Source organism: Mustela nigripes, chromosome 3, assembly GCF_022355385.1.
Source record: "Mustela nigripes isolate SB6536 chromosome 3, MUSNIG.SB6536, whole genome shotgun sequence".
Lineage (NCBI taxonomy): Eukaryota > Metazoa > Chordata > Mammalia > Carnivora > Mustelidae > Mustela > Mustela nigripes.
In genome coordinates, this window is record NC_081559.1 from 195,032,872 (window position 1) to 195,171,687 (window position 138,816).

Sequence of the window (138,816 nt, forward strand, 5' to 3'; positions counted from 1 at the left end):
GCGGGGAGGGGGCTCTGTGGCCTGCTGCCACCAAGGCCAGCGCCTGCGCTCAGCCGGTTCCACCTGTGACGCTTTGATGTTCCCCAAACTGGAGTCCCCGGAGCCACGCCCAGCTGACATGTCCTAATGGGTATTTTTCATCACGAAGAAAGAAAAGCCCTCGTGGAATAGCCGCAGGTGGCCACGCCACACCCGCTCCCGGGGCTCATCGATTCCGTGGCCGGGACTCCCGTGCCCGCCCATGACTCCTCCGCAGTTATGGTTCCAGGAGCTCCGGGACCTGCACGTCCCCAGACCAGTCCGGTCAGTGCCGCCGGGCAGGCGATTACCAGAGGCCAGCACCCGCATGGGAATGAAAACTCCCCCTGAGGGTGTATCGTGGTGCCTGCACGGGGCTGCTGGGGATCCCGCCGTGAGCAAGGATCCCAAGTCCTGCCCTCTGAGCTTCAGGACAGGAGCCAGGACACAGGATACGAGCCGGGGAGGAAAAGGATGATGGGGACGCTGGTGATGGAGTGTGTGTCGCTGAAGACATCGACGTTTTGGATCAGGTGGCCCTGAAGACCTCGGTGAGCAGGTGACATCGGAGTAAAGACAGAGGAGGAGGGGAGGGAGGGGCGCAGACTCTGGGCAGAGCAACGGCAGGAGCAAAACCCCCGGGGGGAGCAGGCCTGGTGGGCCAGAAGAAGAGCCGGAGGCCAAGGTGGCCGGGGCAGGAGAGAGCAGGGCGGGGCACCAGGGAGAAGGTCGGAGAGGACGTGGGACTGGACAGGAGCTGGGGCAGTTCTGGGCCAGAGGGCTACTGGGACCTGCTGTCCTGAGAGGGGAGGCGGGGTAAGGCCGGGGTCCAAAGAGGAGTTTTTCTGTCAGGGGAGGGGCGGGGCGAGGCAGGAACGACCTGGGCTCTGTCCTCGACGTGCAAAGCAGCTTTAAAGAGACCCTCATGTTCATTCATTCATGTGAGACCACCAGGCCTCAGACCTGGGGCCCACGTGGACGGCATCAGGGAGGGCATTTAGAATGGGGTGGGGGGCAGCCGGCTCTGAGCTCACTGGGAGTTTTCAGGGACCTGGCCAATGACAAGGGCCCATTGCAAGTCCCCAGCCTGTGCCCCTGATGGTCCTGGCTCTGAGCCAGGAAGGGGTCTTCACTCGGAGCTTTTGGATGGAGGAGTCCCTGGGGAGGGGGGGGTCTCAGGGCAGGAACAGTCATGGGGAGGACCTGCTGGGCCAGCTGGGGCTGCTCCAGAGTGGAGGCTTGCTCTGTGGGGTGGTGGGAAGGGAAAATGGCATGGAAGATTCTGGAAGGGCCTAGAGAATTAGATGCCGCCGAGCCTCCTTTAGTCGGGTGGGAGTTAGGTGAGGGCGGGGGGCCCAGAACGCCGAGCAGCGGGCTGTAGCACTGGGGAGCCACGGAGCACCCTGAGCAGGGAGGTATAGGACATTGCGATCACGGGCAGAGCAGCTGAGGGCCTTGCCGGACACCAGATGCCACCCCCCAGCCTTCTGCACAGCTCAGTCCACACCATGGGCCACATCCCACAGCAGAAGGTAGCAGTGAAGACCGGACCCCTGCCAACAAGTGGCCTCCAGCCAGGCAAGTGCTCCCAGAGAGCCAGGCAGGCTCCCTGGGGCTATGGCGTCCGCTCAGGAGGGCAGCCAAGGCCAGGCCAAGGCCCTAGCTGGGTGCCAAGGGGGTGCCACCAGGCCAGGCTGGGGACCTGAGTGCCAGGCTGGGCATGGAGGGCAGCCCGGGAGGGCAGCCACTAGTAGCCCTGGCTAGGAGGCAGGTGGGGGGTTGGCCAGAAGGCCAGGATGGCAAAGACGCCCCGAGTAAGGTGCTGGTGAGTGATGGGATCAGGTTTGGCTGTAAAGCATCAAGGCTCCGCTCCGCTGTACCCCGAGGGCTCACTGGGCCTCTGCAGATGGATGGACACGTGGGCTCGGCTTCCAGCCCCAGCCCCACCTCGAGATGCCCCCACACCTGACTTCTATGAAGTAGGTCTAGGGGGAGTCCTGGCCCAGAGCATGGGGTGCGGTGTGGGTCTGTGGGAGAGGCATGACCGGGGACCCTTGGCTCCAGGAATCACCAGCCGTAAGACACGGAGCCGCTCTAGGAGCATTCGCTGGTGTGAAACGAGATGCCCGTTCCCATCTCACGAAACGTGGCGACGGTCCGGTACAGGGCATGTAGGCAATGGCGCGACTCGACAGATGGCCTCATCGCCAACCTGCAGGTCTCTCTTCAAGAGCTCCGCCAAGGTCGCAAGTTGTGAGGGTGCTGAGACCGTCTGGCACGTGCTGTTCACATGTTGCTCCGGCTCGGTTTTCCCCGCAGACCCATCGATCGAGCATTTGTCAAATACACCAAGTGCAGCTGGGCCAGGAGGCGAAGCCAGAGCTGCAGCGGTGAGAGCGGGTGTTTATCCTTCCTGCCACGGTGGCAAGACTCCGGGGGAGAACAAACCGCTTTCGGGAAGACCGGACCCCGGCACCGGCTGTCGCCCAAGTGCCATCCGTGCAGGGACGTGGTGAGGCGGCCTCCTGACCCGCCCGGGGGTTGAGAAGCCTGATGCAGAGATCAGGGCATGAGATGAGCTCGGTCTGTTGGAGAAGAAATCATTTGACATAAAGACACTTTTGGCTAAAGAAAGATTTCGCAGTAAGGGAAAGAGCAGTGTTCCGGGTTGACTTGGCACTCACACGATTCTTTAGAAAGGGTTTAATTAGAACAGGTTCCAAATGGGAAAACCCCCACAGTCCATACTAACCCAGAGACCCCTTGCTAAATCCAGGCTGTGTCTGGGGCAGGGGGCCGTGGTGCTGGGGACAATCGCCCCATTCGACTTGGATTCCCACCGTGGTATGAGCCAGTCACTCGGTCACTGAGGAGGGGGGCGATGCGGCTGGTCCACGCCCCGCTGGCTCCAGGCTCTGGGCTGCTCTGGGCTGGGTACGGGGTAAACGGTGTCCCTGAGAAGGACGGACCGACACCAGGCTTAGCAACCTCCCCACTGACACCCCAGCACACCAGAGGGCACGCAGCTGTCCAGCGTCCCCAGACCTCAGCCTGAGGCCTGCCCCCCCCCCCGCCATCTTGGGGCGTGGCCTGGAGCAGGGACCTGACACTCTGGGGAGGTCTGGGGCGGCGGGGCCGCTGACTTGTCCCCGCACTCCTGACACACGGCAGATGCTCTGTGACCACTGCTGTGCGTGCATCGGGGAGCCTGTCTCCTGGATCCGTTTTCGGAGACTCATTAAATACCGGTCAAGGCCATGCCTGACAAGCACAAGGGCAGGCCTGCCCTAATCCAGGATGATCTTGTCCTAAAGTAGCTTCACATCTGCAAAGACGTTTCCAAGTAAGGTCCCAGTCCAAGGCACAGGGGACATGTGGACGCTTTTCCCTCCAGCTAAGAGTCTGAGGGACCCCCTCCCCCATACGATCTCACAGCTGTCTGCTCATACGTTCCCATGGCGGGGCTCCTTCTCCGGGGTGCAGGGCTGATGCACAGAGCGGTGCTGCGAGAGGCTGGGGCTCGGCCTGGGGCGGGGCGGGTGGGGGGTGTCCTGAGTGGTTCCCACAAGCCCGAGACTGGCTGCTGGCTGGACGGGCATCTGGTAGAGGGTGGGGTGGGGTGGGGGGCTCCGGAGGGGCAGGTTTCGAGGAAGGAGAGGCATGAGGTGGTGCTCAGAGCGCTTGAGGACATGTCCCGGGGCTCAGGGGTCATTGCAGGAGGCTGGGCTGGCCCTGACCTCGTCAGTCCCCAACCTGTGCCAGGCTGAGGGACACAGAGGGGGCCCTGAAGGTGTGCCATGCCCCCACCCGCAGGAGCTGCTTGGGAGGGCGGAAGCTGGTTTTGTGTTCCAAGGAACCAGGGTCGTAGTGCTGACCCGAGGCTGGGTACCCAGGCCCAGGTCAGAACTGGGAATGGCCAGGCCAGGGGGTGGGGGTGGGGATGCGGCCAGAGTTTTGCAGAGGATGCGGGGCGGACAGTGCGGGGCGCCACGGATGAAGGCCGTGGGTAAGTGCGGGGGGGGGGTCGGGGCCTAGGTGCGGGAATGCCCCTGGGATCCCGGGTTCCCTCTCCTGGGTTTCTCCTGGAGCCAGTAGACACTCCCGTGCCCGCCCAGCGGGGGAGGAAGACCCCAGTCTGGGTCAGTGGCAGGTGAGGACCCGTCTCCGTTATCCAGGATCTGACCCCCAGCGGGAGCCGGAACAAGCTCTTAAACCCATGCACAGGGCGAGGGCTGTTTTCAGGCAATGAGAACATCTGAGACCCAAAGCCTGTGGTGCTTCTAACGAGGTGCACCCTGACTGACTGTGCCGGCCGGCCCTTCTAGACCATTGCTGTCAGCGCCCTCAGTCCTCCCAGGACGGGGTGGGGTGCGCTCGGGGCTGCCGCCTCCTCCCTCAGCAGGAGTGTTCCTCGAAGCAGGGAGGGAAGAGGGAGCGGCTCCTTCCTTCCTTGGAAGGGCTTCAGGGCTTGAGGAGGACTAAGGACATCTCAGTGGGTCAGGGGTGAATGGGGGAGGGGGACCCAGGTCCCCCAGGGATCCACTGAGGCCCCTGTCCGTCCACCAGATAGCTCTCCGTCTCCCTCTTCCCCAGGTGTGCACACACACACGCACGCACACGCACGTGCAGAGGCAAACACACAGGTGTGAGTACACGCCTGGAAATGCCACAGCCAGCTGGGGAAGGAGGGGGAGCAGGGGGTCCTCCAGGTCTCTGCCCCACCTTGACCATGAGGTCAGCCTGGCTTTGGCTTTAGAGACGAAGAAGGCCAGGGATGGGACAGGAGAGCCCCTGCCGCTCTGACCTGAGCTGGCCCAAGGAACCCACCTGCTGGCCAGGGACCTGGCAAGCCCAGGCCTTCCGAGCCTTCTCTGCGGGTGGGAATAGGACCACCCTCCTGGGCCGGGACAGAGTGTTCCCTGCTAGGACTGGGCTCCACAGGCTCCTTCAAGAGCCCTGGGAGAATGAATCCTGTCTCTTTGGGGAAAGTCGTATTTCCAGTCTGGCGGCAGAGCACCCCCCCCCCCACCCCCGGTCTGTGTCCCTGAGGCCCTGCTCTGTCCTTTCTGAGCTTGTTCAGGACCCAGCTGGAAGCCCTGCCCTGGGTGGTGAAGAGACAGGGAGGCCGCCAGCTCTCCGCAGTGTCTATGCCAACACGCACCGGGTGTTGGGGGAGACAGGCCCCACCTGCACTTACAAAGCACTGTGAGGTGACGGCTTTGAACTCTCACGGTCCTGGGAGCTACAGACTTGACTGACTTTGGCTCAGTGGTCTGAAAAGCCCTTCTAGTATACCGTTCCCATGAGGGAGCTGTTGTTAACTGCCCAGCACACGTCAGGACCCCTGCAGAGGGGCTGAAGGGCTCACGCGGGGGTGAGCCTGTCTCGCCCGGGAAGGCTCTGGCCACGCACAGAGCAAGGTCAGCCATGGGCAGGGGCCTGGGCTTTGGAGGCAGACTGGCCCAGGTGTGCCTTCTCGCGCTGACCACTGGACGCTTTTGGGTCAGTGGCTGACCTGCCTGAGCCTCGGGTCCTGATCTACGAAATGGGGGCCACGTTGTCATGGTGTCACAGGCAACGGAGAAGAGAATGCACGTATCTACCTGAGGGGCCGCGCACAGGCTGGGCGGGCGATCGGCCGACTTTGCCAGCATCACCACAGCCTGCCCCTCACCTCCGTCAGCCCTGGCCAGGCTGGGTAGTGTTGCAGGGGGTCCCCCGGAGGGGAGAGTTCAGGAGCAGGGACATCTGTCTTGGACTGAGGGTCCAACTGTGCCTTCATGCCGGCCTCATGGGGTCCGTCTGGCTCTCCCCCTTCGCGGCTGGCGAAGGGTCCAGGGAGGGCTCGGGGGGCGGGTCTTGCCGCCTCCCGCGCTCGTGCCCTTTGCCCCGGACGGGATGTAGGGCAGCACGTTGTCTTCTGAAAAGTGGCCCCGGAGAGGGGCTGGCCTAGCCCGAGGCTCTGGAGCCGGGAGCAGGTGAGGGGGAAGGCTGGCTAGGAGGTTAGAAGCCCAGGGGCAGCACAGAGGTCACGGGCCTCATGGTCAGAGGAACGTGATGAGGGCCTGCGAGAGAGCTGCGTTGGGGTGTGGAGGGTCGCCCTAACCTGGGAAGCAGGGAGGCAGGTACAGGGCGGCAGGGGGCTTCCTAAAGGGAGGTGGCCTCTGATCCAAGGAAAGGTAAGCCAGAGTTACTGGGGAGGGAAGGCGAAAGAGCCTTCTAGGGCAGCAGGAACCACAGGTGCAGAGGACAGTAGCCTTGAGTCACCTTGGCCTCGCTCAAGTGCAGGTTAGCGCCTTTCTTCCTCTTTTCCACCCGTTTACTGTCAGCTGCTTCTTTTGAGTAGTCTCGATTCCCGGTCTGAATGGGTTACGATAGTTCTCACATCTGTCCCCTCCTCCCGCCTGAGCACCAGCAGCGGCTGACCCCAGCGGCAGCTGACGACCCGTCGGGCACGGCTGGCTTCCCTGTTTCCTGTGGAAGTCACCTTTGGTCCCCATCCTCACAGCCTGCCCGCTGTCTCGGGTCGTCGGGGACAGGTGCATCGGGTCTGAAGTGGGGGCAGTACTGCCCACGCAATCGCATTGTTGGAAACACAATGGTGCTCCAGAAATAGGAGGGACCATTGGCTTTCTCTTTTTTCAGATTTACGAAGTGTTTCGTGTTTACGAAGAACGTGTCTGACTGTGGTAACACGGGCCCTCCTACCCCACCTGCCGAGCACTCACACGGCCTCCGCTCCTGTCCCGAACTCAGCGTGGGCACCCCCTTGTCCTGCCTTACCCTCTTCTGATCCTGGTGTGTCTGTCCACGCTTGGACTTTGCTACCTGATGCCATAGCGTATGTTTTCCTGTGACTTTATCCTTCTACTCGGTACTGGGTCAGCGAGTCCCTGCTGAATGGCCAGCACCCTGCGGGGCAGCTGGACCTCACCACGGACAGGAGGACTTTATCCTCTTACTCATCAAATATCCTGGGATGTTTGGATGTTTGGGAGCCGGGCCCGGGAGGCGATGTACGCAGGGTGCAAAGGACCGGCTTGGGGTCCCCAGCCTGCCGGCACTGTGCCGGGTCTACATCGGGGCAGAGCCAATTTCTACCCCAGGACGCCCCAGAACTGCCAGGCCCAATGGCGGCCGGCTCAGGGGAGACACGTGATGGACGTTTGTTGTGCAGAACAGGAGTCACTCCTCAGGGGAGGGGAGCACTGTGGCTTCCATTTTGCCACCAACAACACAGAGCATTGACCCGGGCTTGGGAAGCCTGGTGGGACCTGGGCACCACCTAGGACCCCTGCAGGACCACGCGGCCTACCTGACACATGGCCCACCACCGCTCGGGGCAGGGCCTGGTGGAGGGCTTGTTGGATCTGGTGGCCACAGTGATGGGCCGCTCTTTGCACCCTTGCAAACCCTGGGAGACGCTGAGCTCAGAGATTACTCAGCCTCCGAGGGAGCCCCGCGGTTAGCACTTCCCAACACGTGGCTTCCTCCTCTTCAAGAACATTTGGAAGAAAAAACTATATTTGCCAGTGGGGCTCTCTAGCTGCTTAGGGCGGGGGGTCAGAGGCGTCTGGCAAGGTGGCCACCGCCATACCGTGGACCCTGTTCCAGGTCCAGGGCAGAGCGGTGGGCAGGACAGACTTCCCTCGCCAGCTCCTCGGCTGCAGGACCCAAGCACTCCCTTGTGGGCTCTGCACATACCACGCTGTCCCCTCTGCCTCGCCAGCTGGGCCCTCCTCTTCTCCCTGGGAAACGTCTCTTCAGCTTCGTGGTTGGTCTCAGGGGCTTCTCCTCCTGCCTGAGCCCCCGGAACACGGCTCTGATTCCTCAGTTTGTCTGCCTCCCTGTCTCCCGTGGGTGTGCTCCTGCCGGCCCAGGAGCTCCTGGGGGGAGGGCAGGGGAGGGCTTGTGTTTTATTCTTTGTGCACCCAGCTGCCATCATGGGACCAGACCTATAGTAGGTGTTCAATAAACTCCCCAACAGAAATGAGGACACTGAGGCTCAGGGGTGAGGTGCCTTCCTAGCTCGTGCCTTCAGATGGCCTGGGTCCGGAAGTGATCGCGATGTCTGAGTGCTGCACGGTGAACCTTTTCTCCCAACATGCTGGTCCACTCATTTCCTGGAGAAAACTGTTTATTCAGACTCGTTTTTCTTTGGGGATATGCAAACTTTACCCAGAAAAGTCAAAGCCTGGCTTATATTTTCACATGGAAAACCAGTGAGCCCTCGGCTCTGGATTTTTGTGAGGAATAAATAATTTAATGGTTTGAAAACCAGTTGTAGGGACGCCTGGGTGGCTCAGTGGGTTAAGTCTCTGCCTTCCGCCCAGGTCATAATCCCAGGGTCCTGGGATGGAGCCCCACATCCGGCTCTCTGCTCAGCGGGGAGCCTGCTTCTCACACCCTCCCCCTGCCTACTTCTGATCTCTGTCTGTCAAATAAATAAATAAAATATTAAAAAAAAAAAAAAACAGTTGTAGTGCAGCTCCGTGTTGCTGGGGAAGGAGAGAGGTGCCCCAGATCTCTCCAGAACCCTTGGTCTCCTGGGCTCGACATATACCAAGCGAGGGAAGGGAGAGGAAAAAGCCCTGGAACCCTGCAGGATGAGTTTATTCAAAAGAAATAACAGAAAATGCTCAACAGGCAAATGTCTGGTGAAGGTGCCAAGGGCAGGCAGCAGGTTCCTTGGAAGCCGTGGTTGGGAGGCAGGATGAGCTGTGAGCCGGCCGGGAAAGCCTCAGGGTGGGCTGACCTAGGCTGCCGGGGTGGAAAGAGGACATACCCCTGGGGCATTCGGACCCTGGAGAAAGGACAAGCGGAGTAGCTGAGCCGAAAAGCATAGGGAAGAGAGAGGATCTGTTTTCCCGCCGGAAGCCTTCGCACGCCTGCGTGAAAATAGATTCGCTGTACATTGCAAAGGAACACACAGCAGGCGACAAAGCCGTCGCTCAGTGTCTGCTCACCAGTGCGGCTGAAATCCCAGCCTGTGTGTGCAGGAGCCTGTGTACACGGACATACAACAAACACTGAACGAACAGTCCCCTGCCCATGGCGAGGAGCCCCCGGACGCCGCAGAGCGCATTCAGCAGTGAGGGTTTGGACTCGGCCGCAGGTGCGCATGTCCACGTGCTGTGCTCTGGGTCATACGTGTCTACTTATCCTGAAGCCAGAGGACAGGCCCTGAAGATAATTCCCATAAACTGTGAGGATAGGGGGCCACGCCCATTGCACCTGACCATCACCCACAGTCTGTGCGATGCTGGCTCTCGGAGCAGCCCTGAGGAGTAGGTAGTACTATTCCGTTCGCCGCCCAAAGAGATTAAGTCGCTGGCCCAAGGTCAAATACTTAGCAAATATCGGAATCAAGATTTGCAGCAGGTGATTGAGAATGAGGAGGCTGGAAAGGTGAGTTGAGGGTTGTAGGGTTCAGAGGGAGGCAGCCCCTCCCACTGGGGGAGGAGTTGGGAGAATGCAGGTGCCGCCTGTACAGGGGAGGAGTGTGCCTGGCAGCCTTCAGGGAGGAGGAAGGCACCATGCATTTGGGCGGAGGGAAGGTCCCTGAGCAAGTCTGGGTGGTGCAGGAGAGGTGCAGGGAGGGGTGGGGCCGGAGACACTGGGGCCACACCCCGAGTCGGACTTGGAAAGATTCAAATGTCCGGCTCCCGGCACGAGGCTCTTCTGCAGCCCCTGTGATGTTCAGTTTTTTCCGGCGGTGGGTGAGGAGGGCGTCATCTGTGTCTTACAGATGCGGGAATGAGCAGATGTCTCTCCCATTCGGCGGGTGGCCTTTTCACGCCCTTGACAGTGTCCTTTGAGGTCCCCAAATCTTTAAATTTTGATGAAGTCGATTTATCTATTTTCTCTTTCATTGCCTGCGTTTTTGGCCTCATATGCAAGAAATCACTGCCAAATCCAATGTCCTGAAGCTTTCCCTCTACTCCCTACATTTAAAACAATTTTCACACCTAAACCACTGCTAAAATGCACAAGGCAAATTTGCTCTACACCACGATTTGAGGCTGTATCCTCTAACCCCCTTAGAGGGGCCTGTGGGCGGTACAGTGGGTGGAGGGTCAGACTCTTGGTTTTGGCTCAGGTGGTGGTCTGGGGGTTGTGGGATCCAGCCCTGCGGGGAGCCTGCTGGAGAGCCTCTCCCTTGCCCTTTGCCCCCCCCACCACCGTGCAGGCGAGCCTGCGTTCTCTCCGTGATAAATAAATCTTTAAAAAATAAATTCCATTTAAAAACAATTTATTGAGGTGAAATTCCAGAGCATAAAATTATCCTTTTCAGAGTGGGCAGTTCTGTGTGGTTCAGCATACTCACAACGGCGCACCCATCCTCCTATTTTTGCCTCCGTCCTTTACGGTTTACAAACAATTTTCATATCTATTTTCTCTTTTGCTCTTCACAGTAATCCTGAGAGTGAGACAGAGCAGCCAGGCTGCTCTGCAGGATTGGGGGGAGGGGGTGCCCGCAGTGAGAGCCCCAGTGCAGCGAGCTCTCGGCCGGCGCCTGCTGCCCCTTCCCTGACTCCCGTGTAGGGCCGGCCTACGTTCTGGGCTGCTGGTCTGGTTAGCCAGGCTCCCTGTGCGCCCCCTTCTCCCTCGCCTGCATCGTCTGCCTCTCCTGCCTCTCGGGGACCCTTATGAGGCTTTTCCACCTATGCCTTTGATGGCTGGTTATCTGCACTTCTGTGTCCCATCAGCGCTTTCTCTAGGACTCAGTGAAAAGCACACAGTGTGGGGGCGCCTGGGTGGCTCAGTGGGTTAAGCCGCTGCCTTCGGCTCAGGTCATGATCTCAGGGTCCTGGGATTGAGTCCTGAATCGGGCTCTCTGATCAGCGGGGAGCCTGCTTCCTTCTCTCTCTCTCTCTCTGCCTGCCTCTCTGCCTACATGTGATCTCTCTCTGTCAAATAAATAAATAAATAAAGCACACAGTGTGGAAGGAGCCCGTGGAGGACCTCAGGCTTTCTCGGGTGGTAAGAAGTGAGGCCCAGAGAAGCAGAACCTCATGGCCCCGTGCACGGCCGCTGCCAGGCCTGGGCCCATTCCTACCCGGAGCTCCTTTCCTCAAACCCACTCTTGTACATCTTGGAGGAAAGGACGCTGCTCTAGCCTGAGCCTCACTGGGCCATCTTGACAGCTGCCAAGTGTTCACCTCCCGGAATCCTGACCACACCCCGCGTATTTGAACAAACAGGAAGGTGAGGGGCTTGGCTGTCCCACAGCTCATGCAGAGCCAGGCTGCAGACCACGTCCCCGTCCCCGGAGCCCAGGGCTTTGCTGCCTCCCTGGAGGCGCTCATGCCTCCAAGGCACATCAGTGAGCCTCTCTGGGGCACTGGGGAATCACGGGTTAACTCCACTCTGGCGGAGTCCACCAACAGTGAAAACACGATGCAGAGAGCCAGACAAGGATGAGCAAGACCTGTCCTTTTGAAGTCAGTGACTGTTACTACTTGTCACACTGGAGACCAGCGAGATCCGGGGTGCCAGATGGCCTTCAGACCTAAATGAGAACCAGCAGTGACCCACAGCCAATAGGTGACTTAGTGAGTGAAACTCGGATCCCGGAAGTCAGGCTGCAGGCGGGAGGGGCCTCAGCCGCCGGGAGGGATGGAGGAATCCCTGCGCCCGGATCCAGGCCCACCCTGTCCCCCTGGGATTCCAACATTGCCTTGTTCCCTTTCTTCTCAGGCTGATGACAGATGTTTGACACTATTATTAAGCATTTGAGGTTTTTCTGAAAAAAATGAATCATAGATTATTTGAATTAGAAATGTTCCTTTGGAATCATTTCCCTCTGAGGTCCCTCCCAAGATTTGATTTGATTGATTGATTGATTGATCTGAGAGCTAGAGTGACAGCACAAGCAGGGGAACAGCAAAGGGGGAAGCGGGCTCCCGGCGGAGCAGGGCTCTGTATGCGGGGCTCAGTCCCAGGACCTCAGGATCATGACCGGAGCCCGTCACACCGTCAACCCACTGAGCCTCCCCGGCGCCCCACCCGCTTGGTTTTATCGATGCGTACGCTGGGTCCGGAGAGGGGCAGGGATGCGTCCAAGGTCGGCGGGCAGGCAGAGCGGGGACCGGGACTGGGCACGAGCGCCAGCCCCCTGGGCCCGGTCTGCGGCTGGGGGAGGCCCACGGTCCCCCGGGATCGGGCGGGTGCGGAGCTGGCCAGGGGCGGGCCCTGTCTCCTCTCCGCGCTCCCAGGCTCCATCCATTCCAGCCGTGCCCACGCCGGGTTCCCTGCTGAGCATCCCTCCAGCTCTCCCTGGACGGGGCCAGCGAGGTCAGCCTGGCGGTTACGAACCGGGAACGGATGCTTCTACCCCTTCCCCGCCTGCCCCTTCGGCCGTCCGCACCCGGTCCACCCGCGGTCCAGGCTCCTGGGCCTCTTCACGCCCTGGACGGCTGGCCCCGGGGCCCGCCACAGCAGGCGACTTTCACGCCCTCGGCCCCTGGGTCTGGGCGCCCTCGCCCTTCACCTGTGGACATCACCGAGTCCTTCCCCAGCTCCCCGGGAAGGGGACGGCGGGAGGGGCGGGGCCAAGGGGAGCTGCGCGCGCGCCGGGACCCGCGGGCCGATTCGGAAATGACGACCTGGCGTCGGGCCCCGCGGCCGCGCCGGCCAGACCCCGCCCCCGAGAGACCCCGCCCCTCCAGGCACGGCTCCGGCGCGGCCGGCCACGCCCCCAGGGGAGGCCCCGCCCCCGAGCCCGCTCAGGCTCCGCTGGCCCCGCCCTCAGGAAGGCCCCGTCCCCGGGCGCCGGCGCGGCAGCCGGCCCCGCCCCCCGGAGGCCCCGCCCCGCGGACGGCTGCTGCGCGGACCCGGCGGCCGGCTGTGGGGCGCAGGGGTGCAGTGCCAGGCGGCGCTGCGGGGGCGCGGGACGCGGGGCGCGGGGCTGGGGTCGGGTCGGCGGCCCGAGGCGCCCGAGCGGGGTGCGCGCAGCGGGCCGCGGCCGCCGAGCAGCCATGGCGGAGGCCGCGCCGTCCCACCCGGCGCTGCCCTCGGGTCTGCTGGAGCTGTGCGCGCTGCTGGGGCCCTCCCGGGACAGCCTCCGCGGCCCCGAGGTAAGGGCCGGCGGGGAAACTGAGGCCGGAGCGCCCGGGCGGCGGCTGCGGGCGCGGTGCGGGTCTGGCCGCGGCTCGCCGGCGTCTGCGCGGTGGGGGCGGTGCGCGGGGCCCCGGGCCGGGCTCACCCCCGCCGCGGCCGGTGGGTGCGGGGACGGGGCTGTCCTCCCGCCAGGAGCAGTCGCGGGGGCTGCGGCCCCGAAGAGGAGCGCGGGCTCGGAGGACGCCCTTGCCGGTGCTCCGGGACGCACACCTGGGCAGGGTGGAGGCGGGCGGGGGGCGGGGAGGAGGGACAGGGGTGCGGCCGGGGCGCGGGTTCACGTCCCCGAGGAAAGGGGGCCCTTCGCGTGCCGGACTCGCCGTCTCCTGGGTGCGGGTGGCGGTGTTGGGGCGCTCGTGGGGCCCCGCGTCCGGCCGCTCGCGGGGAAGCGCGGCTGCTTGTCGCGCACACGAAGGGCTGCGCCCCCACCGACCCCCCTTTCCCGCTGTCGGGGCAGCCGGCGTGACGCACCCTTCCCGCAAAGCGCAGTTTGGGACGCTCTCAGTCCGCGTCTCCTTCCCGCGCCCTCACTTCACTTTGGTGGCGCGACCCCCGCCTCCGGGTCGCCCGGCGCCTTCTCTTGGCTCGCGACGTCCGCACGACTCCGCCGGTGGCACTTCTCTCCGGTGGGTGGCGGTGCCCGGGGGACCCCGAGGTTACCCGCCCCGCCGCCCGGTTATCTGGGCGAGTCCGTATCTCGTTCTGGACCACGGCGGAGGAGGAGGCGCAGGAGGGCACCGGAGCGTTGAGGGCGGCAGAATGGAAGCGCTGAGGTCAGCGGGAGAAGCCGGATGCGGCTAAAAATTAACTGGAGAAATGGCTCTTCATCTCCTTAACTTTTTAAAGATTGTATTTATGTACTTGAGAGAGGGAGAGAGAGCGCGCGGGCAGGAGGGGGAGGGGCGGAGGGAGAAGCAGAAGCGGACTGTCCACGGGGCAGGGAGCCCGCGCAGGGCTGCATCGAGGCCCCGGATCATGACCTGAGCAGAAGGCAGACGCTTCACCCACACCGACCGAGCCCCCCAGGCGCCCCGTCTCCTTGACTTTAATACAGAGCTGACTTCTCTGGTCTCTGCGCTTCCCTCCTTTCTCACTCCCCCCGCCCCCCATGTCTGCGTCCCCTTTGACCACGGTCTCCTCGGACCCTCGGTGACCGGGTTATCTCCCTGCCTCTACTTTGCCAAATGGCATTTCCTCCTTTTTCTTCTCATAGGAAATGACCTGGTTTCAGTTGCTTCTGGGTGATTTCAACACACGTGTCGGTTGCCCCAGGGTGAGACGTGTCTGGAGAGCGGGGTGATTCAGCTTCGGGGTGCGCAGGGGTGCTTTCCTGACCCAAACAGGCTACGGCTTCCCAGGCGAGCGGGCCGCTTGCTGCTCTGCACTTTGACTCTTACCCTTTCTGTCCTGCATGCGGGTTCTGCTGGGGGCTCAGCAGAAGGCAGAGAGCGGGAGAGCAGCAGCCTGGCGGGATGGGCCCAGCTTCCTGGACTGCGCCTCCTTTAAGGCCGGTGCTGACGTTCCAGTTAACCAAACATATGACCTCACTGGGCTGCTTTTGCTCTTGTAGCAGTTCTATTCCCAGCATCCGAGGCTTTTTTATAACTTTGAAAATCCCCATTTCTCTGGCGGTGAGGCATTCCTGCTTGGTGACAGAACAAGCCCAGAGGTATGTAAAACATCCAACTTAATGTGAGGGTAGCAAGGTCTCCGAACTTCCCATTTCATTTCTCGGATGGGGTGGTGTTCGCTCTGTGAGGCTAGTGGCGACGACTTGGAGCCTACAGGTCGGTCCCCATGGGAGTTTCTGGGCTTGCATTTCCCTGCACCCCGTGGTTGCCGTGGAGACTAGGCGTGGGGTGTGGAAGGACCACTGCTAGCCCTCTGAGCGGACAGAGACCAGTGTTCATAGAGTAGATCACCAGCATAATTCTTGTGTGCGAAGGCAACACTGTAACGGTTCTTGGTGGAGAGTGTCCTGGCCTTCGGCTTCTAGAGCAGCGGGCAGACTTCCTGAGTGGTACCAGGTGCTTGAAGCGTGGCCACTGAGGAGCTGGAGTTGAAATTTCATTTACTTTTAATTAATTTCAATTTCAATAGCCACGTGACCCTTCACGGTGGTGGAGAGCACAGTTCTAGAGCATTAAAAAAAAAATCTGTTTCCCATCTTATTTCATGAATGATGACCCATCCTATACGATGATCAGTGCCACTCTGTAATCTGTAGAAATAAATCTGTGACGCTGGGAGACAGGGCGTCGTGTGTCTCACTTTTTGTTATTAGCTCCGGGTTTTCGGACTGAAATGGTTGTTACAGGGGAGGGCTTAGTAAGTCAGTGCCAGCGAGAGGAGAACAGGAATGGGTGTCAGCGGTCCGTGGAGGTGGACCTTGTCTTACCCGGAGGGGAGGCAGGGCAGTCACAAGGCTCTGGGATCCAGGACTGTGCCTTCTGGAACTTGCTCTGGTTACGCGGTCGGACGTGTGCAGGTGTGTGGCAGTGCACTGTCCACTGCCGCCTTGTCAGTGTCCACTGCCATGTTTGCTCAGATGGCGCCCGCGTGACGAAGAACCGAGAGCACACCCGCGGTCCCTCGGTAGGGGATGGGCGGGTACGCTGCTGGGTCATCCCTGAGTGGCCCCGCGTGGTCCCAGCTGTGACAGGGAAGTCGGCCGCGCTGTGTGCGTAAGTGGGGAAAAAGCTGGTGGAACTGTTGGAAGGGGCTGACTGTGTGGAGGGCGAGATCAGACTGATGAACAGCGGAGACTTGGGAAGACAGACGGGGTTTCCCGCCACGCCCGGGGCACTGACCGCCGTTTCTCAGAATCAGGGGAGGGCTTGCCTTTCTGTTCTTTTATTCTTCCCGCATTGTCATTCGCTTTTAAACGTGAGACTGTGCTGCTTATCCGGCCTGAAGAGACAGCAAGGATATACGTTCGGAGGAAGGACGGTGTGCGATGAGCTGCCGGGGCCCGGTCGGCGGACGTGCGACCACGTCACTCTAAGCGGCCAGAGGAGTAGAGGGAGCGAGAGGTAGTTTATTGGTGTTAGCGTGAGAACCACCCGTGTTCCACTCAGGCTGAGTGTGCTCTGCGAGATCACGGAGCCCGGGCCATGGATGGATGGCAGCACCCGCCGAGAGCCATCTCCTGTGCTGGACTGGGGCCACCGAGAGAAACCATACAGTCCCCGCCTCTCCCTCCCAGCATCTCTGAAGGCGAGGAGATCCCCTGTGGCGGCATCGGTCCTCCAGAGGTGCTGAGCCAGTGGAGGAGGAGGCAGAAGGAGGTGCTCCAGGAGGGGAGGAGCCAGGGGCTTGATGGCCTGGCTTCCGGTGAGGAAAGTCTCCCTCCAGTGGGGGGAGGGGCGGGGGTCGCTGGTGAAGGTGGAGCAGGGAGGTCCCCGGTGCCTGTCGGGCAGCTGGAGAGCAGGGAGAAGCCTTGGAACATGGGCGCTTGTGTCTGGAGAACGAGGTTCAGTGGCGCACGGCTTTGGGGGCACCCTGGCACCGAAGCAGGCTGGCCCACGGCTCAGGCGTGTGGTCCAGGCTGTCGTCCTGCTCTGTGACACAGGCACACATGTGATGCGTACATGGAAGACGGAGTGGTGACAATAACGTCCGGGAACAGACTCCGTTTTCCTGCAGGTGGAGGGACGGGAGGGTCCGGGAGGCGGCTTGGGCCCGTCGGAGGGGCTGCAGGTAGAACGCTGGCCTGGGTGGTGGGAGCCACTGTCCGCTGGGACATGTGATGAGGTCACATGTGTCTTCTTCTTCTTTTTTTATTTTTAAGATTTTTATTTATTTGGGGGAGAGAGCTCATGTGCAGGCGGCTGGGGGGAGGGGCAGAGGGCGAGGGAGGAGCAGACTCCCCGCTGAGCAGGGAGCCCCCCCGTGGGGCTCCATCCCAGGACCCTGAGGTCAAGACCTGAGCCGGAGGCAGGCACTTCACCGACTGAACCCCCCAGGTGCCCCCTGTTTGTGAGAGAGGCCAGAGGTGCAGGTGGGGTGCCCTGGACCCGGTGGGAGGAGGCAATGTCATGCTCCTGGCAGAAACCTTGAAGGATGAGTCTGGGGGGAATCTGCACCCTCTCTGAACCACGGGTGAGGTGGCTGCAAGGTTTGGAAATGGGCAGACGGGGTGGCCCTGGGGCTGCTCTTGGAGACCTTTCAGGCCAGCGGCCCTGCAGTGTGGGTTTACAGCTGGCGTGAGAGCAGGAGCTGGGGCGGCTCCGCAGACCCGAGGGTCACTGCCTCTGTCACAGCGGAGTGCAAGAGTGCAGGCTCGGGGTTTAGGGAAATCAGCAGATTTATTTTTGAAGCTATCATTTCAGGGACCCACTGCGTATGTCCTGTCAGGAGGCAGTAGGGTGTGGTCTGGGATTGCCAGGAAAGGAGTCAGCCCTGGGGGGCGGGATGGGGGGTCACGGCCGGGAAGGAGCCGTCTGCCTGCGTCTGCCTGCGCCCTACGCAGCAGCCCAGGGCAGAGGGGAGGTTGCAGGAAAGGGGCTGCGCAGCGTGGCCACCTGTGCCCTGTCCTCCCGGATGTGGTGTTTGATGGGAGGAAGGGGTGGACGCGTATACTTTCGTAGATAAGTAGGTCCGAGTGCTGGATTTTGATAGGAAGTTTTTCAAAAGGTTTTATATAACTCAAGCCGTGGTTTCCTTTCATGCCTGATGCGCAAAGATTTAAAAATTAGCCAATAATATGGATTTCCCCTGTTTGGTCTTTGTTCCCACTGGTATTAACCGTTTTCCTCAACATAAAGAAATCATTGCCTGAGTTTAAATTACACAGCATAAAAACAAGCTTTCTGATGTGTGTTTACCGGCGGCGTGGTGTGGGTCCTGCAGGGGGAGAGTGCCCTCTGGTTCCACGACTCTTACTCAGACCGGGTTGCTGGCTGGCCCTTTCCTGCCGGGGACAATTCCGTTTCTCCCAGCGACAGTGACGTCCTTCCTGATGCCCGAGTCCCTCAGAGATCTTCTGTGGCGCACTGCACCCCCCCCCCCGGCGCGCCCCCCCCCTCCCACAGGCTAACCGCCCAGCGACTCCTGCCCTCGACCTCTCTCTTCCTCCGCTAGCACGGGGCTGACCTGCCCACTTCGTCGTCTCGGCCTGTCAACCTCGTCTGGGGGCTCAGGGCGCAGCCTGGCCGCCGTCTCTGCAGACTCGGCTCTCTTAGGATTCGTAGCCAGACAGAACTGAGATCGGGGCAGAGCCCGTGCTCTTCATATCGTCTGGGGGAAAGAGCGAAAACGTGAAACATTTTGTAAAAATCGGGTACCAAGTTAAAGTTGACAAACGTTCTGTCCGAATGACCCCATCATGTAGACCCAGGGCGACCATTTGGTTGCGGGAAGAAGGGTGTGTCTCTTCTCTCTGAGACCGCCTGTCCTTCTGCTCACTCCTCAGTCTGTGTCCCCAGGTCAGTGGCGACAGAACCGCTGGTGTGGGGCAGGGCGTCGGCACCCCGTCTGCAGCGGCCGGACAGCATGTGGGGCCCCTGCTCGCCAGCCTCAGGGCATGTGGGGCCTCCGGTGTGGGGCGTTGGGGTTGAGGCCTTGACCTGCAACCCTGCCCCCTGGAGCAGGAAGCTCAGGGATGCAGCGTTCGCTGCTGTGGTGCTAGCAGAGCTCGGGTCTGCCTGTCGGCCAGGCTTGGAACTGTCAGGCCGTGTGCCCAGGGGCAGCCACAGAGCCAGATGCTGCGCCGTGGGGTGACTCGCCTGAGCGCGCGACCCCACGGGTTCCTGAAAGCAGCTTCCGTGCTCCTCCCTGTCCTGGGCCGCTGGTGGTGAAACCTGCTCCTGGTGGCTTACTCGAAGTTGTCCCCTCTTCAGGTGTCCTTCAGGCAGGGGGTCGGCAGCCCCTCTCCTCTCGATCCAGAGGTCCTGTCCGTGTTTGTGCCTCCTTTCGTCACTAAGGAGGACAGTCAGACGGCCGGCGTCTCTTCTGCGACTCTGAGCAAGATGAGAAGGCGCTCCTTCAGGAAGAAGAGGGACAAGCCCAAAACAGAGCCCTGGAAGGGCCTCCCTCCTGAAGACGTTAGTGTTCCCGATGGCGTGGACCTGCTCGCTCTGCCTCAGCTCTGCTTCCCAGGTATCCCCCACCCCGCCTTCCGCCACACCCACGGTGCGGTCTGGAAACCAAGTCAAGAAAGGGCAAGAGATGGGGCTGGTGACCCCTGGCAGCCTTGAGGTCAAACTGCAGGGCTCAATTGTCTCCATCAAGGGGGTTTGGGAGCTGAAGGATAAGTAGTCCACGTAGGGTAGCCCCCGCATGTGGGAGAACAGTCCCCGGCGAGGGGCTGTGGGGTTGGCCAGTGCAGTCGGGAGACGTGTTTTCCAGGGATTTTTCCCCTTAGATTGGCAGGTCTGTCTTCCAGAGGTCGGCAGATGGACCAGGGTGAGCCTGCAGCGTCTCCCCCAGGGCGTGCTTTGGTCCAGGCTCCCTGGCCCCTGTTTTCTGCGCCCCTGGGACCCACAGCCCAGGCTCTCGTGCTTTCCCCACCTGGTCCGCCCCCAGCAGCGGGCGGCCCTCCTGTTTCCCCCTGGTCCGTGAGAAACGCCGAGTGGCTGATGTAGAAAACTGAGTAGGAACTTGCGCTCCGTCATTTCCTGTCTGGAAGGTTCCGTCGGGAGCGGCTGCTGTCTCCTGGTCTCAGGGGTTACAACCCCGGAAGAGCGGGGCAGCCCCGTGCCCGCTGTGCTCAGACACGTTCGCCTCCCCCAGGCCCACCCCAAGGGGTTTGTCTGAGGTTATCCTCGTGCTCCTTCTCTAGATCTTGCAGAGCACAGAGGGTGGCCAAGAAATGGGCCCTGCGGAGGGACAGGGGGTGGCGGCTGGCCAGTGGCCCAACCTGCCCGACCCCCGCCAGGTGCCACAGCTGGCAGGGCGAGGCCAGGCTCTGTAGGCCGCAAAGTGGGCTCATGGGCAGCCCGGGCTCAGAGGTGGTTGCTGCGGGGTCGTGACGAGATTTCCTCTCCTTTCCTCGTCCACAGGGGGCATGTACGTGGCCTCGGAGCCGAAGGAGGACTGTGTCCACTTCCTGGTGCTGACCGACGTCTGTGGGAACAGAACGTACGGCGCGGTGGTCCAGTACTATCGGCCCCTGCGCGTATGTGACTGACGCGAATTCCCTCAGAAGTCAGGCCGGGGTGGTTTTTATTTTTGCCAAAATACACACCCCAAGCCACCACCCCCGTGACCACTGTAGTGGGTGTGGGTCCGTGGTGCTAAGTGCGCTCCTGCTGCTGGGAACCCCTCCCGCGTCTCATCCCAAAAGATGTTCGTCTTCCTGGAAGTCCCTCCCTCGGCCCCCCTCCTGCCTCTATGGGTTTGCCTCCTCCGGACGCCTGTGTTGGTGGACTCGGGCTGCACGTGGTCTCTGTATCCAGCTCCCGCTCAGTGGACGCATTCAGAGTTTGTCCACGCTGGGGCAGAAGCGCCTCTGTCCTCAGGGCTGAGTCCTACTGCCGGTGTGTGTGAGCCGTGGCTGGTTTCCCACGCAACCGCCGAGGGCCACTTGGGTTCCTTTGCTCAGGGTGATGGCTTCGGGCCTCCCCTGCCTGGCAGGGCCACGTGTGTGACCTGGCCGGCCTCTCGGGAGCTTGTGGGGGCTGCCATGCACCTGAAGAGGTGGCATGACCCGCTGCCTATGTCGGAGGGTTTTCGGGAGCACAAGGGGCCCCACTGCTTCATCCAGGAAGTCTAGGAACCCACACTGAGGGGGAGGTGGCGGCCCGGATTTTCCTCCCTGCTCTGCCTTCGGAGGCGGGGGCAGCTACGGTGGGAGAGTTATCCCTAAGTGTCAGGGGCACAGGGCACAACTCGATGGGCTCTGTCCCTTCCTGCCCGTGGAGTGGCATGGACGCACCTGGCGTGCGTCAGAAACATGGGGGAGCCCCGCATCCTGCTGGGGTCCAAGTGCACAACCTCAGTGTCTGGACCAGGCGTCCCCTGGGCGGGTGGCGGTCAGCACGGGGAGGCCACCCCTCAAGGCCGTGTGTGTGGGCGGCTACAGTCATGACATGGACAGCAGGCCCGCCTGCCTGCCCGGGTCAGGTTGTGGGGGAGACGAGAGGGCCCGAGTTCTTGCCCCTCCCTGGTAGTGCTTCCAGCGGACACAGGACGGGAGGCTGGGTCGTTCAGGAAGGTGCTGGTCTGTGAAGCCATTGCTATGAGAAGTACATGTTATTTTTATTATCATTACATGCATTTTAAAAAGGTCACAGCCCTCAGCTTTGCCTGTGACTCCCCCTACACCTGGCTTTTGGGGTGTGCATGGCCGCTCGCCTGTCCTCTTAGAGCCTGCATGATTTCGGGGTGTTCCCCAGGCCCTACGTGCCGGCCTCCCCACCCTCCCCGTGTGTCCAGGGACCACCCACGCCCCGCCTTGTGCACACGGCCCCTCCCGGAGTGCAGACGGCGCTGTGGTCCTCCTGTGCCGGCCGCCCGCTCCAGGCACGACCCTCCTGCTCTCATTTAATCCGCAGCACAGTGCACCGAGCCCGCTCTCCAGATGAGGACGCGAGCAGTCGCACGGGGAGGGGGGTGACTTGCCCGGGGCCCCCAGCACACTGACCTGTGGGCAGTGGGCATCGGTTCGATGTCAGTGGGCAGACGAACAACGCGCCCGCTGCTTGCTGGGTCCGCGGACACCTGTCTCGCAAGACCCTTGCGTTGGCACCAGCCGCAGGTGAAGCTGTGGTCCCACCGCCATCCCTCCCGGCACCCCAAACCACCCACCGTGGGGGCCGGATTGTGGCCCCCCGTGACATGCCACTCGTAAGCTCCGTAGTGGTCTGTGCCTCTGGAATCCCGGCGCCGGGTGCGTTCTCCAGCTGAGACCCTCCCCCGCCCCAGCACACACACAAACGCTCGGCGCTGCAGCTTTTTTCCTTCGTGAGCAGAGCCCGCGGCCGGTTCTGTTCTCGCTGTGGGTCCCTTCCCCCCGGGCGGTGCTCACCACCTCTGCCACCTCAGCACGTCATGAACCGTGGACAGCAGGCACCGGGAGCGGGGAGGGGGGGTGTCCTGTGTGGACTGGGGCTCCCAGAGACACCGGGGCCCGTCTGCTGTGACTGGGGCCCCCAGTGGCATGACGAGGGGACCATCCACACGGACTGGGACTCCGGAGGGAGCGCGGGCCGGGCGGTGGGGGAGCTCGTGCCGTCCAGGCCCCTGCCCTCTCGCCCCGTCTGCAGGGGCCCACGCTGCTGATGGTAGAAGCCGGGAGCGGCTGGGCCGGGAGGTGACATGGGCCTGTGGCTTTCTCTGCAGGACGCATCGTGTTTCTACAACGGCAAGGCGCACTGTGAGCCATCCTGGCCGACGGCAGGCGTGGCTGGCTGCTTTGTCCCCTTCGCCGTGTGCGTGATCTCCAAGCTGCCCTATTACAACGCCCTCAAGGACTGCCTGTCCTGGTGAGCTGCGTGGCCCGTGTGTCCGCGAGGCTGCCTCGGTGCTGGCGGGTGGCGGGCGGGCTCTGGTGTGGCTCCGGGAGCTCCCGTGAAGGCCCAGAGGCTTCCGGAGGTGGTAGCGTGTGGGCGCTCGGCCAGACAAGGGAGGGCGAAGCCAAGCTGGGGAGAGTAAAATTAGTGCAGACGATTTGATGTTTGGTTTTTCAAAAAGACGCGCATGAGAAATGGCTCTTCTGGCTGAGACAGTCAGGAGGCTGCCCCCATCAGCCTGGCAGTTCGCGGGCAGCTGACGAATCATCTCCCTTGGTGGCATCTTTAGATTCATGCTGACACCCAGTAGGAGGCCTGAGGACCTAGAGTCCTTGTGACGACTCCAGAGAGCATCGCGCTTGCTGCCGTGGTCGGGGGACGACGGTGGCGCGCAGACACGGTCCAGCCCCTGGCCACACGCGCCCTGGCCGCCTGGTTTTCATTCTCTCCAAGTTCTAGTCTTGGAAATCGCAATGGTTTCGTGAAAGACTGGGTGGTCCGCGGAGGCTCGCCTCCATGTCGTAATACCCACCGTCACCCCTGGCAAGTCACAGACTTCTAGAAAGAGAGTCATTTTGGTTCTCGGCCTGCGGTCAGAGGGACGAGCAGGAATCCTTCCCGGCCGAGCTCAGGATCCTCGGAACTCAAGGGCCAGCGCCTTCACGGTTCAGCTTTCGCAGTGCAGCTTGTCTCTGCGCAGGGCGTGCGTCTTACTGCCCGACACGAAACGCCTCGTAGAACAGAGCGCGCGCTCGGTCTCCGCCGGGGCGGCCTGAGTGGAGCGCGTGCGTGTGGGCATGGCGTGGGCAGTGATGGGATGAGAAGGTAGGGCAGGGTCCCCGTTTCTTTAGTTAACCCTTCATCTTCAGCACCGGAGGGTAGAGCGCACGTCCGCCCATCTGCAGTTTCCCCTTCTGGGAGGCAGGGCGGGTGATCCCACCATCCTCGAACGGAACAGGTTCGGGCCGCACAGCGCCCGCCTCTGAGGACGACAGCACCTGTTCCTCCTCGGGGTCGTTCCCGTACCACTGGCAGCAGATGCCGTCCTGCTGGACGTTGAGGCACATGAGTGTTTAACTTGAAAAACGTGTCCGGTTTCCCTGCTTCTCGAGTTTTCTCTCTCCGTGGTCGTTGCTACGGGACAGGAACTAGAAAATAGAAAAAACAAATGACAGAAATCCAAAAAGCAGTTTATAAATGTAGATTTATAGATTTTTAAAATCTGTTTTTCTGCTATCACGGCAGCATGTGGACATGTAGACTGTGCCTCTGTGGACAGAGATTGGGAGAGGATGCTTAGCTGTGTGTGGAGAACTAGGTTATGGAAAGTCTTTGTTCTCTTGGGTTTTTTTTTTTAACTCAATACTATTCTTTTACCATAAATAACATACAGAAGGACTATTGAATTATCTCTAAATTCTGACACTGACTCCAGGAAGAGCTATGATTTGTTACTTAAAGGAAGAGTATTAGCACTCGGCTTGCGGGCATGCGTGGGGGGTGAGGCTGGGGTCTGGCCCAGGGCACCGAGGCAGGGTGTCCGGCACGGTTGGCTGAAATTTTCCAAGTGTAGACACCGTGTCACCACTACTGCCGTTAACACAGAAAACATTTCCACCCCGCACCAAAGTCCCCTCAGGCCCTGTGGTCGCTTCCCAGCCCCTCTGCCCCCAGGCACCTGCTGGTCCACTATGTGGTTCGGTCAGTGGCCACTCTGCCTTGAACAACATGATTTGAACCGTGTGCATCCGCATACACCCGTATTTTTTGACAAATATAGTACAGTCCTGTAAATGTATTTTCTCTTCCTTAAAATTTTCTTAAAATCGTTTTTTTTTCTGGGCTGACTTTACTGTAAGAACACAGCATATAATGGATATAAGACACGACTGCCTGTTCATCCACTGGGTCATGGGTCAGGCTTCTGGTCGGCAGTGAGCGACTAGTAGTTCAGCTTTTTGATGGGGTGGGAGGTTCTACACAGGTTTTCAGCTGCGTGGGGGGGATGGGTGCCTTTAACCCCTCACATTGGTCAAGGGCCAACCATACTTCCAAAGTCAGAAGGCATTTGGGAAACAAACGCGGTCAAACACTTGCTTTTGAGATGTTGACTTGCTGCTGAAGTAGGACCCAGGCAGAAGATCGCACGAATTCCTGCTGCGTAACCAGCACCCACAGCAAGAAGCAGAACGTGGCCAGACCCCACCCCCCAACACCCCAGTCGCCCTGTACTCCCTCTGCAGGCAGGCCCCCCTCCCTGACCCTGGGCGACCGTGCCCTGCAGTCTCACGTCCAGGGTTGTCCCCCGTTGCCGGACGGCCCCAGAGCTGCCGGCAGACACATGAGCACAGAGTAGAAATGCTACGATGACCATTGGAGGCTCATACTTATTTTGTGATTTGATTTTTTTTTCTTTTAGTTTATTGACTCATCTGAAGCTCTGTAAAGATTTCGAAGTTGACAATCACATAAAAGATTTTGCTGCAAAACTGTCTTTAATACCTAGCCCGCCACCTGGACCCCTTCATTTGGTAATTAAATCTGGAATTTTGTCTTTTCTTTGCGAATAGCTCAAGTCATATGATGATGGTGGTTTTAATGTTTTAAACTATTTCTTACGTTCTGGTGTGTTTAAATTAGGCTTCTCGGGTTCCTTACAGAATCCTCTGATTGCACAGTTTCTAAAGATGAGTTTGCCCGGCGGCCTGTGATACATGGTGTGGAGCTGGTGGTGGCCCCCTTAGTGCTTAACACACCGGTGCATTCCTTGCAGAAAACATACAGAATTTACTTAAATTACAAATTTCCCTTTGGTTTATTTGTCTGGCATCTTGGGTATTACATTGACTCATGTTTTCTCCTGTCCATGGTGATTCATGAAAAGTACCTGGCTTATTTTTTGGTTTTTCCCAGTGCCACTGTGTTGTTGAATGACTGGCCAAGCTTCCCGGGGATCTGGGTTTCCCTGGCATGCTTGTCCTGAAACGTTGGCTCTACGTGAGGGTTCTGGGGAGAGCTGTGGGCAAAGGCAGCCTACGTTCCCCCTGGGCTGAGTAATGGGCCAGACAGCCGAGCTGTGGTGACACCTGTCTGGCTCAGCAGTTTCCAGACTGACGCAACCACCCAGTGCTTCCTCGTTCTCCGAGAGGCGCCCGCCCAATTAGGGTCTCGACGCAGATTGTAAAAGTCGATCCTGTTCCGCTCAGTCCCTTCTGGGAGATGAGACGGCGGTCTCCGTTCCCTACGTCTGGTTAGTCACAGTTGGAAAGATTTGTTTTATTTCGCAGGAGACATGGGATTATGAACTTAAATTGTATATTTTTAATATCACCCTACAGTGTGTGGGGTCGGGGGGAATCCTGCCTGATGCATTCCAGACCCAGAGACAAAGGAGGTTGCCTGCACACCTGGGTTCCGCTCCCAGAATCCTGTGTACGGACATTGTGGGGTACTTGTTTTGTGCGAGGCCTCATCTTTATTATGTGGATAATGGTATTTTTTATGATTCGGCGAAGTCGTCAGAGTTTCCTTCTTGCTCCGTTCACTCAACAAGTATTCCCTGAGGACCAGCTAAGCAGGGAACAAAACCAAGTACAGGACAGTCTGAGGGTTGGCCGTCGGTATTGGGTTCTGCCTTCGAGCATGAGTAAGGCTCGAACCCACACCAATCTGCGTCCCTCGGAAGCTTGCATTGAGTCATACGTGGTTCTCCGACTTTCGCTGCCCTCGTGAGAAAGCTTCCTGGGAGTCGTTCTGGATGCCTCTTCTCTTCACCCCTGCGTCCCTCCATCACTCAGCCCTGACGGGCCAGCTCCTGGTGTTTGCCTGTAGTTGCCCCGCCCCATGCATCTGTGTGACCTGAGGAGCCGCAGGTCTGTCCACGTCCATTCTTCACCCTTCGCTCAGTTCATGCTTTGCACAATGGCTGCAGAGACTGTTAACATCTCTCCGTTGGGCTCTCCTTTTATGCTTAAAACCCCAAATGGCTTCTTGCTGTGTACCTACAGCCAGTCCTACCTCTCTGGCCCCTGTGTCATCACGTCCTCCTCTGTCTGTATCGCTGTTGTCCAGCCGCACTGGGTGTCCCTCCGTCCCTCATGGCTGCTGCCCCAGGGCCCTTGCACATGCTGTTCCTGGAAGTCAGGTTCTTCGCGACAGCCTCTGTGACCGCCCACCCCATCTCCGTGCCCTGCCCCCTTCCCACAGAGCCGAGCCCCCTCTGCAGCTGGGGCTCATGCACGTGTTTTGCTTCATGTCCCTCTTCTCTGTTGGCCTCCGAGCTGCGTGAGGAAGGGTTCCCCTGCCGAGCTGCCTGTGTGGCACTGTTACCACACCCGCCCTGCCCTTGCTGCTCCCGCAGTTGTGGAGCGGAAGATGGAACAGATGGGTCGTGTTTTGGTGTTAGCCTGTCGTGTTCTCAGAGTGGGGCCTGCTTCTCGCTTCTGGCGCGTCTGTCCAAATGAGCTGAGCCCAGCTCAGGCCTGCTGCTGTGACCCTCCCTTTGCAACCTCACCAGCTCTGAGGCTGAGACGGGGCCGTGACCCATCTTCAGGGGTGTTGAACCACCGTGGCTGTTCCTTGTTTCCGAGACACGCGAGGCCAAGGTTCTCCTCTAATCCAGGAGCCGGTTCAGGAATTTCCAGAACCCACTGCAAACAAACATGGGTGGCGAGGCTGTGTAGCTGGTGGTCAGGAGCTGCAGTTCCTGTGAGTCAAGTGTGGGGTCATCTCCGGTCTGGGTCGGAAGAGGCGGCGCCCAGCCTCAACCTGGCCTGGCGCCTGGACCACTGGCCTGAGGGCAGGAAGGACACCCCACGGCTCTGGCTCTCTCTGCTGCTTCTCTGCCCACCAGTGCTCTGACCTCATGGGCTTTCAGAGCTCGGGCCGAGTTCCTGGGTGTGCACGGGAAACATGCCTTTCCCTTCTCGCTGTACCTGACTCACTTCCTGTGTTGCTCTCGGTGGGGGCCCGTTGTGGGGGGCCCTGACAGCATCTCTGGTAAGAATGATTGGCGTTTGTATTTAGTTTTTATCTGTGGTTGGGAAGCCGGTCGACATGTTTGGGGTTTTTTTTAAATATCAAGGGGAGTTTTCCACATACGCTTCACCATTTTTCCTAGTTCCTCGCTCCTGGGAGCAGTAACTCTGCTTCTGCTTGTTTCGTTACTGTCCACACAGGCGCACCAGCCTTGTTTCTGACGCGTCCTGCTTCCACAACCCGTGGGTGACAAGACGCTGCCATCGGGGGGCACTTGCAGAAAGTGGTCCTTTCTTGTCCTCTCTGTACAAGCAGTCACACACGGCAGTGGTGACACAGCGGGAGGAGGTGTGGATGGTGAACATTCGTTCTGGAGCCTTCTCTAGCGAGGGCTCCGCGTCTCTCCGTGTCTCTCGTGTCCTCCGTCCACACTTGCCCTGGCGCAACCTTCTCTGTCCTCAGATTCTAATCTCCTCCCTGTGTTTTCAGCCCGGCACTGCTCACCCTCCGTTCTGCTCGTCCCCAGCTCTGGGGGTGCTGCTGGGGACCCTCCACAAGGCTGACACCCATGGTCAGGAGTGAACTTGCCATCCAGCTGGAAGGCCCCTTGGTGGAGGGGCCCCTAACGTCCTCCTCCACCCACTGTGTCCTTTAACACAGGGAGGGCATTTTGCAGATATCAAATTCGAATTGAAGTGAATACTATCACTTGGAAAAATAAAGTCTTTTCTGCGATTTCTTGAAGGCATGTCTTTAAGGCTTTGACAGTTATGTTGAAAATATTAAGAGAATTCGTAATGTGCAGGGAGCGTTCTGGCTAAGATGAACCTGACCGTGCTTGAGTTTGAGCCTGTGCTGACCGGAACACACGTCCGGCGTCAGTCACTCTTCACCGGTGGGCAGTTTGCTCATGAGTTAGGAGTGTAGGCAAGACTGGCTGAAGAAGATCTTCGGTACTGGATCTGCGTGGTAGCCTTTCTCCGCAGTTGTGCGTGTCTAGACTGTTTGGTTCTGGGACATACACGGTGACAGCATGAGTCTTCAAACACATACCCTAACTCAGACAGACGCCTTTGGCGCCTAAACGGAGAGTCTCGGTGTCTTTCAGTCTCTACTAGGAGCGGCTCTAAACTAATTGCGGAACTTGGTCATCACAGATATTTAACATGAAGCCACTGCAGATCGTGTTTCCCTCCCGTGCGGACCCCGAGAGCCCGGTCATCGACTTGGACCTCCACTTGCCGTTGCTGTGTTTCAGGCCCGAGAAGGTGCTGCAGGTATGTGCCCCTCCGGACCTGGGACAGTGTGTTGGTTGGCTTAGTGGGCATTTAACCTGTCATCTGGAGGGCGATTCCAGGGCACATGTATTCCAGAATATTCCAGAATGTTCTGGAATGTTCCACCATGCACTGGGGATAGCTGCTTTTTGGCTTCAAGCAGACATTCAGGACAGTGCACGCCATTGACAAGTAGTGCTTTTTGGGGGGTTCAGAGGGCTTTCGTTTTGGCACATGGAGCTGGGAAACCAGGTGAGAATTGGCTTCACACGCGTGGTCAGTGCTTGGAGCACGGTCGCAGGCGTGTACATGGTGTTGTCGGTTTCCCCAGATCCTGACGTGCCTCCTCACGGAGCAGCGGATCGTGTTCTTCTCCTCCAGCTGGGCTCTGCTGCCGCTGGTGGCCGAGTGCTTCCTGGCCTACCTGCACCCGTTGCAGTGGCAGCACACGTTCGTGCCCATCCTGTCACGCCAGATGCTGGACTTCGTCATGGCGCCGACGTCCTTCCTCATGGGCTGCCACCTCGACCACTTTGACGAAGTCAGCAAGGTTAGACCTCGACCGTTCACTGGTGAATGTCAGATCCTTGTGACCCCTGCGGGGACCGGGAGAAGTGGCTTCAAAAGGGTCCCGCCAGGAGGGCCGCGTGCTCCAGCCACGGGGAGATGGTGGTCCCTCCCGTCCCTGGGGCTCGTGCCCCTGATGCCACAAATACACACAGGGTGCTAGCTGCACCATCCGCCTGTGCCTCTGGGCGTGTACAAGGCTGTAGGGTCCTGGGCGCTGGGACCCTGTGTTGCCTGCCTACCCGCTTAAATTCCCAGGGTTCCATGGCTTCCTGCAGCTCCAGCGAGCAGAGCGCGGGCATCTGCGCCGATGGGGCCTGCTCTCCGGCCTAGCCGTGGCCGCTTTCTCCTTTTGTGGCCTCGAGTGAGGTGCCAGACCTTGCTGAGCCTCAGCTTCCTTGACTCTGAATGACTCGTCCTCCTGGACTGGGCTCCGTGTGGGGACCACTCCACACCCGCGGACACGGCCGGCGTCCCCGCGCCCCGTCTCGTGTTTCTCTGTTTGGCTGAGCTTCTGTGGTTCTGTTCTGCTGGGGACCCTCCTGCTGGAAGGTCCTGTCCACGCCACGCATCGCTTACAGTGCCGGTGGGTGTGGGCCTCGCCGCACGCAGGGACCTTTCACTTGCTGTGGCTGACCCACACCAGCGTGTTTGGCCCTCTTATCTCGCAGAGGTCAACTGGACACTCAGGTCGTCAGGGCTGGGGTCCCTGACAAGAAAGCAGAAAAGCCCGGCAGGTGAGACCAATCCGCAGTGGCACTGGGCTTGACACCTTAGACGAGACCACAGCGGCGTCCTGTCTAGCTGCTTCTGCGGGAGTGACGTTTTTGAAACATCCTGAAACAACACCGTTAACCCTGAAACACGGGTCACCATCACAAGTGAGACCGTCTCTGGATGTCAGCCCATGAGACAGCAGCAGGTGAACAGTAACCTGCTGGTAGATGCGTGCGTGGTCAGAGCCCTCGCTGGTGCCCATGCTCAGGGGGCTCAAGATAGTTCTTTTTTTTTTTTTTGGACAGAGATCACAAGCAGGCAGAGAGGCAGACAGAGAGACAGGAAGAGGCAGGCTCCCTGCTGAGCAGAGCCCGATGTGGGGCTCGATCCCAGGACCCTGGGATCAGGGCCTGAGCTGAAGGCAGAGGCTTTAACCCACTGAGCCACCCAGGTGCCCTTCAAGATGGTTTCTCAAAAGAGCTTATAAAAAGTCTAAACTCTGAACACCAGAACAGCAGCCCCCTCGGGTCCTCTCCCTCTTGGAGAGCTTTTTTATTTTATTTTATTTATTTATTTGACAGGCAGAGATCACAAATAGGCAGAGAGGCAGGCAGAGAGAGAGGAGGAAGCAGGCTCCCTGTGGAGCAGAGAGCCCGATGCGGGACTCGATTCCAGGACCCCGAGACCATGACCTGAGCCGAAGGCAGAGGCTTTAACCCTCTGAGCCACCCAGGTGCGCCTCTCCGGGAGCTTCGCACCATCACTCGATAAACCTGGCCCTGCTGCCCGCCACTCTTCTTCTGGTCTCCCTCTTCATTCCTTGAAGTGTGCAACCAAGAACCCAGGCTTGGAGGGATCAAAACTCCCATAACAGCAGTAACTGTGCCGGCCTCGCTGTCATGGCTGAGGTCAAAGGAGCCAGTAGCACTTGTCATACAGTAAATGCCTAATAACGTATATTTAGATGGTGAGCTCCTGTGGATTTGTGATACTGTGATGTCAGGCAGAGCGGGTTTGGCTTTCGAAAGCACCTTAATTCACATAAAATACCACGAAGTTTGCCCGAGGAAAATGTGCAAATCAGTGGCTCTTAGCAGCTTGGCAGAGTTGTGCCGATGGATTTTAGATGTTTTTGGCCCCATCGAGAAGACCCGTATGCCTTCGCATCACCCCACATGGTCCTCCGGCCGCCCCCACCTACGCATGTCTCCGTGGATTTGCCCGTTCCGCACGTGTGGTTTTGGGGCCGTAGCTGGCCTTGAGAGGCTGCCTTCGCTCCGTACAGCGTTCTCTAGGTTCCACGCCGTCCGTCCACATAGCTGTGGTTCTTACTGCTGAATCAGATCCCGTCGTGCGAACGTGCCACGGTTTCTTTGTCCGTCATCTGTCGACGGATGTTAGAATTGTTTCGACTTTAGACTGTCATGACCGGTGCAGCCGCGAGCCGTCCTGTGCGTGCGGTCCCTTGCCGTGGGCGGCAGACGCTCACCCTGCAGTCATATTCTCCACCCCCGCCCCCCGCGCTGTGCGTTTCTGTCCTCCTGTCCGTCCGGGCGAGGGGGACACGGCGTCTCACTGTGGATGTGGTGTGCGTTTCCCTGGTGACGAACACCGGAGCACATGCACGTGCCCTGCTTCCCGTCCTCAGCGCTCACCCGCTGCCGCCGTGCTGTCACGTGCAGCCTGGAGCATTTCGGAGCGAGTCCCGGGAAGGTGCTCGGGGCCCTGTGGGGACCGGCCGCTCCTGGGGACCCGGGAAGGTGCTCGGGGCCCTGTGGGGACCGGCCGCTCCTGGGGAGGAGCCGGGTTCTCGCGGCGTTCTTGCCAAAGCCAGTGACTCACCAAGTGACAAACGGACTTTGTGGAAAGGCCATTCAGACCTTCATGGAAGGAATGGAAAACGTCTCCCGGTCTGCCCGCAAATGAGGAAGAAACAAGGCTGTGCTCTCACGTTGGAAATGTGTGCCGTTTTTTAGACCTTAAGAAAAAACCACCTTGTTACAGGCTGTTCCCCCGGGAACCTTCACGGGCACGTCTAGCCGGCAGCTCCCACCCGCAGTCAGGAAGCAAGCCTACTCAGGATTTACGTGTTCTGGAAGATTCAGGACAGGCAGCAGGCTGGAGAGCGTGTTGGGTTGGGACGTTTTCCTCGGTGGGTCTGGGGACTCGGACGCCGTTGTGTGGCACACGTGTGCAAGAAGGTTCACGAGGGGCCGCACGGCCCACCTCGCCCTGTCAGCCCTGTGTTTGGGCCGGAAGACGACGTGTGCTCGGTTCCCATGCCGCCGGGACACACATTCAGAGTGGGGCCGTCAGAGCGCCCGGGGGCTGCTGGGCACCCGACTCCCAGAGTGGGACTCAGTGTCTGTGTATCTCGTCACACATCAGGCTTGACCAGGAACCTGGTACACAGCACAGGAATCCTAAGTGTGTGCTCCTTGAGCCCGGGGCCCGGCCTACCCCCAGCCCTGGAATGTTCTCTCCAGGCTCCCTGAAGTGGCCGGCAGTGTTTGTACCCGGGCTGGGGAAGGCCAGAGACCCGTCTGGAATCCTGCCTCGGACTGGGGCGGGTTCCATCCAGTCTAGCTTGTGGACGTGACTCAGGGCAAGCCCGTGTTCCTTGGTGGGACAGGAGAAGGCGCTGATTTCATCAGCGGTGACGCTGCCGTAGGGAACGCAAAGTGTGTTTTTGTGTTTTCAAAGGTGTGTGCAAATGCAGAATCTTAATCGATCTCTCTCAAACTTGCAGGAAGCTGATGGCCTAATTCTGATAGATATGGACAACGGGAGCGTCACGTGTTCTGATGACCGGGAGGTCCACGTCCCCGACATCCCCCTGCTGGCGGCGCACACGTTCATCCAGAGGTAAAGGTGGGGGTCGAGTGCACCCTGACGGCTCCGGTCGCTTCTGCGCTTCTTGCCCGTCTTACGTTCCAGAGCCGCGCTTTCTGTCTTTAGAGTTTGGAAGTCATTTGTGAGTGTTTTAAGGTGGAAGTCATTAGTCCTTGTTCTGAACGTGTCTAGTTACCGGTTATGGCCCCACCGAGTAGGTGACGGTCCCGACCCCGAGACCTCCCCGCTCCCTGCCCTGTGGTCTGCCTGTGACTCCTGCGGTGCCTCCCCCTCCCTCCTGCCCTCTTCTCCTCTCCCTCCCCTCCCCCCTCCCTCCTCCCTCTTCCCTCCCCCCCCCCCCCCCCCCCCCCCCTCCCCCGCCCCCCCCCCCCCACAGACGTGTACACAGACCCACATGATGCCCTCACAGGGCAGGATCCGTGAGCTGCCCCGCGCCATACAGCGCAGAGGTGGGCGCCTCCCCCCGAGTGAGCGAGACGTCGTCCTGTCTGGGTTCAGGGTCAGGTTGACTAAGGTCAACCCCCATCAGCGCTCTTACCGCCTTGGCCCACATCGGGCAGCCACAGCTTCTTCCTGGAAGGGCCAGGGTAGGCTCTGGCCTGTGTCGTGTGGGGCTCCAGGACTTTCTTGCTGGAGCTGCTTCTGGGGCGGGGAAGGAGCTGACGTTCCTGTCTGCAGGGACGGGCCCCGGGTGGGGGTGGGGCGTGTGGCTGCCCCTGGGTGTGTGCAGGGCAGCCGAGCAGGGTGTCGGGCGGAGTGTCTCCGGCGTGAGCTCGGGGAAGCCGGCATTCGCCACTGTTCCGTTTTGGTGAGCAGAAGCTGCCTCCCCCGGCTCTGGGAGTCTGACGATTTGGCGCTGCCGGGCCTGGTGTCCGGTGGTTCCCAAGCGTGCGCTTCGGTGGCACGTCCCCCGTGGGATGGGGGCCCTCTGCTCATCCGTGTGGTGGTGTCCGATTCGAGGACAGACCCGGTGGCTTGTGTCTGTGCTTGGCTGGGCCCCCACCTGGTGGGACGTGCCTCCTACAGCCTCAGCCACGTAAGCTAACCCAGGTGCGGTCGTGGCGCCTCGTGAAGGCTCCTCATGGTCACTGTCCCTGAGGTCCTGGGGTGCTGGGGTGTCCGCACAGGGCCTTTGGTGGAGCGGGACAGGAAGCAGCACCCTTCCCCGAGAGCCCTGCTCCTCCTCACCCTCTCTGCCGTGTCTTCCTCTTCCTCACCTGCATCTGTGTTCATCCCCGGCCTCCCGGCGCAGGAAAGGGGCCCCAGCTCCCCCCGGGCGGAGTGCTGCAGAGTGCCCAGGTAGGAGGGCCAGCCTTCTCCTCCGGCGGAGGGGTTGTCCCTGCACACAGCACGCAGGGGGAGGCCACGGCCACAGGCAGCACCACGATTCCGTATGGATTCCCTCCCCGCCGCGCCCCTGTGCTGCCAAGTGCACTGCCGGCTCATGTTCCTTCTGAGTGGGGGTACCTGAACGGGTCAGCTGGGGTCAGTGGGGCTGGGACACCGTCCCCAGGAACAGCTTCTTGTCACATGCAGGGGTGAATCTAGAGCGCTCCCCAGCCCGCCCTAGCCCTGCTGGCTACTTGGACCTGGTCTCAGCCTGCCTCCCCGCCCACCCCTCCCACAACTCCTGCTCCTGCGGGGCCTCCAGCTGGCGGCTAGCCCTGCTCGGGGCGTTCCCGTCTGTCTGGCGTCTCACCTTGCAGGACTAGGGTCCTCGAGAGGCCCCCTCCAGCCACCAGCGGGCTCTTTTCCGGCTGTCCTGGCCTCGGATCCTCCCCCCGCCCCATGACCTCCTATTTGGGGTGTGCTCCTCTGTTTTTCTTTTTCTTCTCCATTGAATGTAAGCCCCACCCTGCTGCTTGGCCTGTGGTCCCCACGCAGCCCACGCCCAGATGGCACCTGGCGTTTGGGGGCGCTCAGGAAACACGGGGCAGACGCAAGTGCATTGGGCGTGTGTCTTCTGCAGTAACCCGCACGCTTGCCAGATGGTCTCTAGAGCTGTGGCCTTGATCGTGCTGGGGAGGTGGGGGACCCCGGGGTGGCCGGATGCCGGTGCCGGGTATCTGGAGAGCGGATGGCTGCGAGCGGTGACACACAGGCCCTTGGGTCCATCTGGTCCTCCCAGACGGGGCACGGTGGTGGGCAGCCCCGGCCAGGAGGCAGCCTGCACTGGAAGCCCTTTGTCCTTCCTGGGGTGCAGGGTGTGTGCTGTCGCAGGGCAGAGCCGGGCAGGGACGAATCTGGCTCAGGTGGAAACCGGAGCAGCCACGCGGAGGCCCCCGTGGCCTCGGCACGGGTGAGCTGTTCGTGTGGAGCAGGGACTGGACGCTCCGGGGCAGGTGTTTGCCGTCCCGGCACAGAAGTTCCCGACGTGCCTTCCCAGCACCCGGAGTGTCGGTGCCCCTGGGAGCGCGTTCTCCCCACCCGTGAGCGCGGTCCCGGCCTGCGGTGCTCAGCGTCCCGCCGTCCTTCCCAGGGTCCAGAGCCTGCGGCTGCACCACGAGCTGGACCTCGCGCACCTGGGCGCCAGCACGGACCTGAACGAGGGGCGCGCGCGCCGGCGGGCCTGGCAGCGGAGCCTCAACTGCCAGGTGCAGCACGCGGCGCTGCAGCTGCTCGTGGACGTCTTCAGGTACCGGAGAGCCGCGGCGGGCAGCCCCGGGTGGACGCGGCTGAGGGCCTCGCCCCTCTGGCCCCGGGCCGCCGGTGGGGCTCATGCCGGCTGCGGCCCGGGGCTGCCCGGGGTGGGGACATCGGGTCACTGCGGGAACGAAGCTGGCCCCCCCAGCCCCCAGCAGGCGGCAGCACTCAGAATCTGTCCCCGTCAGGAGGCCTCTTCCCTCTGTCTCCACTCCCGCTGGTGCCGCCGTCCTGTTTGTCATTCGGCGGCTGCGTTCTTAGCTGGCGTGACTCCCCATAGGACAAAGAAGTGATCAGGAGAAAACAGGCCCGTGTGTCGTAGCAGGTTGTGTCCCTTGCTCGAATGGCATAGTCAGTACAGACACAGATATATTCTTTTAATTTTGTTCTTTTGGAATGAAATCTTTTGCAAACAAGGCTGTTTTGTTTTGTTTTCTTAACACCTTATAAGCTTGACGAATTGTAAAAAAGCAGAGACTGAATACAGAGGGTCAACTCTGTGTCCTCAGACAAGTGTTCCCTTGTCAACAGAAGGAAAGCGTTGAGGGTCCAACTAGGGAATGTGGCCCGCGGGCTCGCTGACCCCAGTGGAGACTGTACTTAGCCGCGGCAGATCATACGTGTTCATGCCCAGGGTCGATCTGTCCAGGGTCGCCCCCTCGTGTCCTCTTTGTCATGTGCAGGAGGAAGGAGGGGCTGGAAGGGGAAGAGGGCCGTGAGGGTCCCTGGGGAGGGGACACCATGCTTGTCCCAAAGCAGCTGGAGGAGAGGGCGCGCCCCAACCCAGCCCTGCCGGCACGTGGGACCGGGCTTGCAAACTGACCTTTTGGTCCTTTCTGTGCTGCCAAATCGCCGTGGCTGTCTCCCGTATCGAAGGATGCTTCCACACTTAGACTGTCTCTCTCCTTGTCAGGGACGTGAAGAACCACCTGAATTACGAGCACAGGGTGTTCAACAGTGAGGAGTTTCTCAAAACCAGGGCTCCGGGCGACCAGCGGTTCTACCGGCAGGTGAGGAGCGGGCGGGGCTGGTGCGCACTCCGGGTCCTGTCCCACACCCGGGTCTGTGATCACGGCACCCTACGGGGACGCTCTCTCAGCGTCTGTGAGTGTTTCGTGCAGTATTAGTGTTTCCAGAAAGTTCGTTCCAGCTTGGTTGGTTCCTTTGGACCCTCTGGCCCCATCTCAGTTTTTTCCTTTTTTTTTTTTTTAAAGATTTTATTTATTTATTTGACAGACAGAGATCACAAGTAGGCAGAGAGAGGGGGGAAGCAGGCTCGCTGCTGAGCAGAGAGCCTGATGTGGGGCTCGATCCCAGGACCCTGGGATCATGACCTGAGCCGAAGGCAAAGGCTTAACCCACTGAGCCCCCCAGCTGCTCCCTCCATCTCAGTTTCTTGATCTGCTCTGCACCGTGTAGTTCCCCGTTACGAAACGCACCCACGCCTGAGACATGTTGACAGACGCGTGTGCCTGGGAGCCATCCCTCGGCCCAGATGGTTTCTGTCGCAGGCACACGGCCGCGGGGCCCTCCTCTCGGACGCGGCACGGGGCGCTGGGTCGGTCCCCTGCTCACAAGCCCATGGAACATGTCTGATCGTGTCTGTTTTGAGGAGTCGTGTCTGGGGCTTTGAGCTGGCAGCTGGTGTGGCTGGTGCTGATCTTAGGGCTGTTCACACATTTTCCAGGTGGGCGAGAGCACCTTTCCCCGGGGGCTGGTCTCCTTCCTCCTGTAGGAGCTGCTGCCCCGGCCACCAAGAGCTCCCAGGCCTCCCCCTGCTCTTCCTGCCCGCTCCTCTCTGCCTCATTCCGCGTGCTTCCCCCTCCGGGGCAGAGCCTCCGCGCCCAGCCCAGGTTAGGGGGCCCCCCCGCGCAGACTTCCCGAACTTTCTCTGCAGAGCTGCCTCAGCCCTGAGCTCCAGGCGGGTCTCTGGGCTGCTGCCCTCCATGGCACCCCGTCCAGCTGATGACCCGAGGGGTGTCTGAGCTCCCGTGCCGTGGCTCCTCTCACAACTGAGGTCCACACAAGGGTCATTCGTGTGGGCTGGCCGGCAGCCTCTGCCTCTCTCTGGGCACTGCCCGCGCCCTCATGTCTGCTCTCTGACATTTGCTGGACAGACACGCTTCCCCCGTTCACGGGCGCCCCGGCCATCCGCTCCCTCCATGCCCCCTGCCCAGGGCGTAGAGCCTGGCCCGTGAGATGCTGCCCACAAGGGACCCTGCCACGAAAGGCGCCCCAGACAAGCACAGAGAGAAGCCACAGGGATGCTCGCAGGGCCAGAGCAAAGGCGGGAGCCCTGCTCGCAGTTGGGTCACAGCTGTGACAGGTGCCGGAGCCGAGCTCCCTGCTCGGTCGGCTCGTGGGGAGCTCTCCCGTGGTCCCCGTGAGCCACGGCTGCCACCTCCCATTCCGTCCCGCCCACTCCTGCCGTCATTCTCGTGCGGGTGTTTCGCACGTGGGTTTCCAACACTCTCCTCATGGGCCCTGTGCCCCTGAAGCTCTCCTGTCACCCAGCGGAGCAGTGGCCTGTGGGCTTGGGCCTTGTTCCCTGCAGGCTGCTGGCCCACAGCAGGGAGCAGTGTGGGGACAAGGTGGGGACAAGCCCTGGCTGCTGGAGGGTCGCCTTGTCCAGTGAGAGTCCAGGGCTCGGTCATGGGAGCTGCAGGCACTTGCTGTGAGGAGCCTCTGTGAGGAGGAAGCTCTGGTCCCCGGAGATCTGGAATCAGAGGCCACAGGGCACTGGCACTTTGGCTCTTGCTGTCATGGGGGGAAGTGGTTGAACTTCTGAAAGCTCGGTGACCTCAGACACAGAATGGCGGCTTGTGGCAGTGGCCTGGGGAGGACCTGGAGGCCAGCACTGCAGGGTGCAATCAGTGGGGACAGCTGCCTGCTTAGGACCTTGTGTCTGAGGAGCTGGGGGTTGGGGACAGGTCGTGGCTGGCGGGGAAGGGGCCCGGAGGCTGCTCGGACGGCTCGGCGAAGGCCAAGAGCACAGCGGTAAGTGGCCTTCCGTGGTCTGTTTCAGGTGTTGGATACCTACATGTTTCACTCTTTCCTTAAAGCCCGGCTCAGCAGAAGGATGGACGCCTTCGCCCAGATGGACCTCCACACGCAGTCCGAAGAGGACAGGTGCTGTCGGCCACGCGCATGACTCGGGACCAGACACTTGAGCAGCATGGGTTCATTTGGGGGATGAATGACACGTCGACCAGAAAATCTCACATTCAGAAACATATAACACGTGGGGCTCGTCCCCAAGAGCTTCTGTCTGGGGGGACACCGAGCACCGTGTGCACGCCCTGCCTCTGGGCTTCCCTTTGCCGCTGCTGCCCGGCATGCTGTTCCAGCTCTTCCCATGCTGTTCCTGACAGACTTCGTCTATCTGTGTCCCTTCCAGGGGACAGTCTGTCTGTCCTCCAGCCGCTGGCCGCACGGGGGGCAGACAGACGCTGAGCTCCCGCTCTGTGTCCCGCTCGCGTGCGGGAAGAGCGGGCCGCGGGTGTCGCGTGGAGAAGAGGCTCGGGTGCTGAGACGTGTTCTGCGGCCGTACTCGTATCGACAAGGTGTTGCTTTTTTCTGACCCCAGATTAAACGGGATGCTGGTAAGCCCAAGAAGACCCACCATCGAGAAGATGACCTCACGGAAATTCTCGCCCCTGCACATCGCCCACAGGCGAATGGTAGTCAGCATGCCCAACCTGCAGGACATCGCCGTCCCCGAGCTGCCCGCCCGGAACGCGTCGCTTCGCAAAGTGGACACCGCGGGCTGCGGAAGCGGCAGCATAGGTGATAAACCAGCCCCGTCTGCACGTGGCTCCCGCCGCTAGCGAGTCGCTGAACGCGCCGGGCTCTGTCTCTGTGCAGGGGAATGCGGGTTTTGTTTTTGTTTTCGCGGTTTGAGTGTTTGAAATATTTCTCGAGTGTTTATTTTGCAAACTTATTCGTTACGGGATATGCTTTCTTACCCGTATTTTCCACCCCCAGTCACATGCCGTAGCTTGCGGCTGTGCACGGTTTCGGTGTCCCTCACGTACATGCGTGTCTGTGTGTCCGTATAAAACACCGTGAGCTAGGGGTGGGGCGAGGTCCCGTGGCCGCTGCCTCAGGCTGAGGCCACCGGTACCCGGTGCTGCCCCCTGGTGACCGCACACAGCAGAGCGGCGGGCCGAGGGAGGGGAGCACCTGGCCGGCCGCAGTGGGGGCCGTGTGTCCAAGAGAAAAGCCCTCCATGACAGAGTAGGCATCCTGGAGGTAGTGCTGTGTCTTCTTCCGCTGTGTTTCTCTCCTCGCTGTGTGAGTCTAGGCAGCTGGCGTCCCCTCTCTGGGCCTGTAATTCCTTTCTTGTCAAACCCAGGGATGTTTTTCACCCCCGGCTGTGCTCACTCCACTGTGGGAAGGTGCTCTGCCCTCCCCGACCTCTGAACCTTCGCCTGCAGTTACCCCCACCCCAGGGGCCTTCCTCTCCTCTGGGTTTCACAGCTGAGACTCTGTCTCCCTGGGTTGAAGGGCCTCCCCACACGACTGGCCAGGTCCTGGTCCCCTGGTGCCACCGGAGAGGCCCTTCAGTGACATTTGTGGAAGGAATTAGTGGGAGACACACGGGGATGAGGTTGGCTCTGGGCCCATGGGACGTGTGAAGCCTCAGTTTGCACGTCTGTACGATGGGGTTGATGGCCATGGCCTTCTCACGGAGTGGCCGTCCAGCTCAACGAAACCAGCAGTTTCTGGGGCTTGGAGCTGCCCAGTGGCGTATCGCGCCTGTGTCGTCAGCATGACCCTCCCGCGAAGACTCACTACCGGGTGTTTCCGTTTAGTGCTAGCGTCCTAGCAAATAAGATCATTCTGAACTCTCAGGGTGCCGTAGGAGTGTGGGGGGGGCATTCAGCTCGGGGGCACGTGGAGCTTTCTGGAAGAGGCACAGAGGTTCTCGCTTGACATGGCACCCAGGGCCCAGAACGTTGACGCAGACAAGGTGACGGGGACCTGGGTCTGTTCTCACGTCTGCTGATGGTGCACGTGTCTCCTCTCGGCTCTAGCTCTGAATGTGAGTCCGAAGCCGACGTACATGTTCAAGATCCCGGAGATCCACTTCCCGCTGGTGAGCCAGTGCGTGCAGGCCTACTACGCCGACTGCGTCGCCCAGCTCACCAAGGCCATGAGCCTCCTGGCCCCTGACAGCTCCGTGCTCCTGGCCCGGTACTTCTACCTCCGTGGGGCAGTGCACCTGATGCATGGGCAGCTGTTGGACGCCCTGCTGGACTTCCAGAGTCTCTATAAGACAGACATCCGGATCTTTCCCGCCGATCTCGTGCGGAGGACGGTGCGGTCCCTGTCGGGCCCCCAGCGCGCCCAGGCCGAGCAGGTGCCTGAGCTGCGACGGCTCATCAGCGAGGTGGTAGACAAGGCCGGCGAGGCCACGAAGCCTGACGACCGCGTGAAGAACTTCGAGCTGCCCAAGAAGCACATGCAGCTGGACGATTTCGTGAGGAGGGTCCAGGAGTCAGGCATCGTGAAGGACACGGACATCATTCACCGACTGTTTGAGGCGCTCACTGTGGGTAAGCGGCCGGCGGGGCCCAGACGGTGGGGTGGAAGCTCATGGGGCCGAGTCTGCCAACCCCACTGTGAGCCCGTGGCAGGGGGCTCCACCTGAAAGGCAATCGCAGGACCTGCGGGGGGCGAGGGGCCGCCCTAGGGTCTCGGGGAGCGTGCAGAGTCCGGAGCTGCGGCAGGCTCGCCGCTATCCCGGGGCCCCACCCACGGTGCCATCCCCACTGCCCCCCTGCCGGGGCGGCGGGAACGTTTCACGTGACCCGATGGCGCAGACGGGCACACTGCCATATTTATGACCACTGCCTGGCTCGTTTGGGACCTTTCTGCCCACCCCCACCCCCACAAAGGGACCAGCGTCCCCAGCTTGAGTCTGCTCCTCCGACCAGGTCTTTACGTGCTTACTGAACGCGGTACGTGGGTGCGCGTGGTTTCAGACAACGTGTGTGCGTCCGGCCGCGTCGTCCGTGGTCGCTCCGTTACTTAGCCTTCTGCTGTCACAGCTCACTGTCCGGTTTATTCACTGGACCGGCCGATGGCAGCACAGCGGGAACAGGGCACGTCGCACCTGTCTGCGCGGCCATCGGTGGCACCTGGGCCTCACTGCCCTAGTGAGCTTCACTGTGCCCGCTTCTGTATGTTGTGCCCAGTTGTGCTGGGTCTCCCGGGGGCTGGTGCTGAGAACCCAGTCGGGGTGGGGGGACCGCCGTCTTGCCAGCGAGCCGCCTCCTTGCCCTCGGGGCAGCACGGCCCGTGACACACCCACGTTGCTGTCCTGGATGTCCAGCTGGTCTGATGAGCGTCCGCTCGCACGCTTGGAGCTGCTCTGGTGTCTTCTGTCCGTTTCTACACTAGATGTTTGTCTTTTCCTCACGCCACGTGGGAGGGCCTTGTGTCCCCTGCAGCCCGGCAGCATCTCCCCGGTCTCATCCAGGGTCCCCGTGGGCTGGCTCGGCCAGCTGGGTCTGAGGGGGACAGGTGCTCACAGAGAGGCCTGGGCAGCAGTGTGTGGGGCTGTCGGGAAGGGGGAGCATGGGCCCCCATGACTCAGCAGCCCTCAGGGGAGACCCTGCCCCTTCCCTTTGGGTGGCCTCTACAAGGACGCAGGGCCAGCCTGTTCAGGGGCGAGGCCTGAGATACGGTGGTGTATGGCCACTGGTGTTACTGTTCTTCGGGAGCGAGACATCCAGGCTGTGCGTGGCTGATCCGAGATGTCACCAGGCTCTCCTGGTGTGCCTTGTGGCTTCATGGCATGGTGCGCCGATGGCCCCAGGGAGCACTGTTCTCCCAGTGGGAAGCACAGGGTCTGTCCCCACTCCTGTGGCCAGAAGTGTGTTCCACAGCCTGTAGCTGCCTGGGAAGCATAGTTTAATGGCTGGACATGTGGACAGTGTCCAGCTTCCAGATTTATGCTAGCAGCAACCCAGAGGATGCCACGGAGGGATGGTGGGGGGAACCAGCGGACGTGGCCCATGTGGATGGGCCATTGACGGCCTGGTTGTCACTTTGGTTCCGTTCACATCACAAAATTAGTTAATGGTCCCGACCCTGGGGTGTGTGAGCCGCTGTAGCACAGGCAACACCCAATGGACATTTCAGCCTAACAGCTGCGCGTCAGAAGAGCTCTGTGAGCTCAGACGAGCGCTGCTGTCTCAGAACGAGTTGCTGTGGTCTGAGAACACATCTGAGATTTCGTTCAGAAGATTCCCGTCACTGTCTTGTCGTCGTACATGTTCACAGACATTTCAGAGTCTGGTGTTGACACTGCAGGACCGGTGGCTGCCCCCGACAGGCCGCAGGGCAGGGAGGTGGACGTGTGTGCAAGCTTGGGGCCCGGATAGGGGTGTGTGGGTGACGGGCACTCAAGGGAACAGCCAGGGTTTCTGGGCAGAACTGGGGACAAGTGGATGTGACCTGTCTACAGGGGTGCATGCAGGAGCCGTGGGGGTGCGTGGCGGCCCCCCCAAGTGCGCGGTGGACACGTGGTGCTCATGGATATGCGTGGTGTCCGCAGGCTTGCATTGTCCAGTTTCGCCGCTGCCCCGGCGGGGGTGGTGGCCAAGACCTGCTGACAGCCGCAGGGACAGCTCAGTTAGGCCATACTCACGGGTGGCTGTGATAGCCAAGTCCCTGGGGGACTGTCCCAACACCGCGTTCTGGAGCTGGAGTGGGGACGTGGCTGCCCTGGACCTTTTCCGTGTCTTTTGGCCGTTTCAGATCCAGCATCCAGCGGGTTGCAGGGAGGGCACGGCAGGACGGCACGGCCACCCGCGTGCACAGCCGGGGCCTGGCCCCACACCCGCCTGCCAGCAGCGCTTTTCCTCCCCGTGCCTCGGCTTCCTGCTTTGTGAACAGGCCGCCAACAGTGCCGGCCTCCTGCGGGTATGGGAGGGTCGAAGGGACCCTGTGTCGTGTGCAGCGGTGTGGAAGTGAGCCGTGTGTGTAGCTTGGCGGCTGCGCAGCCGGGACAGCCACCGTGGCACGGAAGGGTGCATGTGAGGTGGTCATCCCTGCGGTTTTATCAGGGTGTTGCAGAGAATGCGTAAGAGTTCTCTGGTCCAAACATCCGGGGCCAGTGTGTGCAGAGGCATGTGATGTAGGCCTGTTTCAGAATATACTCAGTCTGACTGGAATGTGGGTGTGTGAAGGGCCAGAGGGGCCCCGTCCTGGAGGAATTTGGGGCTGATGTAGACGAGGAGCCCTGACGTGTTTGAACGAGAGAGAGGGAGTGCCTTCTTGTGTCTTAGGGCATTCCGGGTGCCGAGGGCAGCAGACTGCGAAGCTGTGTGGGTGTTTGTTCCTGTGCAGGATGGGTTGGGGGGAGGGGACCCACTGCATGACCGAGGGATGAGAGCAGAGGCAGAACCCGGCCAAGGCAGCAGCAGACACAGGGAGCCGTGGGGGTCAGAGTGAGCCGGACTTCTTGGCAGTCGGTGAAGTGGGACTGGGGTGGTCCCACTTCCACTGTAGGGATGAGCAGGTGGCTCCCCTACACAGCTTGCTTGAAGTCCCACCACTAACCAGGGCGGCTGGGCTCCAGACCTGGGTCTCTCTTTGACTCCAGAGCCCATGACTGTTGGGTGTTTAGAAAGGTTACTGTATCAGGTTTGTCTTGGTTACAAATAACTTGTTTGCTCACGTAACCAAACAATACTGAGATAGAGCTAGCTTCAGGCAAGGCTTGATCCAGTGGTGGAAGAGGGTCACCAAGGATCTGGTCTCTTTAGCATTTGTTTCCTCTGAGGACTATCTCCCCTCATGGCCCTGGGATGCCTGCCACTGGGTCCAGTGGTGCCCCAGGGCTTTGACACTGTGAAAAATGCCCCAAGAGTTACTGTGGCCACCGGGGTCAGGCCACACAGCAGTCCCCTTCCCCGGGATTGAATGCCCACCCTGGGCTTGGGCAGCTGGGGTGGGGAGACCTGGGTGCTGGCGCCCCCTGCTGGCATGTGTGGACAGTGCGCCACGTCTTGGGGGGGCGGACATCTGCCAGGCCGTGTATGTAGCGCTAAGAAATCCGTCTTCTCTACCAAACCAAGGACACGAGAAACAGATTGACCCAGAAACATTCAAAGATTTTTACAACTGCTGGAAAGAGGCAGAAGCAGAAGCCCAGGAGGTCAGTCTGCCTCTGTCGGTGATGGAGCATCTGGACAAGAACGAGTGTGTGTACAAGCTGTCGAGCTCCGTCAAGACGAACCGCGGCGTGGGCAAGATCGCCATGACCCAGAAGCGCCTGTTCCTCCTGACGGAAGGGAGACCGGGCTACGTGGAGATTTCCACCTTCAGGAACATAGAGGTAAGAGTGCAGCCAGCCGGCCCGCGCTGCTTGCTGCCAGGAGGGGCCCTTCGAGTGTAGATGTGATCGTCTTCCCCACCGAGGACACTTGGTTCTGGCCTCCCCTTGAGCCTTACGTGTGTCTTCGCGAGGCGAGCTGGATGTGTTAATCCAGCTCGGAGTACTGCTGGGGACGGAGAGGCGGGAAGGCACGGCAGCCGGTGTGAAGGTGGCCTGTGGGTGCCCCCCAGCCCCGTCCTCCAGCCCCCCACACTGGCTCGCGCAGACTGCCGCCTGGAATTCCAAAGGAGGAGCATTTCAGGAGGCAGGAGTGAGTGAACCCTGTTTGAACCCCGCGGACGAGAGCCTTTGTGCGGCTGTGCCGATAGGTCATGGCCTGGGTCGGCCAGGAAAGCCCGTGAACTCTCAGACACGGGTGGGGGTCCAGTCGCTGGGACTGGTGTCTGACAGCACGGTCACATGGAGGCCCCTCTCCAGGGCCGTCCCTCTCCTCCCGCCCGGGACCAGGCTCCGCCTGGGGCACCCTGTCCTGCGCCCCGGCCAGCCCCAGCTCTGCCCCCTCGGTCCTGGGCCTGCCTTCCCGGTCGGGTGCCGCCGCTGGGGGCCCAGGCAGTGCGTACAGGGCGCGTGCGCACAGGGCAGCGGGGATCTCCAGACGGCAGCTCTGCCACTTTCCCTTGCCGACCCGAGTTCCCACCAGGGGACACCTCTCTACCTGCTTCTTCTTTTTTCTGCCTCCACAGGAAGTGAGAAGTACCACCGTAGCTTTTCTGCTTCTGAGAATACCCACTTTAAAAATTAAAACAGTGTCCAAGAAAGAAGTGTTTGAGGCTAACCTGAAGACGGAGTGTGACCTGTGGCACCTGATGGTGAAGGAGATGTGGGCCGGGAAGAAGCTGGCCGACGACCACAAGGTCTGGGGGCGCGCACGCCTGCTCATCCCAACCCCCGGCTCGTCTCGGGCTCGGGCGTGGCCCTACGAGCTCACGTCGGGTCAGATGAGGTCCCTCTAGAGGCACTGGAGATGCCGTGGTTTGGTGGCCTAGGGCGTGGCCCGTGGCATCTGGGGACACTGGAGGAACGAGGCCGGACCCCGAGGCCTGAGTTGGGTCTTCTGGGCACTCCGTGCTCCAGCCGCCTCCTCCTCCACCCCTCGCCCCCCGCCCCCCAGGACCAGAGGTCTGGCCGGGGCGCGTCATCTGCTGGACTTGCACTTACAGCCTAGGGATCTGTGTGTTTCCACTGACTTGGGCCACACGGGTGGCTTTGAGTACACGCAGCGAGGATGGTGCGGGCACGAAGGGCCCATGGATGGAGGCCCACATGGGGCGCTGGTGGGGCAGAGGGTCCGGCTGCCTAGACCCAGCCAGCAGCCGCAGCCGCGTGCGCAGAGCGTGGATGGGAACTCACACGGGCGGCAGCTCAGGGGCCGCAGAGGGGTGCGTGGCCCCTGGTCATTGGCGGGAAGGTGGGGGAGGCAGCCCCCCCCCAGGGGCAAACATTAGAAAGCACAGACATGCCCACGGGAGCACTGGCCCTCGCGAGGGAGTCGGTAACCGGGGCCCAGACCGCGGCTACGGCAGGTATCGTTTGTCTGGAGTGGGGAGGGGGCCCAGGACCTGGCCGGGTTTGGAATGTTCCGTGACTTTCAGACCATCCATCTACTCTTACGCCCGCTGCTTTATTTCACACAAACGGTACAGTCCAGCTAGAGCCCGCGGGCCACAGACCATCTCTGGCTATTCAAGCCGCAGCCGCAGAGCTGAGCGGTTGCCACAGAAATCCCAAGGCCCATGGAGCCCACGTAGCTGCAGAACACATGGGCCGACCCCGGCTATAAGCAACCAGGGTTTGCTTAACTCGGACGGACAAAAGCAGTCCCGTGACATCGGCCCCTCGCATCCGCCGTCCGAGCAGCCTGGGCAAACGTGCTTTTTCGAAGGTGGTGTTGGCTGTAATGTCCCCAGGCCTGGCAGGCATTTTGCTGACTGCGTAGAAACGAGCGCCTCTCTCCCGCAGGACCCGCAGTACATCCAGCAGGCGCTGACGCACGTCCTGCTGATGGACGCCGTGGTGGGCACGCTGCCGTCGCCCGGCGCCATCTACGCCGCCTCCAAGCTGTCTCACTTCGACAGGATGAAGAATGAAAGTAAGCAGAGCTTGTGTGCGCCAGAGCCGTGGTGCCCCGACTGTGCCTTCCGGAGTTTTATCTGGGTGTGCGCCAGAGCCGTGGTGCCCCGACTGTGCCTGCCGGAGTTTTGTCCGGCTGCCGTGAGAGCTGATCCTGAATGTCTCACTTTTCCCCTTTTTACACTTCAACGCGCGGATTTCTGCGTCACACGCGTCCTTCTGTCCTCTTCCCGGGGCGCTCTGCACCTACCAGGACCCACGGAGGGGCTTCCCCCTTGAGCTCTGAGTGACGTCCCACACACGCTGGGTGCTGTTTGCCGGGGCTCTTAGTTGCCAGCAACAGCTCTCTGGCAGCTGGTCATGTGTGCTGGGGATCGGTGGATGGCTGCTGAGTGGCTCGCGGAGTCCTTGGCGAGGTCGCTGTGTGTCACGAATGCGCCCCCCGGAGAGCCGTGTGCGTGCGGTGTATCGACTGGAGCCCCAGCGGAGGCCCCGGGTGGACGGGTCTTTTCTTGCCCTGGATGTGGTCAGTTTCCCCCGTTGGGAGTTCTCTGATCACCTGCGTGCACACTGAGTCCGGGCTCTCACATTCTGGAAGCCATACGGACACTGGTCGTGGTGGGCTGTTTTAATTTGTCAGGGGTGGATTTTTAAGTCTAGGAAATAGCAAATGGGTAGGAACAACTTTATGCATCATTTTAGCTACTTCTGTGTATTTCAATTTTTAAATGATCTAGAAGCGAGCAGTCCTGTGATTTGCATAGAACAGGGGGACTGCTTACCTGCTACCATCACTCCGAGCCGTGGTCGCCCTGTGTTAGGTCCAACAACATCAAGTTCATGAAACAGGTGAACCACGGACGCGAACCACGGAGGACCATCTCTAGTCCTGTTTGTATGCGCTGTTTCCTTAAATCACGGCTTTGCTGAGATGGAATTTTCACACCGTACTCAGGGACGGTGCACAGCTCCGTGGTTCTAGCGCACTCACGGGCGAGTGCAGCATCACCAGAGGGAATGTTAGGACACCTTCATCGCCCAGAAAGAGACCCTGTACCACGTAGGAGCCACACAGCCCCCAAGCAACCACTGAGCCCCTCTATCTCTCTCTCTCTCTCTGGATTTGCCTGTTCTGGGCGTTTCTCATACGCGCCTCCTCCAGCATGTGTCCTTCTGAGAGGGGTGTCTTTCCTTAAGCTGCTTTCAGAGCCTGTCCTGGAGCAGGTGTCCTGTGTCACTCCATCCTGGGGCTAAGCACCGCTGTGCGGGTGGACCCCTCAGCTCACCATCATCAGCTGACCGTGTGGGTTGTTTGTTGCAAACAATGCTGGGCACACGCACTGGTGGGTTCTGTTTGCGCATGCTGTCCTGGCTCCTGGGCACACAGCTGGGGACGCTGGCTTTTTAAAAAATATGTTCTTCCAGAGCACCTGGGTGGCTCAGTGGGTTAAAGCCTCTGCCTTCGGCTCAGGTCATGCTTCCAGGGTCCTGGGATTGAGCCCCACATTGGGCTCTCTGCTCAGTGGGGAGCCTGCTTCCCCCTCTCTCTCTGCCTGTCTCTCTGCCTACTTGTGATCTCTCTGTGTCAGATGAATAAAGAAAAATCTTTAAAATAAATAAATAAATAAGTATGTAAGTAAAATGTTCTTCCAGATTCAGAAAAAACACATCTAAGTGTTGATTTGCTTTGGTGCATGTCGCCCTTTGTCACATCTGTCGCCGTCTGTGGGATCGCTGATGCTGCCTGGTCCCAGAATCCCCCGTCCTGTATCGCAGACCCTCCCCCACTGTCCTGGAACCCCCCATCCCAGAACCCCCTTTTCTGGGAGCAGGCAGGATGCTCTGGTCACTGCAACCCCAGCAGAAGGGACCGGGAGGGGCTCTTGTCAACAGTCTTAGAAGCAGACATTGGCGGCTTCTTATTTTTTTATTTGACAGAGATCACAAGGAGGCAGAGAGGCAGAGAGAGAGGGGGAAGAATGCTCCCCACTAAGCAGAGAGCCTGACGCGGGGCTCGATCCCAGGACTCTGGGATCATGACCTGAGCCAAAGGCGAGGCTTTAACCCACTGAGCCACCCAGGCGCCCCAGCGGTTGTTATTTTTTTCATTAGGAACAAAATCAAACACTCCAGTTTAGCTCTTTATCTCAGTTCTCTGCCAAAGCCTTCTGACTCCTTTACAGACGAGGCACACCGTCACCTTGGCGGCCACCAGCGCCTGCCGGCTTGCTCTAATTGTCCACTTGGCTCCATGTGGTCAAGGCAGGTGGTCTCGGCTCAGTGTCCCTGACCCCTCGTCACCCACAAGAACTGCTCTCGGGTGAGCAAAGCTTGACAGGATCGAGGCAGGAAGCCCGGCTTCTGTCAGCAGCCTGGGGTCTGCTCAGGATGGAAGATCTAAAAGTTAAACTTATGAAATGCTGCACCCAACCCGGCGGGGAGGCACTGGGGGAGGCTGGAGACATCTGTGGTTGGGGCGGATGTGGCATCCGCTGGGGCACCCAGGCTGCTGCTGGCTGTCCCTCAGTGCCTGGGTCCGTCCCCACAGCCACCACAGCCATGGCCAGAGGTGGCCACAGGGCCCAGGCTGAGAGACAGCTCTCGGGCTAGTTGTCTCGGTTTCGTCACTGGGAAACAGCTAAGGTCTTGTCTTTAGTGGATAATCAGCGATGGCCAAGTGCAGACAGAGGTCACACTGGTTCCCAGCTGGGATGTGAGCGGCGTCCCCATCTTGCCTGTGGTCCGCACTCGCAGCGGGGTGTGGGGGGTGCCAGGATGGGGATGCCTTACTCTCGGGTCTGGGGCCAAGCGTCGGAAGCTCCCGGAGAGAGCAGAGAGTTTCCCGGAGAATAGGACGCTAACAGAGCACTTGCATTTCAGTGCCCACGGCGGTTCCAAAGACGACCTCGGAGACCCTGAAGCACAAGATCAACCCTTCGGCAGGAGAGACTCTGCCCCGCGCCGTGGACGTCTTGTTGTACACCCCGGGTGAGCAGAGCCGCTGGCTTCCGGCTGCCCTTCTCAGCACTCCGGGGACTTTGGGTCTGTGTCTGAGGTCAGCCCTGACGCGAAGGGGGCAGGACATGATGTAGTGTCCGTGGGGACCCAGGGTCTCTGCAGGCTCCCCCAGCTCTGGTCTTCACGAGGTCGAGTCCACGAGCGGCTGCCGAGCTCACTCAATAAGTAGAAACCCCCCGACTGCGTCAGGGAGGCGGCAGCTGGGGGCCCACGGGGACTGATAGGGAGTTGGGGGGCACCCCATGGGGACTCTGCTCTGCTCAGCGGTCCCTCATGCCGCACGGTGCTCTACAGTTTGGACAGCGCTCACACTCACACCCTTTCCTCCGGGGGCGCTTGATCTGGGCCTGCTGTCCCGACGGCTGTGCCCCGGATCTCCTCTCGAGCTGTGGGCATGCGGGCGCGTCTGGGCGCGTCCGAGGACACGGCTGATCTTCCTGGCGCGCGGCTGTGCAGCCCGACTCCCGCACACGGGCCCCCCGGCTCCCCGCAGGCTGCAGCAGCACGAAGGCCAGACAGGAACGGGCGCCGCTGCAGGTCTGAGCGGGACGAGGACGCCTTCACAGAAGCCCTCCTTGTCGGGACTGCGGCAGGAGGGTTGCTCGAGGCTCACGGAGCCGGGAAACAAAGGACCTCATTCTGGGCAGGAAAGAACCCGCGTCCGGGCGCTTGGCTTGGGCTCACAGAGGGTGCAGTGAGCGACCATGATCACCGCGCCGTGCTCCCCTGTCCCCTCAGTTCTGCCTGCACAGTGTCCCCCAGCTCTCCGGTTCCAGAGGGACAAATGGCCGCTCGGTGGCAAAGTCGTTCCCCGGCAGACGAGGACCCCACAAAGTGACAGACGGAACGTGGAGGAGGACAGAGCCCAGTCGGACCTCGTGCCCCTGGAGACGGGCAGGATTCCTGCAGTCAGGGCTCCTGTTGACTCTGACACCACGGACGGAGACAGTGTTGTCCTGGTGTCTGGATAAATGAGTATTTCAGACCTTGTCGGCTTCCTGCACATGAACACCGACTGGACCCGGGCCTCCCATCACGACGGGCTGGGTGACTCTGAGAGCGTCCAGAAGGGCCACCGTGAAGAGTGGTGGAGCCCTTGTCCCGTGGAGTGTCTGCCCATCTCTGAGGAGCGAGGACCGGAGTGGGGCTGCGGCCAGCGCTGAGGGGCAAGAGGGACAAGCCCAGTCAGGAGCTGCTGAGAAGGGGAGCCGGGTAAAGCCGTTAGTGGTGGCTCCGGACTCCAGTGCTGCCCGAGCGCTCCGGAGCCGGCTCTCCAGCGCCGCCACCCAGCCTCAAAGCATCCCAGTCGCTGGTGGGGCTGACTCTGTGGGGCCGCATCTCCCCAAGGGGGCCTGGAAGCTGTGGGATGAATACCCCAGAGAGATCGACACATTTATGCTTCCTTGATCGGTGCCGGAGGGGATATGACTGAGCAGGGGTTTGAGGGAAAGGCAGTCGTCACCATAAATGACGCTGGGACATCGTGCATCCCTTGGCCACACCTCAGGTCACGCAGTCAGTTCCCAGCGGACGGGAAGGTACCTGGGGAGGCACTGACGAGTGAGGCAGGCAAACTTCTAGCAGCCAACACAGAGGGCCATGACCTTGACCTCGGGGTAGAGAAGGAAACCGTGCGGAAGTGCTAGCCAGGAAGACATTGGTGGATTTGACTGTGAAGATGATGGACTTTAAAGACACTTTTTGGGTACCTGTGGGCTCACTCGGTGAAGAGTCTGCCTTCAGCTCAGGTCATGATCTCAGAGTCCTGGGATCGAGCCCCGCATCGGGCTCCCTGCTCCGCGGAGTCTGCTTCTCCCTCTCCCTCTGCTGCTTGTGCTCTCTTGCTCACTCACTCTCTAGTAAAATCTTTAAAAAAAAAAAAAAAGGACCCTTTGAAGAGAGTGAACAGGGTTGTCTGGACGTGGATAGCATGTTGGTAACACAGCAGAGCTGACAACAGGCCCAAGTCGCAGAGAGGAGCCCCGCCCAGCTCCGAGGCAAGCGAGCAGAACGCCCGCTCCCAGAAGACGCCCTCCACATACATGGCAATGAGAGCCTGTGCCGTCAGGGGAGTGCAGGCCAGTCACGGCCCCAAACCCCAGAATCTTCACACCGTTCGAATGGCCGAGATGCAGTGTGTGTGGGGACTTGTAGCCAAGGGACGTGTGCGCAGCAGTCGTGGGGTGGGGGCGCACACGGGCTGCGCGACGGCTCCCGCCCCGGCTCGCCCACCGCCCCGGCTCGCCCACCGCCCGCCCTCCTGCCTTGGTCCCCGGCACACCCCTGCTCCCGGTCCCCGCTCCGGCTGCTGGTCTTCGGAGACCACCCGCCCATCCTCCAGACCCCGGCTCGGGGAAGCCGCCCTGGCCGGGGGCCCTGCCCGCTGTCCATGTCGTTCTCTGGTCAGTCGGCGTGTCCCCCGTGGGCACGGGGCCTGGCACACGCAGGGCCCCAGGCGGCACCCGAGGAATGGCGTCACCGGCTTCCCTTTAAAGACGTGTTTGGGTTGCTTCCTCCCTCAGGGCACCTGGACCCAGCAGAGAAAGTGGAGGACGCCCGCCCCAAGCTGTGGTGTGCTCTGAGCGAGGGCAAAGTGACCGTGTTTGACGCCTCCTCCTGGACAGTCCACCAGCACTGCTTTAAAGCGGGCAATTCCAAGGTGGTGAGTGAGCGCCGTGCCCTCCGACGCGGCGGCTGCCCGGGTCGGGCCGTGCGTTCCGGAAGGATAGACGCATCCACCGGTCAACAGTGGTGGGGTACACGTTGCCCGACAGCATCGGCCTGTTCGGTTGCACTAGCCGCGCACCTGCTCTAGCCTGTTAGCGTCCGTGCGTGAGCAGACGGTGGCTCAGCCGCCCCCCAGCCTGGAACCCGAGGATGGAGGTCAGTGACGCGGATCCGGGGTCCTGTCTCGTACCCGCGTCCCCTATCCCAAGCAGACGTGTGCAGTGTTTTCACGTCTGTGGGGTTGGAAACCAGGTCTTATCTTGCGCTGCATGGTGGGGCACCCGCAGGCACCAGGGCCTTCGCATTGGGCCACTGCGGGCACGTTTCACGTGCTCCCCGGGGCCTGCTTCCACAGCAACCCCCAGCTCAGGGTACGTTCCCGCCGACCGCCTGGTGGGAGGCATCTGCTCGGGATGAGGCATCTGCTCGGGACGCTCTCAGCGAAGAAGCTGCTGCCCCGGGAGGTGCCGCTGGGAGGTCCTCCCCCTCCCTCCTCCTCTAGCAGGAGAACGGTCCAGTGGGGTTAGGGACCCCAGCGTCCAGCATCACTTAGTGTCAACTTTGGTGGCCACGTCCCATCACTTAAAATAATGTGGCCACCTGGGGCCCAGTCTGGGCTTTCCAAACGGCTGCGACCAACAGAAACACGATGAATTCAGGCACGCGTTGCTGGGCGCCGGGCGCATTCTTCACCGCGCCGGCAGCAGACCTCACGCTGGCAAGACTGTGAGGTTACTGAACTACTCCCCCGTAACCACATAGGGAGCCTCAGCCCATAAAGTAACAGGGTCTAGATAAGATATTTACTAAGGTCCAGTAGTGCGCGAGACCAAACAGCAGTTGAGGAAATCCCGTGCATTCTAAATTTAGTTTTTTGCTGTGGCATCTTAGTGATGTGCATTTCCGAGTGACGTGTTAATAAGAGAATAACTTAAAATCCTAGCTAAAATAAAATCAAAAGGCCACATTACAGGGCCGTCTCTGCTGCCCCCAGGCAGGCCAAGTAACAACAGTCCCGCAGTGCGGCAAGTTCCCCCGCTTCCGGGAACACCCCCTCCTGCTGTCCCGGAGGTACTCCGTCCCGTTTCACAAGAAAGAAACTCGGACACTTGTCTCAAGGAGACACTGTCTCTCCTGAAACTTGACGTTCACAGCAGTTTACCTGAGGTATCTTTGGGCCACTAAAGAAAAACATTTACTAAAATTATACCAGTTCTCAGGTAGATACTTTAAGAGAAAGAGCTTCTTTTTTCTTTTAATACTTACTAGTTTTGGTATCAAACAAGTAAACTTTTTTTCTTTTAAAGATCTTATTTATTTATTTGACAGAAAGACAGAAGGAGCAGAAACACAAGCCGGGGGAGGGGCAGAGGGAGACGCAGACACAGGCCCCCCCCACCCCAAGCAGAGAGCCCGACGCGGGTCTCGATCCCAGGATCCTGGGATCATGACCTGAGCTGAAGGCAGACACTTAACGACTGAGCCTCCTCGGCACCCCTAGAAAGGGCTTTTTCAAATGATTAATTCTGAAATTAGTAAGCTAGCTTCCTTTTTTAATTTATGGGAATATTTACTGGTAAAATTACAACTACCAATTTTTAGGGGTGGCTGGGTGACTCAGCATGCCCCTCCCCCAGCTCATGCTCTCACTCTCACAAGCTAAATAAAACTGGGGCGTCTGGGTGGCTCAGTGGGTTTACTGTCTGCCTTCGGCTCAGGTCATGCTCCCGGGGTCCTGGCATCGAGCCCCGCATCAGGCTCCCTGCTCCGTGGGGAGTCTGCTTCTCCTCCCTCTGCTGCTCTTTCTCCCTCTGTCAAATAAATAGAATCTTGGGGAAAAAACTATGTAACGAGTTTACACACTGGTCCGTGGACAGAACATGACCGGGGTGCACAGGAATGGCCCCCGTGTGCCCCGGAGCGGAGGTGCGGGGTTGGGGGGCAGCGAGGCAGAGGCTGGGACCGCGCGGCTGACGGTGTCTCTCCCCGGCCTGTGTCAGAACTGCATGGTGATGGCGGAGCAGAACCAGGTGTGGGTCGGCTCCGAGGACTCGGTCATCTACATCATCAACGTCCACAGCATGTCCTGCAACAAGCAGCTCACCGACCACCGCTCCGGCGTCACGGACTTGGCCGTGCAGAGCGGGACGCCCAGGTACCACCGGGCTCCGTGATGAGGAAGGGGCCCTGGGGCTCCCGGGTGGGTGGTGAGCGCTGAGCCGGGGGGGGGTCCCAGTCACGGCGGGTGATGGCCTGCGGGGGCCAGGCCGGCCATGTAGAGCGAAGCAAGCAGGTCCGTCGCGAGCCAAGTTGGGTGATGTTCCCACTCGTTTCTGGTCCTGAGCACGGGGGAGCGGGTCGCTCCTGTGGGCCACCTGCAGGGTGAGCGCGGCTGCCACGTGGCCCTGCTCGCCCGTGTCGCAGGTTCCCCTGTAAGGACGCCAGTCACGCTGGGTTCGGGCCCCACCGTTAACTTTGACTCGAATGCCTCCCTGAGGGCCCCGCACTCTGAGGCCCTGGGGGTTAGGACCCCGCCTGTCTATTTGGGGATCCGGTGCGGTCTGTCACGTGTACTTGCTTCCTCCGCTGTCCTCACCGTGTTCAGCACATCTGCTCAGAGGCTGGAACCCATCTGTCCTGTCTTTGCTGTGGGTCCTGTGCTTAGAACCGGGCCTGGCACACAGCAGGTGGCCCAGGGAGAGTGGAGAGCGCGGAGGGGTCCCATTTCCCTCTAGGAAGGCGGCGGCGGCTCGGGGAGCACGGTCACGGGGCACAGGCACCCCCAGCTCGGCTGCTGTCCTCCATGCCTTGTCCCCTGAGTTTTCGGGGCACCGCCTGTCCTTGTGGGGCCCGGCTTAGAACATAAGGAGCTGAGCTGAAGATTAATCGCTCTTGGGAGGTGAAGGGGCCCCGCCTCGCACCGGCTGGTGCCCCGCGTCAGGGGCTAGACTTGACTCTGTGGTCGTGTCGCGGTTCTGCAGAGCGGGCAGCAGACGCTGCGGGGCGACGAGAGGCACCCTCAGGAGACCACCTGTGCCTGCTGCGTGGGTCCCGACGTAACGCCTTGTTCTGTCCAGCGGGCAGCGTTTGCTGGGGCGGGATGGGGACTCTGGGCTCTGGGCGTGTTGCCGCCGAACTTACATTGTGTTCACACCCCCAGCAAGGTGTACTCGAGCAGCACGGACGGGACCATCCTGGCGTGGAATGCGAGCACCCTGCGGGTGACCGACAGGTTCCAGCTGCCCGGCGGCAGGCTCTCATCCATCAGCCTGCATGATGGCTGCCTCTGGTGCTGTAAGTCCTCGGGCCCCCGCTGTCCCCCGGCTCCAGGGAGAGGACACGGAATGCGAGCTCGTGGCCGATTTCCTGTGCTGCGTCTTCCCACCTGCCGGCGGGGCCTGCTCTGTGCCTGCAGGCTCCCTGCTCCCCTCCTGTGCTGGCGGCTTCTCGGGCCTCCTCAGGACGCCGGCGACTGTGCCTCTCCCTGCTGCTCGCCTCTGCTCTCGCTGAGCCCTGCTTGGGGCGTGAATGCAGCTCGTGCCCCGGGAATCATCACTGCTCCTTCCAGGAGCCCTCTGTGGCCCGGTCACTCTGTGTGTGGCCCACGTCCCCCCTGCCGGGCGCGCCTCCACCCAGACCCCGGGAGTGTCTGTGGAGCTGGGCGGGGCACCCTGCCGGGCTGTGACGGGGACCAGCAGACGCTGGGGCTGGAGGCGCGGGTCCTGCATCTCTGAGCCTCCCAGAGCCCAGGTGCCGCCTGCACTTCCAAGCCTTCCCCGGCTGTGCCACACGCCAGGGCCATGGTCACGAGCACGGCTTTCTGGACTCGAAGCCTGTTTTACACGAGGTAAAAGGCATGACCTCGTCGTTTGTTGGCTGTGGACCAAAGCATACATCACAGAACCACCCAGGGGCCCAGGCATTTCCACCACCGCGGGGGGCTCCCCTGCGCCGCGTTTCGGGCAGCGCCCGCCCACAGGGAACCCATTGTGGATTCTGCCGCCGTGTCACCTGTCCCGGGCCTTTCCTGCACGGACCCTGTGGCCGCGCGGTTGGCGAGTCTCGTGTGCTCAGGGCCACCTGCGATGTTTGGCTACAGCTCCTTTTGGGGAGGTCGATGTGCTTGTGCGATTATCCCACAATGGCACCCAGGAGTTACCCCGTGTTTACCCCTTAGAGACGCCGTCAGACTCTCCTTCAAAGCTGCTGCCCTGCGTGCCGCTCCCGCCAGCCGCGTAGGAGGGTTCTGGGTCGCTGGCGTCTTCACCAAACCCGCTGGCTCTTACCGTCGACGCCCTCGTGGCGGTGTGTGGCGGCAGCCTCCCCCGGTGGCCAGTGCCTTCCCAGGCGTGCGTCGGTGCACGTGTGCCCCGCGTGTGTGCGCGTGTGCTGTGCAGAAACGTCTGCGTGCCGGTCCGCTGGCTCCGAGCGCCGTGCCCACAGCTCACGCGGGGCCCGCCGCCCCCCGCACCCCTCCCTGTCCCACCTTTCTCCTTCGCTTCTGTTACTCCATCTAAAAGAGAGCAGGAAAGGAGAACTTTTCATATTTGATTTACTTCAGCGTCATCTTAGCTCTCCATTGTTTGGTCTCACTTTCTCATGGTTGCTCGAAGGATTGCGATCGGCAGCCTGAACGCGAAACGTGGGGAGCTCCCGGCCGCATCGGCAGTTCCACTGACCTCTTCCTGCCCCTTGGGCTACTGTTGTTCGAAGCAGTATCTTTTTGTGTGATAAACCTCCAAAAAAATTTTTTTTTAAAGATTGTATTTATTTGACAGACAGAGATCACAAGTAGGTAGAGAGGCAGGCAGAGAGAGAGGAGAAAGCAGCCTCCCCGCTGAGCAGAGAGCCCGATGCGGGGCTCGATCCCAGGACCCTGAGATCATGACCCGAGCCGAAGGCAGAGGCTTTAACCCACTGAGCCACCCAGGCACCCCCTTCCCAAAATATTTTTTTTTTAAAGATTTTTTTTATTTATTTGTCAGAGACAGAGAGAGAGAGAGCGAGCGCACAGACAGAGTGGAAGAGGGGGAATCAGGCTCCCTGCGGAACAAGGAGCCCGATGCGGGACTCGATCCCAGGACGCCGGGATCATGACCTGAGCTGAAGGCAGCTGCTTAACCAACTGAGCCACCCAGGCGTCCCCCAAAAATATTTTTTAAAATTTTTGCATAAGTACTGATTTTTGCCTATATATTTAACCACTTCTGGAGAGGTCCGTTCGTGGTTTCCATCAGGCAATGCTTCCCTTAGCATTAAGCATCTCCCTTAGAATTTCTTATGACCTGAGTCTGCTGTAAGCAAATTCCAGGCTGACGGACTGGATCCCCCCACGGTTTAGAAATCTCTTTCCGTTGTCATGTAGGTTTGTGTATTCCTGATGAGAAGTCATTCCTGTTGTTTGGCTGAACACATCATGTCTGGGCCCCGAGGCTGCACGAGGGGCTGTCTTTGCTCTTCACACGTCAGGCTGAAGCGTGCTCAGGTGTGAAGGTCTTCACGTCTGTCTCGCTTGTGGTTTACTTTCACGAGCGGCCGAGACTTTTCACCGTTCCCTTCAGTATTTCTTTTGTATTCTTTCTCCGTGTCTTCTGGGATTTTCATTGTGTGTGTGTGTGTGTGTGTGTGTGTGTGTGAACGTACACACACACGTATTCTAGAGTCAGAGTGTGCTGTGAACATATACAATAATGTTCTGATACAGTAGGCGACGGACCATGTCGCTCAGGCCTCCCCACAGCTGTGATTCCTTCCTTCCTTTCCTGTGTCGAGCTTGGGGAAGACCTGAACGTTTCACCATCTGTGTCCTGTCTGCTGCTGGACCTGTCCAGCAAATTTTCATTTCAGCCCCCCAAATTTCCATTTCTCTTCTAAAGTCTTTATGTCCACCCATCCTCTGTCTTCCTGTGAGTTTTTCAGTTTATTTGTAATTGTTGGTCGAGGTCGTTCTCTGCCGGATCCTGGGTCATCGGTGGGTCTGCTTCTGTGTGCTGTTTCTTCTGCTGCCTTCGTGTCCTCGTGCGTCACATGTGCAGGAGTTCTTGTCGTATCCTGGCCGTGGTGGACACGTCTAGGAGACCGAATTACAGCCTTCTTTAGAGACCATTAGGCTTTGTTCCGGAAGGTCACTGAACCACTTACTGGCCAGTCCTAATCCTGCAGAGGCTTGGTGTTCCGCTTTTCTGGGTTAAACACATTTCACTTTTGAGCGTAATCCTGGAGCACGTGACACACGTTCTCATGTATAGTCTTCGCTTTTGTAAGCGAAGGGGTCGCAAGGGGACGCCTGCGGAATGTGTGCAGCCTTCCTAGCTGAATGAGCTCTAACTCTGAGCTGTTCTGCTTCTGCCTTCTCTGTTTATACACAGTTCAGGAGTCGGCCACAGATTTGAGAATTATTTGTACATTTTTGGGCTCCCTCATTTTGGGGGTATTCCTTCTCTTCCCAGACACATTGGCAGCCCCAAACCAGACCCTTGAGCAAGGTGGACATAGGGCGAGAAAGCTTCTTCCTCAGGGTCCCGTGGAGAACCGGGAAGCACCGGCAAGGAGAGCCTGGGTCTGGCTACAGGGTGGGAGTTCACTTCTCTGTCCAAGGACGTATGTCTCAGGCTTGATCTCCAGCGTGCGTGTGCGTGTGCATGTGTGTGCGTGTGTGCGCATGCAGCCCGGCTGCATTCTGGACTACCACAGCTGACCTGACTGTGCTAAATAAAAGGGTCGTGTCAGGGACAGCGAGGGAGTGAACAGAGGACAGAGTCACTGTTCTCTTCCAAGTCAATAATTGAGTCAGTAGTTTCCCTTTGACAAGGAGAAGCGTGGGCTTTCTTCAGGCCACAGGGAGTGCACGCCTGACAAGTGTTGTCGGAAGCGTCTGCCAAGCGCAAGCCTTGGTCCCTCATCAGACATCACCAGTGCAGATGCTGGGAGCAGGTCGGGGTCTTCTGACATGAGGACCTCGGTGTGCTCGGGGGCGGACCTGACAGGGAGGGCCGGCCAGGCGGTGCGCCCCACTCCTCTCCAGGCATTTGGTGAGGTGAGCCTGAGCGGCGGTGGCCGCCCTCTCTAGCCCAGCAAGGCCACCTCAGACGGCCGCGTCCTGCCCAAGGGCTGCGTGGCCAGCTGCCCTTGCTCGGGCTCCCTGCGTCTGAGGGCGAAGCAGACCTGTTCACACCCCCCGCGGTCCAGGCTGTGGCCTCTCTGGAGTCCGTGTCTTCATTTGCAAAGTGAACTAGAGTACTGCCCTTCCCGCGGCGGAGCTCGCCAGCGGCCATGGGATGCGAGAGGCCAGGGACGGGAGCTCTCCTCTGTCGCTGCCCTGCTCAGCCTCTCTGGAGCCTCGTCCTGTCCCAGGCCCCTTCTTATCGGGGCCTCTTCTGGGGCTCTGTGTCCAGTGCACTGACGGGGGCCCTGGGGGCCAGAAGTGCCTTCCGAGGGGCGGGCCTGGGGTTCCTGGCCAGCCGCGGCATCACAGGGGCCTCACTGGTTGGTCCGAGTGGCTAACGGTGTAGCTGGCCGACAGGCCGTGTGCAGGACCAGGTTTTACTCGGGGGAGACCACCCTGACCCGAGCGTCGAAGCAGGAAGGAGAGGGTGAGGGCAGCTCTCGCTTTCTGTGACTGAGAGCCCCGCTGAGTTTCCAAGTCTTTGGGGCAACCACGGCCAGGGGTGGCTGAGGGGACCTACAGCCGCCTGCGGGCTCCCCCTCTCTCTGCATCCACCTGGGGCAGCCCCCAAGGCTGCGCCTGCCTGTCCCCGTGTCTGGGTGCTGGTGCTGCGGCCTCAGTGCTGGGGTCAGGGGCACAGGGCGCCGTCCCAGCAGGACGAAAGCAGTGGCTTTCGGGTCACAGACGTTCTCCGAGTCACAGATGAAGATGCACTTGGTGACATGTGGCACCGTCACTTTGAATTCTCATCTGCGATGGGGGAAGGACTGCCTGGGGCTTGGTGGGGGACGGGTTCCCAGCGCTAACGTGATCCCACGGGTCTGCGGGGCCTCGGAAGGCGTGGCAGGTGGCGGGCTCCCCGTCAGTCGCAGCGGGGAGACGGCCCCCGGGGCTGCTGGGAGCGCTCGGCTGATGCTGGCACCTGCCAGTTGCCCAGGTGACGTTTCGAGTGGCTTCATCCCTGGGCCCCGGGTGCGCCCCCGGGCCTCAGGCTCGCCCTTCCTTCTGCAGGCACAGGGAACAGTATCGTGGCCATGACGTCCGGCGGACTCCTTTGTCAAGAACTGAGGGTCAGCGAGAACTTCAAGGACATCAGCACGTCCTTCCTCAGCTTCCAGCTCCTCCCGGAGGTATCTGTCCGGGCTGTGGCGTCTGTCTGGGCGGGCCCCCCGGGGCGGAGGGCCACCGGCAGCCACACCGTGACCTGTCTTTCAGCAGGAGCAGCTCTGGGCGGCCTGTGCCGGCCTCGACAGCATCTACACGTGGAGCCTGAAGGACCTGACCCAGCGGCCTCAGGCGGTTCGCCTCCAGGACTGCTCCGAGGTCAGCTGCATGATCAGGGTGAAGAAGCAGGTAAGGCGGGGAGCCACGCCCCCCCCGGGGCCCAGCTCTTGCCCTGGCCGCGTCCCCTCGCGGCCTGTCCAGGAAGGACTCGGATGCGGGGGTGTACTGGGTAAAGCACACCTCCAGGGGTCTCCCTTTCCGGGCCAGTCTGCGTGTGGCCGACGCCCCCTCCGTTCCTCCCCGGCAGATCTGGGTCGGTGGCACAGGCCTGGCACAGGGAAAGTCCAAAGGGAAAATCTACGTGATCGACGCCGAGAGGAAGACGGTGGAAAAGGAGCTGGTGGCCCACGTGGACACGGTGAAGACCCTGTGCTCAGCGGAGGACAGATACGTGCTGAGCGGGTCGGGCAAGGCGGAAGGGAAGATCGCCATCTGGAAAGTCGAGTAAACGTGGGTGAACATGCTGAGCAGCGCGGTGTCCCGCCCCTGCCGGCGCCCCCCCAGGAAGGTGGGGGAGGGGAGCCAGTCCGGCCCCCCATGGGGGAGGGCAGTGTGCCACTCTCCTGAGTCCAACAGCCAGCTTGGGGTGCTTCTCCGCAGGCAGCTGCATCAACTTGCTAATAGGCTCTGCCGTGAAGTTACCCTGTGTGTTGTCTAGAAAGTTCCAGAACTCACGACTAGGGGCCAGCACCAGCGCAGGAGGGAAGTGATTTAGCCCCATCACGTGTGACCGGCAGACCTCAAGTCTCTGGTGTGTGTCTCCTCTGCTCCGTTCACTCAGCAAGTGTCTAGTGAGCATCAGCGGGCAGGGGACCTGCCACCTTCGGCGACCGCTTATTTCCAGCACGTGCGTGAGGAGGTGCTTTTTACATGACAACTTGGTGGCTGAAGAGATTGGTGGCTGCCCTCGCTGGGCCTGCTCAGAGCAGGTGACCCAGGACGGCCCAGGGAGGGGACGGCACCAGGCTCAGGGGTGTGGCCAGGCTGGGCTGAGGCAAGCCCTGTGCTTCTTTAACTAGTGTCCGGTCTTTATAATAAAGAGACCTAGAGAGACTGGGCTACCGAAGATCACTGGCGAGGAGTTCCACCTAAAAGAGCATCCATGATCGAATTTTCTAGTGACGTTGCTGCCACTCAGTCATATATTTCTACCATCTGCATCTTGTCTGTTGCCGTAGATGGTCTGTTATTTATCTGAAATGATCTTATTAGCTATAAATTAAGTATTTGCAAAAAAAGACCTCTTACACATTTTTACTATTATATCGAGATGTCCCTCCCTCAGTGTCCAGGAGGGAGCGGATATTCCCCCGACTGCACCGAGTGAGGGTCTGTCCCTGTCCCCCAATGGACCCACCATAAGCTCAGCCGCAGATGGGGCCGCTGGACCCTCTGCCCTGGGCTTGTCGGACTCAGAAGCCATGCTGACCCTGAAAGGTCAGAGGTGTTTGCCAGCCCCCGGGATGGGGCTGAGCTCAGAGTGTCCGGAGCCTCCAGACGAAAGCTTAGACCAGGTCTTGCTCTGCAGAACTTACGTGCTTTGCATGGTCCGTATCACGGCCCCAGATTTTGGGGTGTTCTGGGAATGTGGTGCAGAGAACAGCCAGGCGGCCTCATGCCCCCGTGACTGTGCTTACAAAGAAGGGGTGTTCCTGACTCCTGGAAGGGAGACTCTGCCGTAGCAAAGGACACAAGGTCGAATTCTGCTTTTGTGAACATGTGAAGAATTACAGTCAAATCCGGTCAGAAACACTCATAAATTATTGAACGTCAGTCCACACGTAACCAGCTGTTTTTACCTGTCGATAATAAATTCCTTCGTTTATTAAACGCTGATGTCCGAGACCCTCACTTTCCCCACATTCGCTGGTGGGTGAGAGCCATAAAGTAAGCCGGGCCGTTGGGGGTTTGCCCTGGATTCACACGACGCGCACTTCCAGTTACTTCAATGCCGACGTTTCGTTCCCTTTACTCTTGGTGATGATTTCCAAGATCTTACGGGACAGTGACAGAAGGGCCGGTGAGGCTGATAGGTGAAAGGTCACTTTCTGCCGTCAGTGTCCCCTCTGTGCTGGGGGACCGTCCATGTTGAAGGCCTTGTCCCGGGAAGCCCCAGGGGAGCTGGCATCCGTGAGCCGACGCCTTCCCCGCCTTGGCTCCAGAAACCGGAATTAAGTTGGTACCAAAAAAAAAAAAAAAAGTGTTTATCTTGAATGGGAAGCCAGTTCTACGAGGATTTCAGCGCTCCAGCCGTATCTCGAACAAGAGAAGACAAAGCTGGCTTCGGGGTGCGGCCCTGGGCTACGGTGCCAGCGGCAGGCTTGCCCACTCCCGCTGACTGCACACATGGTCCCTCGGCCTGGTCGTCAGGAGCCACTCTGAAGATGTGAACGTGTTGGCCACTCTCAGTGACAACCTTGGAATCGGATGTTGAGTGTAGCATCTGAATTAAAAGTGTATGACTGACTTCCGTCCATTTCTAGAAGGTTCCTTAGGAAGATGAGGTGCTTTCCCTGCAGGGCTGGGGAGGGCTTGGCCAGAGAACCGGGCAGAGCTGCCCCGCTGTGTGTGCTGCCTGGAAGTGTCTGGAAGCTGTGGGGTCCCCGGGGGCTCAGGCTCAGACGCTCGGGAGCTCGTTTCTCACGTGTGCTACTAACTGCCAGGCTGCAGCGTGGCCTTGAGCCCACAGGACTCCAGAGCTGTGGGTTTCTGTGCCTCGGAACAGAGAGGGGCTCGGTGCCTTAGTCCTGGCCTAGTCCTGGAATTCCGGGGCTGGCGTGGCGACTAATAAGGGCCTCCCCCGCTGGGCCCAGGACCAGCCCAGAGAACACTCCAGCAGGCTGCTTTACTGGGCACCTGTGAAAATGCTCGCAATGAGCCCATAAGCACGTGAGAGCAGCTGCAGTGGCCCAGAAAGGCCAGTCCACGTCCTGACCCCATGTCCTGTGGATGTGGCCCTGTCGATCTCTAGATGAGGTCATCCTGGGTTAGGGTGGGCCTTAGAGGCAGTGACAGGTGTCATTAGAAGAACAGAAGACAGACCAACACACTCGTTATCTTTTTTTATTTTTTATTTTTTTTTAGAGATTTTTTTTTTTAATTTATTTATTTGACAGAGAGAGATCACAAGTAGATGGAGAGGCAGGCAGAGAGAGAGGGGTGGGGGGGAAGCAGGCTCCCCACTGAGCAGAGAGCCTGATGTGGGACTCGATCCCAGGACCCTGAGATCATGACCTGAGCCGAAGGCAGCGGCTTTAACCCACTGAGCCACCCAGGCGTCCCCCAACACACTCGTCATCTACAAGAGACACACTTCAAATACACGGACGTTGGGGCTGGGGTAGGGGGGCGGGGAGAGGCGGAGCAAGCGCACCAGGCAGACAATCAGCACCGCCGGTTCCCATCCAGCAAAGTAGCCTCCTGCTGAAGTGTGCATCATGTGAAAAAGGCAGTTCAGTTCCTTGAGACGGTTACTAGTTCCTGAGAGGTAATAATCCTGTGTAACACGCAGGGGTGAACACGGCAGAACGACAGGGCAGAACAGACAAATCCACACTAGGAGTCGGGAGATTTTCACACCCTCCTCTCGGTAAGTGGGAGAACCAGTAAGTAAAAAGTCCGTGACGACACAAAGTTCGTCACTATCTGCCAGTGTGACCTGACATGACAGAACGCTGTACCCCACACGGCAGAATCCCCTTCTTTTGTAGCGAACAGAGTGTTCCTCAAGCTAGAGCATACGCTGGACCATGAAATACAAAGACTTAAATCTTACGGGACGTGTTCTCAGACCAGCCCAAACTTAAATTAGGAATCAACAGCAGCAATGCCCTCAAAATCCCCAAATGAAAACCGTGTTGGAAATTAAACATTACTTCCAAGTAACCTGAAGGTCAAATAAAGATATCACACAGGAAATCAAAATAATACAAAATTTGTGGGATACAGTTAAGGCACTGCTTAGAGAAAAGTTATTGCTTTAAGTGCCTCTATCAGAAGAAAGGTTTAAAATTAAACTTCCATCATAAAAACATAGAAAAAAAAGAAGCAGCATATTTAATCCCAAATATGCAAAGGAGGGAAAGAACAAAGATAAGACCAAAATCAATGAAACGGAAAGCGATCAACAAAGCCAAAAGCTGGCTCTGTAGAGTAATTGTAAACTCTCATAAAACCAATCAAGAGAAATGGAGCAGACCCACAGCCACTATCATGAACGAGACGGGCTGACCTCTTCTAGACATCAAAGCAGTAAGGGAACAGCTTTACGGCAATAAATTCGGTGAAATGTACAAATTATACAAGAAGAAATAGACAACCTTAATACTAATACATCTATTAGGGAAACTGACTTTAGTCAAAAGCCTTCCCAGGAAATCCCGGGCCCTGTGGGTGTGACAGTGAATTCCAGCGCACTCTTAAGCACGGAGTCCTAGGATCCCACAGAAGTCCGTCGGAAGGACAGGGATCACCTCCTGACCCATGCTGGAGGCCAGCACCATGTTGTACTGAAATCCAACAGATCATCTTACAGGAAAATAAAAGTACACATCGGTTCCCTTCACAACACAGATGCAAAATGCCTGAACGAACACTTAGCCAGGTGAATCCAGCAACACTGTGAACGGATAACAGAGCATGACCGAGTGGGGCTGGGCCCATGATTGCAAAGTTGATTTATCAATCGACAGTCTGTAAATGCACGTATTAAAGGAGAAAAGCCAAAGTGGTTGTCTCAACAGATGCAGGAAAAAACTGGTGGAATAAAATTATCATCCACAACAAACATTCCAGTAAACAGAGAGGAACCTCCTCAGACGGATACAAAGCACCTGGGGGAACCCACGGCGGACGGCCCACTTGACGGCTGCGGTCCGGCTGCTCCCCTCCAAGGCCGGGAACAGGCATGAGCGCTTTCATCCCCCCATTCAACACCACACTGCAGGTCCTGGCCTTGGCACGAAGGCAAAGATGAATGATTAAAAGGCTAGACTAGGGGGCGCCTGGGTGGCTCAGTGGGTTAAGCCTCTGCCTTCGGCTCAGGTCATGATCTCAGGGTCCTGGGATTGAGCCCCGCATCGGGCTCTCTGCTCAGTGGGGATCCTGCTTCCTCCTCTCTCTCTGCCTGCCTCTCTGCCTTCTTGTGATCTCTCTTTCCATCAAATAAATAAATAAAATCTTTTAAAAAATGTAAAAATATGGGACACCTGGGTGGCTCAGTTGGTTGAGCAGCTGCCTTCGGCTCAGGTCATGATCCCAGGATCCTGGGATCGAGTCCCACATCGGGCTCCTTGCTCGGCGGGGAGCCTGCTTCTCCCTCTGCCTCTGCCTGCCTCTCTGTCTGCCTGTGCTCGCTCGCTCTCTCTCCCTGTGTCTCTGACAAATAAATAAAAAAATCTTAAAAAAAAAATGTAAAAATATGACTTATGATCACATTCAAAACACATCTCATAGGAATAAATTTACTGAAGCAGATGCGCTAGACTAGTATACTAAGAACATAGAACAGTGCTGATTTTAAAAAGCCTAAATAAAAAAGTATACTATGTTTATGGATGAGAAGATTAAATACCATAAAGACGTTAGTTCTCTCCAAGTCAACCCAGTACATTTGAGGTAATTCCAATCCGAACCCCAACACAATTTAAACATACGTACATTGAAATTTTGACAGGCACAGGTGTACACACACACAGAAACACCAAGTTGAATAGTCAAGATAACCTTGGAAAAGATCCAAGCTAGAGAACGCACACCATGTGATTTAAAGCTTCCCCACCCCGGCAAAGCAGCAGTGATTAAGACGGTAAGAGCATGCGCATAAACAGATCGATGTGCGGAACAGGATGTAGACACAGTCAGCTGATCGTCAACAGAAGTTGCCGGACAGGTCAGTAGGAAGTCTTTTCAACAAACAGGGCTGCGACAACCAGGTAAATGTATGGGAACAGGAGGAAGCTCAACCCTAATCTCACTCCAAAAAATCTTCATTCCAGGTGGTTCATCTAGACGTAAAGCTACAACAGAACAGACACAGAACATCTTCGCAACCTTGGTACAGATAAAGACATCTTAGAGAAAACACAATAAAAGCTAACTAGAAAAAAAAGTGACAAATTGGACATCGTTAAAATACATCATTAAGAAGTTAAAAAAAAAAACCAGCTGGAAGGAAATATTGACATGCTAGATCTGACAAAGACTTACACTCGTGACATATAAAGAGCGTCTACAAATTAATACAAACAGCCCAATTAAACAATGGGCAAAGGATACTTCACCAATGGAGATAAGCAGATGCCAATTTGAAAAGATGCTTAAATCATTAGTCATTTAGGAGAGACATTGAGCCACAGTGAAACACTCCCCGACAGTCACCAGAGTAGCTCCCGTTAGAGTCCCGAGAACGAACGCAGAGGAGGATACGAAGCAGAAGGAACTGGGTGTGACCGTGACTGCCCACTGCTGCGTGCAGACAGCATAGCCACTGGGGAGAACTGTTCGCCAGTTGTTTCTCTTTTTTTCTTTTCCTTTTTTTTTTTTTAAGGTTTTATTTATTTGAGAGAGCAAGTGCGCGCACCGCCAGGGCAGAAGGGTTGGGGGAGAGGCGGAGGGAGAGGGAGCAGCGGACTCCCCACTGAGCAGGGGACCTGACGTAGGGCTCGATCCCAGAACCCCGAGACCATGACCTCAACCAAAGGCAGACAGTTCACTGACTGAGTCACCCAGGCACCCGTTTGCCAGTTTCTACATGGCACAAACCTACCATACAACTCCACAATTCCACACCTCGGGTTTTTTTTTCTTTCTTTCTTTCTTTTAGTTTTTTAAAGATTTACTTATTTTAGACCAAGAGAGAGAATCCCAAGCAGACTCCCTACTGAACAGGGATCTCAACACGGGGCTCGAACTCACGACCCTGAGATCGTGACCTGAGCTGAAATCAAGAGTCAGATGCTTTACCGACTGGGCCCCCTAGGCACCACCCACCTCGTGTTTTACCCGAGAGGAAGGAACACCCGTATCTACAGAGACACTCTCACGAGTGTGTCCACAGCATCTCTGCTTCCAACAGTGCCACACTGGAGTCCCGCGTCACCCAGAGAATGGAGGCGGCCCGTCCTCACGTCGGTGCGGAGAGACCGGCCCGTGTGGCCCTCAGCAGTGTGCACAGTGAAAGCAGCCAGGCGGGAAGGCTGCACACCCCCGCTTCCACTCGTCTTTCCTCCGAACGGACAGAACTACCCGTGGCGCCTGCACTCATCTCGGCGGATGCCCGACGGCTCACCGGCACGCATGCGGGATGCAGTGCAAGTGCGGGGCAGAAGAGAGAATCTTCTGGAGCGAAAACTCCGGTCTGCTTTGCAGACTGTGTTCGCGACTCAGGAGTGTGCACGGGTCAAAACTCAAGCTTGTACACTGTGCCTGCCGCCGTGTGTCCGCTCACCTCCACTAAAACCGGAACACAAAAATCACTATGGGTCCTACAGCTGCTGGAAAAGATCAGAAGGGAATAGTTTGAATCTGATGCTAAAGATCTGACGACTTGGCTGGAGTGGAAGCATTATTTGAAAAGCACGGCAGCAAAGCTCATTCCAATCATACAGCCGGAAGAGCCTCATTTCTGACGAAGTGAGTTAACCCCGGTTCCAGAGCTCCACATGAAGACAGTTTCATGAAGAATTCACCAATGGGGGTGCCTGGGTGGTTCAGTCTGTTGAGCGTCTTGACTCTTGGTTTCGGCTCAGGCCATGATCTCAGGGTCGTGGGATCGAGCCCCGAGTTGGGTTCCGTGCTGGGCGTGGGGCCCGCTTGGGATTCTCTCTCTCCCTCTGCTCGGTCCCCCCTCAATGTTTTCTCTCTAAAATAAATCTCTTTAAAAATTCACTGACAGGGCGCCTGGGTGGCTCAGTGGGTTCAGCCGCTGCCTTCAGCTCAGGTCATGGTCTCAGGGTCCTGGGATCGAGCCCCGCATCGGGCTCTCTGCTCAGCGGGGAGCCTGCTTCCTCCTCTCTCTCTGCCTGCCTCTCTGCCTACTTGTGATCTCTCTCTGTCAAATAAATAAATAAAATCTTTAAAAAAAAAAATTCACTGACAAACCCTTCCAAACATACAAGGAAAATGTGGAAATTCTCTGCCAGGTTTTTTCATAAAACTAAGGAGTGAGCTCTTCCCTATCCCATTTTATGTAGCAGTGACTACCTTCCTACCGAAGCCAGACATTGCAAAGGAAAACAGAAACAAACACAGGACCATTTCCCTTCATAACCATAAACATCTTTAACAACATTCTAGAAGTTCAAATCCAGCAGTAAGTAGAGGAGAATACGTACGGCGGAGTAGAAGCCATCCCAGGAAGGGAAGACAGGTGCGCGCGGGAGACCACGATGCCCTTCACCACATTAACAAACTCAAACACGGGCTCATCTCGACAGATCCAGGAAGAGCACGAGACGGAATCAGAACCACGAACCGGGAACAGGAAGGTCTTCGGGCGGCCCCAGAGCAGCTCCAACGCCCCCAGCAGACACCGCACTTCCCGGGCAGAGACGCAGTCTTGCCCTCTGAACCCCGGAACACGGCGCACACCCCTCTCTCTCCGAGACTAGGAGAAAATATTGATCAGGACTTGGGCCTTTAGAAACCGAGTAATGAGAAAAACCCACTAAAAATAGGACAAAATGTCGAGTTCAACACTGCACGGAGGAAGATGGCGAACACAGGAGACACTGAGCGCCCGCGCGCCCCTGGAACCCCGCTGGGGTAGCGCTGCGCAGCCGAGCACTGGCCGATGCTGGGTCAGCCGGCCTGGCCGGGACACGGCCCAGCAGGTGCAGCCAGAACCCTCACTTGTCGCTGTGGGAACGCAGAATCGTGGGCCCCCACCGACCCCTGGGAACATACAGTAGATTTTTTTTTTTTTAAGTTTTTATTTATTCACTTGAGAGAATGGGAGAGATTGAGCATGAGAGGGGGAAGGTGAGCGGGACAAGCAGACCCCCCGCCGAGCAGGGAGCCCGGGGCGGAACCCAGGACTCCAGGACCATGACCTCAGCTTCAGGCAGTCACTCAAACAACTGAGCCACCCGGGTGCCCTACAGTAGCTTTTAATAGTCAAAACCACACACAGCACGCGACTCAGCAGCCCCGCTCCGGCAGTTTTGGTGAGATCGGAAAGTCTGCGTCTGCAGGAACCGAGAAGTGGCAAAACCCGAGCCCACCAGCTGCTCTGCGGACGGACGGACGCTCGTCGTCGGGTCCAAAGCAGCAACAAAGCGGGAACAAACCTGAAATCACACAGGCCTCGCACTGTAGCGCTCGCGGGAGGAGCGTGTCACACCGCGGGGTTCTCTGGTGACACAACGCAGACCCGGGATGGTCAGTTCGAAGCGGTGTGAGGAGGGGAGCACTTTTCCGTGTGACACGACCTCTGGCCGTGAGCATGTGCGATAGACGTTTCTGGGTTTTCCTTTCTCTCGGGAAACACCCCGAGGCGTGAACTGCTGGGCTGTCTGCGTGAGCCGTGAGGCGGCAGCGGCAGGGGCGAGTTCCTACTGTGTGCGTTTGTCGGAACGCTGCGCGCTTGAAACCGCTCAGTCTTACTGCATGTAAATCAGAATCAATAAAGCTAATTTGTAAAGCAAAAAGAAAATAATAAATCACAATCAAACTTCAACTATATACGTTACCGATGCAATTTCCCAATCGGCGAGTTGATGCCCGATCTCTGCTCACTTCGTACTGTGCAGCACCGTCCCATGCCTGTTCGAGGAGCTGCGGCACGGAGGACTTCAGTCCCGGACCGGCCACCTGCCGCCGGGGGCTGTGGGACACGTAGGTTGCCCCCCCCCCCCGGCCCCCTGCAGAAGGAGGAAGTCGGGTGACTGCTCCCACCCAACCAGGATTCCTCCTCCTGTCTTGGGTGTACGTGTGTTTTCTATCATTTCTAAGAGCCTGGAACAGATGTGTGTCCGCCTTCTGCTCTCTGGTTTCCTCATCTAAAGATTATCACAGTCTGCTCCTTTCCATTTCGTTGGAAGTGACCTAATGACGTTAAGGAGCCACGTTAGTGGAAGCAAAGACTGATGATTACAACCAGAGTGGTGTCCAGAGTCAGAAACCAGATGGGAACTCTCTGACAACTTCACTGTTTCACAAATAAAGTGTTCTCGTCTACGCATGTCCCATTTGAGGGGTCCCACTCTTCCCAGGAAAATCCTCAAGTGCATCACCGAGAAAAAATAAATTAATGCTACACTTTTAGGAAGGTAGAGGGGATTTACACAATAGATATAAATTTCACGAACAAAAACCAGAAAACTCCTAAAACAAAAACCCTCTGTTAAACTTTTTTTTTTTTTAAGATTTTATTTATTTGACAGGCAGAGATCACAAGTAGGCAGAGAGGCAGGCAGACAGAGAGAGGAGGAAGCAGGCTCCCCGCTGAGCAGAGAGCCCGATGCAGGGTTCGATCCCAGGACCCTGAGACCATGACCTGAGCTGAAGGCAGAGGCTTAACCCACTGAGTCACCTGGGCACCCCTGTTCAACTTTTTTTTAAAAAGAATTTATTTATTTGACAGAGAGAGACACAGCGAGAGAGGGAACACAAGCAGGGGGAGAGGGAGAGAGAGAGAGAAGCAGGCTTCCTGTTGAGCAGGGAGCCTGATGTGGGGCTTGATCCCAGGACCCTGAGACCATGACTTGAGCTGAAGGCAGGCTTAACTGACTGGGCCACCCGGTGCCACAACCACCCCCACCCCCGTTCATCTTGTTCATCTTATTAAAAGGATGTAGGAGAACTAAACGTGCAAATAAGATGATCAAGGTCTTACTCAACAGAACATGTAGATTGCAAACCCATGTGTGGTTCCATTTTTGTAAGAAAAAAACCACATCAGCATGTGCGAAGTCTGGAGGGCTGCCCCCCCCCCCCCCACGGCAGCGGCACCTGCACTAGGGGAGGCTGGCGGCAGCTGGGCAGACGGCAGGGGGCGCTGTGGCTCCAGGCGGCGGGAAGGCTTGCTGGCGGGGGAGCTCCAGGAACTCCAGCCTCTGGCCACCGCCCCTCCCTCCCTGCCCCTTCCCTCCCCGGGCCCCACCCAGCCTCCTCTGCGCCCTGTCCTGGGTTCAGCTATCACTGGCCGAGTGGCCCTAGGCAAGCCCCCACCCCCACTTCCTCTGGGCCACGTTGCGGGGCGGGGGAGGGGGGGCGCAACACCTTCCCCTGCCCAGGACCTCACCCAGCCCGAGGCCCAGGCACCCCGAACCTCGGGCTTCAGCTACTTACCTGTGTGGCCGGAGGTACAGGCCCAGCTTCTGAGCAGCTCCCTCTTCCCGGGAGGGGCTGCCAGACCTGCGACCACACCTGTCTGGGGCCCCAGCCAGCTTGCTGGGCAGGAGTCACCCCCAACCCACGCCCCGCTGGCTGGGCCTGAGCTCCCACTTGGGTGCCCCCAGGCCGGGAGGCAGGCAGAGCTGTGACTTCCTTCCCCCTGGCTGTGGGATCTGTCCTGGTGGCTCCCCACCGCCGCTGAAGGTGGGGGTTCCAGCACAGGCCCCCAGGTTTGGGAACTGGTGGGGAAGGGGTTCTGGGGAGACTTCCTGAGCCCATACTTTGTCCACACAGCAGTGGGCCTGGGAGCTCTCTGCCCTCCCCCCACCAGACCCACCAGGACTCAGGATGGGGGAGGGGCCTGGGTCCCCAGCCCAGCCCCAGGAAGGCACAGGGAGGGGCTGCGGGGAAGTGATTCAGACACACCCACGTGGTCACCTGGTAGGGAAAGGTTTATTAAGATTTAACCACAAAGTTACAGCAAAACAGACCCCGGGAGGCCCTGGGGGGAGACCGAGCGTTCCAGACAGAACCGTGTGCAAGACAGAACCTGGACACGCAAGTTCGGGGCACCCAGAAGGAAACGACACGGCCGACGCTCGGCACACAGACACACCGACGTCCGGCCCCTTCTTAGCACCCAATATAAAAATTTAATATGTGGTATTATTCTTCTTTATAAGCGCTTTTCCTCATAAGACACTGTGTGTCTAACACACACTTACATTGTTGCTGAAACCAGCAAGAGTTGTCACACTACCCAACTTAATAAGTTGATAAAAAAAAAAAGTCCTGTGGCAAGTTCACAACAGAACTAAGTAGTGTCGTTCCGAGATGCCTGGGGACTTCGTCCTGTAACAAGAGGCATTTCCCAAAAACGGGTCCTTCTGCCACCAAGAGACCGTCTCAGTCCACAGCATTGGAGACGTGCCCTCCCTGCCCCCAGCCACCGCTCTCTCAAGACTGGGGGGGGGGGGCCGGGACGGTGGCGGCTGGCTTCCTGTGAGGGGAGCAGCGAGGCTGGGCTCCCAGATGTGAGGCATGTTCAGGGCCGGGGTGCATCGACCCCACTCCCAGAAGGGGCTGGGCCGAGTCCACCGCCAGCCGCATGCCCACTCCGGGAGCTCGGGAAGCAGGCCGGCGGCCCCCCAGCCCCAGAAACAGGAAGATGGATGCCTGCGGATGCAACATGGGGAAGACCGGCCTGTCCCCAGCATGAGCCACCCGCGAGACCCAGTCACTGGCGCCCCACCCTCCCCAGGGTGACAGGAGCCGGACAGCTGGCCGAAAGGAACGTTCGGCTACGCCTGTTTGAGGTGGTGTCTGGTGGGAGCTGGTGTGTCACGAACTCGGGCAGTGACAGAAGGCGTCAGACGCGCTACATTAGTGCCACGAGGCTGGGCCGCCGAGGGGGGGAGCGGGGCTCACAGGCCCAGCTCATGTCCTGCTTCCTGCAGCCCCACAGACAGGTGGGCCTTTGGGGCGGGGGCTCAGAGAACCCCATCCCCCCCACACTGACACCTGCAAGAACACACCTGAGCACCTCTGAGCGGGGCCTGGAGCTCTCGGGGGACTCCAGGGTGGGGACAGACGCTGCGGGCCCTTAGCCACCCGAAGGTCACAACAGCGAAGGTCACAACAGCGTCACACAGAACAGGGAAGCAGGCGCAGGGGGCGTGCTGCCCGGCCTGACGCGGAGCCTCCCCGCCCACACACAGGCTCCAGCACGGGCCAGGCTTTGGCTGCACGGGTTTGGGTCATCTGAGACAGGGAACGAAAGAGCAAGTCAGCCACGTTACCCTGTTTTGGTAATCAGCCCATTTCCAGGACACAGCAACCAACTGAACAGAACCCCTCCAGGCCACACTCCCAGCCCACGGACCTGTGCCCATGAGCCCCAGGGCCACCTGTCCTGCGCACCGACACCTGCAGGCCTGCCGCAGAACCCTCGGGCATGGGCTGAAGATGGCCCGCTCCGGGACACTCTCCTGCTGGGTCCCCACCAGGTCCGCCCTGGCTACTGCATTAGAAATCACACCCCGCAACCCCCAACCCTGAGCCACAGAGCACAACTGTGTGCAAACGGCCAGCTCCTCCTCACGGCTCTTAAGACACTGGAGGCTCTCGAGTCAGTGCAACCCTGAAATCATCTCCCTGCGTGGGTGGGCCAAGCGCCCCTCTGTGCTCCCGCCGGGAGCAAGGGCCCAGGAAGGCAGCTATGGAGAGGGACTCCGATCCAGACCACGAGGAACCTCCCTCTCCTCACAGGTCTGCACCCTGACCAGACCTAGGAGTGAGGAAGAACCGTCAGGAACATCCATGTTCGACTAGACTCTGCTGAGGCAGCCCTGCCCAGGGCCGGCTTCCGTTTCCAACACAGCGTCCCCCGGGGCCCTTGTTGTTCCAGAGCATGGTGGGGGAAGGCTGGGATGTCATGGGTTAACAGGTTTTGTGGGTGGCAGCCCCACCGTAAGGCCCTAGTGCCTGACACCAAGACCTGGCCAGGCCCCAGGCACATGGCCCATGCAGCCATGGGGCTCCCACGTCTGGGAGCCCCACCCCCCGCCCCACAGCGGTCCTCCTGACCCAAGACACGCGCTTGCTTCGCTGCACACCTGGATTCGGGACTTTTCCAGCCCCCACCCCCGACCCTGGATCAGCTGCTCTCCTGCCACTGGCTTTCCTGGCTGTCGGGAGCAGGCCGGCGACTCAGACCCTGCGATCAGGAGGACCCACGGCGGGAGAAGCCGGGGCCGGAAAGCCACCAGGGGGATGATGGGCTGAGCTGGAGATAGGACCTGTCCTGGGGGCCCACCCAGCTGGAGCAGGAGACTGGGGCTTCGCACCAGGCCGGGCGGACTCTCCCTGCCCCGGCTCCGCAACCGCGAGGCCAGCCTCCCGTATGAACACGCACAGAACGCTCACTACCCCGCGCCGGCTCTGGGAGGTCGGCTCTCCGAGGTGAGCTCCTGGGCAGAAGGGGAGCGACGCGGACCGAAAACGCCACCAGCGGCTGCGAGATGCGACGTGACCAGAGGCGGGCCAGGCACACAAAACAGCCAGTCCTTGGAATACACAGAAAATTCAAGTAATTTATTTAAAAACTGCTTAGTCTCCTCTTGAAATATATATATATACGTGTATATATCTGCTCTAGAATGATACTGCGGCATGATTGTTCATGCATCTGAAAGTTCTTCATTAAAAAAAAAAAAAAAAACTTGAGGCAGCGAAGTATGACCATCATCTGTGTCCAGGTGACATCAGGAAGCTCAGACCGATCGTTCCAAGTGAGAAAAGCAGACACTGCTCAGTCGTGAGAGAATGGTCTGGAAAGCATTCCCCAGCAGCTGCGGCGTCTATCGACCGCGTGCCTTCCCCCAAGTCTGCGTTTGGCTGAGATGCTCAGAACGGAGACCGCACCAGGTCCTGCGGGGGAGGGGACCATCCTCAGGTCCCAGACACTCGCATCACTTCGCCACTGCCCCGACTCCGGCGTGGGCCCAGCAGGCCCGAGAGGTCAGAAGAGGTCAGAAGAGGCCGGGGCCGCGTCCCACGCACCCGAGGTAGGCCTGGCGGCAGGTCCCAGGGGCCGAGGCCGCACCTGGAGCTCTGCCCTCATGATTTCCCCAACAAATGGTTTAAACACGAGTCAAAGTGCAACGAAAGAGTCCATCTCCTCTCTGGGGAGCTCCGGACAAAGATGATGAGGTCGGGGGTCCAGGCACAGACATGGGTGTGCACCTGCAGGGGGCCTGTCTGCTCCCTGGGATGCTGCTGGAGGCAGGTGCCCGTCCCAGCCCGCTGTCCCCGCAGGCCACCCCCAGTGGACCCTGTCCCGCCCCCCAGGTGCCCTGGGGCCCTCCCGGCAGCACAGGTTCAGGATGGGGGTGCGGCTGCCACTACCCACTGCCCAGAGGCGGGCCTGCCCCCGGTGCCATCAGAATCTCTGAGGAAAAGAAAACATGGTTTCCTTAAGAAAACCAGTTTTGAGAGAAAAAAAACATTTTTTTTTTCTAAAATAATGATAAAAATACTCTCCAATAATGGCAGCACCAACAGAACGTGAGATCTGACACCTGCAGGCCCCCCAGAGGGCGCAGAGAGGCCCAGGGACTGGCCACACGGCTGCTCTCTTTAATCCGCAGACCGCAGGCGGCGAGCCACAGCACGGACTTGTGGTTTTCAATTATGACCTTGGAAATGAAAATCTTATTTTTCTCTGGATTGCTTGTGTCTAGTGTAAATCTGCCTTACGATTTAAAAACATGCAGAATAATATACCTGCAAAATTAAACAGTTGAAATCAGAAGCTCCTTTTCAATTAAAAAAAAAAATTTCAAATGATTTTTTTAATCGTGGAAAAAGTAATCAGTGTGGTGTTTCTGCCCAGAGGCCCAGGCCTACCCTAGAGCTACCGCACCCCCACCCGTGTAGTGAAGGAACTCTGCTTTGTGCCATCACCAGAGCCACAGTGACCAACCCGCCCGCCATCCCCAACCCACCCCACCCCAGGAATGTGTGCGCACAGGGGCGAGGCTCAGACCATCGACTCCGTCTCCACCAGCCCCTGTAGGCCCTCCTTCCGGGACAGGGTCAAGACGGTGGGCTTCTGGCTGCTGTCCCCGCCGTCACCCGGTGGCCGATTAGACAGGCCCTCCTGCTCCTCCTTGGCCTCTTCCGACACCTCCGGGTAGATCACCAGGAACGTGGCCGTCAGGAAGCCCAGGAAAGAGCCCACGGAGGCCACCATGGGGATGACGCGCACGGTCCCCACAGCATCGACCACGCCCCCGAGGGCAGACGCCACCAGGATCTGGGAGATGTACACCTGGCAGGACAGGATGGCACAGTCTATGCCGAAGCCGCGCTTGGAGTTCCCGGGGCTGTGGTGGACGTACTGCAAGAGAGAGAGCCGGCGAGTGAGGGCCGTGGCGGGGGTCGGCCTGTCAGTCAACACCGCCATGGTTTGTTTGAATGTGAGCTCAGAAGTCTGGAAACAGAACTTGCCTTCCGTTGGCTGCTTGGTGACCACTCAGCCTGTCTCCCCGACCCCGTCCCACTTCTATTCAACACTGTATTGGAGACTCTGGCCATTGCAATAAGGCAAGGAAAATGGAAAACACGTTAAGGAGTGGAAAAGAAAACATAAATCTCATGGTACACGGGTGGTGGGACTGTGTGTGATGTCTGAAGTGTCTACGGCTGCACTCAAAGATTAACCGGAGAATGCAGCATCTTTGTGGCTGGAAAACCTCCGCACTATCAAGTTCGTAACTCTCCCCAAACTGATCTATACAATCAACGTACTTCCAATGTCAAAGCCCGGAAACTGCTCTCACACTCAGATGAAAAGTAAACCGTCAGGAACACCCAAGATGATCTCAAAAAGCAAAGATGAAGGACCCACGGCACCAGATTTCGGTCTTACTATGAATCTACTTTAGAACAGAGCACTGGTCTGAGAACAGACCGGCCAGTGGAAGAGGACAGAGGAACCAGAAACGCCACCCCCCACAGACCGGCACCCAGCTCGGACAAGGTCCGCACCGCAGTGCGGGCAAGGACCAGGTGGCCCTCATGTGAGTGGCACTGGGTCACATAGCTACGCGCGCACGACAAGGGTACCACCCAATGTCACCGCCAGCAGAGTGCAGCACAGACTGTGGCCGACAGTGAGACCGGGAGGGAAAGAGCCACGTTCTGCAACCACAGGAGGGAAGCACAGGCGTGAAGGCAAGGCAGACACTCTGGTCCCAAGAGGTTCAAACACTGGCAAGAAGGTGACCCGGGGTCAGAGGTGAGGACAAGGACCAGCTTCCTGTTGTTGCCATGTCTGCATTACTCTTTCCAGTTTGTTGTCCAAAAACCCACTTACACTGTTCGCTTACAGTGTGTGTACTGTTCTGTAGTCGCGTGACACTCCAACGCAACAGCTTATTAGAAAACATGATGTGGTTACTTGGATTTTCATTAGTTTGGCATTTCATAGGTACCTAATCACTGCGGATTTACTTTGCTTCTCTAATCATGCAAGAGAAGATTAAACATAGTTTGGGTTTATTTTTTTCCTTTCTCCGTGTTTTCCTTTCCTTTTAGGGTCTGTGTCTGAGTTTGAGAAACACGGTCTACACCAGCACTGTGGCCACGGAGCACTTTGAGATGCGGCTGGTCCGAGTCAAGAGGGAGGCTCGGGGAGAATAATCAGAATTTTATATGGGATGTGCTGAAATCATGGTGTCTGGGACGTATGGCGACGAACAGCATTTGCTGTTACACTGACTGCACCTGTCTGCTCCCTCTCTAAACGCAGCTGCTCAAAGCACAGACGGACCCAGGGGGCTCACACCCTACTGAGCAGGTCAGTGCTGGCCAAGCTCCCCCGCTTTGGGGTCTGCGAGGGGACAGTAAGGGGCAGGCAGCCTCCCGGGTGCCCGACCAAATCCCTTAAGATGCACCAGAAGCCGCACTGTCAGGCAGGCCATGGAAGGAGCCGGTACCTCAGACCGACCCAACTGGGGGCACTTCAGAACCGAAGATCTGGGGGGCCATTTGCACCCCAAATGTCCCCCCCCCCGGCAGAAGGTACAGAGCTCTCTGCCTAGAGACGAGTGGAGAACGAGCAGGGGCTTTGGAGCCAGAGGAGCCTGATGATCTGACCTGAGCTACATTTTCGGCTGGTGACCTCGGGCCCCACCATTGCCCACGAACCCAGACCCCAGCTTTGGACGCACCTCCTTGATGTCGTGGTACTGCCCGAGCAGGGCGTAGGGGCAGTAGGAGATGCTCATGGAGACGATACCCATGGTGCTGATCATGACCATGGCCACATAGACGTTGGCAAATAGGGCCATCACGGCCGTGCCGATGGAGAAGCCCAGCGTCCCCAGCACGTAGATGACCCTGATGCTCAGATCGTAGTTGTCCAGATACTTCTGTAGCAGCGCTGCAGAGAGAGTACGGCCACGGGACAGTGACCCACAGAGTACGGCCACAAGACAGGGACCCACAGGGTGAGCTGCGTGCCCACCCCACTTTAGTCGGCCACCTCCCGCTGCTGCTGCTATCTGGAGCCCTCCCCCGCCCCGCCCCGCCGCCCCACGGAGTCCCACCTGCCCCCATCACGCGTGCGAGCCCATGGTACCCCGCTCAACTCCTCGGGGCTCTGGCACCTCAGGCGTCAGCCCTCCTAGGTTGGGTCCCAGAGTCTAGAGCCTGGTCCCACCCAGTAGCTCCCTGGGGCCTCCTCGCCCTGCAGGCCAGCCTGGCCCAGACCCTTCCCACGGGGAACAGCCCGACACCCAGTCTTGACTTAAGATCTCAAATTGTGGCTGGTTTCCCCGGAGTGTAAACCCCTGAGTCTAGAGGGACAGACTCCTGCTTGCCCCTTCTGGCCCAGCGGCTTAATGTCACCTCCTCCAGGAAGCCTCTCTGAGGCTTCACAGACAATGCTGTGTGACCTTCAGGCCGGCTTCCTGCTGCTCCATTGACCTTGGCCACCCTCAAGTCCAGACCAGGCTGAAATAACGCCAACCTCCCCCTCTAGGTACACGTAGAGAACAGGAAGGACCCAGAGCAGACTTGCTCAGGGGACCCTGGACCCCGCTGTGCCCCATTCCTGGAAGGTGGGCCTAGGCATGCTGTTCCCAAGACTGAGGCCTGTCACCCCGACCCCCCTCTCCTCAAGGATGAAACCACACCTGCAGGGAAAGGCCTCTCCTCCAGGAGGTCTGCAGACCCCACCTCCCCCTGTACTCCTGGCTAAGCACAAAAGACCCCTCTCCCAGCCCGCGGGCCCGGTTCCTGCTGTCCCCCATCCCCCCAAGCCCGTCCCTTGCCAGAGCCCCTCTCTGAGGAGCCCCCAGGGAAGGAACCAGCACAGAGGACAGCCTGCACGTGGTCTGAGGATGCCCAAATCCAGACACACGAGCTTCCATGCTTCTGGCCCTGAGCCACAGCCCTGTTCCAAGTCAGGCCCATTTTCCAGGCAGGACGACCTGGGCCCTGTTTCCCACCACTGAGCACCCCCGAGAGTGCAGCTGCTCCCCGCCTGGAGGTCGGCCTACCTGAGCAGATCGCGCCGGTGGCCGCGTAAATCACCAGGCCCCAGCAGCCCATCTTCATGCCCGCGTTGTAGGCCTGCCAGGCGGTTGAGTTGGAGGGAGCCTGTTCCAGAAAAGAGACTGGGGCTCAAGGCGGGGCAGGGATCATGTGCCACAGCCTTTGGGCAAAGGAGGGGACTTTCCATCTCAAGTGCAGGTGGGCTGTTTATGAGCCGCGGTGAACGCTGCCCCGAAAGGAGACGCAGTCCCGGTACAGGCCAGGCTCCGCACAGGTGGTTCCAGCCCCTCCCAGCCGCACCTGGCACCAGAGCCCGGGTGGAGGCCATCAGGCCCAACGTGAGGTCGCACATCCCCAGGCGACAGCCAGCCGCCGGGCCGGGGCACAGAGGCCGATGCCCGCCAGTCCCCGGGGCGGGCACATCCCGGCCCTCACCTTGGGGTCCCCGTCGAAGATGACCTGACCCATGAAGTCGGTGTAGAAGACGGCCTCGGCGATGACGGAGAACCAGGTGAGCAGGTGGCAGAGGCACAGACGCGCCAGCTCCCTGGGCATCTTCAGCATGGACAGCCACAGCAGCCGCACAGTGGTCTCGCCCTCCCCCTCCTCGCTCTCCGTGTCCCCGCTGGAGGCCGTGGCCCCGCTCTGGTTGCGGTGCCGGCAGCGCTGGCGCTTCTGCAGGTCATACAGGTCGCTCATGCTGCGCGACGGCTTGATGAGGACCACGGCGTTGGCCCGCCGGTAGCGGTAGCGGTGGGAGCTGATCTTGCCGTAGTAGGAGAAGGTGCTGGAGGCCTGGCGGCGGAACATGTGCCTGCGGCGCCTCATGGAGCCGGACGCGGTGGCGACGGGCCTCACGTCCACCCTGGTGTAGCCCACGGGGCCGTCCGTCGGCGGGGAGCCGCTGCCGTTGGGGACTTTGGCTTCGGGCGCGTGATTCTCGAGCAGCGCGTCGCCCTCCTTCGCGGATTCCCTGAGCAGTGAGGCCAGGCAGGACGGCCTGGCACGGGCGAGCTCCTGGCTGGTGCTGTGGGGGGTGCCGGGGCACGAGCCGTCGTGGAAGATGGAGGGCTCGATGTCGGGCAGGAAGGGCAGCTCAGGCTCCAGGTCGAGCGCGGCGTCGGGCACGTGCAGCACCGAGTCGCTCTTGCTCCGCACCATGCCCGCGCCCAGGTAGTCCAGCGCGAGCTCGTGCTCCGACCGCACCTCCTCGGGGAACAGCCCCACGCCGCCGTCCAGCGCGCTCCCGCGGGCGGCGGGGGCCAGCGCGTCAGCCGCCTCCCCGGCCCGCTCTTGCTGGGGGCTATACTGCTCCTCGTCGATGCTGAACAGGTGCAGGGCCACCGACACCACGAAGATGATGGCCGCGAAGAAGAAGAGCACTTGGTTCTGAGTCCGGAACCAGGTGCCCAGGAAGGTCTGGGTCCAGTCCAGCCCGCCCAGCACATAGCCGATGGCCCCGCCGAGGCCTGAGCGGGTAGGAGAGACAGAGGGGCCGTGAGCGGTGTCGGGCACCTCGACACTCCCTCCCAGACGGGGAGAACCCAGGACAGAGCCCGAAGGGCCTTTACCCTTCACCACGGACCAGGCCTGGCATTCGTAGCTCTGGCCGAGTCAGGACAACTTTGGGGATGGAAAGTGAAAAAGTGGTGGGAAAAACACAGTGAGAAACTCCAGCTGACCCTAGGTTTGGAGCTCTGACTTCACAGAGACCCGTCCAAGGCATCGGGAGCAGCTATCTGCCAGGATAGGAAACGGAGGCTTGCCCGTGACTCTGGGCAGCGCGGACCGTCATCCCTCAAGCTCAGGAAGCTGCCGCTCCCAGCAGATGAGAACGGCGCCTGAGCGCAGGGAGTGGTCAGCGGGGGCTGCTCCCCGCCCGAGGTGGGGAAGAGAGCCATGGGAACAGCCTCCCGCATGCTGCGGGTCCTGCCACGCGCCGGGTGGGGCGGGGGCAGGGCTGCGCTCTCACCGGCAGAGAAGGCGTGGATGTTAAGGGCCATGTCCTGCTCCTCGCTGTCCACCACGTCCAGCAGGTAGGCCCGGATGGGGCCCTCGGTCGCGTCGGCACTGAAGTCCAGGACGACCACCCCCAGCACGGTGAGGACGATGCCGATGGGCTGGCGGCTGGGGACATCGCCGAGGGACAGACCTGCCCAACACACGGGGCAGTCAGATCACCGCTCCTGAGAGCAGACCGCCCCCTGCAAGGGGAGGTGGGGACATGCTCGCCAACGCCAGAAAGGCGCGTGCTCCTTGGCGCAGAAGGTCAGAATGGAGGGTGGGCCTTGTGTTTTCCACTTCTGTTCTTACACGCATGGTTATTGTTCCTCCCCAGTCACGCTAGCTGCTCGGTGAACCTCAACGCTTACTTACTTTGACGCTGTGTGACTAAAACAGGATCCTTCCTCCCTATCACTGGGAAAGGAGGGGCACACTGGGAGCACCAAGGGAACATCCAGGAGAAAACATGACGTGTGACTCTGCGCTCACACACATATGCACACGCACCACCTTGGGGTTCGATCAGCCCTGGGGCCTGGGTCGGCAGGGGCACTCCTAGGGCGCTCCCTGAACACGTGATGGGCCTCCCCGGTCCGTCCACTGCGGTTCCACATCTTCCAATGGAAAACTTTGAAAGCTGTTCTCCTGATGCTACCCAGCGAGCATGTTTCTTTTCCAAAAAGAATTAACCTTTCAAGGCTAACACTCACGTTTTGGACGTCAGACTGTACCCAAGACACCCAACCAGAAACACAGGCCAGCTGTGCGGAGGGCCACAGTCAGACCCCAGGTGACAGCCCACCCAGGACCACAGGAAGGACTCGTGACCTCCCCTGGGGTCGTCAGGCGCCTTCTCAGAGCGCCAGAAAGGGGCCGCTCTGTGGCGTGATGGGAACGGCCCTACGTCCAGCACAATGCCTCCCACAGCAGGCTGTAAGCACCCAGAGGAAGCGGCGGTCACAAGCCACCTCTCACTGGCCTTGGGGAGTACACCCCTGTGAGCCCAGAGACCGAACCGGTCCCCCAATGGCTGAGCTAGAGCTGGGTCCTGAGACTGGCGGGAATCCTGTGCCTGTAGATGCGGGGGGTGGCGTACGAAACCCGGGGCCCGGAGCAGGTTAGCTGCAGCACAGGAAGCGCAGGGGAGAGGCCAGGAGAGGCGTGAGCACAGGGAGACACAGGGTGCCACAGCCGGCCCACGTGCAGGCACAGCCTCGGAGAATACCACAGCTGTCTCTCCGGGGCAGAGTGCTGCGAAGGGACATCAGCTCCATAGGGTGACGGGGACAGGCCGAGAGCCAGCAGCCCCGAGCCCACAGGATCACGGAGAGTGCGCCCTGCCCCCGGACTTCCACCAGCCGGTCGCAGTGGCCTTCCCGGGCCCCAGCCTGGCCCCACAGAGGCCTCTGAGAGTCCGAGGGGCTCTGGGCCTCTCTGTGAGTGTCCAACGCACTTGATGTTGACCTAGGCCACGTGTGCACACGTCAGAACACAGATGAGGCCTTGATCTTAAAAAGCCGTTGCCAGAAAACAGGTTTTGTTTCTAATAGTTCTGATGAGCTCCCTCGGGGCAAACCCATTTTCCCACGTCGAGCTTCTCAACTTAAAAACAACACAACAAAACACGAGCACACGAATAGAAAAAACGAGCACAGAACCGGGTCTGGATGCTGTCGATCCAACGTCTGAGAAAAGGAGAGAGAAGGGGGTTTCTGAAGCCGCGCTGCAAACAGGACGTGCTGTCGGCGCGCAGGGCAGACAAGCGGGTCACAACAGGAAGGGCTGCCCTGTGAACACGTCCCCACGGCGCTCCCATGTGGGGCCCGGCCTCAGCCCCGTCGGGAGCGCCCGGAAGCCCCACGCCTGCCCGCCGGGCGCCGCTGAGAGCACGGCCCCTCCCGCCGGGACGCGGGGGGACACTCACCGATGGCCGAGCCGTTGAGGAAGAGGGCCACGCCGAAGAGCACGCCGACACACAGGGCGAGGATGAAGGGCCGCCGGCGGCCCCAGCTCAGCGTGCAGCGGTCACTGGCGGAGCCGATGATGGGCGTGAAGATGAGGCCGAGGATGGGGCTCAGGAACCAGGTCAGGCTGTAGTACTGCTCCGGAAGGCCTGGAGCACAGGGGGCGGGCGGTCATGGGGTGGGCATGTGCATGCAGACACGCGTGCCCCTGGGTCCAGCGGAGACCCCGCAAGGTCCGAGCACCGGCTCCCAGCCTGGGACATCTGACATGCACCCGACGCCGACTGAGAAGCATGAGGTGGCCGGAGGCCAGCACCTGGGCCTCGGAGGTGTCTCCGGCAGCCGGGCACCCAGTGAGACAAGCGGCACTTGCTAGAGCCGGCAGACCTGGACCTGCCGCGTGCAGGGGGACCGAGCACCTGTGGCACTGACCACACTGACCAGGGCCCGCGTCTACAGCTGCTCAACGTGGCCTCACAGGCACCGGACCCAGAACGGGGGTAGCAGTGAGGAACACACACCCCCCACCCCCGTGCCATCCTGGGCTTCTTGGCCAGAATGATAAGAGTCTCACTGAGGGGCCGCATGTGCTCAAGGACCCCCGCTATGGGCTTCCAAGAGGGCGGGGAGCGGCCGCCAAGAGGGGAGGCATGGGTAGGTGTTCGGCTGGAGCCCAGGTGTTCCATCAGGCACCGGGAACTGCTCTGCTCTAACCTCCTAACCGCCCAGGGAGGGCGGTGTTATCACGCCCGTTGTCCAGCACCACAGCGTGAATGCAAATGTGACGCTCAGAGATTAGGTAACCTGCGCAGGGTCACACAGCGACAAGGTAAGACCACCCTCGCACAAAGCCCGTGCCCGTTGCCAGGGGAACGGCACACTCCACACACCTGAGCGCTACACAGTGGCCAGGGGTCCCAGCTGCAGCTGGGCATGGCCAGCCACACCCCACACATGCCAGCCACGGCAGGGCACACGCCGTGGGCTCCGTTTACATGAGGTCTGAGTGGCTGACAGAGCTTCTGCTGACAGAAGTCAGCGTGGTGGCAGCCCGCGGGAGGGGTGGGGGCTTTGGGGCTCGTGTGCTCTCTTCGTGATCTGGGTGGGGGTCACTAGTGACTGGCCACCCTGTTGCAGGCTGCCAGTGTCCTGCGTCCATGAGAAGTTGACTCAGACGACAGCGCTCCACACACCAGCGATCCCCGGCTAGCACTCTGCCCAGCCACAGGCCCTGGGAAATGGCTGAGCTGCGCCCCCAGGAGCCACACTCATCTGGCAGAGGGAAGCACCCCCTAAAACACTTCGGTACGCAGTGCACAGTTCAAGGCATCCGCTCTGACGTCTATACCACACGGAGCTCTAGGGAAAGTGGGGTGGGTTCCTACTGACATCTGTATGTCACCAGACATACAGATGTCTCAGTAAACGAGCAGCAGGCTGAGCGCGTGCCCTGGCCAGCTCTGGCTTCCCCCGCAGGCCTGGGGCCTCCGCCCTCCTCCTCAAAGGCAGGCAGAGGGGAGAGCAGGAGCCGCGCGGGCAGGGCTCATGCTGGCCCTGGGCAGGAGCCCGTGTGCGGCACCACGAGCCTCGGAAAGGGCCAGTCACGTGTGCGACACAGTCCCTGTCAAAGAATGGAAAGTGTTCCTGACCCGGGGTACATAGACTCTTACTTTCTTTGGGGCTTTTAATACGGCACAACTTTACCAATAAACACTGCTTGGCCGGCGGGAAGACCCTAACTGCCGAACCCGCTGATTCACCCACCCTCGGGCAGCCTGCGGACCCCTCTCCAGTCCAGCTCTCGGCTGTGGCCGGCGCTCTCCATCCCGGGACCGCTCTCACCCGCCAGGCCTGTCTCCACCCACCCTGTGACACCCACCCTGTATTGTCAGGTGTTCCCCCCAAGCCCATGCTCTCCAGTGAGAGGCCAAGTCTTCTCCAACGGCCGCGCCCCCCGCCCCCTCCTTGGCCACAAGCACACTCGTCCGCGGCTCCCGGCTCCCGCTTTGTGCGCGCTGTTGGACCAGTGTCGGGGACCAGCGCACATGGCCGGCGGGGACCTGTGGGGCCTGCCTAGGGGTGGGGCGGCGAAACTTTGAATTAGGGTCATCTTTGCCTTATGTAGCCCTGGGCCCTGTGTCAGGAGCACACACAGCCCCTGGCGCTGCGCAGGCTCCTCGCTTACGTGCCACGTTCCTGTCCGCGCCCCCGCCTTGTCTCTCCACACCTCCTGTCCCCGCCTGCTTTCGGCCAAGTTAACTCTGTTTTAATTAAACACTTTGGCTTTTTAGCCTTCTCTTGCAAGGGTCTGCTCGGGAGAGCTCATCACACAGCACCCTCCGTCCGGTGCAGAAACCAGCACGCGAGCTGGAGCCTCGGGGAGGCACTGTCCTCGCCCCCGAGGCTCCTCACGCACGCGTCGCGCACGTGTCCCATCTAGAGGGGGTCAGCCCCGTCTGTGCGACAGTCCTTGTTTAAACCGTCACGTTTAAGGGAATTAAAATGAAAACTCACTTTGTTTTTACCTCCCTCTGAACCATGCCCCCTTCCTTTCTGAAGACCCGAGTGTTCACACGGTAGCCGGTCCCTTCTGCCTCTGGGCTGTCTCGCTCCCTCAGCGTTTCTTCCAGCAATCTGCCAATGGCAAATCCGCTTGTCATTTTACCCCAAATCTCTTTCTCTTCTGGTCTGACAGGGTATTTCTGCTGGATAAAGAATCCTGGGTTAACTCCTCCTGCAGCCCCCTCCAGAGCAGTGAGGCGGTCACTCCCGTTACTGCCGAGAAGGCGGTGACATTTCACGTGACTAGAGAGAGAGGCCAATCATCTTCCTCTCCTCTGGGTGCTTTCAAGATTTTCTCTTTCTTGTTGGCTTTTGGCAGTTTGACTACGATGAATCTAAGTGAAGTTTCCTTTCTCTCCTGCTTAGACGCCCCTGGCTCCATGAAGCTGAACCTGCCCGTCTTCCAGCGCACGCGGGAAACTTCCTGTGACCCCGACTTTCTCCTGCCCCCTTCTCTAGCTCCGCTCCTCTGGGACCCCCAGTCGCAAGAGCATGCGACCCGCGGGCACTGCACCCCCACATCCCGTGGCCCTGTCCCTTCGGGTCTCCGTCTTTGTCCCCTCTGTTCTTCATCTCCGCCAACCAAGCCCTCGGTGTGCCGCGTCCCACGTCAACCCGGTCCCCCCGAATTCTCTCAGATATCACATTTTTCAGTCCCAGAATTTCCATTTGCTTCTTCAGCAGCATCTCTCCACTGAGCTCTCCTCCTTCCCTCTGGCACAGCCTTGAGCACACCTACAGACGCCTGACGACGGCCATGAGTCACCACCTCGGAGTGAGGGTCACATTTTCAGCTTCCCGGTTTCTTCTGACACCACTAAGCTGTACCCTTCACACGGTGAATGACGTGTTGTAGAGATCCTACGTTCTGCTACATTCCTTTGAAGAGTGCTGCAGTTCTCATTGTAAACAAGTAACTTAGCTGGACTCCAAATCCTCGCCTGCAACAGGAGCCCGGAGAAATCGGTCCTGTTCTTTCTGCTTTTATCGGAGTTCCAGCACGCAGCGTGACAAGTAGCACCCTCTGGCCCCCATGATACAGTCGCCCAGCAACTGGAGACGGGCACGCACGCCCCACCGACCGGTCTCGAAGGTGGGGTGCACCGCACTCCTGGGCAGCAGCTCCAGTACCCAGTTCCACTGAGGCAACGGGCAGAGAGCAAGCTGCATGGAAGAGCTCCTTAGAGACGTGGGCTCCACTGGAGGGGCCGGGCTCCATCATTCCCAGAGCTGTGCCCAAGGCGGAGAGGCTCCGGGGCTGGTCACCGAGAACCGCGCGTGCATGATCCTGCCTAAATTCTGCAAACGCCCACACGCCTGTCTGAGGTGCGAGGCTCCACGCCAGACACGAGCCGCAGAAGACAGACTGCCGGGCACACACCGCCGCCTGGAAGCAGCCAACGCCTGCTGTGAGACGGGCCCTGACCCCGTCCCATCGCCTGCTAAGCCACGGCCCACCAGCACCCAGCTCACGTGAGGCCAGGACGGTGTCCTTAGGAGTCCTGGAGCCAGCAAGTGTGAGACACAGCACGGTCTTCCCCAGCACAGGCAACAGCACGGATGGGACTTGAGAAGCTGGCCGTCAAGGGGACCGGGAAGGAAGCCATTCCACTGAAGGGGCCCTCTGGAAACCAGGGTTTCCCGTCCCTCTGGGAGAGGGCTGCCAGCATGGGCAGCAGCCTGGCATGACCCTGGACGGCTCCCCGTGCCCTCTGGGTGCCCAGAGAATGTGCCGTGGTGGCTGCTGAGCCCAGAGGCATGCTCACCCTGTGGCTTGCTCTCCGGACCAAGACAGGTGGGTCAGGCCTCCCATCTTCTCTCTGGTCTCCAACTCATCAACCCTCGCCCCCAACCAAACAGCCAATCAGTACCCAGCGTGATCGCCTCGAGACATGCCTGGCTGCAGCACTTGGTGCCCAGGAGCCTCGCCAGTGTCTCTGGACTGGGACACTCGGGGCGGGAACGCTGGGCTGGATCCTGCCCCGTCACACATCCTCAGAGCAGACTCACCGGGCCCAGCAGCTCCCAGGCTTCCTGGCCCCGTCTGTCCCCTCCAACTGGGCACCCTAAGTGTGCACCCATTGAGCAAAGTGCCCCCAGAGGGGCCCCCAGAGCAGAGACTGAGGTAGGCGGGAGCGCGCAGGAGGGGCCGACAAGACCCGCAGCAGTGCCAGCCCAATGGTGATGTCCCCGGTCCTCCAGAAGGTGAAGCCCGGGCTCCCCCGCGGGAAGCCCCACGTGCCCCAGCCAGGCAGCCTCGGGGAGGGGGACGAGCTGCGGATGGCGGAAGGGACACGGGGCAGTGGCTTTCTTTGTCCAGCATATTGGCAAGAAGCATCAGCATTTCCCATCACGTCCCCCAGGCAGCCCCGGGGGTAAGCGAGCCTGGGCCCCCCGCTGCTGCGAGGCCGCCACTGGGACACCTCCAACAGTGCATTTCCCAGCCCGGCTCTCAACAAACAGCACGCCGCCCGTAGTAAATAATTTTTGTTTTCTCCCAGGCAGAAGGCGAACAACAATGGTGGGACCAGGAAGGCTCCCCGTTCACAGGAAATGCTCAGTGTGTCAGCATCGGCGGAGAGCCGTGTGAGGTCACGGGCAGCGGCCGCCACGCTGGTCACGCGCGGCAGCTCCCATTCAATGCCACCACGTCGTCTTTGATAAACTGGTACTTGGGGGGGAGGGCAGCCAGGGGACCGGGAAAGTGGCCTATAAATGTTTAACAAAAGATCTGAACCGGGAATGGGAACATACATTCTTTCCTTCGATAGACAAAGCCTTCCACATCAAGATAGGTCTGTATCCGCAGCAAGAATCCCATGATAACGCCGGACCCGTGAGAACCAGTGCTCCGTGGGAAATGCCCACCAGCCTCGCATGACCTCTGATGAACGGACGCCAACGAGCTGTGTGGGGGACCCTGGCGAGGGCCATGGGCATCCCAGAGACGGCCCGAGGGAGGAAAGGGCGCCCGGCACAGGGAGGGTCTACAACTGGGCAGAGAAGGGGCAGGCACTCCTCCATCTGCGTGGAATGTTCTAGAACCCCAGAGCTATGGGCAGGTAGGGAGTGGGGTGAAGCAACTGGCGTTTCCAGGGAAGGAGGAACAGGCCCCGCGTGTGTGCACACGTCCCTCCCAGAGGGCCAGGAGCCCACCACCGCCGGGGCTGCTCTCAGCGGCGTCCCCAGCACCCAGGCCATGCTCCCTGTGTCATCCTTCATTACAGCCCTGAAGGAGGGCACTCAGACACCCAGAAGGTGCAGTCCCCAACCTGGGCGGGCCGTGGGGGGGTACAGGTCCTCACGGGGTCTGAGACAGAGGGCAAGGGGTCACTGTGGGTCGATGGTGAAGTCTAGCCCGAGAGGGTCCCAGCGGCTCCACGGGCCACGTCGGAACAAGCTATTCTGGACAGAGTCCTCCAGACTTCCTGGGCGGCACTGAATTCCGGGGGATCCTGAGGGTCTTTCTTCTGGCCGAACAAGCACCCCACAGCCCCTGCGCTGGCCCTGAGGCTGCGCTGCTTCCAGGAATAAGTGTGCGTAGCACCCCCAGCCCTGTACTGGGAGCTCCCTGTGCGTTGGTGCTAGGGGTGCCAGTCCTATCTTAAAGGGGGAGGAGGGGCGCCTGGGTGGCTCAGTGGGTTAAGCCGCTGCCTTCGGCTCAGGTCATGATCCCAGGGTCCTGGGATCGAGCCCCGCATCGGGCTCTCTGCTCGGCAGGGAGCCTGCTTCCTCCTCTTTCTCTGCCTGCCTCTCTGCCTGCTTGTCATCTCTGTCAAATAAATAAATAAATAAATCTTTAAAAAAATAAAAATAAATAAATAAATAAAAAAAATAAAGGGGGAGGAGACCCAGCACCCCGGCTGGATGCACTTGGCGGGTCACTGAGCCTCTGGGAAGCCAGCGGCGTGAACCTGCCGCTGCCCGGGCGCCCAGCAGCTAGGCAGGCAAAGCACCCCAGCGCACGGCCCGGCCACTCCCGCCAGCGGCGCGCCAGCTGCTCTCGCCCCAGCGGCTGGCACAAGCACCCACTTCGCAGCTCTGAAGTCTGCTGCCCAGAGCAAGCACCTTCACGACAGGACAGGAACTCACAAGGCCAGGCATAAGCTTTCAGAAGTTTCCAGAAGCTTCCCAAAACACATAAAATGCACGGCTTATCCTACAGAGTTCCGTGCGTAGGGGGTATGGACACTAACACTTTCCTGACCTCCTGGCAGAAACCAGCAGAAGAACGGCGAGGTGGCGGCGATGCCTAGGCCACAGGTGGGTGACAAGGACTGGGCGCCATGGCAGTCCACTACCTGCGGAGCGCCGTGGCCATGACCGCAGAACAGGGAGGGCTGCCTGAGGCCGAGACGGGCGGGCGGCTGAGACAAGATGCTCCCCGCAGCTGGCTGTCTGAGGAACAAGCAGAAACTGCCGCTCAGAGGAGGCTGAGCTCCCCGAAGGCCAGTGAGAGCAGCCGGTGGCCGGCACAGGCCCGCACGTCGAGCTGGCAGGGGGCATGGCCCGGGGCCCTCTGCGGCCCTCTCTGCCTGTCCAGGCCCAGCCCCCTGGGCCCGGCTGGGCCCCGGCAGCATTGCTGCGGCCTCAGGCGGGCTGGGCGGGGTCTGAGCACAAGGCAACCTGCTTCGAAGGAAAAGACCAGAGGAAACTGCTGGCCCGGGCCCTTCGGCAGCACCGACACGTAGCAGGCGAGCCTGGGGCCAGAGTGGCAGGCAGGCTCTCGCATGGACACTCGCCTTTCACTCTCGCGGTTGGCGTCCCATGGCACCTGGCCTCCCCACCAGCGCCCGCTGTTCACCACCAAAGCCTCCCAGAAGCAGTCGGGGACACGCGGCGCTAGCTGAGCCCTGGGTCCCCAGCAGACCGACAGCTTACCTCTAGAGAACTCCCCTCCACGCGGCCATGACTAGGGCCTACAGTGACCGCCCGGACAAGTGGCCTCGTGACCCAGGAAAGCTGGCACTCCATGGCCCACTCACCACCCTGCGCTCGGCTCAGACACTTCCCCCATCAGCGAGGCTCCCTGCGGCTGTCCCAGCGGAGGCCGGGAACCAGCAGTCGGAAGAGCGTGCGCCCTCCTCTGAACACTGGTCTGTCCTGAGGACAGGGGGCTCGTGCTGCCTCACGTCCCTGCGAAGGGGTAGCACTTGGGCGCAGGGCCACAGGGGACCTCAGGCTCCGCATGAGCCCTGCAGAGGTGAGAGCCAGCGGGACACGGGTCCTCCCCTCTGCTCAGACACCGCTCCCCTCTTCGTGGGGGTGAACAAGTAGGGCACAGCAGATGCCTAGGACCCCTGCTGAAAACTCGCGAGTGTCATGGGGCACCTGGGGGCTCAGTCGCTGAAGCATCTGCCTTCGGCTCTGGTCATGGTGTCGGGGTCCAGGGACTGAGTCCCGCATGGGCCTCTCTGCTCAGCGGGAGGCCTGCTTCTCCCTCCCCTTCTCCCCCTCCCTGACTCATGCTCAAGCTCTCACACTCTCTCAAAATAAATAAAATCTTTTAAAAAATAAAGTAAAAATCCCGAGTGTTGAGTCACAATGGCGCAGAGAACAGCCCCTGAAACCCACAACACAGCCACGTCTACAGAGCCTGCAAAATCGGCTGGGCTGTGGTTCAGTTCTGCTCTGGGGCCATCATCCAGCAAGGTGAGAGAATCCGGGAACCAAAGGCCTTCCGCTAGCCCTGCCAACGCTCCCCGGGGCCGTCTGCACGCAGTGTGGACCAACAGGCTACAGGCGGCGCAGGCCCTGGGGAGTTGGAGAAGTGTCCAGAGCTCAGGCCTCCCCAGGGGCTGGTGGGGCACAGCACAGAACCGCTGCTGGGTCCACACAATTCCCGCCCGGACAGGCAGCAATGCTCCTTAGTCATGTTTTTAGATGACGGCAAAATGTAAGCAGGTGTAAGTCTAAAAGGAACTTAAGACAATTTATTTGCACTGATGCAAGGTCAGACCTCCCCATCCCTGCCACCCAGCCCACCTCCTGCTGGCAGAACCCTCCAGGGCTCTGGCCACTTTTAGGAAACCAAGCCCGTTCACCCATCCGGGACTCTCCCCCTGTCCAGCCCCGACCACCTCCAACAGAAACTCTGGTTTCCAGGTCTCCCATTTTGCATTTTGAGACCCCCCCCCCACCGCCAACCAGACTTGCAGATACAGTACTTCTAACGTGGATACTCCAGATTCTCAAAGTTCAACTGAAGTTTCTTGAAGTTACTCTCTTGTGCTCCCAAAAGCCTTCACCAGCGCTAAGATACACCAGTATCCACTCTTCACCTAAACGGAGGGCAGACAGACAGATGCTGTACCTAGACACACAGCCTACTGACATGCTGTTTACGTAAAATTATGGGTGTCCATGTTTTGTTAAGATATGAGTGGTTCTTTTTTTTACAACAAAATTACCATTATCTGGAAAGTATTTTGCTGGTGGACACATTCTATACCGATTGTTCTTTTTTTTTTTTTTAAAGATTTTATTTATTTATTTGACAGAGAGAGATCACACATAGAGAGGCAGGCAGAGAGAGAGGGGGAAGCAGTCTCCCTGCTGAGGAGAGAGCCCGATGTGGGGCTCAATCCCAGGACCCTGAGATCATGACCTGAGCCGAAGGCAGCGGCTTAACCCACTGAACCACCCAGGTGCTCTATGCCGATTGTTCTTAAGAGAAAAGTTAAGAGAGCATTTGCTCTAAAGTTTACCATTTAAAAAACCTCTTTGATTTTATTTCTGATACAGGTTTAAGGAAAATACTATTTGCAGTGAGTCTTTTGCAACTGTGCCTTGACCATCGCACTTCTGGAGGGAGCCGGGAAGCCACCTGGCTGTGCTCACCTGTGGCGGTGGGGGTTGGGGGTCGGGACACCACACAGGTGCCACAGGTCACCCCAAACACACACTCAAGTGTCTGGGCTGCCTGGTATCTTATCATTGCAACACATATTTCTAATGTTTTGCTTACAATTTACTTAACTGACCTTTGGCTTTCATTGTACAGTTAAATGAGCTTTTCCTGCAGGAATTATGCACATCATTTTTTCTGTCTTCTTTAATCAAATTTGTGCACTTGCTTCATGTTTGGTCACCACAATTCTGAGGACTAATCTGCTAAGTCTGGAAACTGCTACAAGACACTGCTTACTATTAACACCTAAAAACCTGTTCCTTTACCAATGCTCATATGCTCAATATTGAAAAAAGGCACAACTGCCCCAGTTTCTCTGGAAATCACCTCCTTGGAGTGGCACGTAATGCCTCCTGTGATCAATCCCTGCCTACCAGACACCAGATCTCTGCTCACACCACTCTGTGGCGTGGCAAGCTCCTGCCCTTCTGCCTCTGGCCACGCCACACTCCCCCCTACAACTCTCCCTGCGCAGCACAGCCTACAATGCGCTGACTCACCCTTGCTTCACTGACCTCAACTTACTTTGCAACAGGGAGGCCCAATGTCCCCTCCTCCACACAGCCTCCCGACTTCCCGTCCCCTTCCTGCACCCAGGTTGGTAGCCTTCTGCTTTGTTTGCTGTTCCCATGCCTGCCTCCAACAGCTGCCAACAGCGAGTACTCTAACTGTCCTTCCTAACCCTGCTTCTCCAGCCCATCAATCACAACCTTCCCCCAGGTCCTGGCAGAGCCCCCAGCACCGGGTCGCCCTCGAGGCCAGCCTGCTGGATAGATAACCTCCCCGCAGGCCTCCCCTGCTCAGCAGTCACTTGATCCCTGGACTCAGGGCTCCAGTGGTCCCCACTGCCTCCCACACCTCTGACCTCACCCAATTGTTCTGGTCACACGGCCCATCTGCATGTCGACTCTAGGCCTCGCCACCGCACCTGGCCCCATGCCCAGCACCGAGCAGGTAGGTGCTCAGTCAGGCCTCGACAGAAGAATAACAGGCTTCATAATTCCTTGGGAAAAAGGACTACAGCTGATGTTTCATTGTTTCTAAAATACAATGATCTGAAACACAAGGAAATCCAGACTTCCCAATCCAAACAAAACAGCCTAATGTGAATTTTTTTCAATTATTTTGGTCAAAATTCAGGAGATTTTGACGAACCCTCATCTTCACTGTGCCTCTCCCACTGGCCTGCTGCCTGTGGTTCACAGGGTCGGTGTGGGTGCTGGTGGGCAGGGGGCGGGCAGGAAGGGTCCCCTGACCGCAGCGGGCTACCCGGGTGGGACTCCCAGGCTTGGACAGCACGCCTGCGGGCCCCGGAGTTCTGGCGGGATGAGGGCCGGCCGTCTGCCGACTCTAAGCCCCAGCCACGGGGCAGCCTTCAGGCTTCCTCAGTCTCGCGTCGGCAGGAAATCCCATGTTGAGCTGCATAGTCTGTGGGGTCCATCCTATTTTCTTCCACGTTCTGAAAACCACGGTCAAATACACGTAACGGAAAACTGGCCACTTCCATCATTTTTTGGTGTGCGGTTCAGGAGTATCACAGACATTCATGTGGCTGCACAGCTGTCGCCAAGGTCTACCCAGGGCATTCACCTTGCAAAACTGAGACCATCCCTGTGAAACAGACTCCCCATTCCCCCTCCCCAGCCCCCACCACTTTGGGTCTCCAGGAACCTGACTGTCTGGGTCCCTCAAACAGGGAGAACCCCACCACAGAATTGTCCTTCTGCATCTGGATATTTCCCTGAGACGCACATCTTCCAGGGCCAGTCCGATTTCGGCCACTTGCCATCCCCTCCCCCACTCAGTCCCTTGGGCCTGGAGGTCTGGCTCTGCAGCCCTTGATGCGGAAGGATGGCACCGAGCCCAGCACTCCCCGTACAAGGAAGCGTCAACCACAGAACGATCGTGCCCCGCGTCCAGCTGGAAGCAGTGTGAGTGCGCCTCCCTCAGCACCAGGCCTGAGGCTAGATGCACGTGCCAGCCCAATACCCAGGGGACCATTGGGACCAGGGCAGTTGTGCCCCTGCCCTTGGGGCCTGGCAGACAAGCAAGCAAAGATAAGCCAAGGGCAGAGCCAAGTGCCAGGAAGGACGGGTGGGTCCTGGGGGAAACCCACCCAAGAGAGCCTGCTGATAAACCTCCCCCAGGCTTGTGCGGCCTCAAGTTTCCACTGATCTGGGAAGAACAGTTAGAGAAGGAGCCTCAGCACCCTCCAGGGGAGGCAGCAGCGCCCGACCCAATGTTCGGCTGCTAGAGAAAAAACAGGGGAATACAGAATTAAATTCCAAAAACCCCAGGGCGCCTGGGTGGCTCATTGGGTTAAGCTTCTGCCTTCTGCTCAGATCATGATCTTAGGGTCCTGGGATCGAGCCCCGCATCAGGCTCTCTGCTCAGCGGGGAGCCTGCTTCCTCCTCTCTCTCTCTCTGCCTGCCTATTTGCCTACTTGTGATCTCTGTCTAATAAATAAATAAAATCTTAAAAAAAAAAATTCCAAAAACCCCAACATACTCTTGGCCAAGACAATGACCTCCCCGTGCAGGGGAGGTACCCACACTGCCAGGGCTTCCGGGCCACCGTGACAATGAGGGTCCTCGTGCTGCCGGAGGGGTGGGCCTCCCGTGCCTGGGTGCCGGAGGGCATCACCCCGGCATGGGTAGCAGGTGTGCAGTCACTTGTAAGTAGGGCGATCTGTCTCTTGCTCCTGGGCTCTAGGCCCCAGGGGACGGCTCACGGCTCGGCACTTGCCCATTTACCTGGCATTCAGGGACAAGGCCTCAGGCCTTCCCGGCTTCTGCAGGCTGACCTGGCCACCTGAAGCTTTGACATCTCCCTTCAGGGCGCCGCTTCCTTCCTGCCCCACCCGGGCCCATTCTGCCAAGCAGGGGAGCCACGCCCCAGCAGAAGCAAGAGGCGTCCGAAGGCCATGACTCGTCTCGTGGCCCTGGGCTCAACTGTCTGGGTCCCGAGGCTGAGCAGGGCCGTCGTGGATTTCTGCGGGGCCCCTGCCAGCGGGACAGCTATGCCTTGGGGAAGCTTCCTGTGCAGAGGAAGCTGGGGGTAGCCGGCTGCTGGGTCTGCTTTTGCAAAACAGGAAAACCAGCCAAGCGTGCTATGTGCAGCAGGCCGTGGGGCAGCAGCACCACCAGACAAATACAAGGCCTCCACCGGACCCTCTGGGCGGCATCAAGGTACACAAAGGGGACTCGCAGGAAGACTCTGAATGCATGTGAACTGCAGAAAGTACCCTGTTACCAGAAGCCGCTACGCCCCAGGCAAAGGGAGTCACAGGGACACCTGTGCAGGGTACAGCCCTTGCCACCCAGATCGCAACACACCCGCTGGAAGCTCCGCGTTATGTCAGAGGCACCTTGCAGGAAACACGGTAACGTGACCGCACGGCAGGTCGCCTGGTCACCCTCACCCACATGGCCTCCGACTCCGGAGTTCATGCCCGTACTCACGCATGTGCTGAGTCACCAGCTGCGTTTCCAGTCCCCATGCAGCGTGACCCTGTTTCCCAATTCTCACCGAGACTGTGCTGACCGGCCGGGCACCCTGCGGACTTCCCACGGGCCGCACAGAGTCAGCTGCCCCAGCCCGCAGCCGCTGCAGGGCAAGGGCACGGTCGGCAGCCCCTCCCCCCACCCCCCAGGCCCCTGCCAGCCCCACCTGCACATGCCTCTCCCTGAGCAATCCCGGGAGTGGAGCGGAGCGGGGGGCGCCACTTCAGACTCTGAAGGTTTTCTCTAAGGGCGGCTGTTCAAGGGTAGGCTTCTCCCGCAGGAAGAAAAGGGGAGCTTCACAGCCCAGGCATCCTGGTTCACACAGAGCTGCACTGGAAGGGGGGAAAGGCTGCATTTTTTTTATTAGACACGCACCAAGTGCACAAGCCGTACCAGGCACCCTGGATGAGACACGAACTTTCCCCGTGAATTAGGAGCCTATAAAGACAAACGTGGTTCTCATTCCTCAAGGAGGCAGTCTCCTTTCTTCTAGATGGCTTTCCTTCCTTTTTCCCTGGAGGGCACACCTTGAACCAAGAGGAAACCAGGGGTAGGGGTGGGGCGGGGCAGGGCACGGAGGGACTTCTCCCCAGGGAAGGGGAGCTGGATACGGCCAGGCCAGGAGGGGCGTCTGCTCCTTAGGAAGGGCTGCTCTGGGGCTCGGGGCAGACGCTTCCCCAGGCTTCCTTTGAAGAGTGACCCCGCACATCCCCTTGAGGCTCATCACTGCCAGATCCTCGGTGAGCGTGGGACCAGGCAGGTGGTCCCAGGAGGCGTCTTTCCTGGAGAAGGGCTGAAACTGCCTTAGCACGAACTAAACCAAACCTGGGACCTGGACTTGGAGGTGCCACTCTGATCTCCTTTATGCCAATATTTGAGCCTGGAGCCCAGGAATGCGGTTTTTAGAAGTCCCCTCCCAAAGGGGATGGGGACCCAGCGTGGAAGAAACCGGACAGAGAGGGATGGGGAGCGCCGAGCAGGCAGGAGGCGCCAGCACAGACCAGCTTTGCGCTCCCACCTGGAGTTGGGATCCTCACCAGCTCTGGATGCCCCTGGGAGCGGCCACTGGGGACATGGACAAGTCACAAAGCCCCTTGTCTTGTGTCTGGCCTGGAGGAAGTCTCTAGGAGGAGGCTTCTAGGGCTGGCTGCCTCTAGGGATGAACCCGGAAGGGGAGTGGGGGTTAGGGGAGGGGTGGAAACTCACCATCCCAACAGTCGGGAACTTCTGAATTCTGACCTTGGTGGCAATGCTACTAATTAAAGAATCAACTTTAAATTTAAAGATGGCCTGCCCTGGGAGCAAGGGTTCAGAAGCACGGGCTAGGGGCTAAGCTGGGCCTGCTCCAAGAACAGTGCTCGGGGACTGCTGGCAGCATCGTCCACGGAGCACGGTGTCCCTTCCATGCCAACGTCCTGCCCCTTGCCAGTCAGCCAGAGGCTTGGGGCACAGAGCCAGGAAGGACGGGCCCACCCACCACCATCCTCCACCTCGTCTGCCGCCTCCTGGGCCCAGCCAACATGGCAGCATCCCTTCCAGGCCCAAGAAATGGCACCTGCTTCTAGTCTAAAGGCTCCTTTCAGAGAAAGAGGTGGTCACGTGGGATCAAGACAGCGGACTTCGGGTCCCCAAACGGCCAGGTAAAGCAGGGAGCAAGATCCCACAACTGGTAAAGCAGGTCAACAGGTAAAACAGGTAAAGCAAGAGAGCTTGTCAGGGGCAGAGCTGCCCGTGGGGAGTGGGGCCGCGGGTGCCGTGGCACTCTCTACACTTACTGGCCCATCAGGGAGTGCACGCCTCCCTCACACACACACACACACAGAGTTCAGACTGTCTGGACTGAAACCGGCACTAAGCCGAATGCTTCACCTCCGGAGGAGCCAGCTCGGCACCAGAGCGCCCACCAGATCCCGCAGAGCAACGGCCCAAGCCAGCCTCGAAGTGCAGCTCCAGGGTCAGAGGAGAAAGAAGGCAGCGGGGCCCTGCCCTTCCCGGAGCAACTCGGAGACAGACGGCCTATGTCGTCCTCGAAGCACCGAAACAGACCAGTCCTGCCAGGTCGCTTGTCACCACACGTGCCCTTTGCTGAGGATCACAGGAGACAATGTGCGACCAAAAATAAACCCCCAAGACCCAAGCTCCCTGGGAAGGAGCAACCGGCGCGGCCGACAATGTCAGGACCCGGCTCTTCCTTACTGTCCTGCTTGGGCAACGAGCGGAACTTGTGCACTAAAACGACGTCAGTCCTGGAATCATGGCTGCTTTCCTAATTTCTCCAACCGAGGAAGGCAACAGGCCAGGCCAGCTGACTTCCAGGGCGAACCACATGTGGGCCGGTTCCTGGTGGGGCATTTCGACACTGCATACCCACAAAGCAGGGAAAGCCGCCCGGGGCGCCCGGGGCGCCCGGGGGCACCATCAGTGTGAAGCGTCTGATTTCTGATTTTCCTGGTTTCCGCTCCAGTCCTGATCCTGGGGTCCGTCATGATCTGGGGTCGTGAGACTGAGCTCCCTGCTCGGCGGGAGGTCTGCTCGGATATGCTCTCACCCCCTGCCCCTCCCCCACTCGCCCTTTCTCTCGCTATCGCAGATAAAAAGTCTTAAAAAAAGAAGAAAGAAAAAGTGCGACTACAGTTGTGGGATCCAGCGTGAAGAACAGGCCACCATGCTCCAGGGTATCGAGAGCAAGTTTCCTGGTTGGTCACCTGCTGGAGATCGCGGTGTGGGGCAAGTGCCCCGGCTGGCAGGGCACCTGGCCCAGTTTGGGCCACCCACCTGCTGGCTCCCGCCGTCCCCCACTCAGCTCACAGACTCACCACAGAGACAGGTGACCCCACCTCCCACCGGAACCTGCAAGGCCGCGCACCACCATCTCCAAGCTCCACGCCGAGCTGACACAGATACACGCCCTGGGAAGGGGACTTTCAACCAAAATATGGGTCCCCGCTGTCACTGCTTAACACACCCTAAAACGTGGCTGTGGAGTTAGAGCACATCCAGCAGGCTGCCTGGGTCCCAGACCAGGCAAGGGGAGCCTCTCCCACAGGAGGAGAATCCAGGTCCTTCTCGGTCTCCCAGAGCACCCAACATCTGCCAAGCACACCTGACCAGCTGGCTTTCCGAACCTGTGTACGTTCTACAAATGTATTACGCAGTAATTGTTTCAACCAAACAGAAAGTCCATTTCATAGAAACCCACTAACCTTCAGCCCGCCACAAAATTATGTCAATGCTAGAAGACCCAGGAAAGCCAGGGGACCGGACATAGGGAGATTTAGCAAAATGGGGCAGCCGTTGGCTGCTGAGGCCAGCTCCGGGGTCTCCTTAATGGGGCCCAGGTCGCCTGAGATCACAAGAGCTCAACAGCTTGCTCCCTACATCTCTGCCAAGACCACGTGGCAGGGTCATCTCTCCTCGACGGTATTCGCTCCATCTCCCTAACAGAGGCCTCCAGAACTCTCCGGATCTACCAACCCAGACTCCTGCTCAGCGGGCAGCCAGCAGGGAAGGAACAGGATCCCCCACCTCCACGCGGTGTTAGGGACCCCAGTAAAAATGACCACAGCCACGGGGGTGTCATTCCCCTGGAGGCCCCTGCACACTCACTCAGCCCATCCTTGAGCCCAGTCGCCTCTGTTCCACTTGTCCTCCCGGCCGGAAGGCTGTTGGGTGAAGGGCACCATGTCTTCCCTCTGCGTCCAGAGACGCCAGCCCTGTGACTCACCCGAGTCCCTTAGCACCACTAACCCCCAGAGCCAGAGGGCGGGCGGACCGGACTCAGCTTAGAGACCCGTGCAGAGGGCTGGGGGGACAGAAGTGGAAGCCACCCGACACCTCCCGGCTCTGCACGCCGCCCAGCCCAGCAGCCACAGCAAAGACGCCACAGGAGCCGGTGTGAATGCGCGGCTTCAGGACCACAAACCAGATGAGGCCGTGGCAAAACCCAATGCTTCCACCCGTGGGGACAACAGAATAGCTCACGGCCAAGGACGCTGAAGCTGAGTGTTGCCCACGTTCTCGCGATGCCCATTTCCCTCCGCAGCAGGTCAACCAGGCGACTGGAGAGGTTTGGTCCCTGCTCGACCCCAGTGGGCTCCTGCCTGAAGCAGGCGCATCCAGGGCATCCCAGGGCCACGAGGAGGCTCCAGAAAGGTGCTGGCTCTAACACCTAGTTCTTAAAGGCCTCTTCCCTGGGGGGTCCCACAGTCTCAGCCGGGTGCCACACGCACAAGGTGAGCATCTCCTCGGATCCCAGCTCCATCCCCTCGGATGGGAGGGGTCACCATGGCCCTTTGAGGTGGTGACCACATACAGGAGCCAAACTGGGCCGGTCACACCAGCAGTCACCGCAGACACGAGGCAGGTGGACTGAACTGAAGGTTACGGTTTCAGCATCAGCTCCGGTAACTGCAGATAACAGAACTCCGTAATAAACACCACGCCTCTGGGCCCGGCAGACAACTGTTCTAAGAAAGTCAGGCTCAAGTGAGAGGACATTCTGATCACTCCTGAGTGTGAAGCCCAACCCCAGGAAATAAACTGGGCCTCCTGGGCTCAGGGCAAGGTCCCCCTGCCCCCAAGCCCTGCTCTCCTCCGAGCCAGTGCCCTGTAGTGCTGGGGGGTGCATACCCTCCCCAACTCCCGAGGGTCAGGGCCTGTGAAGGTGGGCCCACAACCTCCGGTCCAGATGCAGCAAGTGCCTTACCCTCCAGAGTAACACACTCGTGTCTACCGCCCCGGGCTAGCCAAAACCATACCAGCCTCCCGGAGCACACTGGGTACTCAAGCCCTAACAAGGAAACACGCTAAGCTGTACAGAAACTAAGCCTTGCAACCTAGAAACTGGGACATTCCAAGAAGCTGTTAGCGCCAGGGTTTTAAGCCACGATACACATAACCGATCACAAAGAAAATCCGGGAAAATAAGAGCCCCAGACCTGTCCTTCTAGAACAACCTACTTCTCTGTAACCAGAGCTTCTGAATTCCGTACTATTCACCGTAAGCACGAGGTGGTCTAGAGACCGGATGGTGGCACTCCATGTGGAACTGTAACCACCCGCTTACAGTTCCGCCTGCCTCTGGGATGACCTCGGCAGCGGCGCCAGACCCAAGTCCCTCCACGCTGAAGGCCCCAAACAATCCACGTCTGGTAAAATTAGTTGCCGCCGGACTCCCTGAGGTGTGGCCACAAAGCCCGTCTTTGTTTCTTAAACTTGCCAAGCCCATCTCCCCGAGTGCCCTCTGCTCGCCACCCCCCACTGTCACCCGAGGCCCCCGCACAGGGCTGGTGTCCCTCTCGGAGGTCTGCGGCCACCCCGATCCCTCCGGCTCACAGCGCTGCGAGGCGGCTCCGGCTGGTCCCGCACGAGCAGAGACGGGCGTCTCCTCCCAGCCTCGGGTCCCGGCATGCCTGCCCGGGTACGGAAGGGGAAGGGCAGAGACGCAGATGAGACAGCAAGAGGGACCCACATCACTCACGCCGCACTGTCCCAAGCTCTCCGGAAAAGTGCCCAACCCGGCCTGCGGTCTCCTGAAGCCTCCTCAGGACACCTTTAAAGATGAACTAGGTAAGGCCCGGGGTTACAGAGAGAATGTGCCACAGGGTGGTAAGCTCAGCAGGGGAGAAGGAATGATGCTGAGAAGAGGCAGGGGTGCGTCCCGTAACCATGGCGTCGGAAACCACTGCAAGCACCTGCCACCGCCGAAAGCGAGGGCGCCACTTGTCCCGGACAGAAACGACAGGTTTTCAGACCCTGCACTTGCCCGACGGAGCCGCAGAGCCGTGAGCGCTCACCGAACAGGAAGCATCGTGTCTGGAGAAAGAAACGTTCCTAAAACCACCAAAGCAAGCGGACACTACGCACATGCGGAGTTTGGAATGAAAGAGAAGACTTTAACAGCTCGGCCCCTTATCCAGAAGGCTCAGAGGCTGGAAAGTTGCAGATTTTCAAGCTCCCTTAGACAAGAGGGAAACTGAACACCGACAAAACACATGGGGCCTAAGGCCCCCCAGCGGTGATCCGGAGGGGACGCCACGGTCTTCCCGTACGGGGCTCTGTAAGGCTCACTGAGCAACTCCGTGAACTCCTGTATTTCTGGAAATACCTGTCATTCAGCCACACAACGTCCACTCGAAACTAAGATTTAAGTCGTCAACAAGAAGCTAGTATAAAAACGTGATTCTGGGTTTTCCAGGCCGGGCTTTGTTCCAAGCACTTGCCTTGTGCCTGCCCGGGAGATGGTCTACAGTCACCCTCTCCTCCTCGGGAAGGAAGGTGAGGGAGAGCCAGGGAGGTTCCCTGGCCTGCCCTGGGACAAGGCAGGTGACCATGTCCAGGAGGCAGAAGGGCGGGAGGTACCGCAGGGGAGCCGGGCAGCCCCGGGATTAGAGCGAGTGGAAGCTGACCGCGCACACCCCAGCACTCAACCACCCCCTTGCCAAAACAGGTACTTCCTCATCCACACCCAAGGCCCACCCACCGGAGGGAAAAAATAGCCAGAGTAGGTGGAGGAGAGCAAAAAGCCCGGGACGCTGGTTCCCAGGGCTCCTGACGCTGTCCAGCGCACTGACAAGCCCCGCGTGCCAACATGCACGCGAGCTCCAACCGCGACTGCCAACGCTCGGTGCCAGACATCGGGCAGAGGCGCGGACAGCACTTACCAATCTGTAAGAGGACCGGTGTGACCAACGCCGTCTCCATGGCGTAACAGAACTCCCTGCCAAACATCACGGCCCCGTGCATCACCCACAGGCGCACAGGGATCCGGTCTATGGACCCCTCGCTGATGGTCTCCTCATGGGCGTCCGCGCTGCCTGGCTTCTGCAGGTCCGGCAGGGCCACGGGCAGCTCCTGGACTTGCACAGACTCCGAGTCGGCGTTCTGTGGGGCCATTCTCATCACCACCAGAAACATAGACAGAAGCGTGTGTACGGATTTCCTCCACCTGTACAGAGAATACTATCAGGTATCGTTACGGATAAATGAGGGCGCCTTCTCTCTCCGCGTCAGTCGTGTTCCTCCGGCGAGCGGTGCTTATATCCCTCCGTGCAGACAGAGATCTCTCAGCTTCTCACGAACGGGCGAGGCGCACAGCAAAACGAAAGGATGTTTGGTCGGACTATAAGCACACGGCTTGCTGGTTTACTGTGAATTAGAGTTAAAAATCCATAATTGCCATTCAGTTAATACTAGCTCCATCATCGTTATCGAAGCGGTGCTGAAGTTATTGGTCCTGCTACAGAGCGGTGGGAAGGAGACACAGGAAGGGGGTCCGCCGTTGCTCCCCATCGAGGGACGGGTTGATCTGCAAAAGAGGAAAACACCCCAGCGGAGAGTCAGTCGGGGGCGGCCACCATGTGGCCTCCCCCCGCCCCCCCTCCCGGCTGTCCAGGCGCGCTGTGGACCGGTCCTGGGCCACCCGGGAGACCCCAACCTCGGACCGCCGCAGCCCTCTGGTGCTGCCTCCGGCTCAGCCCTGGAGAAGACAAACCCTGACTCCTAGAGAAGCGTCTTCTTGTATGATCTGATCCCGGGCCGGGGTGAGGACAGGACAAAGAAGGCAGACAGCAGGAGAGAGCTCGGCTTTTGCTCTTGGACAGTGAGAACTAGCAGGAGTCAGCAGCCTCCGGGGGTGGGGAGGCAGGGGGCCCCATAAAGGAGCAGAGATGCCGCCCAGGAGCGGACAGCAGGGAGGCAGGTCGAGCAAGGATGGGCAGCTTGCCGCCTGCAGGGCAGGGGCGGTGGGGATGGTGGGGAAAGGCAGCTGAGTGCATGCTGTGGGCTGTCTACAGCAGTGGCCTTTGACCTTGGCGGGTTACGGCCCCTCTCCAGGGGGGGCCTGCATCGCACACTCGAGGATCTTGTCTAGGGGCTCACGGACAAACCACACACGCCGTTCCTACCGGTGACCAACTCCTGACCCTGGCTCCACATTCCACTGTCCTGGCGCTTCGACAGGCTTTGGAGTGCATTCTGTACCCACAGGACACACCGCAACAAAGCACCCACCCCGCCCCTCTACTAGAACTTTCCCTCAGAAAGGTTTTAGGAAAATGCAAGGCAGTCTAAGGACGTAGCCCCACCCAACCCACCCGCTCGGCCACATGCGAGCCCCCAGGCACCGGGGTTCTCTTCACCCCGCCCTGCAGGAGAAGAGGGGCCCTGAAATCACACCACTGGCTTCCCATTTTGTTTTAAGGTCAGTCTGTGAGTTTAAATCTTACCAGAGACCTTCAACAGCTCGTTTACATAAAAATGCTTCTAGTTACTACTCACTTAACCCAGGATGGAACTTCATCAGCTCCTTCTCCCCTTCCCCCCAGAACCGGTGAGCAACCCAGGGCAGCCTTCACACGGAGCAGCCCCTCGGGGAGCCCCGGAGGCCGTGGCGGGGCCCCAGCCCTTCCCTCACCCCACCACCATGGCGGCTCCCTCCCGGCCCCTTCCTGCTGCCACGGAACATCTTTGGGGCGCACAGGTACGCGCCCTGTCTTCACGGGTGCGTCCTACACAACCCCTACCCCGCGCCCCTTCGCTTCACTCCGAGACCCCCATCCTCGAGACTGCTCTCAGGACGCCCCAAGTGCCCCCTACCACCTAACAGCTCAATCAAAACCAGGGGGTTGAGGGCTCCTGGGTGGCTCAGTCCGTGGAGCATCTGACTCTTGGGGTCACCTCAGGTCATGGTGCCAGGGTCGTGAGATGGAGCCTGCTTGACACCCTCCCTCTGGCCCCTCCCGCCTTGCACGCGCCCCGCGCTCTCTCTCTCTCAAAACAAAACAGAAACAACCAGGACTTCTAACCTCAATCTTTTAAAAACTATGTTATGAAACTACTTCTAGAAAACACAGTAAACAAAACAGTGTTAAAAAGAACAATAAACGCAAGTTGTCCAGCATGAACAATCACCAATACCCGCTGCTCCCACTCCCTCGCTACCTTGGGAGAGATCCCTGTCCTAAGAAAATGGAAGAGAAGAAATCCGTTTGTCAACCCGTCAATCTTATACCAAAATAGGATCCGTGGCTTTTGTGGGTTTTTCTTAAAGATTTTATTTATTTATTTTGTCAGAGAGAGCCAGCGAGCACAGGCAGGCAGAGGCAGAGGCAGAAGCAGGTTCCCCGCCAAGCAAGGAGCCCAATGCGGGGCTCCATCTCAGGACGGGGGGATCATGACCTGAGTGGAAGGACGCCGCTCATCCAACTGAGCCCCCCCAGGCGTCCCTGGGTCCACAGTTTTAAATGTCTTTTTCCACCAAATAAGATAGATCACTTTTATGTGAGGGACATGAACCCCAGACAGGTTTCCAAAGCCCACAGTGATGACCTGGGGTTTTAGGGGCAGGAATGATGATCATCGTTTTCCAAGAACCCTAGCGACTTAGTCACGAACATTGAGCCGTCCAGTTCAGCCCCAGCACTGCCCAGGGCTGCCGCCATCCTGACCCCCGCGCCTGAGCAAGGGTGGCCTCTGCCAAGGCCACGTCCACACCAGCGAGAAATCAGGCGGCCGAGCTCCACACTAGGTATCTGCGAGCTCTTCAAAGGCCCTGGTCTCCGGGAACTCTGCCGCTCTGAGGACAGCAGTCGGCGTCTGGACAGGTTCCCGGCTGGCCCAGCGTGGGTGGGGGCCAGGCCGCCGCTCGGCACAGCCCCCCAGTAGGGAATGATCTGGCCCCCAGGGTCAACCAGATCAAAGCTGAGAAACTGTTTGAAGGTTATTATGAAATGGGGAAAAGGCTCCTCCAGAAATGCCGAAACATTACATTTTACACTATTACATTTTGAATCCATCAACTGGGCCAGATGTGGCAAACTCAACGTCACCGCCTCTTCACGGAACCCAATCAGTCGTTGCTCAAAGTGGACGGGAAAATGCCGGCGGGCCCAAGCCACACCCTCCCAGAGCGGGAGGAGGTGGCCTCTGAGATGCTGCCTGCGCCACGGAGAAGGGTGCCAGCAGTTCCCTCCCGAGAGCCTAAGCATCTCTGCGGAATTCTCCAGAAAGCCCCAGCTCGCCGCCACAGTCTCTGGCGACATGTGCTCAGGTGGCGTGTCTGAGCACCCCCCCCCCCCCAGGGCTCAGCACTCCCTGGAAATCAGGCTGTGGCCCCACCTGTCATGCGATGGGCTCTGGCCTATATCTCCGTCACACGACCCCAGCCCGGATAGGCACAAGCTCCCGTGGCAGAGGCGGCCACCCACGCTTCATCTGTCTCTGCACCTCCCAGGTGCCCAGCCACGCAGCAGGCGCCCGGGGAGGTCCCGGGAAGAGCGGATGAACACACGAATAAACGAATGCGTGAGCTAACCGCTGACCAGAACGTCCCAGGGGCTGTGCGCAGTGGAGACCATCCCCGCCCGCACCAGGTTAGGCTGCGGGGAGGCCCGCGTGAGACGACATGAGCAGGGCAGGGCTTTACCTGTCGTTCAGGGAGGCTAGGCATTAACACAGCTGGCTTCCCTCCTGCGCAAGCGCAGTGGCACAGTGACACATGCGACTTCACTGTCCTCTACAGTGATGGAAACGACAAACATCGTTAGGGTCTTCAGGGAGTCTGCTCCGTGGGCAGCAGTTAGTAAACAATGACCGTCCGGGCCTCACGGCCCGACAGAGCCCCACATCCGTACTCTCAAGCCAAGGCCGCAGCGCTGCACCAGCGGCACCGTCCCCAGAGCGAAGCCACTGTCCCACTGGTACCTTCCAATGGGGCTTAACTAACAGCCCCGTCAGCAGACAGCAGGCTCCTTCCAGATCTGGCCGAGCCGGTTCAGAGCCAGGCACCCCCGAGACAACACCCGGGCACCCACCAGCAGGTATTACCTGGCGGAGCAGGGCTCTGGTCACTCTCTCTGCGAGCTGGGGGTCTTACAAGCTTTTAGGGGATGACAGAAGACACTACAAATCGAGTTTAGGCATCTTACACTTGGAACCAGGAACACTGGGTACCTAAGATGGAAACTGAACAGACCCCACGGCAAGCAAGCCTGTGGGGACGAGCCCGTAGAAGGCGGAAGAGCTCGTGTAAGCAATTCTGCTCAAGAGCCACAGTCAGGCGTGTCGGGGCGCTCGGTCGGTTAAGTGGCTGACTCTGGCGTTGGCTCAGGTCATGATCTCCAGGTGGGCAGATGGAGCCCGGCATCAGGCTCCACGCTTGGCCCAAGTCTGGGAGTCTCTCTCTCTCTCCCTCTGCCCCTCCCACTCCCACTCGTGTGCTCGCACATCAGTCTGCAAATAAAAGCCGCGGTCAAAACGTGCACAGCACGTGGGAGGTGAACCAGCCAATTCTGAGACCCCCAAGAGGGACAGAGCATGATTCACAGACTCTGGGTCAGGCTATGCACACAGGCTGTGGGTTGTGCAACTCAGCCATTAGTTCACAGTGACATCTCGTGGAGCATATGTGACCCCTCGGACGCATGTTCCTGTGTGTGGTGGGAGGGAAGGATACACCGTCCCCTTCTCACAGCGGCCGTCGGACCGTGGCAATAGCGTTTATCTGGAAGTCCACTCCTGACACTCTGAGACTTCTCTCTGTCCCCCATCAAATTTCCACCAGTACTTGGGTCTGTTCCCCAGGTCCGCGTTCCGTCCGCCTGTCTGCTGCCCGTGCCCAGCAAGCTGCCGCTGTAAGGACAGAGGGTTCTGGAGCTTTCCGACTCTGCCCGGCCCGTACCCTCCCCCCTCTCACGGCTTCCTTCCCCAGCATGCCCCTATTTCTTCCTGCAGGCTGGGGTACACGCAGACGAGCTTGAAGAGCTGGACTAGCTCGGGAAAGAAGTAGCTTCTGTTGGTAATTCTTACTGTGACTCCATTACTTTTATACATTACTTGAGGGAGGACCCCTGGGTACCCTCAGCCGGAGGAGGACGGGCTTTCTGCCTGCCGGGGACCACCTCAGTGCCTCTCGTGAGAATTTCAAAATACTCTTTCCACAGGCTTTGCACATTTCTACTTAAGTTTCTAACGATTTTCTTTTTTTTTCTTTGTGGGCACTGTGAGCAGGATCTTCTCTCCGCTTGTACCCCACCTGCCTGGCCATCCTACCAGAAGGCTAGTAAGTGTTCTTTGTTCCCGACGAAATCATGCCGCGTTCACGCTGTCAGACAAACTTACCCTGACATAGAACACTTCCAAAACTCTGGCATGTCCCCAAGTGTCCCTTCCCCTACAGTTAAGGCTAATGACTTTCACATTTTAATTTGGTAATCTACTTCTTTAAGTGTCCGAGAACAGACAAAAAGGCTACCACCAAGTTAACAACAGATCAAATGTCACCAAACTATGCATAGTCCCTGCCCTGGCCTAACAGGGTTATTTCCAAAGCTCTCATTCGCGTTGCCTGGAACCTGATCGTCAGCTCCTCGGAGACAGAACTCAGGGTCCCCCCGTCTGAACCGAACTAAATCACAGCACCGACCGGTTCAGGAGCGAGGGACCAGGACCTGCGCCGCAAGGGCCACACGAGTTCTGGGCACGAAGACTCTGACACAGTCTCCCCTCGCTTGCTCCACTTCGCGGGCCTTCCCAGCAGGACTCCACAAGGAAAGGAAAGGAAGGCAGCTTCGAGAAGGAAAGGCAGGAGCTCACGGGGCAGGATCAGCCGAGCACCTGGGCCGAGGGTGAGTCATCGCACTGAGGGGAGCCACCGACCCGGTAAAAGCAGGTTTGCGCTGCCCACGAGCCTTCTTATCACCAACGGTTTTCTTCAAGGAAGCTGTTTTATATAAATGGTAGACCATTAACCAAAGGAACTAAAACCATAAAATGAGCCATTTCACGCACATCCTTCTGAAGGACCGAAGGACGAAGCCTGAGCTCGAACCTGGCAAACCCGCAGCAGCAGCTGGACGAGGACGGGCCTGCTCCTGCCCCGCAGCGCGGACAAGGGCGTGCTCCCCAGAGCCTCCGCCAGAGCTGCCCAAAGACGTGAAGTCTGGGCTGGGACCCCAGAACCTTCCATCCAGAAGACCCAGAAACACGCTTCAGACAGATTTTCCCTGGCTCGCCTCCGGGGCCCGCGGCAGGGGCTGCCACAGCGTTCAGGGACCAGCAACCAGGGTAGGATTTGCAGATGCACTTAGACCAGTGAAACTACCATTGTTCCAATCAACAACTTCCTCTATTGTCCTGTTTCTAATTTAAGGGTAACCGATGCCAGAACACGTGACTTCCTACAATTTGCTCTGTGGAAAGCTGGCTGTGAAGGAACGCCATGAAGCAGTCAACTGCGGAGCCGTTTCGGACAGACCCCACGAGCTCCGGTTCAGCTCCACGATTCCATCCGTCTCTGGGAACGCGGTCGGAGGAGGGAATGCGGGTCGGCGAAGCGACACCAACACGTCCTGCTCCTGCCACCCTCCCCCACCCCCACCCCTGGCAGCGCTCTGGGCCCTGGAAGCAACGGTGGCTGCTTTAGGGCAACAGCCGTTGGCTTCGTACCCCCGCCCTTTAAAACCGGCCATCTGTAACCCCGAGACAATCCACACAGCTACCAACACCTTAAAACGTCATCAACTATTAACCTCCGAGGACCCTGTTGAAGAGCGGCTGTCCGGTGCTCAGCCCGCCTCTCTCTCACCAACGACCACCGCAAAGAACCCGAACCCGCACACAACACAAACACCAGGGAAACCGAAGACCAAAGACCGGCAGCGGGCAAGAAGGAAGAGCTGCTTCCAGACCAAGAGTGTAAGAAGATGTAAAATCCAGTCAAGTTCAACATATCCTTGATAAGAAAGCAGCACTCCGACGGATCTGTTCACAAGGTTATTTCCTGCAGAGTATTCAAGAAATCCCACTGACAGGGGCGCCTGGGTGGCTCAGTGGGTTAAGCCTCTGCCTTCAGCTCGGGTCATGATCTCAGGGTCCTGGGATCGAGTCCCGCATCGGGCTCTCTGCTCCGCGGGGAGCCTGCTTCCTCCCCTCTCTCACTCTCTCTCTCTCTGCCTACTTGTGATTTCTGTCTGTCAAATAAATAAATAAAATCTTAAAAAAAAAAAAAAGAAAGAAATCCCACTGACTTCCAACATCAAATCAATGTTGTATCAAGACACAGAGAAGCCAAAGACAGAAAGTATTTGCAAACACGACACATCTGCTGAAGGAGTCTTCTCCAGAACACAGGACGCGCTCAACAACAAGAAAACGAACACCTTGACTTACGAAAGGGCAAGAGAGCTGCAGAGACAGCTCCCTAGAGATACGCGGACAGAGAGTCGTCGCGTGAAGACACCCCACGCCACGCAGGATCAGAAACCGGTAAGACAAAACGAGATCCCACGGCGCACCCACGAGAAGGGCCGCGGTCCGCGCACAGACAACACCAGGGGCCGCCGAGCAGCAGGACCGCTCCCTCGCGGCTCGTGGGAACGCGGGACGGCACGGCCACACGGGAAGACTGGCGCTTTCTCTCAAATTAAACACGCTCTTCCCACGGGGCCCAGCAACCAGGCTCATCGGTATTTACCCAAAGGAGCTGAAAACTTGTGTCCACACGAGAATCTGCACGTGGATGTGTCCAGTTTTATTAACTGCCCAAACCTGGAAGCGACCGAGGCCCCCTTCAGCAGGCGAATGTTTAAGTCAGCCGGGACCCACCCAGGCAGTGGGATGTTATCTGTGCCGAAACTAAAGGAGTTCCCAAGCCCCGTAAAGATGTCCAGACCCTTAAATGCATATCGCTAAGCGAAAGACGTGGATCCCAAAGGCTACTCTCTGCGTGATTCCAACCCCTTGACACTCCGGGAAGGGCAACACTACGCTAGAGACCGTAAAAGACGTGTGGCTGCCAGGGACGGACGGGGTGGCGCGGTGGGGAGCAGGGACAGACGCACGTGTGCAGAGCAGAGGCATTTCAGGGCGGTGGGACTGCTCCGTAGGGTACCGTAACGGTCCCGTCATGACACACCTGCCCATACCCGTAGAGTGAACAGCGGCGGGGTGACCCTGACCGTGGACTATGGACTTTGGGTAATGATGATGCGTCAGTGCAGGTTTCTGAGCTGTTTTTGTTTTATCCGAGAGCGAGTGAGTGTGAGCAGGAGAAGGGTGGGAAGCAGGGCCCCCGCCGAGCAGGGAGCCCGATGAGGCCGAGTCCCTACAGGACGGTGCTTTCAGATGTGAGAAGGTACTCCCAGGTACAGAACGTTCAGACCGATCACCTCCTGAGTCCTCTCTTGTCAGGGGTTTTGGACTGTGTATTTTCTTTCTTTCTTTCTTTTTTTTTTTTTTTAAAGATTTTATTTATTTATTTGACAGACAGAGATCACAAGTAGACGGAGAGAGAGGCAGAGAGAGGGGGAAGCAGGCTCCGTGCTGAGCAAAGAGCCCGATGCGGGACTCGATCCCAGGACCCTGAGATCATGATCTGAGCCGAAGGCAGCAGCTTAACCCACTGAGCCACCCAGGCGCCCCTGGACTGTGTATTTTCTTAACGTAAAGGGCACTTTTTAAAGAATTGGTAAACTATTTTTTAGAATAGTTTAGGTTCGCAGCAAAATTGAGCATCAAGTACCACTTTCTTCCTTCCTTTTTTTTTTAAAAAGAGATTTTATTTATTTATGTGAGAGAGAAACAGTGAGAGAGAGCATGAGCGAGGAGAAGGTCAGAGGGAGAAGCAGACTCCCCGTGGAGCTGGGAGCCCGATGCGGGACTCGATCCCGGGACTCCGGGATCATGACCTGAGCCGAAGGCAGTCATCCAACCAACTGAGCCACCCAGGCGTCCTCAAGTACCACTTTCTGTATCTCCCTGTCCTCAGGCATGGGAAGCAGCCCCCATCGAGAGCATTCCCCAGCAGCGTGGCACGTGCGCTACAGCAGAGGAACCTGGGGCGCCTGGGGGCTCAGTTAAGCATCTGCCTTCGGCTCAGGTCTCGACCCTGGGGATGCAGGGTCCGGCCCAGCACCCGGCTCCCTGCTCAGCGGAGAGTCTGCTTCTCACTCTGCGCCCCTCCACCCTCACAAATAAAGTTTTTAAAAAAATAAATGAATAAATCGGGGCGCCTGGGTGGCTCAGTGGGTTAAAGCCTCTGCCTTCGGCCCAGGTCATGGTCCCAAGGTCCTGGGATCGAGCCCCACATCGGGCTCTCTGCTCAGCAGGGAGCCTGCTTCCTCCTCTCTCTCTGCCTGCCTCTCTGCCTGCTTGTGATCTCTGTCAAATAAATAAATAAAATCTTTAAAAAAAAAAAAAATAAATGAATAAATCAATAAGGCACATGACTTTTGTGGTTGTCCCCAAGCACACAGACCCTCAGTGTCATGCCCCCCACCACATTGCTGGGCTGCCAGATCAGGGGCTGGGGTCTCTGAGCGGTGATCAGCCCTGGTAAATGGGGTCCGTGCCCTCATGGAAGACACCCCAGCCACTCTGGCTCCTTCCACCTGCACAGTGAGGCCACGGCGAGAAAACGAGTCTGAACCGGGAAGCACGCCCCTCAGACAGACAAAACACCTCCAGGACGGTGAGAATTCCGAGGGTGCTGGCGAGGAGCCCCCCAGCCTGAGGTTGTATGGCAGCCCCGAAGGCCAGAGACCGCGCCCATCGGACACGCACCCAGGGCACAGCCCGGCATGAGACGCGCCCCACGGGTCCGAGGACCACGTGCCGCACTCACGTGGCACGGTTATCAACGGCATCCTCCCCCCTCGCCCCGCTCTCCAGTGTCCCGGTTCGGACAGCGCACTGCCTCTCCGGAGATCAACGAGCAGAAGCTTAGCTGAGACTTGAACCTTTTCATAACCCAACCTTTGAGTGCTCTGTGTCCCAAGACATAGTGGGGGACGCTTCAGAAACCAAACGCGACCCACGTCGGACCTGACGTCAATCTCTATTTGACTCTGTGGATCGGCTTGCTGGGAACTTGATGTTGGGAAAGGGGGCGGAGGGAGAGATGGTGCGTACGCACTGCTGCATCAACAGACCGAGGCAGAGCAGCAAAGGAAATGTGGCAAGAGGCCCCCTGGGAGCAAGGGATGAAAGTGTTCCTGTGCTGTCAACAAGTCAGTCTAATTAAAGTGTTTCTCAATGGAGTCGCATCCCAGCAGGAGGCAGGAGGGGCCCAAGCCCGGGGACCCCCCACGCCCCTCCCAGGCGGCTCTCATACCGACCATACTGCCCGGCCCCTCCCCGCTGGACAGCCCCGGTGGTCTCCTCCCCTGTCCTCTTACACACCTGCCCCCTCAAACACATGCCCGACCCCGCACAAATGCCTCCAGCAGAGACCTGGGCCAGGCCACTCCCTCCCCCAGTGGGCCAGGGCACCACACGTGACCATTCAGCAGCAGTGACCATTCAGCAGCAGCCTCGGCCCCACCGTAAGCTCCCGGAGGTGGGGACAGGCCTGCAGGACAGGAAGGAGCAGCTCCAGCCCACAAGCCTGGCAAGCAAGATAGCCTCTGGGCTGGCCAGGCCCTTCTGCTTTGCCTTTAGATCCCACAGGCCTGAGGACAGAGCCAGGACCAGCTGTCTGCCTTCCCCCCACTCTGGCCCCCAGGTAAAGGGAGGAGCACATCCCCCAGGGCCTGAGGACACAGCAGACAGCAGGCGCCAACCCTGAGGGCAGAATGGCTAGGACCCCACTGGGTGGTCCAGTGCCTTACCAGTGCAGGCACTCCAGACGGCTAGAAAGAAATGGATTCTAGAACGAAATGGATTCATGAGCGCTGAAGGTGGAGGACGAGGGGTGCGCCTGGGGGGGTTCAATGGGTTAAAGCCTCTGCCTTCGGCTCAGGTCATGATCTCAGGGTCCTGGGATCCAGCCCCGCATCAGGCTCTCTGCTCAGAAGGGAGCCTGCTTCCTCCTCTCTCTCTGCCTGCCTCTCTGCCTACTGGTGATCTCTGTCTGTCAAATAAATAAATAAAATTTTTTAAAAAAAAGAAAAAAAGGGTGGAGGACCAGACCAACCCGTAATTACCCCATTAGGAAAAGAAAACCGATTTTTAGAATTGCCTCTCCCTTAGAAGAGCTTATTCTCTTCCGAATGGGAAGCAGACATCAGTGTGTCCATGCTAACGAGCAGCTGAGATGGTTTTTTTTAAAGCCTTAAGACTGGCATATTGCGGGGCGCCTGGGTGGCTCAGTGGGTTAAAGCCTCTGCCTTCGGCTCAGGTCATGATTTCAGGATCCTGGGATCGAGCCCCGCATTGGACTCTGCTCAGCGGGGAGCCTGCTTCCTCCTCTCTCTCTGCCTGCCTGTCTGCCTACCTGTGATCTCTGTCTGTCAAATAAATAAATAAAATCTTTAAATAAAAAAAAAAGACTGGCATATTGCAATTCAAGTAAACTCTCAAAACACACACACTACTTCCAGTGTTCTTTCGTTTTAAGGCACCACACCCTCCAAATAAATCACAGCAGCTCCCAATTTCACAGGTGGGTGGAATTTCTCAGGAATTCCTCTGCTTTGATCAAACTGCCTGAGTCCAGGGGCGCCTGGAGCATAAAACACGGCCCGGCCACGCCTCACAGGCAGTGCCCCCGGCCACCTGCTAGGGCTCTCGTGCTGGGTCCGATGACGCCAGGGCACTCGAGGGGACTGGTCCCGGCCCAGCTGGGAGGCCTCCGCTGGGCCTGCATTCTTAGCAGGACATCACAGACACCAAGAGGCCTTCCCCCCTCCAGTGCAGTGCCCAGGAGGACTTGATCTGTCCCATCGTCCTGATCCCCACAGGGCCCTGGGGTTACACCTCCCGTGGGTGGGGAGGGCAAGATAATACACATCCAAGCTAAATCAGCAGACTCCACAGTCTACGTGATGGTACATATTTTGAAGGTTGGACCAAATCAAAGCACTATTCTTCCCCAATTTTAGGGGGCAAGGCATTAAGACCAACCCCAAGGACCTCTCTACACAGAATCCGTCCACACTTCGTGCTACAAGCTGCTCCCTGATACGAGGAACACAGCCAGCATCCAACCCTCAGAAGGCAAGGGCAAGTTCGTTTAGGAGGAGGTTATGCTGAACGAGGACAAACTGCCCCCAGAGGAAAATATTCCCTGAAATGTTTGCCTTCTGCTAAAATACAGAAACTTTCTCCTATAAATACTTTCTACCTCTGGCCTTCAGAGACTTTTCCCAGATTTGCATCATCAACTCAGTGGGATGGGTTTTGTTTCTTAATTAAAAAGCAGCAAGCGGTTTCCTTCCCCTGCCCTTCTTCTCCGTGTCCCGAGCAAACCACTGGCATCTGCAGAAGCTTCGGCTGCCATGGAAACAAGAGCGTGGCCGCGTACCGCGCAGAGCAAAGCCTCAGGACCGCCGGCAATGCCGAGGGGCAGCCGCGGTCAGCACTTGGAGCAGCTCTGATCGGGCACGGTCCTCATCTGGGGGCACAGCCAGGCGCACACGGACGCCTCTCCAGGCCACGGACCAGAGAGGCTGCAAGCTGCCTCGGGACACTTGTAACCACTGAACGGTATTAAAACATAAAAACACGAACGCCTCACGTTACAAACACATCTCTGAGAGCCAGCAGAATGAGGGAGAACCACTAGCCACTCTGCCAAGACACAACGAAACCCTGAGACCTTTTGCCAGCATTTATAGGTCAGACGAAAGCAAAGCAGTTTCCAGGTTCCGCTTTTATCCTAAGGCAAGAAGGCCGCGGAGCCACGGAGTCAGACACTGGTCTGACAATATGGAATGATTTGAATTATGGGCCACACTGTCAGGTGAACGCAAAATGCCTGTTCTGGGCTTTTTGCCTTTTTTTTTTTTTTTTAAGATTTTATTTATTTATTTGACAGACAGATCACAAGTAGGCAGAGAGGCAGGCAGAGAGAGCGGAGGAAGCGGGCTCCCCGCTGAGCAGAGAGCCCGATGCGGGGCCGGATCCCAGGACCCTGAGTTTATGACCTGAGCTGAAGGCAGAGCCTTTAACCCACTGAGCCACCCAGGTGCCCCAAAATGCCCATTTCTAAAGAAGGGAAGTAGGAAATCTATTTGAGAAATGGCAAAACCAAACCTAGTTTTCTTATAAAAGGTCAAGTGCTGGTTAATGAGTAGAACTTATATGCGCTCAATATATGCCTGGAATCAAAATTGCTCTTATAAGAAGTACAAGGACAGCAGCAATGCGGGCCCTGTCTCCCTCCATACACATGATGCCAGAGACCCAGGTCGGCGATGTTCACGGATGGGACAGGTCGTGTCTACACCCATAGGCAGCACGCATCGCTGAACCACTAAAAACGCCGTCTTTCGTATTTCTATGCCCTTCATAAATCCCTCCATCTCACAACTCCTTACGACACCTACAGTTGGTTTTACATCAAGGAGCACGGGGTCCCGGGACCCCAAGGGGAAGCCCTGCCCAGAGTCCCAGGGAAGGCCGGGCACCGACGAGGCCAGGGTGGCCATTCCCCCTGACCGCCCCCCCCCCCAGCCCAGGGAAGAGGCTGGGAGCAGAGACAATCTCTTACAGAGGGGGAAGGGGGGACAGGAGGCTGCTCTAGTTTTCTCAACGGCGTAAGTCAGACTCTACCTCCACAGGCAAGTCTAACCCCTTAACCTGGAGGCTCCCTGATTTTCTGGGCCAAAGAAACCCTGTCTGGTACCTCACCGACGGACCCTTCCGCCACCCGGAGAAGTCAGCAAATCAGAACCAGGGCTTCCTTGGGAATCCTGGGCGGACTCTCCCTGTGGAATTCGTGAGGGGGGCCCCAGCACCACAAGGAAGACTTCTGAAACACGGAGGCTGTGGTCACCGTGTGTCCAAAGCTTCAGAATGTGAATACCCCTGGGCTGCCATTCCCTCTTCGGACCTTGTCCTAGAAAGAAAGGCACAGGCAACGCTGAGGACGCCGCTAGAAACCCGAAGTGTCTGTACATAAAGCGTGGAGCACCAGGCTCCGATTCCACGGCGTGCCTCCCTGCTGGCGTGGGAACACAGCCCGTACCGCGTGCAAAGGGCAGGTAGAAGTCAAGTGGACGTTACAATCATAACAAGTATTTTTTTAAGGTACGGAAGCAGAGAAAAAGGTGTTATTTCTGGTGATTTGTAGTTGTAGTTGTTCTTCTTCTGTAGGACCTAAATTTATTTTAAATTTATAAAGGGAGCACCTGGGCGGCTCCATGGGTTAAAGCCTCTGCCTTCGGCTCGGGTGATGGTTCCAGGGTCCAGGGATCAAGCCCCCAATCGGGCTCTCTGCTCAGCGGGGAGCCTGCTTCCTCCTCTCTCTCTGCCTACTTGTGATCTCTCTGTCAAATAAATAAATAAAATCTTAAAAAAAAAATTTAAAAAGAAACAGTAGGGGCGCCTGGTGGCTCCTAATTTCGACTCAGGTCATGGCCCCAGGGTCGTGAGGTGGACTCCCACATTGGGCTCCATGGGAGTCTGCTTGGGATTTTCTCTCTCCCTCTACCCCCATCTTGCACACACACTCTTACTCTCAAATAAGTAACCCTTAAAACACACACACAGAGTAAATTACCTTTACAAATAAATTTTCTCTGGGGTGCCTGGGTGGCTCAGTGGGTTAGAGCCTCTGCCTTCGGCTCAGGTCATGATCTCAGGGTCCTGGGATCAAGCCCTACATCAGGCTCTCTGCTCAGTGTGAGTCTGCTTCCTCCTCTGTCTCTGCCTGTCTCTCTGCCCACTTACAATCTCTATCAAATAAATAAATAAAATCTTAAAAATAAATAAATAAATAAATTTTCTGGTGGTCTCCAAATGCAGGACAAGATGGGGGCGTGCGGTGGGACACAGCGTTCTGCAATCACAAGGTCAAATCTCGCAGGAGCCAGACTGGCAGGTCCCCTCCATCAGTGCAGGTTCAAAGCGGATTACCAGGAACTGGCTCAGAAGCTGCTCCCAGTCCGCCTTCGACATAGGAGACGCAGACTGTGCTCTAACCCACCCCAGCAAGCAGCATACCCATCCCACATGTTGTGGGGCAGGAAAAGTTATTCGTTCCTCCGGGGCCCCCGGCTGGGTCTTCACCAGGCTTCTACCCCAGTTCCCAAACACAATCCCACGGCTTTCCCGCCCACAGCACCTGTGCGCCCCCGCCCTGTAACTCAGGACGCTCTGTTGCACTTGGCCTCCTCCCTACTGGACTGGCCAGACCCGCGCCCGTCATCGGCCTCTCCTACTTAGAGGCACTCCCAGGGCAGCCTGTCTACCGGGCCCTGTGCCCGCCGAGGAGAACGGAGTCCACTGCTCTCTCCTCTTCTCTCTGGGTTAAGGGACAAGACAGAAAAGCACCGCAACAAGGTCTGAAATAGGCCCACGCAGGATGAAGAAACCCTAATCTTGTCCAGGTGACACGCAGCCCCCCCACCTGCGACCCAGACAGAACTGGGCTCCCGAGGCCCAAAGCCTCATGTGTGCTTCTCCGCTGCCCCCCCACTCAACTCTCTGCGGGTGATGGCGTTCCCCGGGCCTCTCAGCACTGCCCTCTGGGACTGGATTACCAGCTGTGAGCCAGCAGAAGGCTGCCTCCAGCCCGCGCAGAGAACACAGCCAAAAACCCAGCACCAGGCTCACAGCCGGGCCTCCCTGAGCAAGGGGAGGCCCAGATCCCCAGATGCCCGCAGTGCAGGTGACCACAGCACAGCCAAGTGTTACCACCCCCCCACACACAGGGCAAATCCACGCACAGGAAGCCCACTGCAGCCCTCAGCCTCCCCACGCGCCATACCAGGAGACCAGCAAGCTACACCTGATGCGGACGCCAAGTCAGGTAGCGACTGAAATGTCGCCGCAGGCCATGGGGAAGCCCAGAGAGATAGAGAACCACAGCCACCTTCCCCCAAAGGGCCGTACCCGGCCACCCGGCTGCTCAGAAGCTCCTGAGGCTGGAGTACAGGAATGAAGTTAAACCAAACTCCTCTGGGCAAACAGGTCTCAGAACCAGACACAATGACACTGGCTCTCCATAAACTCAGCCCGACGGTCGGACCTGAGCACGTGACCACAGACGGCCCCCACGTGCGCAAAACGAACGGGGTTCAACAGGGTGGATTTTACATCTCCTGGAGAGCCACGGGCACTCGCGAGAAAGTCACTGTGCTTCATACAGTGCTCTCCACCCGAGCCGGCTCCGCGGCACACAGCCCCGGTGACTGGTCCGGCCAGCCCAGGGACCTCAAGCCCAACTGCCCTGAGGCCGGACAGCAGCAGCACCCACCACGGAACCTCACTTGTTAGGACGGATTTTCGGATGCATTAGAAATAAATGTGAGGGGGACAGAGTTTCCCTCTAAGAAGACAACAGGGTCCTGTGGACGGAGGGTGGGGACGGAGGCCGCCACGTGGTGAGGACTACCCAAGGCCGGGCAGCCCTACCCTTGAAGACGGTTCGGATGGTACGGTGTGCTGGGTGTATTCTGCTGAGATAAAAGTGAACAGTGCAATATGAGAAACTTATCTAGAAATGACCTGGAACGCCCTATCAGCAAGGCAGTGGGGTATCTGCCCCTGTGGGTACTCAGCGCACCCCAAGACAATTCAGCCAACCCCCATCTTGGGCACACTGAAAGCCTTGGGCACACTGAAAGGTCGGGCACTGGGGCAGACGGGGCTGCAAATTCGTGCCACGGAGTGGGGGCCCTGGGGACACACTGCCACCGCCCCCAGCAGCCGCACATCTAGCTCTGGGCCTGGGTCAGGAGGGAGGGGGCAGGTGGAGACACACAGAGACAGCCAGACACAAACCGCCGGAGACCAGCAGAGGAAGGAGGAACAAGTCAGCGGGAAAGAGTGAGTCAGCTGACCAAGGAGGAAGTGCAAGGTCCCTAAACTTCCCCGCAGGGCACAAACAGGACTCCTCGGGCGCCCCCTGACCTCCGCTAGGCACTCCCGCACATCTCGCCACCACCAGGGCAGCCGCCTCAGCCCTCTGTCGTCCCACGCCAGCCCAAGGTCCAGCGCACAAGCCCCGCCCGGCTGACACCCTCACCCAGGCTCCCCCAGTCCCCGAGAAAGGCCTCTGTCTCCAGTTCTGGCCGGCCCCCGCCGGCCGCAGCTGAATCATGGCTACATTCTGCAGGGCCGAGCCTTCTCGGGCACAGCTTCTCACCTCCTCCTGCCCAAGCCCACGCCCGTCCCCACTGCCGGTCCCTGACACCCTCAGCACCAGGCCTGGAGCTAAGGAGGAGCCTTAGACAGCCTGGAGCTGTAGGGAGCCTGCGACCCCGAGGGAGCCGGAACCCTGCACCCCAACACACCAGGAGGCATTTCCCTCAGCTGACAGTCAGAGAGGGCTGCCAGGTGGAGGACACAGGCTCCGGAGAAGATCCAGGAAGTGGTTCCTTTTACTAAAAAGTAACCCCTCACAGGAAAGATTTTACTTGATTTTTTTTTTTTTTTTAAAGATTTTATTTATTTTGACAGACAGAAATCACAGGTAGGCAGAGAGGCAGAGAGAGAGGAAAGGAAGCAGGCTCCCTGCTGAGCAGAGAGCCCGATGCGGGGCTCGATCCCCGGACCCCGGGATCATGACCTGAGCCGAGGCAGAGGCTCCCAGGTGCCCCTTTACTTGAGTGTTTAGGAAGGAGCTCACTCTCCGTGTTGTTCTCCTTAAGATCTGAAATCTCCAGACAGGACGAAGGATAACCACCTGCCCCCCCACCCCGGTCTAGGTCGTAGTGAGGCCCACTTTCCCCCTGCAAGGAAGCACCTCCAGTCTGACAGACAATCACGGAGAGGCAGGGCTGGCTTCAAGCACCAAAGTCCACATTCCTGAAAAGCCTGCCCCATTGCAAAAGCAGTTAACACCTGAACGGACGCAGACTGAGCCCGAGCCTGAGCCGGAGCCGCCAGGTCTCCCCTCCCCCAGCGCAGGCTGAAGGCTCGCCAGCAACAAACAAAAACCACACGGATACAGGCCTCTCTAGATACAGGCCTCTCTAGAAGCACCGCCAAAACGATTCCATCTGTTAACAAAAACTAACTGTTGAATTAAAGGTTGCAAGTTCAAACACAATCTGCCTATTGTAAACAGTGCCTCAGTTTATCGAGGTAACAATAACACTCTTTCAAAGATTGATAAAGTTCTCCACAAATACTTGCCCTCTGGCATTTTTAAGATACTTTGCAGGATAAATATTAGCTTGAGACTTGCCTACAGGAGAAGTGAAAGCAGCCAAAGAAGCAGTTCTAAAAAAAAACAGAAGAAAAACCAGGAGTGGCTTCAGCTTGGAGGGAGGAGCTGGGCCCTTGCCCCTGGGCCAAGAGCTCGGTGCCAAGGCTGGGCGCATTACCCCACCCGTCCTGGGCCCGCCCAGCCTAGGAGGGCAGGGCCGCAGCCCCGTCTCCCCAGTCTCCCCATCGGGGGCACAGCGCCAGGCCCTCCACAAACAAACCACCCGGCCTACAGAAAGACCTGGAAAACTGAGTTAATTAAAAGGAGAGATTTTAAGATAATGGTCAGGATGGGAAAGAACAAGGAGCATCACAGCTTCAATCTAATTTAAACTTAATTTCCTGGAAGACCGTGAAGTCGTCTGGGTAGCCGAGGGCAGCGCAGTGCGGGGAGAGTGGCCCGGCGTCAGCGGCCGGCCTGGTGGGCATGCGCCATGTCCTGCCAACGCCCTGACTGCCTCCCAATGTCACTGACCCTTCACCCCACCTGCGGGGTCTTTTCATGGTTAACACAGTAGCTCACAACTCAGTAGGAACCGGAAGTGAGCTCAGAACATAGCCAGCCACCACGCAGGTGACACGTGGGGGGACACAAGAGTAATCTCCAGTGAGGGACCAGCTCGGGGAGCCGGCTGGGCCCCGGGCCCAGGGCTCTGTGCAGCCCGGTGGGCAGGGGGTACCGAGCACCTGGCAAGCACAGCCTCGCCCACCACAGGCCCTACAACACCAGCCCCAGGACCTTGACACCTACCCCTCTGACCTTCTGAGGCCACGCTCCTCTCCTCACACTCACACTCCTCTGAACAGAACAGCACGCTGAGAGCCCTCCCAGCCCTGAGCATGTCACACACTTGACACAAGCTATGCTGCCTCCCACAGCTGCGGGCAGCAGGGCGGGGACACGGGCCACAGGACGTCCTGAATCACCAGTGCACCTCTCGGGCTTGCAGACTGACATTTAGCCCTCAGCGCCCCGTCCACACCGGCAACCACACCTCCAGACCGCACAGGCCACCGCCGCGGAGCCCAAGCCCTGCAGGTTCTCGGGGAGCGGAGCTGCTGTCACCCCCACACCCTCGCACGCAGGACAGCAGTCACCTCTGATTTCATCTGCGTGAGAGTGTTGAAATCTCCCGCATGGGGACGCCTGGGTGGCTCAGTTGGTTAAGCAGCTGCCTTCGGCTCAGGCCATGATCCCAGCGTCCTGGGATCGAGTCCCACATTGGGCTCCTTGCCCTGCAGTAAGCCTGCCTCTCCCTCTGACTCTGCCTGCCACTCTGCTTGTGCTCTCTCTCTCTCTAACAAACAAATAAATAAAATCTTTAAAAAAAAAAAAAAAGAAAAAAAAGAAATCCCCCGCATGACCCAATCCTGGGTGGAGCACATCGCCATGCGTGGCCCTAACCGAGAAATCGCACAGAGAGCAGAGAACAATCAAGCAGGGCTTAAGTGAACCCGATGCGGGCTGATTTGGGCCTGACTGGCCTGGAGCACCATCAAGTAACCAATCTAACAGTGACAACACGCCTGGTTTCACGGGAACTTTTACGCAGAGCTGTCACTGAAAGGGAAAAATCTTTGTTGGAAACACAAAACTTTAGATTAAGTGGTTCTGCTCCCTCATCAGAAAGCAGGCACAGCCAGCGACTTCGCTGTAAAGGAAGGGGCACGTGCGTCAGGTCTAGAATACCGCAGAGCCTTCTGCACGGGACTTCCCAGCAAGAGAACGCTGACCACGGAGGATGGAGGCCAGCTACGTGGTCAGGACGACCCACTCGGCGTCGCCTGCGGAACACAAAGAAGCCGCCACCTGTGGTCTAGGATAGGGTCCCTCCCTTCAAGGCACCTAAAACAGGGTGTGGGGTGTGGGGCTGGATAGAGAAGAGGGAGAAGCTGTGTCGCCGCGCGGCACAGCCAGGGAGACCGCCCCACCCCCATGCGGGGGATCAGAAGTGGAGGAGACCCACGAGACAACAGAGGGCAGCAGGCAAGCCGAGACCGACCCAGGGACAGGTGGGGTGCTGCACGTGGAAGCCCAGGCACGGTGCAGGGCACGGGCTCATTTTAGCCTTGTCGTCAGCAGGAGCAGGACAGCAGGCTCACTCTGCTGTGGACAGCACTGTGTGCGAGGCATTTTCCAAGAGCAGCACCTTCCCCCGCGGTAGCTCCACCCAGGGAGACCCCCGCCCCCCAACGAGAGGCCAGCACCACCTGGCAGCCGGGGACTTGGGCGCGGAGAGGTGCCGTCCAGGGAGATCTGCTGTCCAAGAGGTCTGCAGCAGAGCGGAGCTAGGGGAGGGGGCCGGGGGCCGTCAGTGCAAAAGGAGGGGCAGGAGCTCTGGCCTGACCTGGGTCAGCCATGGGGTCTTCAAGGAATAAGAGAAGAGGCAGCATCAGGACCGGCAAGTCCCTCAGGCGTGGTCCAGCCCCACCTGAATCTCAGAGGAGAAATGGAGCCCGAGAGGCCGGGGGACCCAGGCTCGAGGACATATTCCCCCAGAGAGGTGTTGAGAATGAGTGTGTGCTCACCCAGGGCTAAGGAGAGGAAGCTGCCAGGACGGTGTGGCCGGCGACAGCACTCCCTTTCACCGCTGGCCCTGCTCTCCAGGCTGTCCCTGCCTCCCCTGCAGTCCAACCTCCCCCCTGCCCCCACCACCCCCCACCAACCTCCTAAACTGCTCCCCCCACCACCGCAGCTCTCCCCAGCTCTCCCTGCTACTATGTCCCCAGCACGAGGTATGGCCAGAACATTCTGTGCCCGACTCTGCCCCTCCGGCTGCCCACCCCTCACCACTTCCCCTCCTGCTCCGTCTGTTCCCGCCCTCCTCACCACTCAAGCACAGCAAACCACGCTAGTCCACACCGGTCCTCGTCTGGCCAAGACTCGGACTCTGCCGTGTTCCCCCGGCTTCCGAACAAGCCACCCCAGGTCTGGGGGCCTGACCCAGCGTCCTTTTCTACTACAGCTCATCTGGATGGCCAGCAATGGGACAAGCTAGACCAGATAGGAACTAGAGGTGGCAGGACAGGGTCTGCCCAACGGGAGCCCGACACCTGGGCAGGCGTGGACCTCCCAGCCCACCTTGGCCAAGGGCACCAAACCACCCCAACCATCCACAGAAGACCTGTTATTTTACCATTGGCTGTATCCAAAAACTCATCAGAAGCTACCGCTACCCCTAACTCGCAACCGCATCACCACACGACACCCCACAACCTGGGCCTGTGCAGAGCTTCTCCGGAAGGAGTTAAACCCAAGACACCACGGCGCTGCCAAAGGGCCGAGGCACTGGGAGAAGTGGGGGCACCTGGCTCTCCTCCTCCTGCGGACGCCAGCTGCAGCCTGTGCTCCAGCCTGCTTGAAGCCGGCCAAAGATACACACACACAGCAAGATTCCCTGCCCGCCTGAAAGTTCTAGGCCGGTCTACAGTCCCGCGCCCAGCGCCCTGGAACAAGCAGCAGTGGAAGGAAGAGCGGGGGACTTGGAAGCTCCTGACGCTGCAGCCTAGAGTGTCTCACCCTCCCCAGACATTCCGGGCATTGACGACAGCTCGGGCTCCTGCACTTGAGGGCGCAGCCGGGGGCCCACCACACAAGGGCCCCAAAGGGGCGACACTTGGTCAGCGTCCGGCATGGGCAGCTTCGGGGACTTTCCTGCAGTGGCCACTCTGCAGCTGGAAGGCACAGGGGACAGGTGGCAACAGAGACACAGGCCACATCGTGGGCGCGCTCCAGTCCAGAAGACCGATGGCACCGCATGTGCAAACCTGAGTGCCGGGGTTGCAGGACGCGTGGAAAAGGGCCAGCCCCGAATCCCAGTGCTTCACAGACCATCTCCGTAAGCCCTAGCCCTGCTCCCGGGCAGCCCACGGCACGTCGCATGAGCGAGAAAGTCAGGATGTTTTCGTGCTCATCTCAACAGTATGGACTTGCTTGAACAATGGCTGAACCTGGGGTGTCTGGACAGTGTCCGACTCTCGGTTTCGGCTCTGGCCCCGATCTCAGGGTTGTGGGATCGAGCCCTGTGCCAGGCCGCACACTGGGAGTGTGCTTCCATGGGAGACTCTCTCTGCCTCCCCAGGCCCCACCCCTGCCCTTCACAACGCCCCCCGCCCCTGCCCGCAAATCAATCTTTGAGCAGAACAAAACCAAGGGCTTCAATCCTGTTTCCTTCAGTGGCTTTTCACTATATAAGCGCTTTACCCTGAAATTCAACCAGGGACAGTGACCCTCAAATAGGTGACCTGCCACAACTCAACTGTGAAAACACAGGGGTCTGTGACCCATGACAGGAGAGTCCCAGAAGAGAGGCCAAAGCCCCAGGGGACTCTGGGCAGACAGACTCCAGGCCTAGGGACGAGGGGCCAGGTGGTGCTCTCGCCGGGGGAGGAAGGGCCCTGGCTGGCGGGCCAAGGCTCAGGAGAGGAGGGGCTGGGCCTCGTGCCCCCGCCCGCACCGTGGAAAGTTGGCTGCGGCTGGAGAGGACGTCTGGTGTCTATAAAAATGTTCCTCCCAGGGGAGCCTCTGGAAGCACAGACTCCAGGAGACTTTCATTCTTTTCCTTATGCGCCACTCTGAAAAATAAGCCGTTCTTCCTATTCTGAAACGCAATACGGGTCAAAACCTTCCACCGTGAAGAGTGACCCAAAGAAAAAGGTCACCAGATCCAAAATATTTCTCATTTGGCCCGTGGCCCAAAGAAACTCTATTCTGTTTACTCGGTTCCTCTCCCGGGAGATAAAAACCTAATGCAATACACCAAGCGGCCCGCGAGCCGCGGTACTCGGTACTCTGAACTCTGCAGGGAGGGCGGGGCTCGGCTGGGTCCTGCTGGGGGCCAGCACACCTCCCGCCTCCAGGGTGGCCTCACAGGGGAGAAGAGAACCGCTTCCTGCGTGCCCACCCCAGCCCTCACAATCCAGCAAGGCTGACCCAGAGGCAGCAGGTGATCCACAAAGGCCTGCGCGCAACCAGGAACAGGGCTGAAGGTGGGGCTTGGTCGGGGTCTGCCGGCTCCAAGATGGGCTTCCCTCCCCGTGGCAGGACGGCTCCCACTAGGCTTTCCCACCCCCGACCGCTTCCGGTGGGGGCCCCACTGGAGGGAAGGAGCCCTCAGCTCACGCCTGCCCCACGTGGCCCTTGGCCTGACGTCTTCCGTCGGTGCAGCCGCTAAGCAAGGGCCCATGTTCCACCTGTCCTTAGGCCTTCCCCGGGCCTCCGCCCCTCAAAGGCTACCATCTCCCATCAGGACCACAGAGCAGCGACCTCCCACTGCAGCCGACGCCCCCAGGGCCCTCCCCAGCTCCCCCATCGCTGAGTCCCCGTCCCAGGGTGACGGGGTGCCCAGCCCAGGCCAGGGCGCGTCCCACTGTCCTACAGAAGGACACACTCTCCAGGGACACGAACCCCACCGAACTAGCCTGCCTCCAAGTTCTCTTTCAAACCGTGAGGCCCACACTCCAGCTGCTGCACACCCGCGTCCACCTTCCTGGAAGGTCTTTCCTAAGGACATGTACATCCAGGGTACAAACGCCCAGCCTCGGAGAAGCAGCAGGAGGCAGAGCCAGGACACAAGGCAGAAAGCCCCCGACAGGGGCTGCTACAGTCCTGAAGCTGAGCATGAGGCCACCAGGGCCATCAACATGAGGGGAGGGCGCATGGGGGTCACTCGGGCCTGTGTCCCTGGAGGCTGCGGGGACTCCCCCATCGCTGACTACGTTTGCCAACGCGGCATGGGCAGGCGGACGTGCTGGCACAGGGGAGCTACCCCTCACTGAGGAGCCCCGGTCAGCTCCTCCCAGCCCCAGCATAGACCCAGCACCAGCCCCGGCACTGCCCCTCCCATCTCTGCCTCTGGCCCCACCCAGTTCCCAAGGTGGGGGGTGGGGGGGTGCTGTCTGAGCCCTCTAGAAATAAGGCACTTAGGGCCAGAGGAGGAGGAAATGGTGGAGGTGTGTGGCCTGTGTCAGCCGGCCCTGACGGAGGCCCTCCCTCTGTGGCCCAGGAAGCACACAGCCTAGCGGCAGCCCCCACTGTGCAGTATGAGGAAGGGACCAAGACAGAGCAAGGGAAGCACGGGGCAAGTCCGCAAACACATCTTTCTTGTATCTTTACGAGTGCCTCTTTTTTTTTTTTTTTAAAGATTTATTTATTTATTTGACAGACAGAGACCACAAGTAGGCAGAGAGGCAGGCAGAGAGCCCGATGTGGGGCTCGATCCCAGGACCCTGGGATCATGACCTGAGCCGAAAGCAGAGACTTTAACCCACTGAGCCACCCAGGCACCCCTTTACGAGTGCCTCTTAAAGACATTCTCTATGGGGCGCCTGGGTGGCTCAGTGGGTTAAGCCGCTGCCTTCGGCTCAGGTCATGATCTCAGGGTCCTGGGATCGAGTCCCGCATCGGGCTCTCTGCTCAGCGGGGAGCCTGCTTCCCCCTCTCTCTCTCTGCCTGCCTCTCTGCCTGCTTGTGATCTCGCTCTGTCAAATAAATAAAATGAAATCTTTAAAAAAAAAAAAAAAAAAAAAAAAGACATTCTCTACTTAGAGCAGCTTACGTCTTTTCCAGGATAAGGCGAGTATAAGCAGAGGAACAACCACAGTTCAAAAGTGTCTCCCCATGAAGGCGCATTTAAAACAGTAGATGGCATTAATCTGTCTCTGAGCTGGGTTCCTGCTCCCGCCGTCCTCAGAAGCCTGACCCACAGGGCGGGAGCACAACCTCTCCTCCACGGGCTAGGAGACTCTCCTCTGCCTGTGCCCTGGCTGGCAGCCCTCCCCTCAATCCCCCTGCATCCCAGCCTGTCCACACCTTCCCCAAGCAAGCTCAGGACTGTGGGAGGAAAGAGAAGTCGCTGCTCCTTAGAAACCACGCACACCTGCAGGAGGCCAAACTCCAGTCACAGTCTGAGCTGGGCAGGGGGTGCGCACGGTCCTGCGCACGGTCCTGCTCAAGGCCACAGGGATCCACCCTTGCTCAGTATTTCATCACCGGACCCCACGAGTATCAGGCACGGGCCCAGAGCAGGACCCCTAGGCCACCACGAGACCTTGAGAAAGCCGCTCACCTTTCCAGGCCACAAGCAAAATGGCAGGGTGGGACCTGAGCACCTGTCCCTTCTCCTGCACTTCCACGGCTTTGATCCTACAATTTAAAACCACACACCAAGGGCAGTACCATCACGAGAAAGGCCTGCAGGGCCGGCAGGAAGCCTGTAATAGACGCGCTATAAACTCAACACACCTCACTCTGTCTTCAAGACTAATTTTAACAGGGAGAAGACATAACCGCAGCTAAGAAACCTTTCCTCGCGGATATGATTTACAGCGCCGTGACTCAGCTGCCCTGCCTGCCTGACAGGTGAGGTCACCTGGATGCAGACTGGTGTTTTCACAGGGCCTACGCACAGGGCAAGGAGAGCGGGCTGCCAGGTCCCTCGAAGCCCCTCATCACCGCTTCATGGCGCATCCGGAATTCCCAATTCCTCCCAGGGAACACCCCCACAGCCGGCCAGGACGCTGGCCTTCTGGCCTCGCTGGCTGGGCAGCCGGTTAGGGGAGCTAGCTACAAGCACGAGCATTACGGACGTGTTTGTCTCAAGAGGCTGTCCTTTCAAGCACCTGCAAGTCTATTAAAACAACTCCAAAAAAAAAAAAAAAAGTCAGCCCTAAAGGGTCCCCTGTGCCACCTTTGGCCCCAACGGCCTCCTCAAGGGCTCCTCGGGCCTCCCCGGGCGCAGAGACCAAGGCCCAATGCCCAGGGTTCTCTCCCTGTCTCCTGCCCACAGGTGGCTCACACCTAGGCTACCTCAGTGGCTCCTTTCCAACCACCACCCCACCCCTGCACCCACAACTCCCCCTCTCCAACCAGATCCCGACTTCCTCTACCAGGCACGTCCCTAGAGCCACGATCGTGCCCCTCATAGCAGCAGGGGCCCAGCGTACGCACAGAAGAGGCCGACACACAGAGACCACATCCACCAGAACCTCGGGCTCTCGCTCAACTTGGTTCTGTTCATGCCCCTTCTGAGCCCGCTGCCTCTGCCCCCTCCAGGCCTCGCTGGCCCAGCCTGGCCCTGCCCCCCAACACAGGTCGGCAGGACTGCCTCCAGGGAGCAAAGGTGAATCCCAGTTTCCCCCACTCCCTCTCTCTTGGAAACTCCGAAGTCTCTCCCCGTAGACCCTCATCTTTGACTGCTCCGTGTGGGGACAGAGCTAGCTGCCGTTCTGACCATCTTTCCGATTCCGATTCTAGATCACACACACGCACGCACGCACGCACGCACGCATGCACGCACTTGCTGAGCCCTCGGGACACTCCAACGCCACACAGGGAATCCTGCCATCTGGCCCAATTTCCAGACACAGAAACTGCAGCGCCAAGGCTGGCACACACAAGGTGCACCATGGAACCGAGGACGCGGCTCAGTAGCCCGGCCACGGGGCCCCCTCCCAGCACCAGGCCTGTGCTAGGCTGAGGAAAGCAGAGGGGATCCGAGGAGACACAGGAGCCTCACTGTGGGCCTGATTTCCGGAGGGAGCCCTCCCCGTGAGGCAGGCAGCTGAACACAGGCATCCAGAACTGTGCCGCACAAGCCATGGGGAGTCCGTACCCTGGACAAGCTGGCGGTGGTGGGCCCCGGGAACACAGGGGCGGCTGCCCCGGGGAGGTGTGGCACTAGGGAGGGCGGGACTTGTTGTTGTAACTGATGAAATTAAAACCCGGCCAGATCAGAAACCTTAGTTTCAAACAGGCCCTTACTGGGGTGCCTGGCTGGCTCTGTTGGTTAGGCGTCAGATGCAAAATCTCGGCTGTCATGATCTCAGGGTCCTGAGATCAGGCTCCACCCTCAGCATGGGGCCTGCTTAAGATTTTCTCCCTCTGCCCCTCCCCCCAGCTCACAAGCATGCTCTGAGAGAAAATAAATAAAAATCAAACAGTCCTTTACTGGAGGGCCTGGCAGGCTCAGTCAGTGGAGCACGCAACTCTTGATCTCAGGGTTGTGAGTGCAAGCCCCAGGTTGGGTGCAGAGATTACTTTTAAAAAATAAATACAGGTTGCCTGGATGGCTCAGTGGGTTAAGCCGCTGCCTTCGGCTCAGGTCATGATCTCAGGGTCCTGGGATCGAGCCCCTCGTCAGGGTCTCTGCTCAGCAGGGAGCCTGCTTCCTCCTCTCTCTGCCTATCTCTCTGCCTACTTGCGATCTGTCTCTCTCTGGGTCAAATAAATGAATAAAATCTTAGGAAATACATAAAAAAAAAGTCCACCTTCCATACGTTAATACGTGACCGTCAAGAACGTGTGGAGTCACACATGTAACGTGACTCGTGGCTTCCCGTCCGGACAGGATTCCGACCTTTAGGACCGCCGATGGGGTCAGCAGATGGCGGAGTATTATCAGTTACTGTCCACAGTAAAGCCGCATTCTCCTCATTCAACTGAAGAGCCCGTAGAGGTGATTTTACAAACAGGTGGGACTTGGGTCTCTTCTCAGCTTGGAAGCGCTGACCCCTTCTGCGGGGAAGCTGGCTGCCACCGTGGGGAGAGACTCCCTGGTAAAGAGTGTGTCTCCTCCTTTGAGGGGAGTGGAGTGGCCACGTGCCAGAGGCCTGTGGGGCCCCCGTGGCTGCAGCCCCTGCAGAGAAAACCAGCACACCTGGGTCCTCCGGCCCAGCAGGGGGTAGGCAGGGCAAACCAGGCCCCGGGCAGACCCCAAGTCCTGGGAGCCGAGCACCTTCTCTGCCTGGCAGGCCCAGGACACAAGGAACAGTCCAGAGAATTCCTGGTGCAGCAGCTTCCCACGGGACCATGGTCCTCCCATGAACCGCGTGTCCCTCCCGCCAGTGACACTGAGCTAGTGGCGGGGAGGGCACCTGGCTAGCTCAGGCGGGGAGGAATCTGGTCTGGGCTTGGGGTCTTAGGATTGAGCCTCGCATGGGGTGCCCTGCTCTGCGGGGAGTCTGATTCTTCCTCTCCCTTGTCCCTCCCGACTCATCTGCTCTCTCAGATAAGTAAACAGCACCTTTAAAAAGTATGTTACTTATTTATTTGACAGAGAGACACACACGAGAGAGGGAACACAAGCAGGGGGAGTGGGAGAGGGAGACCCGGCTTCCCACCAAGCAGAGAGCCTGACTGGGTGGGGGAGGGGGCGAGATCCCAGGGCCCTCGGATCATGACCCGAGCTGAAGGCAAATGCTTAATGACTGAGCTACCCAGGAGCCCCTCAAATAAATAAATAAATCTTTAAAAAAAAAAAGAAAAGAAAATGAGCTAGTGGAGAACTTGAACCCCGGCAGTCAGATATCCTCCCCCACCAAGAATTTTAAGTAAAATACACATTATGATGTGACCTCATACTGTATGCTACGTTATGATATATCATACGCAACACGCCCTGTAATTGTGTCTATTATACAGCGTAACATCCCACCAGGTCCAATGACTGTAGATTTTTCTTTTAATTAAGATTTTATTTATTTATTTGACAGACAGTGATCACAAGCAGGCAGAGAGGCAGGCAGAGAGGGGGGGGGGGGGGACAAGCTCGCCACTGAGCAGAGAGCCCGAGGCGGGGCTCGATCCCAGGACCCCAGGATCATGACCTGAGCCGAAGGCAGAGGCTTACCCACTGAGCCCCGCAGGCATCCCGTGACTCCACAGGGACCAGGGCAGTCTCTGCCACAGCACCGATCGGGCCATGGTAGGAACCAGTGCAGACGCAGAGGTCTGACCAGTGACTCCCCTTCCAGGTCACACGAGCTTCCAGGTCACCCGAGCCACAGCAAGCCTGACCCTTCCACCTTGGCTTGGCTGGGGGTCAGGAATGACACCCGGCCGCTCCCAACTTTTATCTCAATGTGACATTGCTTAATTCTTTTACACAACCTTGACTTGACTCTCCCACTGCTAATTTTAACCACCCTCCATTTCCCCACAAAGTAAACCGGAGCGTCCCAATGTCACCATCACAACAGATTCCAACAGCCGCCCCCGAGATGGCAGGATGCCGTGCTGGCCCAGAGACCGCGCTCTAAGTGCATGCTGCTGCCGCTCATCTTGGCCACAGCAAGGAAACCCAACCGCCACCGCTGGAGTTTATCTCTAGCACACTCCTGGGGGGAGAGACTGCCCAAGGCCGGCATCAGCCCCAGCTGCCCGCCTGCTTCCTGAGCCACCAAACACATAGGCTCGGACCGACCACCGGCCAGGCTGCCCCCCGGGCTTCCAGACAGAGCAGGCAGCCCACGCAGCAGGCTCTGCAGCCGTGGTCCCAGAACAGGGGTTCCTCAGCGGAGACCCAGAGATGGGGGCTGAGAGGGCCCATCCCTGGCCCAGGGGGCTGGGAGACCGAAGGATCTACAAAACGGTGTCTCTTTGCATTTTTGTGGGAAAGGTCCACTTTCACCAGGCTTTCCAAAGGAATCCATGACCCAAGAAAGGTTAAGTCCAAGCCCAGTCCGAAGTGGGGAAGCGGGAAGTACCCACGGTGCCGCAGCTGGTTAGAGGGGTTTCTGCTGTGAGAATTACTGCGTCCCCTTTTCCTGACTTTGAAAAGTCGGCCTCCCGTTTAGTTTCCTTTAGAATTCAGCTGAACAACTAGGTTCATGGGGCAGGGCTGGCGGGGCAGACAGAAACAAAGCTAGAAAGATAAAATCTAAATTTAGGAAAAACTCTAAGGGCCAGCCCAGTCTATTCCAGAGCTCACCGAACACTTGGTGACATCAGAAAGATCAAACCGCAGCTTCTAGAACTGATGCTAAAGGACAAAAGTATGAACCACTACAAGTCAAAGGGCTGTCGCTCTGTCGGGCCACAGCATCTGGAATCGAGTCCTGGATAAATGTTATTTACTTGGCTCGCCAGGGTGATAATGAGCTTGTTTTGAACCTGCTGTATATGGTGTTAGCTCATTCATTTTGAAAAGTAACCCAGGACAGACCCAGCTGGGGAAAGACTGAGCAAGGGAAACCAGGTCAGCAAAACACCGCTCTCACGTTTCATAACCAAAACGAGCCAGGCTCCGGGTGAAACCTTAATCTGCTCTGCGTGCTGCATTTAGACCAGGGGTCCCGGCATCGCCTCTCTCCCTCCGGTCCAGGGTGCAGCTGTGCTCTCTCCGCGGTGTCTGGCTCTAGAGCTGGCTGCCACTGTCACCAGACCCTGGGCAGTGGGATCACAGTGCAGACCCCGCACCTACCCACGGGCCCCCTCCCTCACCCCTCCCGCTCACTGCGCTCCCACCGTGCACACACGGAGAGGTCCAGACTGCCTTCCAGTCGCTTCCAGGCCACCTGGCCGACAGTGGGAAACCAGCCAACGCCAGGAAAAGAGAAAGTGGCCCACGCAGCATCGTCACAGCTACACCCCGGACCCACCAAAGCCCACTCAGCCTGCCTTTCTCAGCTACACCAGCCAACTCCGTTCCTCCCTTCCGCCACCTGACCGAGACCCCAAATGACCATAAACCCATAGGCATCAGCTTCCACCAAGCAGGAACAGCGCCAGGCAGCCAGAATGCCACACACCCAAGCATCCTCCATCTCAGCGACCACGCGGGAGCGCAGGGGTGCACGCATGGAAAGCTGGTCCCTGGCCTCCTGGGCTCTCAACCTGAGTGGTCACCGTCAGTTGACCAGGCCCCTGCACAGAAAACCATGCCCCTCTCCGGCCGAACTCCAAGCCCCTGGGCGCAGTGTCGGGCGAAGCCTTCCGTGTTGGTGTCCCTTAACCCTGGCGCACCCCTCTGTATGGCCCTAAGGCTCCTTGCTCTACTTGCAATGCCCACCTGCTTCCTGCAAACAGGACACGAAAGACACAGCGGCCAAAGTCCGTCCGCGACACGGACACCGTCGCTGACCCGGGGCAGAAGCTGGCAGCAGTAAGCCCAACACCCCTGCGTAGTTACAAGCAGTGACCAAGATCGTTCTCAGTGAGTTATCAAATCAAGATGAGACCGTCGGCCTTGAAAGGGATTCCTGGAGGCAAGACAGGACCTGTAAGCCTATTCCAGATGCTGGGCTTCTCGGACCGGAGCCCGGCCGTGCCCTAAGGAACCCACCGGCATAGTAATCACCGGAAGTGGGTAGGAGACGCTCACACGCGCACTTCCTCGGGGACAGTGCAAAGAAAGGGATCGCGAAGGCAACCCCACGTCAACTGGAAATGTGGGCCCTTGCCTGGTGTGAATTAGCAGCACGCTATAAAGACAGCGACCTAGTTACAAGCACCCCCACATGAAGTGCTTGGGGAAACTCAGCCGGGGGGTGTGGACCTGCTCAGGGAGGCAGGCAGGAGCTCACGGGCGAGTCAGACGCTCCCGAGCTCCGGGTCCTCCAACAACCTGGGGCACAGACCCATGACCCTCCTGCCGACTGCTGGGAGGGGGCCCTGGGGCTCACAGCTGAAGGAGCGTTTCGTAAGTCAGCGAGGGCCAAAGGGAGGCCGGCCTCGGGGTCCAGTCTTGGTGGAACCTGACCAGCTGCCTGCTCCCTGCCTGCAAACCAGCCGGAAGGTATGGTGGTCCCTGGGGCCTACCAGAGACATGAGATCTCATTCTTTTTTTTTTTTTTTTTTTTTTTTTAAAGATTTTATTTATTTATTTGACAGAGAGAGATCACAGGTAGGCAGAGAGACCGGCAGAGAGAGAGAGAGAGCGGGAAGCAGGCTCCCTGCTGAGCAGAAAGCCCCATGTGGGACTCGATCCCAGGACCCTGAGATCATGACCTGAGCCGAAGGCAGCGGCCTAACCCACTGAGCCACCCAGGCGCCCCGAGATCTCATTCTTAAAATGGACATAACAACTCAACTTTGAAACAGCCCCACGGTGAATGACCAGAAGCTGCGTGTCGACTCCAGGACACTCGGCGGATGGAAGGTCCAGCGGACACTTCCTTGAGCTCCCCACCCTGTTATCTTGCAGGGGATCCATGAGCACCTGGTCCGCAGCACCCATCTTCCGCGTACACCCCCACGGGTGTATGAGGGTGGCAGCGGCACAGGCTTCCACCCGGCACCGCCCCTCCGCAGCCTGTCTCTCATGTGCCACCACGGAACCTTCCCCATGGGGCCAGGAAGGCGTCCAGGCAGGAGTCTCGTCCCAGAGACCAAGCCCCAAGCTGGCAGCCACTCACGTGGAGGCCACTCACGGCGCACAGACCAGGCATCAAGCCGGGAGGCGACTCCCAACTCCCAAGTTGAAGGGCCCTCGCCACTCCGGCCCCCCAAGGCCATCAGCCCTTGTCAAGGCTGCCACCCAAGCTCCGCAGGGTCTTTTCCTTGGCTGGTGACAAGTGGTAACCCGAGGGGGGCTGTCACTCATTAAAACAGACGCAGCTGAAGCACACCCCACTGTACTATCCGAAGCGGCGTCCACACCCTCAGGACCGGGGCCAGACTCTGTTTCTCCTGAAGCCAGTCACATGGGCCTCCACTTCCAGAAAGCCCTCCCTGAGCAGCCCGCTTGAGGGCAGCAGGAACTATCTTCAGTGCTGGATGAGCTCCGAATCATCACTCCTGCCTCCGTGTGGTCCACGGGAGGGGGGGGGGGGGGCTCCCCGCTTAGGCTCCAACTGTTTATGCAGCTCCCACTGCCCGCGGATGTTTCCCAGCAGCGCATTCAATCAGGAGAGAGAATCCCAGACGGGGTCCATAAGAGCTCTGGGCGTCCATTTTTTCATCTATAATATGGGGATATCACCGCGTCCATGCAGGACAGTCAGGAAAACCCGGCAGTGAACACGGAGTCTAGGTGGCATTCACAGAGCCCGGCCCGTGGCCACGCTGGCAGGGGCCTACCCAAGACGAAAACGCCCATGGGACTGCCGTGGGGCCGGCAGGACACCGCCGACACGCAGGGAGGCCCAGCATGCCGGGACTCAGCACAGTGCAAGCACAGGGCCTCTGGGGTCTCACGGTGACGCCGATGAACAGAACTAGTCCTCAGTACCCCCAAGCCTGCCACACCCTCGTGCAAACACGCTCTGCCCCGCGATGGCCTCCGTAAGCCCAGACTCTTCCTACAGTCCCCATACAAGCCACGTGCTGTTCTAGAAAGTCTGAACGTCGCGACTATCCCCGTCCCTTAACTGGGTTATTCAAACAAGTGCAGGGACGCCTGGGGGGCTCAGCTAAGCCTCAGCCATAATCCCGGGGTCCTGGGATGTGTCCTTGCTCAGCAGAAGCCTGCTTCCTCTGCCTGTCCCTCCCCCCACTTGTTCTCTCTTACTATCTCGCTCCGGGTGTCAAGTACATTAAATAAAAATCTCTAAAAAATAATAATAATAAAAATAAAGAATTAAGTAAAGCCAAGTGCCCCCTGGGCTCCCACCACAAGGGACCGGGTCACCATGGCACGGGGAGGCCAGGCCTCCAGCCTCACAGCCCACCATCTGGCCCGGGAGCAGACCGTGCTGTGGGGAGGCGGGCCTGGGCTCCCAGGCCACATCTCCAGGGGCTCCAAGCCGAGGCCCAGCTCTGTGGGCAAAAATCAACCGCCAGAGGACAAGGTTCTGAGGGGATCATGAGGAAATCCACATTCAAATTGTAAGCTTGTTTCCAAAACAGTATCCGAAGCCGACAGAAGCCACAGCCTGCACCCCGTGGCTCCCCCTCTCCCACTGACCCACAGGCTTTCCTCAGACACCTACACGACCTTGGCAGCCACAAACCGACAGGGTCCACAGGACTCTTCCCAGCACACACACCGTCTCGCTTCTGCACAGGCTGCCCGCACGGTGCAGACTTAACCAAGGACTGACAAGCGGCCCCCACAGAAGCTTCCACTCACCAGGCCTTCTGGGATGGCCCCGAAAGCACCGTCTCTTCTCACTCACTTCAACTGCCTAGTTCCTTTGAAAACACGGTCTCAATTTTATTTTGGATTTGATTCGCGTTAAATGTTTCATTTTGTGGGCACCTGGGTGGCTCAGAGGGTTAAACCCTCTCCCTTCGGTTCAGGTCATGGTCTCAGGGTCCTGGGATCGAGCCCCACATCGGGTTCTCTGCTCAGCGGGGAGCCTGCTTCTCCCCCTCCCTCGGCCTGCCTCTCTGCCTACTTGTGATCTCTCTTTCTGTCAAATAAACAAAATCTA

General features: G+C 58.9%; 3 protein-coding genes across 7 annotated transcripts; 1 reads left to right on the plus strand and 2 right to left on the minus strand.

The window, feature by feature from the left end:
- The first annotated feature begins 12,959 nt into the window (after positions 1-12,959).
- On the plus strand, positions 12,960-63,126 carry DENND3 (DENN domain containing 3). 4 transcript variants are annotated; one of them, XM_059395230.1, is made up of 24 exons: positions 12,960-13,097; positions 18,978-19,236; positions 20,139-20,254; positions 22,420-22,562; positions 25,009-25,120; positions 28,724-28,843; positions 29,175-29,393; positions 32,877-32,992; positions 35,460-35,615; positions 36,537-36,633; positions 38,649-38,752; positions 39,210-39,409; positions 40,660-41,181; positions 44,713-44,972; positions 45,716-45,886; positions 46,992-47,121; positions 49,983-50,090; positions 52,643-52,782; positions 54,848-55,002; positions 56,008-56,141; positions 61,024-61,142; positions 61,228-61,365; positions 61,544-61,746; positions 61,897-63,126. In XM_059395230.1, exons 1-23 carry the CDS (start codon positions 12,999-13,001, stop codon positions 61,742-61,744), a joined length of 3,819 nt encoding a protein of 1,272 aa, XP_059251213.1. In that variant the 5' UTR covers positions 12,960-12,998; the 3' UTR covers positions 61,745-61,746; positions 61,897-63,126. The 4 variants fall into 4 exon arrangements, with proteins under 4 accessions (XP_059251213.1, XP_059251212.1, XP_059251214.1 ...); XM_059395229.1 differs by having other exon boundaries at positions 61,544-63,126; XM_059395231.1 differs by having other exon boundaries at positions 61,231-61,365; positions 61,544-63,126.
- Positions 63,127-63,862: 736 nt separating this feature from the next.
- Positions 63,863-76,252, minus strand: LOC132014607 (uncharacterized). Its single transcript, XM_059395532.1, has 6 exons — positions 76,192-76,252; positions 75,246-75,433; positions 73,683-73,806; positions 72,586-72,972; positions 70,986-71,156; positions 63,863-70,898 (listed from the first exon to the last, which is right to left on the minus strand). The coding sequence occupies exons 1-6, from the start codon at positions 76,250-76,252 to the stop codon at positions 70,435-70,437; spliced, it is 1,395 nt and encodes a 464-aa protein (XP_059251515.1). The 3' UTR covers positions 63,863-70,434.
- SLC45A4 (solute carrier family 45 member 4) lies at positions 75,703-104,941 on the minus strand. Of its 2 annotated transcripts, XM_059395233.1 has the most exons (7): positions 104,298-104,941; positions 84,620-84,808; positions 82,664-82,843; positions 81,127-82,160; positions 80,697-80,796; positions 79,365-79,576; positions 75,703-77,530 (listed from the first exon to the last, which is right to left on the minus strand). In XM_059395233.1, the coding sequence occupies exons 1-7, from the start codon at positions 104,548-104,550 to the stop codon at positions 77,171-77,173; spliced, it is 2,328 nt and encodes a 775-aa protein (XP_059251216.1). In that variant the 5' UTR covers positions 104,551-104,941; the 3' UTR covers positions 75,703-77,170. The 2 variants fall into 2 exon arrangements, with proteins under 2 accessions (XP_059251216.1, XP_059251217.1); XM_059395234.1 differs by lacking the exon at positions 84,620-84,808.
- Between the last annotated feature and the right edge of the window lie 33,875 nt (positions 104,942-138,816).

Coding starts and splice junctions, on each gene's coding strand:
- DENND3 (XM_059395229.1), top strand. CDS start 12,999: ATGGCGGAGGCCGCGCCGTCCCACCCGGCGCTGCCCTCGGGTCTGCTG. Junction 20,255..22,419: donor AGTACTATCGGCCCCTGCGC/GTATGTGACTGA, acceptor CTTTCTCTGCAG/GACGCATCGTGTTTCTACAA. Junction 35,616..36,536: donor CTGCTCGTGGACGTCTTCAG/GTACCGGAGAGC, acceptor TCTCCTTGTCAG/GGACGTGAAGAACCACCTGA.
- LOC132014607 (XM_059395532.1), bottom strand. CDS start 76,252: ATGAGGGCAGAGCTCCAGGTGCGGCCTCGGCCCCTGGGACCTGCCGCC. Junction 75,434..76,191: donor TGCCGCCAGGCCTACCTCGG/GTGCGTGGGACG, acceptor GTGGGCCCCCAG/GACAGGTCCTATCTCCAGCT. Junction 73,807..75,245: donor TGGAAAAGTCCCGAATCCAG/GTGTGCAGCGAA, acceptor TTGCATCCGCAG/GCATCCATCTTCCTGTTTCT.
- SLC45A4 (XM_059395233.1), bottom strand. CDS start 104,550: ATGTTTCTGGTGGTGATGAGAATGGCCCCACAGAACGCCGACTCGGAG. Junction 82,844..84,619: donor CCTCAACGGCTCGGCCATCG/GTGAGTGTCCCC, acceptor TGTGTTGGGCAG/GTCTGTCCCTCGGCGATGTC. Junction 82,161..82,663: donor CATCCACGCCTTCTCTGCCG/GTGAGAGCGCAG, acceptor CTACCCGCTCAG/GCCTCGGCGGGGCCATCGGC.